This window comes from Hyperolius riggenbachi, chromosome 9 (genome assembly GCF_040937935.1).
Source record: "Hyperolius riggenbachi isolate aHypRig1 chromosome 9, aHypRig1.pri, whole genome shotgun sequence".
Lineage (NCBI taxonomy): Eukaryota > Metazoa > Chordata > Amphibia > Anura > Hyperoliidae > Hyperolius > Hyperolius riggenbachi.
This window is the reverse complement of record NC_090654.1, coordinates 94,323,787-94,467,965: the sequence shown is the minus strand read 5'-3', so window position 1 is coordinate 94,467,965 and position 144,179 is coordinate 94,323,787. Positions and strand designations below refer to the sequence as shown.

Sequence of the window (144,179 nt, the reverse complement as noted above, 5' to 3'; positions counted from 1 at the left end):
TGTTTCCCACTGCCAGGGTACACAGATTTACCTTCTGCTGCCACTCTGCCACCAGCTATTACGTCAAACAATAGCTATATCTGTCTGTGTAATTTTCTATAAAAAACAAAACAAATAAACCAAAAAAAAAAAAAAAGGTTTAATTTTTCTGAGGTGCCCGGGTTGAAAACTGTGTTGTCCCAGTTGTGTATTGGACACGATGTGGGCTGCACGACCGCTGTCTGGGACCTCCTGCTGTGTTTATTTACAGCCCTGGTATCACCGCTAGGTACCAGGGCTATTATGTCACGCTGCCTGCCTGGCCTGCTGCCACACTCACACTACTCCTCCATTCCTCCTGCTGCTGCTGCTGTCTGTCTGTGTTTCCCACTGCCAGGGTACACAGAATTTCCTTCTGCTGCCACTCTGCCACCAGCTATTACGTCAAACAATAGTTGCTCACATTACTCCTCCATTCCTCCTGCTGCTGCTGCTGTCTGTCTGTGTTTCCCACTGCCAGGGTACACAGAATTACCTTCTGCTGCCACTCTGCCACCAGCTATTACGTCAAACAATAGCTATATCTGTCTGTGTAATTTGTTGTAAAAACAAAACAAATAAACCAAAAAAAAAAAAAAAGGTTTAATTTTTCTGAGGTGCCCGGGTTGAAAACTGTGTTGTCCCAGTTGTGTATTGGACACGATGTGGGCTGCATGACCGCTGTCTGGGACCTCCTGCTGTGTTTATTTACAGCCCTGGTATCACCGCTAGGTACCAGGGTTATTATGTCACGCTGCCTGCCTCATTGACTGCCTGCTGCCACACACTCATCCTCCTCCTCCTGCTGCTGAATTTACCTCCTGCTGTCTGTGTGTTTCCACTGCCAGGGAGCACATACAATGGCGCTTCCAACATGCGTGCGCCACCAGCTATTTGTTACGCTCAAAAATAGCTGCATTTCTTTAAAAAAACCAAAAAATTATATATACTTTTTATTAATACTGTGTGATATTATTTTTAGAGGTGTCCGGGTTGAAAACTGTGTTGTCCCAGTTGTGTATTGGACATGATGTGGGCTTCACGACCGCTGTCTGGAACCTCATGCTGTGTATTTACAGCCTGGTACCACCGCTAGGTACCACAGCCTATTATGTCTCGTCTCGCTGCCTGCCTCATTGACTGCCTGCTGCCACACAATCATCCTCCTCCTCCTGCTGCTGAATTTACCTCCTGCTGTCTGTGTGTTTCCACTGCCAGGGAGCACATACAATGGCGCTTCCAACATGCGTGCACAACCAGCTATTTATTACGCTCAAAAATAGCTGCATTTCTTTAAAAAAAAATATAAGAGAAATAAGTGAAGAAGAAGAAGACGATATAGAAAAAGAAGGAGAAGAAGAAGAAGAAGAAGAAGAAGAAGAAGGAGAAGAAGAAGATGAAGAAGATGAAGAAGATGAAGAAGATGAAGAAGATGAAGAAGATGAAGAAGATGAAGAAGATGAAGAAGATGAAGAAGATGAAGAAGATGAAGAAGAAGAAGATGAAGAAGATGAAGAAGAAGAAGATGAAGAAGAAGAAGATGAAGAAGATGAAGAAGAAGAAGATGAAGAAGATGAAGAAGAAGAAGAAGATGATGAAGAAGAAGAAGAAGAAGATGAAGAAGATGAAGAAGAAGATGAAGAAGATGAAGAAGAAGAAGATGATGATGAAGAAGAAGAAGAAGATGATGAAGAAGAAGAAGACGATATAGAAGAAGAAGATATAGAAGAAGAAGATATAGAAGAAGATATAGAAGATAAAGAAGAAGAAGAAGTATATACAGTACTGAACAACATTTTGGACACAACTTCTCTTTCCACCTTTTTTTTTTTTAAAGGAACATCCCCACATAATCACTTGCTGTTGTTACTTGGAAAAAAAGATGTTTCTTGCATCATTCACCCTCAAAACAAGTGTTGGAAGCTATTTAAGGCCAATTCGAATAGTCAGCTCGAATAATGAGCTCGAATACCGACTCGAATAGTGAGGTCGAAGTCCGAGGTCGAATCGAATAGTAAAAAATATTCGACTCGAATATTCGACCAAATTCGAATAATTTACTATTCGAATTCGACCAAACTCGAATTATACAAAGGGGTATCCGAGCATCACTAGCAGACATACATGTACAGGCCCAGTACCCTGTGATTAAAGAGGAGTGCAGCCCAGAGGTTCCTACAAGTAAGCCCTTGTTGGTAATCTTCATGGGGGCGGTGGGGGAATGGCAAAGGCGTCAGAAGCCTCTATAGCACTCAGAGGCTTTCCTCTTCTCAGGTAAGTATGCATTTCTGTAGCTTGGGTACACTTTAGTGTTGTGCCACCATACAGAGTCATTACAGTAGGAGGGCAGGCTGTTTTAGGAGTCATTCACAGCAGATTACAGCAATGGGAAAATATTTAAACATGAATTGCAATGACTGATATGACTTAGGGGATATGTTTGTTTAATGCATCACATAGTTCCTCTTTAAGCCTCAGGCAGCACTTACCATAAGATCCCCTTGTGCACAAGATGCTATGTATTGGGTAGATTTTAATGTTAATTCTGTTGAAAGTGAGGCCGCTGCAGCGAGCACTGCAAAGCGGCAGGAGGGGACGTGTTTGTGACATTCTGTTCCAACTTTCCTCTGCATAAGAATAGAGCGACCATTTCACATTTTTAGCAGCGCCTGCCTCCCACTCAGCTCTCTGGATACCAAAATAGAAGCTGAAAACAGCACGGAGAGAACAGACAGAGTTGTGAAAGCTATCAGGAAAAAAATGACAGCCCCAGCTTACCTGACTGAGCATCTGCAGGAGGCAACATTAAACTCCTACACTGCTGGATCAGCTTATGGAGGAACTCCAGCACCCACAGAGCTTTGATTGGTCCTGGTGCACCTAATGCAATTCATTCTGGAAGGTCTCCGCACTCAGCGCCAGTGGCGTAGCAAATAGGGATGCAGAGGCGACCGCACCGGGGATCCTTGACCAGAAGGGCTCACTAGGGGTCCTCCTTTGTCCATTTTATTAGCTTTTCATTGGTGCTGTGCTGGTAATGAACACCTCTGTATGGACATAACATAGTGGTAATCCTCAACAAACTGTTCCCTTACTCTAAATACACCTCTCTGAAACAGCAGCTGTCCTTGATAGGTTTTGGTGCTCCATATCAATAGAGTCCTTGGGCCTGCCTGTAAAATTTGCACTATGGCCCCGTGCTCTTTAGTTATGCCACTGCCCAGAGCTAGTAAGCTCCTCCCCTATACATAAGATGCAGGGTACCAAAGGATTCCAAATTGTGTTTCAAATGGAGCAAACACTATTAGAATAGTCTAATAGCATCACATTTATTATTTCACAAATTTCTTCAAAGTTCATACAGAATGAGAAATCATTATTATTAAGTATTTATATAGTGCTGACATCTCCTACAGCGCTGTACAGAGGATATATTGTCTTGTCACTTAATTGTCCATCAGAGGAGGCTCACAATCAAATCCCTACCATATTCATATGTCTATGGGCCTGTACACACTGAAAAACGCGAGCAAAATCGCCAGCGCATGCAGTTTTAAAAACGTAAAGATAATTTTGTTGTGATAAGTAGTGATAAAGTTATTGGGGAATGAATGGGAGGAGCGCTGAAATGTGAAAATTCCTCTCATCCATAAGGTGAAAAATACCCACGAGCTGAAATGGTTAATTCTTATGATTTGCACACTGTCTGATAATGCTAAAGTGTTTTATTCTTCAAGGCATATGGCAACATAATCATTGACAATTGTTTCGGGGCTGCGAGGGGTCTCTTTCATCAGTGCAGGCAGTACCGTACAATACGTTGTACTTGCTGCACTATCTGATGAAGGGACACCTAATAATGACCCCAAAACTATTTTTGATTATTGTGTTAGCTTATGCCTAGAAGAATAAAACACTTTAGCTTTACCAAACGGTGTGCAAACCAATCTTGGACTTTGCTATTACTTTATGGGTTTGGCTTGACACGCAGGTTATGCACCCACATTTTCATATAGTGAGGTGTGCCACTCCAGACCTACCACTACACTCCATTAATCCTTATGGGAGAATTTGCTTTGATATGAGTGCTTTGGATTATAAGCATGTTTTTGAGAAAAATTATTCTTGCAAACCAAGGTTCCACTGCACATTATTCATGATACAACATTTTACATTAATTATCCTGGTTTCAGCATCAGAAATATTTTCTTTTTTTTTTTTATTTTATTATTAAACAAGTTTATAGATCATGTCAAAAAGTTGTATGAAGAAACATAATGTACGAGTAGTAGTAATATCAAATAGCACAGGCACCAAACAAGTGATAAATAAGGAAATAACAGGCCCAAGTTGAGATATAGAAATATTTTCTATATGTATATATTGCTGCAGAGCCGAAACAAGGCAGAGGCTGAATAGGCTCCAGCCTCTGGGCACATGGCGGCAAGGGTGCAGGGAGGGGTCCCACATCTATCCTTCCTCTCCTTGGGACCCCCTCCTGTAGTGTGTGTGGCTAGAATTTCCAGATGTACGTACATGTATTCCTTAACATTAGAGACCAGTCTCTGCTCAAGGCCATTTGTTTAGCTTATTTAAGGACCCAAGCAGGGTAATCCCTCTCTGTGAGTCTGGCCCCCAATAGTGCAAATTCTAGCTTCAGGGACTCCTCCATAGAACAATTCCTCCACGTCTGAATGAATTCGCCCACCAGGACAGCCTTCACAGTATGTCGTGGGTGACAGCTGCTGGACTCCAATACTGAATTGCCAGAGCACAGGAGGAGGGCACATCAGACTACAATACTGGGGGTGGTGGCACATCTGGCTACAATATGGGGGGGGACATCTGACTACAATACTGGGGGTAGGGGTACGTCTGGCTACAATATGGGGGGGGGCAACATCTGACTACAATACTGGGGGTAGGGGTACATCTGGCTACAATATGGGGGGCACATCTGACTACAATACTGGGGGGGGGGGCACATTTGACTAGTGTCCTGGGGAGGCAGAGGGCACATCTGACTACAATACTGGGGAAGGGGGACACGTGACTACAATACTGAGGGGGAGGAAGAGAGGAGGAACATCTTACTACTATACTGGGAGGGAGGAAGTAGGGCACATCCTACTACTATGTTTGGGGGGGGGGGGGAGGGAGGCACATCTGACTACTATACTGGGGGGACATCTGGCTAATATACTGGGGAGGGGGCTGCCTAATACTGTATGAAAGCACATCTGGCTATTATACTGGGGAAGGGGCTGCCTAAATATTTATGGAAGCACATCTGGCTATTATACTTGGGGGCTGCCTAATACTGTTTGGGTGCACATTTAGCTGTTGTACTCAGGACCGGCCCTAGACTTTTGCCGCCTGAGGCAAAATTTAAAAAAATCGCCGCCCCCCTGTGGGTGGGGGGGCCACCGAGCTGGAGGGGTAGCGGGCAGGAAGGGGGTATTGGGCCTAGCGGTGGGGAGGGGGGTCCCTCCCTCACCTGGGTCCCCCGATCTGCGCTCCCCTCCAGCTGTAAATAGTTAAGTACCAGCGTATAGATAAAGAGGCAACGGGCGGGGCTCACTCACCTTTTCCACGTTCCAAAGTGCGCTCCACTGACATCACTTCCTTCAACTCCGTCCACTTACAATACAGTGGGCGGCATTGCAGGAAGTGACGTCAGTGGAGCGTTCGCTGGAACGCGGAAAAGGTGAGTGATCCCCGCCCGTTGCCTCTTAATCTATACACTGGTACTTAACTATTATAGATAAAGAGGCAACGGGCGGGGCTCACTCACCTTTTCCGCGTTCCAAAGTGCGCTCCACTGAAGTCACTTCCTTCAACTCCGTCCACTTACAATACAGTGGGCGGCATTGCAGGAAGTGACGTCAGTGGAGCGCTCGCTGGAACGCGGAAAAGGTGAGTGATCCCCGCCCGTTGCCTCTTAATCTATACACTGGTACTTAACTATTTACAGCTGGAGGGGAGCGCAGATCGGGGGACCCAGGCGAGGGAGGGGGGGTCCGACCCCCATCCTCACCGCTAGGCCCAATACCCCCTTTCTGCCCGCTACTCCTCCAGCTCGGCGGGCGACCCCCCACCCACGGACAGGCGGGTGTCGCCCCCCCAGATGTGCTGCCTGAGGCAAATGTTTCACCCCGCCTCATGAGCGGGCCGGCCCTGGTTGTACTGGCGAAGGATCCAATACCGGAGGCACATTTGCTACCTATACTGGGGTAGGCACAGTTTGGGGGAGTGTTTTGGGAACTTTAAGTTCTCCGCCTCTAGTGCTGGAAAACCTTGTCCCAGCCCTGTATTGCTGTATATTGTTTTGTAGCCCTGCACTCCTAGTGATGTTTAGCCTAGGCTATGATATCACAGCATTCTGTCCAGGTGTGTAAGGGACTTACCCCTGGGATCCAGCGACGTTGTCGTCTCTGCCAAGAGCAGGTCGAGTCCTGGCACTTCCGCATGTGGGCAGCTGTCCTCCGCTGGTGACGCTTAGCGCGCCGCGGCAAAAAATGGGAGTGGCCATGCAGTGGGCAAGTGGGCGTGGTCATGGCTGGGGTCAAATATACACGAACCTAGCAGTGGTGTAACTTAAATACCATAAATACACAGCATTCCTCCACCTGTTTTTGTCTTATCCTTGGCTGGCCTGGACACTGTGCTTGGTTGGCGGTTATGCTGTGCTGGGTTTGCAGCGATGCTATGATGGGCTGCCTGGCATGATGCTTTGCTGGCTGGCAATGATACTATGCTGGCCTGGCTGCTGGTGATGCTGCGCTGGAATGGCTGGCATTGATGCTGAGGCCTGGTTGCTGGTGATACTGTACTAGCCTGGCTGGCAGTTATGCTGTGGTGATGCTGGGCTCAGGGCTGGCTGGCATGCTGTGTGGGGATCCACTATTGCCCACGAGCAGCAGGGTCGGATTTGTACATTTTACCACCCAAGGCCCACTATCACCAGCAACTCCCTAACAACAGCAGGGTTAGGATAGAATTATCAGACATGTGAATGGAGGGAGGTTAAGGATACTGATAGATCAGAGTTAAGCATTTACAAAAAAAAAAAAAAAAAAAAAAAAAAAAAAAGGAGTAATGGTGCCCATACATGGTACAATTTTTTCACTTTTTTCGATTCGATTTTGTTATAATATGTAATTAAATATGAAGATTTTTCCAACATGTCTGATCAGATTTTTATTTAAAAAAAACGGGAAAATAGTTTGTTCTCAATCGACAAAAAAAATAATTATTTTTGACTTTCATTCGATTCGATCGTTTTGATTGAATAAACAGGAAAATCGAACATTTTCATTGTACCGCATTTAGGCATCAGAGTTTAGAATTATGGGAAAGGGGATAAAATTAAGTCTCTGGTTAGTTACTGATCACAAGATTAGGATGATTGAATTGATTAAAGGAAACCAGAGTTGGTATAAAGAAAACGTTTTATACATACCTGGGGCTTCCTCCAGCCCCATACTCACGGATCGCTCCCATGCCGCCGTTCTCAGTCATCCCGCAGCTCCGATACCGGGTCCCGTCACTTCAGCCAGCCAGGGCCAGTCTATGCAGGAGAAGTGTGCCCTCTATGTATCTCTCCAGCGGCTGCTGGAAAGATACGCAAAGAGCGCACTTCTCTTACGTCAGACTGGCTCCGACTGACAGAAGTGACGGGACCCGGTATCGGAGCTGCGGGAAGACTGAGAACGGCGGCATGGGAGTGATCCGTGAGTATGGGGATGAAGGAAGCCCCAGATATGTATAAAACGTTTTCTTTATACCAGCACTGGTACACTTTAAAGACAGTGACATGACTATGTACTCTAAAGTGCTGCAGAAGATAATCAGTGCTATATAAATACATAATAATAATATGGTAACAGATTAGACTATGACTATGGTAGGATTAGGTTGTGAGCTCCTCTGTGGACAGCCAGTGACATGACTATGTACTCTGTAAAGTGCTGCAGATGTCAGTGCTATATAAATACATAATAATAATATGGTAGGATATTAGACTAGAAAGGGGGGAAAAAGAGAGAGGCAGAAAAGAGTGAGATGACAGCATGGGTTTAACAATAGTCCCCGCCGTTGCGAGAAGGCCCAGGTTCTCCATGGTCACCATGGAGAGCAGCAGCGGAGTGCTATACCTTACCTGCTCCTGGCTGCAGGACAGGGCCTGTTAATTCCTCCTCAGTGCAGCTCATCGCTGCAGCATGCAGCCAATCACCATGTGGCACATGATAACATGCATCAAAAGCCCCATGGTGATTGGCTGTACAGCATGGCGATGAGTAACACTAAAGAGGAGAGAAGAGGACCTGTCCTGCAGCCAGAAGCAGGTAATATATAGCGCTCCGCTGCTGCTCTTTATGGTGATCATGAAGAATCTGGGCCCTCTAAAAATGCCAGGGGGCTATTGTTACACCCATGCTGCCTAAATGGGGAGGAAAGGAAATGTGGTCTCCTGTAATTTTTTTTTTTATGGGCATTGGAAGCTACTTGTGGGGATTTTTGCTGGGGGGCCTGGAGGACAGTAGATAAGCCCCTGGACGTTGGAGGGTGAATGGGGGAGAAAGATAGGTGAGGAAAGAGGAAGAGAGAGCGCAAGGTGGGGGGTGGGAGGTAGGAAAACAGAGGGGGGGACAAGATGGAGTATGATAGCAATACATAGTGGAAGGGGGGGGGCACAAAATGAAGGGGGGGCATAAGATGGAGGGGGAGAACAAAGGTGGGTGAGAGAGCACAAGTTGTAAGGGGAGAGGAGAAAGTAAAAGCACAAGGATGACAGCTGCTGCTTTACCAGCTTTCCCACCTTCCACATGGGACTCACATAGGAAACAGGACTCCCCCTGCCAGTTCACTCAGAGTCCACTATCACGGCAGGGGAAGATGACATGACAGCCAGGCAGCAGCATCTCAGCTCCAGCTACGGAGCTACACGCTGACAAGGAGCCTGACATGACAGCAGAGGCATTCCTCCCCCAATGGCTGCCCGGCCCCATGTGACCCAGTCAGGACTGGAAAGCATCCGCCCTCTTCATGCCGCAGCTACAGTAACAGCAGGGACGCTGCTGGCTCCGAACATCCGGGGCACCGCTAGCGGACACACCAGACCGCCATAGCCCGGGCACTCCCGACAAGATACCTGGCCAGTGACCCGTATCTTACCCCCTAGTGACGCGCATGTTAACCAGTATGCTATAGCTGACAGACAGTCAGGATGTGTTGCTGGTCAGTACTGGTTAGTCAGCTGACATGTATTGCCACCTGTGTCAGCTGATCTCTCTGTCAGCTGACACTTAAACAGGATTAATGCCTGCGTGTGATTGGCTGTTGTGTGCATGTAGCCGGCCACTGATTGGATGCTGTCAGTATTTAAACCTTGCTGTGACAGTTGCATGTTGCCTGTGATAGCTTTAGCTTGCTGGTTGCTCTGTATACCTGCTCTTGTTATATTGGATTATCTGGATTTCGGCCTCTGCTTGTTTACTGGACCTCCCTTGTCTGCTGCCTGAACCGACCTATTGCCTGGATTATTGTTACAACTGTTTGCTGCCTGGTTTGACCTCGGATACATTCTTTGACCTCTCTTCTGCCAAGCCCTCATGTACTGCCATATCTCTGTTTACCCGTGTATGACCCTGGACTGTTGCTGGACTTTGCTACTCTGTGTTCTTGTTTGGCCTGGAAGTTTATTTGCTCGCCCTGCATTCAGCTCCAATACCTTCCACACTAAAGGCCTGGGTGTAACAAAAGTCAGGTAGGTGTTGTTTCCTCACCTCCTGTTCAAGCGGGGACGCGCCACATAGGGTGAAGAGTGTAGAGTTAGATTGGGGCATTGGAGTTGATTTGTGAGTGGATATTCCTACAGGCCTGACAAGGTGTTGTTTCAGCTTGATTAACAAAAATTAAGCATCCCACAGCAATTCTGTTCACTAGCAGTAAAGATGTTGCCATCTATGATGAATTAAAGGATGTAAATAAGGATGAAGAAAGATTCTACAATGGGCAAACAGGAAATAAATAACTTATAAAGTACTTTTTTCATTACATTTTATTCAGTAAAGTTCCCATTTAAAGTGGACCTGAACTATTGCACAGGACAGAAGGAAAACAGAGAGAAATGCACCTTGTATGTATTTAGAGAGTTTAGCCTGTCTTATTGAGTACATTTGAAATCGGCGCCGGGAGACTTGGGCGCAGGATACAACGGTATATGGCTGATCCTGCTTCTGCACAAGTCCGGGCCGATTTAATTACTATTCCCCCTCCAGGCCGCCATGGATAGTGGGGGAATGAAATAATTAGGCTTCCAGCGATTGATGGAGGCCGAATTATTATGTTTTTAAGCAACCTATGTTTTTAAGCAACTCCAATGCCCCAATCTTCTGACGGAGCCGACGTTACTCACTGAGCACTGCAATAAGAGTGATTTCCCATTGTAGTCTATGGAGGCGCCGGCTGCGCCCAAATCTAGCAGCGCTGAAAAGCACTGCTCCGTGTCTTATTCCCCCTCATTTGTGTATAATCAAAAGTTGTAATTTGATCCCTCTCCTGTGTCACATAACTGCCATGGTAGATAAGTACATTTAACACTACCGAGAGGAGTACAAGGGAAATAGTAACAAACACTAAGTCCGGATGGACAAGCCCTATGTGTACATAAAGGATAGCAAGCGTATCACTTGTAAACGAGTAAATACTAAAATAGGTACAGTGAAATCATATCGTCATATGTTTCTTCAGATGGGGTCACTGATATCAAAGTGCAGTGAGAGCTGCTCAAAATGGAGGTCTTTGCTGATCCCCCACACTCTTGGCACAGCCAAACAGAGTATGGTGTAGCTATTCCATATAAAATACAATCAGGCCCCACTGACACTGAGTGCTGCACTCCAAGAATCTCCCTGTCAGGTGTATAACCCAGGCATGGAGTTCTCATCAAGTATTGGTGCATACATTCAGAATGGCTGAAAAGGTATATACAAGGTGAATGGTGCTCTATAATACAGGTGCTGTGATGTATATCTCTGACATGTTTCACCTCACGGCTTTTTCAAAGAGATGCTATACATATTAACAGTAGAATTAGTTTACATATATACAAGAGTGCCCCCCACCACCAATAGCATAACCCCCAGCAAATGCCCCAGTCAGAGCTGAAAAGCCGCGTTCGGCATGCCTATAAGTACTGTGGGGAAAATGAGGCAGGGCCCAAAAGGGGGGTGGCTACACGTATTCCACATGCCTGTTATGGGGCAGGAGAGAAAAAAGATATACGTGTGGTCATACCTTACATAAACGCCGACATCTGAATCGGCGCATAATGGTAGGCGGAGGACGCAAGTCAGCGTGTATTGTGGTGACGTCACATCCTGTGACGTCACTTCCGACATGCGCACTAATCCGCCTCTCCGTCACGAGTGTTGGTATGATAGCCAGGCACTCGTGACTCAAAGTAAGTAGACAGCTTTGTTGTCTATGTTGCCATAGGAACGGCGGCCATTTTGGATGTTTATTTACATCCTTCTGCACACGCTTAGCCCCGATAATCATATAGTAGGTATATGTACACATAATGTCTATAAACTATGAGAAAAGAAGGACATATACTACAATCAGGAAAATGTGTAAAATCATAGGGGCAGCCTCTGGCAGTTCACAACAATTGTAAGCTCGGTCCCCCAGCTAAATACACGCAGACACTGGTAAACGCCAGATACTTGTCATCATCAGTCAAAGATCCACAAGGACCAACTATTGCAGTATAGCTATTGGTGGTGGGGGGCACTCTTGTATATATGTAAACTAATTTTACTGTTAATATGTATAGCATCTCTTTGAAAAAGCCGTGAGGTGAAACATGTCAGAGATATACATCACAGCACCTGTATTATAGAGCACCATTCACCTTGTATATACCTTTTCAGCCATTCTGAATGTATGCACCAATACTTGATGAGAACTCCATGCCTGGGTTATACACCTGACAGGGAGATTCTTGGAGTGCAGCACTCAGTGTCAGTGGGGCCTGATTGTATTTTATATGGAATAGCTACACCATACTCTGTTTGGCTGTGCCAAGAGTGTGGGGGATCAGCAAAGACCTCCATTTTGAGCAGCTCTCACTGCACTTTGATATCAGTGACCCCATCTGAAGAAACATATGACGATATGATTTCACTGTACCTATTTTAGTATTTACTCGTTTACAAGTGATACGCTTGCTATCCTTTATGTACACATAGGGCTTGTCCATCCGGACTTAGATAAGTACATTTGAAAGCACAGGGTGTTAACAATATGTCTGCTTCCATGAATCAGGAAGTAGAAACAGGGTAGATTTATTTTAAGATTTGTATCATCTGTAAGGCCTAGTGCACACCAGAGCGGTTCGGCTGCGTTTTGCGATCCGCTTGCGGCTGCGGATCCGCTTGGGTAATGAATTTCAATGGGCTGGTGCACACCAGAGCGGGAGGCGTTTTGCAGAAACGCATACTCCCGGGCTGCTGCAGATTTTGGATTGCGGAGGCGTTTCTGCCTCAGTGTTAAGTATAGGAAAAACGCAAACCGCTCTGAAAAACGTCACTTCAGAGCGGTTTGCCAGGTGTTTTTTGTTACAGTAGCTGTTCAGTAACAGCTTTACTGTAACAATACATGAAATCTACTACACCAAAAACGCTTCACAAAACCGCAAAATGCTAGCTGAAACGCTACAGAAAAATAACAAAAAGCGTTTCAAAATCTGCTAGCATTTTGCGGATCTGCTAGCGGTTTTTGGTGTGCACCAGGCCTAACAAAAAAACGCAGAGCCAGGACAAGGTCCTCCACCACCCAAAGCTGAGACAGCAAAGTGCGCCCCCCCATCCCTCCCACTCCAGCTGTCACACACTGATTGCTATTAGACTAAGAGGCGCCCCAGGGCCCCGAACCGCCCCAACACCTTCATCTCTAGTTATCTGGCTTTCACTGCCATGTATCCCCTCTGCCTCGGCCCAGCCCTGAAGAAACGGTTTTTGTTTAAAGGTTATTATGCTGTTGTGTATCTTTTAGAGCAGAGAGGACTTCTGAGTTCAGGTCCGCTTTAAAGCAAATGTGAAGGCACTGGATCCTATAGAGCCTTCCAATACTCTGTGTCTTCGTTTTCCCGCTGTCCCCTGTTCAAATTTGCCTCCTTCGGGAGTTCTTGCAAGCACTCACGCCAACAAGCCCTTTACAATGGGCGTCACAGGGTCTCAGTGTGCTGGAACAGTGAGGTGGAGGGGAACAGTGGAAACCTCTACCTAGGTAAGGACCCATTTCCAGCATTTTTTTCGCTACAGGTACACTTTAAGTGACCCATGGGACATGGGACACCTGTACACACAGTAGATTTTCAGCAGAGGCGTCAATAAATGGCTGGGCCAATTTCCTACTAGGATATACTGCTGTACTCCTTCTGGAAGTACTGAAGCTCCAGTCAATCCAACTAGACATGGTGTTATCTCTGCGCAACACTCAGTTGAAGCTCATGCAGACAGTCCTCACTTCTACTGTTCCCCGGATTCAGCAGTAGTGACTATGGAAACACAGCAACATATTGTTAGCGGCTGAATAGCAGGTGATTCATATTGGCAGAGAGATGCTTTCGTAGAGGATGGTAAATGAGATTTTGGGTAAACAGGTAATTTGCTGGAATAGTTCAGGTGCACAGCTGCCAGGGTATGATGAAGACACTGATCAAACAGAACAGCGCTGGCCAGCAGATCTACGTACTTCTCATTCCAGGAACACTCCCCACACATGGCCAATAAACACCACAGTATGGATGCAGAGACTCACAAGTGCCAGCCTCATCAGACACAGGGTCGTAGCAATAGGGGGTGCAGAGGTAGCGACCGCATCGGGGCCCTTGGGCCAGAGGGGCCCCGAAGGGCCCTCTCTCAACTACAGTATTAGCTCTCTATTGGTCCTGTGCTCATAATTATCACTTCTATAGATACTGTGAATGGCGGTAATCACTAACAAACTGCTCCCCATCCCCTTCTTGCACCTCTGACACTGTAGTTGCCATTGGCAGATTTTGGTGCGCAGTGGCAATTGTTATGTATAGAGTGCTTGGGGGGCCCCACTGTAAAACTTACATTGGGGCTCACAGCTCCTTAGCTACGCCACTGATCAGACCAGTGGCCTATACCTCCTAATCAAGAAGCATACATCAATATCCATTATCACTCTCACAATTCACTCAGATTACAAAATTACAGATCGGTTTCAAGCCAGTTATTGCCGATACACTAAAAATGCTCACATCTGCCCGATATTGGTTGCCGTGCTTGTTTTGTGTTCAGGCATGGCCGGATCACCAAAAGGCACCGTAGGCACGTGCCTACAGACGCCTGATGATGGAAAGGCGGCTCACCCGCCTCCGCGAGTGCCTCCCTCTCTTCTTTCCTATGCAGAGGCCCAAGTCGAGTTTAAATGAGAGGCTACTCACATGACTCTCAGCATTCCACTGTTGAGATCTACCTTCAACTGGGGGGGAACCTCTAGCTACCTAATACTTTGGGTTACCTCTAGCTACTTAATACTGAGAGAACCTCTGGCTACCTAATACTAAATGGGAGAAGTGGTCACTGGGCGAGCTAGGACACTTACGGTGCAGTTTGGCAGGGTTTGTAGGTTCATGGAGAGCAAAGTCTAGGGTGCCAGGAGATCTGTGCCTATAGGCTCATGTGATGTAAATCCAGGCCTGTGTACAGAAATATGGAAACCTTTGCTACTGTATCTTGGGAAGATGTGGTTGGCATAATGACTTACAGGGTATCGCCCTCACATTGTTGCACTGCTGTTTTAAGTTCATTTCCACACATTACAACCTTTGCATGGAGTAGGCATATTTTTCCCATCCCAAAATTATAATTGCGAACCACAGTATTAACCCCCTCTCCCCCCTTACATGGCAATAGGATGAATGGATTTATTTTTTAGGCTTTTTAATGGATAATTAACAATACTATGTTTGCTAAGGACAACTGAAGTGAGAGTATTATGGAAGCTGCCATATTTATTTTTTTGTGTGTGTACGTCCGACGAAAACAGTCTCAGGTTTTATACTTACCTGGGGCTTCCTTAACCACTTTACCCCCGCCCGTACGAATTTCTCCGTCCCTTTTTCCATCCTTTCACCCACAGGGATGGAGAAATCCGTACTTTCCGTGCTCCCACCGCTGCCCGCGCTCCCGCTCGCTCTAGCGCGCACTCCCGCTCGTAAACATGCCGCCGGCCGCTCGCCCGGAGATCAATGAATGGGAAAATCCATTCCCGTTCATTGATCTAAGCCCCGCAATGATCCGCTGCTTCTCCGATAAGCAGCGCGATCATTGTGAAAGAAGAAAACTTTCCCAGCCTCCTAGTACTTCCTCCAAGCGTCCGGAAGGACGCTTGGAGGTCGCATTAAACAAAAAGTTACTGTTGCCATCTTGTGGCCAAATAGTAAAACTACACCCTAAAGCATTTTTCACATACAAACACATTACTTATACACAAAGAATTAACTCATTACCTCCCACACTCCCCATTTTTTTTTTTTTTGTAATTAAAAAAAAATTAAAACATTTACAATTAAAAAAAATACATAAATAGTTACCTTAGGGACTGAACTTTTTAAATATTTATGTCAGGAGGGTACAACACTGTTACTTTATAAACTATGGGCTTGTAATTAGGGATGGACGCAAAACTGAACAAAATGCACCTTTATTTCCAAATAAAATATTGGTGCCAAACATTGTGATAGGGACATAATTTAAACAGTTTTATAATCGGGACAAATGGGCAAATACATTTCATGGGTTTTAATTACAGTAGCATGCATTATTTAAAAACTATAATGGCCGAAAACTGAAAAATAATGAATTTCTTCCTACATTTTGCCTATTTTCCCATTAAAACATATTTAGAATAAAATAATTCTTGGCATAATGTCCCACCTAAAGAAAGCCTAATTGGTGGCGGAAAAAACAAGATATAGTTCATTTAATTGTGATTATAAGTAATGATAAAGTTATAGACGAATGAATGGAAGGAGCGCTGAAAGGTGAAAATTGCTCTGGTGCTCAAGGGGTAAAACCCCTTAGTGGTGAAGTGGTTAAGACCTTTTGAGGATGCTTGGCCTCTCGCTGTCTCCCTGGGTTGCTCCTGTCCCCTACTGGACGGAGTGGCCGAGTTGCTCCTCGTTGCGTATGCATGCTTTGTCCGCTCATGTTCTCCTGTAGGTGGGATGTGATAAAACGCGGAAAAGCCGCCGCGTGTTCTGCCGGCAAGGCGGCTGATTCCGCGTCCAGCACGGCGGTTTGCACGCAGCAGCGTGCGTCTGGTGTGGCTGGGCCTGTTAGTTCACACAGGCTGAGGAATGCGCGCGCGCGCGCTGAGAGGCAGAACCTTTATGACAAACAAGGAGGGATCAGCTGACCAGGTTGGTCAGCTGACCTCAAAGCAAGTGGCTATTGGTTGATCGCTGATGGGTGGCGCCGGAGAGCTCCGCGCTATATATAGTCATTTATAGTCACTGCTGGTCAGTCTCAAGTTGTCTGTCGTTGCGAACACTACGTGGAAGCACTCAGACCTTAGTCAGATACTACAGTGTGTTAGAACCAGGAGGACCTGGGAATTCACACTGAGCCAGATTACTTCTGTGTATTATTGTGTTATACTTCAGACTAGTTCCAGGGTGTTGAGACTACGGACCTCACACCCAAGATTAGGGACTCTGTGTTATCATTCTGTTATACTTCAGACTAGTTCCAGGGTGTCGAGACCACGGACCTCACACCCAAGATTAGGGACTCTGTGTTATCATTCTGTTATACTCCAGACTAGTTCCAGGGTGTCGAGACCACGGACCTCACACCCAAGATTAGGGACTCTATGTTATCATTCTGTTATACTCCAGACTAGTTCCAGGGTGTCGAGACCACGGACCTCACACCCAAGTATAGGAATACTCTGTACCATCATATTATACTCCAGACTAGTTCCAGGGTGTAGAGACCACGGACCTCAAACCCAAGTCTAGGCGTTGTTGATATCTGTTATGACCTATTGCATTCCTGACTATCCCTCTGCTTTCTGATTCGGTACCTACACATATCTGATTATCTGTTGCCAAACCCTGCCTGCCTTTGGATACCGAATCAGCCTTCTGTTTATGTACCTTGTCTGTCTGTGTGTTGCCGACCTGGCTTGCCCGGCCGTGAGAGCTATCTCTCTCCTTAAGAGATAGTCTCCAGACCTGCTAGTGACATCCACCTTTCAGGGGTCACTCACTCACAGGTTCTTCCTACCTTCAGCCTGGGACTCCACCCCTTTGGAGGTCTCAGGCTGTTGGACGGTTTTTGCACTTCTCAAAAGGCAGTATCGCCCATACTGCCAGAGACCACCTGCTCCTCGGGTGGTCTTATGGCCCATACTCACAGGCAACTTTTTTGGCCTGTCGCCAGCACACGTGAGCGTGTGCGCGGCAGGTCGGCGTCAGCTGGTCACCAGGTCCCTCCGCATACACACGGCGGAGGGACCTGGCAACTGATACGGCGGAAGCTGTCGCTGTTGCTCCTTCCCTCGCCGGAAGTCCAATGTATTCGTTTCTTGTTGCTGTCGCTAGTCCGTGTACTCACGCGGACTAGCGATAGTGGCGGCGGAGTTGCAGCGGCAACTGTCGCCAGGCGATTGAGCGGTTCAATCGCCTGGCGACATCAGCGACAAGCGACAGTTCGGGGTGCGCGCCCGTGCAACGCTGCATACTCACGGGTGACCTGTCGCCGCAACACGCCCGCGCCGCGTGTTGCGGCGACAATTGTAGCCCGTGAGTATGGGCCATTACTCAAAGTCATTACTGTTGTACCAAACACTCACATTATAAAGGTGTCCAGAGGTTAGTTATACTTAGATTATTGGTGATTCTCATCCATAATCAGGTATAATCTGTATTCTTGGTGATACTGCAGATCACCAATAATCAGATTCTCTCTGTGTGCTGACACCGATCGTTACATGGGAGCATTCTGCACCTGCACAGTAACTATTGCACAGGCGCAGGCGCATGGGAGCGTGGCATGAGCAAGAATGGCTGACCATGCACAACAAAGAGCAACTCAGCCAGGCTATCGGGCCATCCAGTGAGAGACAGGAGCAACCCGGGGAGACAGCGAGGGACTAAGCAGTATCAAGGGGGCTTAAGGAAGCCCCAGGTAAATATGGAACCTGAGCCTTTTTTTCATCTCAAGTTCCCTTTAAACAAAACCAGTTGACTGCTGATTTTTCATGCATCTTTAGTGTCTGAATCAACCACCATGAGGTAAATCAAGTCAACTTGAGTCAAACATCTAATCTGCATGCTTGTTCATGTTCAGGGTATATGGCTAAAAGTACAAGAGGGTCAGTATTGGCAGGACAGCCAGGCAATGTCCAATGTTTAAGAGGAAATAAATATTTCAGCCTCCATATTCTTCTCACTTCAGGTGTGCTTTAAATATCTCTAAAGTGCAGCTAGGAAAATGCTGTGAAGCCACCTTCATGCCACGTTCTGACTCACAAGTGAGTGGTATGAATCAAGCTTCAGTTCTTCCACATTGTTCCTTTCCTCTACATGATGTAAGACTGTGTGTCGCTCCTCTCTGCTACCGATGTGTAAAGTTGCATACACACCTTTAATGGATGTCACCTGTCAGGGATATGTACCTGATCTCCTTGGGTGGCATCGCTGGGTCGGGGTGCACAGACGCAAAGTCAGCTGGGTAGCTGACAACGCGTTCTGTTGCTATTCAGTAGTAAAAATAGAACAATAGAAATCCGGGCACCAGTCAGCAGGATATGCTGCACAAAACTCCTTTATTACATCCCCAAGATCCCTGACAGAAAGATTGCAAGGCCTAACAGCCGTTTCACAGACGAATCTGCTTCTTCAGAGGCAACAGAGGTTGTTGCCTCTGAAGAAGCAGATTCGTCTGTGAAACGGCTGTTAGGCCTTGCAATCTTTCTGTCAGGGATCTTGGGTATGTATAAAAGGAGTTTTGTGCAGCATATCCTGCTGACTGGTGCCCGGATTTCTATTGTTCTATTTTTACTACAAGTTGATCTGGTGGATCCGGAGGCACAGTCGATAACCCCTGCTACCCCCATGGGGCTGCCTATCTGAGCATCTAGTGCCACCTTACGTACCCTTCTTTCTATCTGTTGCTATTCAGTGGGGCAGAGTGATGACAGAGCGCCACGTGTGATGTCACACAGTGGGAAGGGGAGCAGCTTGCGCAATGAAGTTAGCCTTCGCTGGGGTGGGTTGATCTGCCGGGTGGGTGTCCCACCAATGCAAAACAGTAAAAGAGAGCACCAGAGATGATGTGGAAAGAAGGATGCCGCCTTTCGGGGCAATGATAAAAGCTGCAATTAGTGACAATAAGTGAAAAGTGGCCGCCCAGAGACGCCCAATGAAATTTCTGCAATCTGTATAGCCGGTAGCCCTGGTGCCCGTTATGTTATCAGTCACCTCTATGCGCCAAAATGTTGCCCATTGCCACTACTTGCAGCCGCAGCTTTCCGGTGGGGGGTAAGGGATAGGCACCACCAGAGTGGGGTTAAGGGTTAGGCATTGGTAGAAGGAGGGTAAAGGGTTAGGCATTGGTAGAGGGAGGGTAAAGGGTTAGGCATTGGTAGAGGGAGGGTAAAGGGTTAGGCTTCGGTAGAGGGAGAGTTAAAGGTTAGGCATTGGTAGAGGATAGGTTAAGGGTTAGGCATTGGTAGAGGATGGATTAAGGGTTAGGCATTGGTAGAACAAGGGTTATGGGTTAGGCATCAATAGAGGAGGGGTTAAAGAGAACCTGAACTGAAAATAAAAAGTCAAAATAACCATACACAGGTCATACTTACCTCCTGTGTAGTCTACTCCTCAATCCCTTTCTCCTCTCCTACGACCCATTTGTCCACTGTGATCAATGGAATTCTCCGTCCTCCATTTTGAAAATGACCATTATCCTTCCTGGTCAGCACACTGTTAAACTGTAACATCGCCCACTTGAGCTATAGGGAAGTATGGACATTACCTTGCACATTCAGTTTTAACTGACAGCTGTTGATATATAACTTACAGCAACTGGTATATTTCAATTCTGACAAAATATTGTCAGAACTGGAAGGGATCACTGTAAGAATAAAATGTTGACCTTCTGAGAGGAATGGACGGTGAGGTTAGTATGTAATATTCATTTGCAGCTACATCATGTGTTTATTTTAAATAATCTTACTCGCTTCAGGTTCCCTTTAAAGGGATACTGTAGGGGGGTCGAGGGAAAATGAGCTGAACTTACCCGGGGCTTCTAATGGTCCCCCGCAGACATCCTGTGTTGGCGCAGCCACTCACCGATGCTCCGGCCCTGCCTCCAGTTCACTTCTGGAATTTCTGACTTTAAAGTCAGAAAACCACTGCGCCTGCACGCCTGTGTCCTCGCTCCCGCTGATGTCACCAGGAGTGTACTGCGCAGACACAGACCATACTGGGCCTGCGCTGTGCGCTCTTGATGACATCAGTGGGATCGAGGACACGGCAAAGCAGGCGCAGTGGTTTTCAGACTTTAAAGTCTGAAATTCCAGAAGTGAACCGGAGGCAGGGCCGGAGCATCGGTGAGTGGCTGCGCCAACACAGGATGTCTGCGGGGGACCGTTAGAAGCCCCGGGTAAGTTCAACTTATTTTCCCCTGACCTCCCTACAGTATCCCTTTAAGGGTTAGGCATTGGTCGAGGAAGGGTTAGGCATCGGTAGAGGAAGGGTTAAGGGTTTGGCATCGGTAGAGGAGTGGTTAAGGGTTAGGCATCAGTAGAGAAAGGGTTCTGTGTGAGAGTAGAATTAAGCTGTAGATTATCAGCAGCCTCTGGAAGAACTTGCGTCTCTGCTTCTGAAGATGGGCAGGTCCATATTGTGCAGCAGAGGAGGTCCCCAAGGTGGGGGATTTGAACAAGGGACGGCACTGGAACCAGCCCACGGAGAGAGTAATGGGAAGGTTCTATGGGATCCAGGACCTTCCTTCTCAATGGGTGAGAATCTAGTTGATTTTTTTTTTTTAATTCAATACACATTTGCTTTAAAACTGATATTTTAACTGCAAAGCTTCACCTACAGAGAAAAGGTAACATTGAGGCAGTCTGCTAGCTGTGCTGTGAGATGGCATATACTAAGAGATACACAGGAGGAACGCATCAGTACCTAATTGTATCAATCAGTAACCTGTGTAATCAACTGCGTGTGTAATTTGGCCAAAACAATGCGGTAAGTAGGTGGACTTTCAGTGTTTGCCTCAGCTGTTGCATGGAAATATAAATACCTGTGTTTCCCCGAAAATAACAGTGTCATATTAATTTTTGCTCCAAATGTTGTGCCAGGGCTTATTTTCTGGGGATGTCTTATATTTTTATGAACACAAGTTCTTGTGCTGTGTGTTGTCCTGCCTTCCCCACTGTGCCGCCTCTTCTTCTGCTGGATCCACCTCTTGTGTGTCCCTGTGTCACCCTTGTACCTTTAGGCTGCTTTCACAGTGGGTTGTTACAGGCGCACGTTAGTGTAGCCTTTAACGCACCCCACCGCAAATTAATTAAAAATCAATGGGCTGTTCACAGTGCCCACGTTGCGTTACAGTGTAACGCTGCACCTCAAGATAACGTACTGCATGCAGTACTTTATATGCGGCTAAGCCGCGTTAGACTGCTTGCACATGCTCAGTAATGTTGGGGAGGAGGCGAGAGCGGCCAGGCACGTGGCTAATTAATATTCACTACACGGTGTGACGTGCAGTGTTTACTTCCTGGAGCGGCCGCTCTGTGCGGCGATTGGCTGGCGGGACCACGTGATGCCGCATGCGTCCAAGAGTACGCATCACGGCATCACGGATGCCAGAGTGAGCTGCATAACGCAGTTTAGTCTGACGTCTATATCCAGCACCACCGGGCGTTGCGTTAGGAGCACGTTATGCGACCATAACGTCCCCTAAAATGCAATGTCCTGGTGGGAAAATAGCCTTAGTGTCCTCCTGGTGTCCCCCTCTGTACACGTGTCCTCCTCTATCCCCTAAACTCTTGTGTCTCATGTAACCCTAGGTCAGTGGCGGCTCCAGGAAATTTTTTTAGGGGGTGCTATGCAGGTGCTGGACCAATTTCCGGGGGAGCTGACGACCTGCGGCGCGCGAAGCGCGCCGCGGCAAAAAATGGGTATGGCTACAGCCGGCGAAAAAATGGGCGTGGTCATGACCGGATGAGGGCGGGGCTAACTGTAATTTAAAGTGAACCCAGGGTGAGAGTGATATGGTGGCTGCCATATTTATTTCCTTTTAAACAATACTAGTTGCCTGGCAGCCCTGCTGATCTATTTGGCTGTAGTAGTGAACTGAATTACACCAGAAACAAGCCATGCAGCTAATCTTGTCAGTTCTGACAATATTGTCAGAAACCCCTGACCTGCTGCATGCTTGTTCAGGGTCTATGGTTGAAAGAATAAGAGGCAGAGGACCAGCACGGCAGCCAGGCAACTGGTATTGCTTAAAGGGAGATAAATATGGCAGCCTCAATATTATTCTCACCTCGGGTTCCCTTTAAAAGTGCAACGCAAAGACTGAGGGCCCAAGTTTTGGTGACCCTTTTCCCAGAAAATTCACATAATTGTGCAGGTTTTCTCAAGAAAATACACGTAATGTGAGCAGATTTTAACAAAAAACGTCCAATGACCCCAATATGCACAATCGTTATCAGATATGGCTCCAATATGCACAATCGGTAGCAGATATGACCCCAATATGCACAATCGGTAGCAGATATGACCCCAATATGCACAATCGGTAGCAGATATGGCCCCAATATGCACAATCGGTAGCAGATATGGCCCCAATATGCACAATCGGTAGCAGATATGGCCCCAATATGCACAATCGGTAGCAGATATGGCCCCAATATGCACAATCGGTAGCAGATATGGCCCCAATATGCACAATCGGTAGCAGATATGGCCCCAATATGCACAATCGGTAGCAGATATGGCCCCAATATGCACAATCGGTAGCAGATATGGCCCCAATATGCACAATCGGTAGCAGATATGGCCCCAATATGCACAATCGGTAGCAGATATGGCCCCAATATGCACAATCGGTAGCAGATATGGCCCCAATATGCACAATCGGTAGCAGATATGGCCCCAATATGCACAATCGGTAGCAGATATGGCCCCAATATGCACAATCGGTAGCAGATATGGTCCCAATATGCACAATCGTTATCAGATATGGCACCAATATGCACAATCGGTAGCAGATATGACCCCAATATGCACAATCGGTAGCAGATATGACCCCAATATGCACAATCGGTAGCAGATATGACCCCAATATGCACAATCGGTAGCAGATATGACTCCAATATGCACAATCCGTAGCAGATATGACTCCAATATGCACAATCCGTAGCAGATATGACCCCAATATGCACAATCGGTAGCAGAAATGACCCCAATATGCACAATCGGTAGCAGAAATGACCCCAATATGCACAATCGGTAGCAGAAATGACCCCAATATGCACAATTGGTAGCAGAAATGACCCCAATATGCACAATCGGTAGCAGAAATGACCCCAATATGCACAATCCGTAGCAGATATGACCCCAATATGCACAATCCGTAGCAGATATGACCCCAATATGCACAATCCGTAGCAGATATGACCCCAATATGCACAATCCGTAGCAGATATGACCCCAATATGCACAATCCGTAGCAGATATGACCCCAATATGCACAATCCGTAGCAGATATGACCCCAATATGCACAATCAGCATCACCTGAAAAAGAAAAGAAAAACCCATTTACTCACCTACAGCCAGAAGACCTTCTTTCCCGACCTCCTGTCCCGAGTCCCGACCTCATTGTGGCGCGCAGCGCCCGCGCGCCCACGATCCTCTTCCTTCCCGACGTCACGACGAGACTTCCTGCCTGCATGCAGAGAGCAGGGCTACGGGAAAATGGCCGCCCGAAGCCATGCACTGCAGACTCGAAGTCTGCAGAACAGGGCTCCGGGCGGCCATCTTACCGTAGCCCTGCTCTGCTGCTTCGGGCTGCCGCTGTGAACTGACTTGGCGTCTTTTAGACGCCTGAAGTCAGTTCACTCCAGGCTGTGCTTTAGGGGTGCTTGGACAATTCTAGGGGGTGCTCGAGCACCCCCTTGCACCCCCCTGGCGCCGCCCCTGCCCTAGGTCCTCCTGGTGTCCCCATGTTCTCTGATGTCACCCTGCTTCATCCTCTTACCCCTATATGCATGTCGCACTGTCCCCATGTCCTACGATGTCCCATGACCCCTAATCTCAGGGGCGGACTGACCATTCGGGCACTGACCGAGGGCCTGTGGTCAAGGGGGGGGGGGGGGGGGGGCAGAGCACCCTGAGCAGGAGGGGAGGCAGCCAGTGAAAGGGAGCGATGGGCACAGCGGCGGAGAAGGGGGGACGTCTCCCCCCCCCCTTCCCTCACCTTGGGGCCCCCCTTCCTGGCTCTCCCCTCCGGATTAATGTTTAAGTCTCGGCTTATCGGCTGACAGTGGGCGGGGACTTACCGCTGTTACACAGATGCCGGAGGGAGCAGTGATCTGTGTGCCGCTAGTCTGGTCTACTCAAGACCAGACTAGCGGCGCACAGAGCAGAGCTCCCTCTGCCGGCTAAAAGAACAGCGGTAAGTCCCCGCCCGCTGTCAGCCGCTGCTCCGAGACGTAAACATTAATCCGGAGGGGAGAGTCAGGAAGGGGTGCCCCAAGGTGAGGAAAGCGGAGGGGGGAGACGTCCCCCCTCCCCTTCTCCGCTGCTGTGCCCATCGCTCCCTTTCACTGGCTGCCTCCCTTCCTGGGGACACCTATATGCCTAGCTACATATACTGGGGACACCAATAGACCTGGCTATCTATACTGGAGACACCTATAGACTTGGCTATCTGCACTGGGGACACCTATAGACTTGGCTATCTGTACTGGGGACACCTATAGACTTGGCTACCTATTCTGGAGACACTTGTAGTAGACCTGGCTATCTATAATGGGGACACCCATAGACCTGGCTAGCTATTCTAAGGACACCCATAGACCTGGCTACCTATTCTGGGGACACCTATAGACCTGGCTTTCTAAACTGGGGACACCTATAGACCATGACTCCTGTACAGGCAACCCCTATAGACCTGGTTACTTCCACTGGGGATACCTTTTGACCTGGTTACCTATACTGAGGGCACCTATTTTGGGGGAACTGCTGCCAGATTAACTATTTTTGGGGAACCGCTGCTGCCAGATTAAGTGTATTTTGGTAAACAGCTGCCAGATTAAGTGTATTTTTGGGGAACCGGTGCCAGATTGTGTATGTTGGGGGAACCGCTGCTTCCAGGTTATGTGTATTTTGGGGGAACCACTGCTGCCAGATTACATGTATTTTGGGTGATTCGCTGCCAGATTACGCATATTTTGGGGAACCGCTGCCAAATTATGTGTATTTGGGGGAACCGCTGCTGTCAGTTTACGTCTTTTTTTGGGGAACCTCTGCCAAGTTGCATGGATTTTTGGTGAAATGCTGTCAGATTACATGTATTTTGGGGGGAAACACTACGGCAGAGTTCAAACTTCCCCGGCAGACCTTTTACACTACTGCTAAGGTCATGTATATTTTGCCCCACCCATGATCACGCCCACATTCTATTGCGTGACCACACTCATTTTTCGGCGCGCCGCGCAGGGTTGTTTATCAGTGTAAAATATCTGTTGTCAGTAAATTATTATATCTTAGTCTGTAAAGAATACCGTGGAATGTGGGTCAACACTGGTACGGGGCTAGGGTTGCCAGGTCTGCAGCACATTACAGAGTACATAGCCATGTCACTAACTGTCCTCACCAGTACATGATAAAACAGAAAGGACCGGCACCAGTACATGCACATAAGAGACCACTTTTCACCAGTAAATGCACATAATAAGAGACCGCTTTTCACCAGTAAATGCACATAATAAGAGACAGAGCAGAAAACTATTACAAAACTGGAAAACTATGCAAATAATGCAATGCATTTATGGCGTTTTTGCACAGTGAAGTGGTCGATTTCTTGCGGGAAGTTTTAAAATTTATTTTTTTTTTCCCACCAAAATTTTTTATTGAGAACAATAAAGTGGACATACATAGGCATAAAGTTAAAATATAAATCTGCGCATACATGTATGTACACATTTTGAGCAAATATAACAAATATAACAGTATAACAGTATACATTGCGTTGTACAATAGTATGAATTCAAGTGTAAAGTATAGTAAGCAGCGGGCTCAGGCGAGATTGAATGAGATTGAAAGTCACGCCTGGACTATACGGAGGGGAGATAGAGCGGAGCCAATGCACACAAAGAGCGGAAATACAACCAGAGAATTATGGGTCACTCACTCACCATATCTCCAGACTCCTGACCTTACCTTGCTTCCTTCGCAGATGCAGAATCGCATTGCAAATGACGTGAGTGACGCACGTCATGCGTGCGTTGGCAACGCAGCGTTGGCGTTGCCATGTCGGGAAGTGCGGGCTCGGGGGCGGTACTTAAGCTGGCGTAACTTACGCCGCGTAAGCTGGCTGGCTGTGCCTTTGACTGACAGCCAGGCAGCGAATCAGCGGTCGCGCAGCGCTGGCGGACGGGTGGCGGCAAGTGGCAAAAGGCATAAAACCGGACATCTTAATTGTCCGGTTTAACATGCCTTTTTGGACAGGACACAGCGGCCAAAAACCGGACTGTCCGGTCTAAAACCGGACACCTGGCAACCCTATACGGGGCCCCATAATCTCCTATTGCCCGGGGGCCCCATGAGTTGTCAGTCCGCCCCTGGGTAGCGCTGATTGCAGAATGCACGCTACTTTCTAATGGCATAAGTGCATAACATAAAATCTTGCATATGCAAATCACCCAAAAATTATAGTTTACATTCTCATTTTGAATTTAATTACTTTAATTAGAAACTAGAAGTTTTTGAACGCTGCCAATCACCGCCACATGGGCCGGAGCGGACTGCGCAGGCGCAGAACTACTGCGCCTGCGTAGTCCACTGCGGCCCATGTGGCGGTGATTGACAGCACCAGTCGCGCAGGTGTAGTACAGGCCGACCTGGAGGTCGCCCTGACGTCATTGCCGGGGACCAGGACAGAGCTGCGGCGAGGGACATGCTGGGAGCTTGGGGCTGGAGGAAGCCCCGAGTAAATAGCACTTATTTTCGTAAGATTGCCTGATAACTCCTTTAAGGAAAAATCTAGTTAACTGTATCCCAGCAATTTTATCTTGTACAGCAAATGTACATACCTTTAAATACAGTGGAATTGGAGATTGTATATTTGGTGTAGTTTACAAACTGTCCATTAGAGTGCAGCAGTGTTCTGAACTGAACTAAAATAGTAGTATTTTGCACTGCAGTTCAGTGTTAAAGAAAATCTGTAATGAAAAAAACTCCCCTGGGGGGTAGTCACCTCGGGTGGGGGAAGCCTCCGGATCCTATTGAGGCTTCCCCTTCGTCCTCGGTCCCACGGCGGCGGCAAAAATCCTCCCGGAGCGGCGGCGATGTGAAGATTTACCTCTTGGTTCCAACGCAAGGCGCAGTATCCGCTCTTCCCACGGAGATAGGCGAAAGAAGCCAATCTCCGTCGGGCTGCTCTACTGCGCAGGCGTAAGTCTCCTGTGCTATAGAGCAGACCCGACAGAGATCGGCTATTTCCGTCTATCTTCGTCAGAAGAGCCGCAACAGCACCCCCGCTGGAGCCAAAGAAGGTATAAATTGCACAGCGCGACAAATTGTCACCTGTGTGTTCCGGGGGCTGCAGCGAGACCGCCGTGGGACACAGGAGGACAGGGGAAGCCTCGATAGGGTCCAGAGGCTTCCCCCTACTGAGGTGAGTACCCCCCAGGGGAACCTTTTTTTCAGTACCGGTTTTCTTTAAAGTCTTTCAGTTGAGAGCAAAAATCCTGTTTGTGTGTTGATGGCAATTGTTGAGTGGTGAATCAGCAGGTGGGAGCAAGTACCATTCTGTTGCTGGGTTTAGTTGTTCATATTAGGACAGAAGAGAATTGCTGGTTCTGTCTGCATGGCCATAGCATAAATTGAAGCAATAGGAAGAAACAGAGTACATATCCAAAAAATCAAGATAATCTGCTCTGCAGTAATGACGAATTCTGAAATCCCCCAGAGTGCAGAGAAACGTATGCCTGCCAGTATTTTTTTTTCACTGTTATTTATGTGTTATGTACATTTGCTGGCACATATGAATTCTGTGCGAGTTAGATTTACCATACAAAAGAGGTTAAACTTTAGGAAATCATGTTACTTGTACAGGTCCTTCTCAAAAAATTAGCATATTGTGATAAAGTTCATTATTTTCTGTAATGTACTGATAAACATTAGACTTTCATATATTTTAGATTCATTACACACAACTGAAGTAGTTCAAGCCTTTTATTGTTTTAATATTGATGATTTTGGCATACAGCTCATGAAAACCCAAATTTCCTATCTCAAAAAATTAGCATATCATGAAAAGGTTCTCTAAATGAGCTATTAACCTAATCATCTGAATCAACTAATTAACTCTAAACACCTGCAAAAGATTCCTCAGGCTTTTAAAAACTCCCAGCCTGGTTCATTACTCAAAGTCCAGAAGGCCATCATTGACACCCTCAAGCATGAGGGTAAGACACAGAAAGAAATTTCTGAACGAATATGCTGTTCCCAGAGTGCTGTATCAAGGCACCTCAGTGGGAAGGAAAAAGTGTGGCAGAAAACGCTGCACAACGAGAAGAGGTGCCCGGACCCTGAGGAAGATTGTGGAGAAGGACCGGTTCCAGACCTTGGGGGACCTGCGGAAGCAGTGGACTGAGTCTGGAATAGAAACATCCAGAGCCACCGTGTACAGGCGTGTGCAGGAAATGGGCTACAGGTGTGGCATTCTCCAGGTCAAGCCACTTTTGAACCAGAAACATCGGCAGAAGCGCCTGACCTGGGCTACAGAGAAGCAGCACTGAACTGTTGCTCAGTGGTCCAAAGTACTTTTTTCGGATGAAAGCAACTTTTGCATGTCATTCGGAAATCAAGGTGCCAGAGTCTGGAGGAAGACTGGGGAGAGGGAAATGCCAAAATGCCTGAAGTCCAGTGTTAAGTACCCACAGTCAGTGATGGTCTGGGGTGCCATGTCAGCTGCTGGTGTTGGTCCACTGTGTTTTATCAAGGGCAGGGTCAATGCAGCTAGCTATCGGGAGATTTTGGAGCACTTCATGCTTCAATCTGCTGAAAAGCTTTATGGAGATGAAGATTTCATTTTTCAGCACGACCTGGCACCTGCTCAGAGTGCCAAAACCACTGGTAAATGGTTTACTGACCATGGTATTACTGTGCTCAATTGGCCTGCCAACTCTCTTGACCTGAACCCCATAGAGAATCTGTGGGATATTGTGAAGAGAAAGTTGAGAGACGCAAGACCCAACACTCTGGATGAGCTTAAGGCCGCTATCGAAGCATCCTGGGCCTCCATAACACCTGAGCAGTGCCACAGGCTGATTGCCTCCATGCCACGCTGCATTGAAGCAGTCATTTCTGCAAAAGGATTCCAGAGCAAGTATTGAGTGCATAACTGAACATAATTATTTGAAGGTTGACTTTTTTGTTTTAAAAACACTTTTCTTTTATTGGTCGGATGAAATATGCTAATTTTTAGAGATAGGAATTTTGGGTTTTCATGAGCTGTATGCCAAAATCATCAATATTAAAACAATAAAAGGCTTGAACTGCTTCAGTTGTGTGTAATGAATCTAAATTAGCCAATCAGCTCATATCCATAGGGTAGGGGCAGGTGGCATTGCTTAAGAGTGCCTAGTTCTGAGGGCCCCGTAAAAATGTTGCTACGGGGCCCCATCATTTCTAGCTACGCCACTGGTCAAGAGCGCCTCTGGCCGTCTTGTACATCTGGTGCTTTTATCAATTCTCAGCAAAACAGTTTTGTTAATTGCACTGAAGTCAATGGTGCCAAATTTTGTGGTGACACTACGTTCACAGTGGCTTTGTAACGTGGCGGGTGCATTAGGGTAGAACGGTGTGCAGTATTGCAAAAAACAGGCACATAAACAGTGACAGTATACATTTCATTGCCTGTATGCTTCACTGTATGTGAGGCAACGTACGGATAACATGCAGTGCTGCTTTCCCCCTTTCCGTTGTGTTACATTCCTGCTATTACAGGGAATGCTACACAACCTCATACATGCTAGAATCACAAAATTTGCAAGGTATGTTAGGGAAACTACTGGGACCAAAAGGGGGAAATTAAAGATCTTGTAGTTTTCTAGAAAAGTTATGAAAGGAAAAATGTTATTAACCTCTTGAGGACCGCAGGGCTAAACCCCCCTAGTGACCAGGCCATTTTCAGTAAAATAGGCCACTGCAGCTTTAAGGCTAAGCTGCAGGGTCGCACAACACAGCACACAAGTGATTTCCCCCCCCCCCCTTTTCTCCCCACCAACAGAGCTCTCTGTTGGTGGGGTCTGATCGCTCCCCCCATGTTTATTTATTTATTTTTATATATTATTGTTGTTTTTATAAAAAAAAACTGTTTCTTTAACTATCTCCCCTCCCTCCCCACAGCCAGCCAATTATGGCGATCGGCTGTCATAGGCTTCTGCCTATGAGAGCCGATCACTCTCTTGTCCCCCAGGGGGACAGCTGTGTGACACGGCTGTCCTCAGTACAGCGCTGCTGTCGATCGCAGCGCTGTACATGTAAATAGACGGCGATCACGCCGTCTAACAGTCCCCCGAGCGGCTATAACCACTCAGAGACTGAAGGCGGACCTCCGCCCCCCAAGCAGGAGATGCGCATGCAGCCTGCGCGCGATCTCCTGCAAAACCGAGCCCCAGGACTTTCGGCGTTAGGCGGTCCTGGGGCTGCTGCCGCGGCCACGCCCATCGGCGTGACGCGGTCAGCAAGAGGTTAAATGATATTTTTAAATGATAGATGATTAATTGCCAACGTGTTAAGTTTTCTTTGCAGAGGTGTTGTGTAATTACAGGAATGTACATTACCCTAGCAAATGTTTCCATTACTTGCGTAACTGCAAGTTGTGCTTATGCTACGCAGGGCCGTTTTTAACCAAAGGCATTTCAGGCAACTGTTTGGAGTGCCACTATTCTGGGGGACGCCATGCCCCTTGATTAAGTCCTGCCTCAGATGAAGCCCCACCCTGAACAAAGCCCCATCCCTGGGGGTGTTTGATCACCTGCTTCTGCTGCGTGTGTAGAGCAGCTGGAAGATCAGTGTCCTGAAGAGCAGCAGCATAACCAGTCCCGGGAGTCATCACTATGTCTGGATAGTGTAAGTTGCAGACAGCCTCCACTGTCCCACCTCTCCCCCCCCTTGTGCAACCTTCTGTTCACCTTTGTTCCTCCTGTGTTCTTGTACCTCCTTCAGTCCCCGTGCCACCTCTGCTTCCTTCTGTCGTGTCACTAAAACTCCCCGCCTAAGTCCAGTGCTGTACCTGTGCGACCATCCTGTCTCCTGCTTCCTTTAGTACCAACACCTCATTCTCCCCATGCGGTAGAATATGCTGGGCACTAGTCCATGTGGTGAGTGGACAGGTGGAAGCGCTGCACTGGATTCTGGCAGAGATGAAAGCAGTCTCTGCTGCACTGCACTCTGCATTTACACACTGGGTTGGGACATCATTGGTTATTTGTATCTTGGAGACTCCCTGTATTATGCATACACCTTATATGGCACATGATTTATATTCTCATTTGTGTGTGTATTGGCTATAGCAGAAAGTGGCCAAGCTCATGCTTAATGCAACAGTCAGAACCATGAGCTGTCACCAGTGGGCGAGCTGGTAGCCACTTGTATCCTGCTTGCTGTCTGCACGCTACTCTAGGCCCACGTGGGTTACCTTAAAAACACCAACCGATGCATGGGCTAGACTGCAAGCTGCATCAGCTGGTGAAACCTATGCTTCCTGTGTAAACTGCTGGCTAATTACTGTGGGAATTGCCTATAAGTTGTTACTTGCTTATGCATGTTTGCCATGTAGGTACAGTACTTGCTAGTGCATGGCTTCAATACTATAGTGTCATCCGGTTACTCTTACCAGCATTAACTGATGAGATCTGTTTCCTGTGCAAGCTGTTGGGTCATTATTGCATGCAAGCCCTTTATGTTGAACACTGTTTATTGTGATCTAGCTTAGACAATGTTTGTGCTGAAGCATGGTAAAGAAATAATTGTCACAGAGGTGCCAAGCGTAGATTTGTCTCCGTGCTGTGTGTTACGCCTGTTATTTATTGCCTGAGGAAGCGGGATTTTGCCTGCGAAACGCGTTGCAACTTGTCTTAGGAGTATGCGAATAAATTGTCTAAAACTTTAATCGACAGTACTTTGGTCTGTTTTTGGGTTGCCTGGCCCACCACCGCATCCCGAACGTTTTAAACGCCTACTGGCCCTCTGTACATCTCTACATATCAAGCTATCCACCCTTGGTGGAAGGGTGTTAAACCCTCTTCTTCCCCTATCTACAGAGAGTGACGTTTTAATCCTGAGTGGGGACAGGCTTGTTCTCCCCACCTGCCTTTCCAGTGGTTGCCTTGGAGGTAACCTGGGTTTGTAAGTATATTACTTACGTTTCATTTACTCTTACTCATCTTCCAGTACATACTACACTATATTGGGCTCTCGGTTTTCTACTTCATATCGGTAAAGAAAAAATGACTCCTAATTACTTATTGAATTAAGATACAATATTACGGTATACTTTATGTGCTTGCGTATGACCATTTCTAATATAGCACACTACTTGGCCAAGTCCTTTGATGTGTGCTATTAAGAATTCTACTGGATAGATACCCTTGTGACATAATTCTGTCTAACATGAGAAACCAGAAAGTCAAGATTTTTTGGATATTGAAATACCTCTTTATACAATTACATATTTGGAGAACAAGAATGTTCTCCGAGTATGGAAATCATAGTAGTTTTTGATTGTCAATATTCGAATAACTGATTTGAATGCAATATTTCCATCATTGTGACATGGCAATTGACAATGTGCGTAGAGATTTCCCAGGATTCCAAATTTCAACTTTTACATCAGTATTTCGCTATTTTGAGTTACGGTAAATGTTGGAATTCTGAAAACACGATTTCATCATCTAATTCTGTTACACATAATTATTTTTGAGTAAGGCACAAATGTTTTTTCACGCAAATCGTAAAAGGCTAACTGAGCATGCTCAAACAAACCAAATGAGAAAATTCTGTATAAACAAATACAAGACAAGACAAATAACATTTATATCGCGCTTTTCTCCTGGCGGACCCAAAGCGCCAGAGCAGCAGCCACTAGGGCGCGCTCTATAGGCAGTAGCAGTGTTAGGGAGACTTGCCAAAGGTCTCCTACTGAATAGGTGCTGGCTTACTAAACAGGCAGAGCAGGGGTTCGAATCCTGGTCTCCTGCGTCAGAGGCAGAACCCTTAACCATTACACCATCCAGCCACAAAAATTCAAAGTGAAATTATAACCTATTGTGATTTTTTTTTTTTGCAAATTTACACTAACCATATTACTCATACCAGTCAGATACAAAAGTAGAAAAAAAGTTTTGCTACAAGTTCTACTACAAAATGTCTTTTTCTTAAAGGACAACTTTAATGAGAGGGATATGGAGACTGCCATTTTTTTTTCCTTTTAAAGAACAAGCGACACCCATGCTAACCTAGAAATAAAAATCACATATATAAGTAGATAAATACTACTTCTACTTACATGGATAGCACAATACATCTGTTATGTAATGATTCCTGTGAATTTTATAAAGGAAAAGCAGAAAATCCTATTCTAAGCAGTGGCCATCTTGCCATGCTAATGCTGACATCATATCCTCCCTGAATTGTTTTCTCCCCCCCCCCCCCCCTTCTCTTGCTCATTGTGTATTCATTAGCTGCCCTCCTACCAGAGTCTTCAGACACTCTCACGGAGGTGTATACTAACAACTGCACTGTATTTTTTTATTTACACATCCAATCACTGAGTCACCTCAGCCTTTCTTGTAAACACAAGTAATCAGAGGGTGTTTCTGATAAGCAACTAGGCAGGGAAATAAATGGAAGAGGAGGAATATATTATACACAAAAATAACTCCCAGCATTCAACTCTTTGGCACTGTTTGGGACTAGGGCGAGTGCTCCTAAAGTATATGATAACTACAAACCACAAAAGCAGAAAGAGTTTTGCAAGTTTTGAATGCAGGATTAGCATCTTTATCACTTAATACACTCAGACCAGTTGCTGTTGAAATTTGATTTTTATGGTGACAATACCGCTTTAAACAATACCAGTTGCCTGGCAGGCCTGATGGTCTATTTAGCTGCAGCAGTGTCTGAATCACACCAGAAACAAGCATGCAGCTAATCTTGTCAGATTTGACAATATCAAAAATAACAGATATGCTGCATGCTTATTTAGGGTCTATGGCTAAAAGTATTGGAGGCAGAGAATCAGTAGGGCTGCCAGGCAACTGGTATTGTTTAAAATGAAATAAATATTGCAGCTTCCATATACCTCTCATTACATCTCCTTTAAGATTTTATTTCTACAGATTTACTTTTGCCATTTTGTTACTGATGGGTTTAAAAAATGATGCACGCTGTCAGTGTCTGAAAGCATTATGACTGAGAGCACAGAAGTTTATTTAGGTCACATTCACAGCACAGCTTTGGCAACCACATGGCTAATTGACCTGTTCTTTTCTTGGTACATCATTAGGAGTAATGAAAGGCAACTCTTTGGGCATCCTTCTGATAATGCCGGTCATTGCTTTAGGAAAAGCAAATGCAAACGGTTACATTTTTACAGTCCAGCAAAGTATAATGTGTGCAGAAATGGATCAACCACACATTCTAAATTCCTAAATCCATCAGAAAGACAACAATGTTAACAGGCTTTTAACCTCATAGGACTTTTTATGAAACAGCTGTGTGTACAGTTCCTCTTCTTGAATAACCATCGTCACACTCATATGGAGTCACTGGGTGGGAGGAGGCAACCCAAAATGTAAACGTGATCGTAACGTATAATGAATCAGGAACCGTCTTACCTCAGTTTGGAGGTTTAGAAAGATTTATAAGTGACAAATGTTGAATCCTGCGGAGGTATGACCGTACTGACTGCACGGTTATAGTCCATTAAGTAGATGGGTGACAGCAGAAGAGAAGAGTCAGCAGTGCTGCTTACCCATAGGACGGGAGTGACACCATAATGATTGAGACAACAGCTTTTGTAAAGAAATCCTGCAACATGCCTCAAATTTCTGCCTACAGCACTGAAATACATATTTATTATAACGTCTCATGCAATACTTAAAGAGACACTGAAGCGAAAAAAAAAATGATAATATTATGATTTGTATGTGTAGTACAGCTAAAGGTGCGTTCACACGCCGGACTGGAGGCAACGACGGGTCCGTCGTTACCTCCCGCTGGGTGGGCGTGCCAACGACAGTCCGGCGTGTGTACGCACTGTCGGCGGACTGATACGACTGCTTCTGAGCGATCCGCCGGGCGGATCGCTCAGAAGCAGCCGTATCAGTCCGCCGACAGTGCGTACACACGCCGGACTGTCGTTGGCACGCCCACCCAGCGGGGAGGTAACGACGGACCCGTCATTGCCTCCAGTCCGGCGTGTGTACGCACCTTTAGAAATAAAACATTAAGATCAGATACATCAGTATAATTGTTTTCAGTACAGGAAGAGTTGAGAAACTCCAGTTGTTATCTCTATGCAAACAAGCCATTAAGCTCTCCGACTAAGTTAGTCGTGGAGAGGGCTGTTATCTGACTTTTATTATCTCAACTGTAAGCGAACTGTTTACTTTTTCTCTGCTAGAGGAGAGGTCATTACTTCACAGACTGCTCTGAAAGAATCATTTTGAATGCTGAGTGTTGTGTAATCTGCACATATTATAGAATAAATCAATGTTAGAAAAAACACTATATACCTGAAAATAAAAGTATGAAAATATTTTCTTTGCTGCTAATCTTCTACAAATTATTCATAGTACACAACCAATTCATTATATCATTTTTTTTTTTCGCTTCAGTGTCTTTAAACATTTGTTTTTGCCCTTGAAGACTAATAAAAACTCTCAAAAGGAAAGGACAAATAATCTTAAAGGGAACCAGAGACGAAGCACCCTTGTGTATTTTACCATAAATATCAGTAAGAACATTAGAGAAAACACTTACCATGCTCTCCGTTTCATCCTCACTGCTAAAAGTGCCTGTTATCAGCTGTGATAAGAATCCCGGACTGAGCATTCAGTCTGGCTTTGCAGGGAATAATTATAGCTGAGTCATTATAGCAGAGCCACAAGAGGGCAGGCTTGGGCTTGAAAAGACCAGAGAAGACAGACTCAGCTATAATATTTCCATAGCAAAGCTAGACTGAGTGCTCAGTCGGGGATTCTTATCAGAAGTGATAACAGTCAGATTAAACAGAGAACAATGAAACAAAGAGCAGATTAGGTGTTTACTGTCATGTTCCCACTGATTTATAAGGTAAAATACAAGAGGGTGCTTCATCTCTGGTTCTCTTTAAGGATGACCATTGCAGGCAATTACACATACCTCATTTCACAAAATATGTGAGATAATACCATGGCAGATAGCCTGTCTGAATCCGCAATAACTAGATTCTCCATTTTTTTTTATTGCAAATTGTAAACTTAAAGGGGCACTATGGCGAAAAATTGTAAAATTTAAAATATGTGCAAACATAGACAAATAAGTAGTATGGGTTTTTTCCAGAGTAAAATGAATCATAAATTACTTTTCTCCTATGTTGCTGTCACTTACAGTAGGTAGTAGAAATCTGACAGAAGCGATAGATTTTGGACTAGTCCATCTCTTTATAGGGGATTCTCATCTAGGCTTTTATGCTTTATAAAGATATTGCCTAAAAAGGAATCAAACTTAAAATGCTATATCTGTTGAGGCTTAATTATGTATTCAGGCACACTCCTGCGTGGGTGGCGGGCACTGTATTTAAAACCATCGATAAAATCCTGGTTTCTTTTCTATGGGCAGGGAAACAACCAAGGCTATCATTACAAACACTTCAAATTCCCACTTCATTAGGTGGAATAGCTTTACCAAATTTTAAGTTGTATGCCTGGGCTTCAGCGCTGGTTACGCCAAGATGGCGATTCGCTCAAGATGATAGAAATACAGCCTCCACTGTAAAAGCGGTGGTTGTGGGATCCTATGAGGGACTTACCCTACTCCCTTTTAGAGGTGCCAAGGCGTGCACTGATCTCCCGACTACCATGATCTTTACCCTCAAAGTTTGGGAAAAGGTAAGGCAACAGTACAAACAACCCGATGTATATTCTCCCTTTACCCCACAGTGGTGCAATCTGAATTTACCTCACATTCAGACCATCCCAGATCTAATTATCTGGGTGGAGTCTGGTATTAAATGGTTACAACATATAATACTTGATGGACAGCTGGCTACTTATGATGAGTGGATCCGAGGTGAACTTTTACTCATTGCATCATTGTGTTCCTTTCCTATTGTTTATAGGGCATTCCTCAAGCCAAATACTGTTTTGTTTTTGTTTCAGTACTCTAATTCCCTATAAACTAAATAAACCACGCCCACAGGTTTTCAGAGAGCCTTGGCAGTAGCAAGGGCTCATGGGAGCGAAGTCTGGGCAGGAGGAGGAGGTGGTGTTACTAGCCATCGATTTCAGAGGCAGAGGGGAGGAGGGAGGATTAGGTTTTTTTCACAGGCTGAGTGCTCAATATACAGATAAGCCTGCCTCTGTGCAATGTTAACAAACAACATGGCTGCTGTCATTGTATCACAGGAAAAACACTGTTAGAACTTACCGGTAGCGGAATTTCAACGAATCCTCCAGGATGGCTAATACATGAGAGGAAGCCTGCTCCACCCACCAAAGGAAACACCTCCAATTAATCAATTAGACAGGCCCCATAAATCCTCCCCTGCCTTCACCTTGTCAGTTATTATAGAGTACCACTTAGAAGGATCCAACAGGAAAAGGAAAACATGCAATTTATTCATAGTTATATTAACCATTTTACTAAATTTTATAATCCCCCAGATAGGGAGGGAACTAAGGTAGCCATCCTGGAGGATTCGTTGAAATTCCGCTACCGGTAAGTTCTAACAGTGTTTTAACAACTCATCCTCCAGGATGGCTAATACATGAGAGACCAACGAGAAGTTTTAATAAGGTTACCTTAGGGAGGGATGATGTTTTGTAGGACTTTTCTCCCAAAAGATAAGTCTTGACAATAGATCCACTCTATAATGCTTTCACAAAAGTCTGATGACCAGACCAGGTCGCTGCTTTACATATTTGCTCTAAGGAAGCCCCTGACCTTTCAGCCCAAGAAGTGGCGAGGGATCTAGTGGAGTGTGCATTTACAGTTTGAGGGATGGATTGTCCTGCATCGCTAGAGGCTAAAGTAATAATCTCCCTAATCCATCTTGCTATAGTATTCTTTGAGACCTGTAGTCCTTTCCTTGAGCCTGCAAAGGCTACGAAAAGGTGATTTCACCTTCTGAAAGTTTTTGTAGTCTCCAGGTAAGAAAGAAGAATTCTCCTGACATCTAGTCTGTTAAATTTTGCCTCTTTCTGATTGGAAGGTGGATCACAGAAAGAGGGAATAATAATAATGAGATCTGTGAAATACCGAGGAGACCTTAGGCAGATAAGTGGGATCTGTTTTGAAGACTATCCTGTCTGGGAATACCGATATATACGGGTCTTTAATTGAAAGGGCTTGAATGTCCCCCACCCTACGTGCCGACATTATAGTAACTAAGAAAGCGGTTTTTAAAAGTTAGCCATTTTAACGAAATTGAATTGAGTGGTTCAAGAGGAGAATCAGTTAAATAATTCAAAACTAAATTTAGATCCTAGGGAGGTATTAGCTTTGACGGGATCGGCTTTGGTCTGGATACTGCTTTCTGTAAATCAATAACTGCCTGTTCCTTGGCTAGTTAAAAATTAGGAAAAAAGGATAGAGTCGCAACCTGGACTCTTAGGGTACTGGTAGCAAGACCTAAATCAACACCATCTTGCAAAAAATCCTAAATAGGTAGTGTGGTTTGTTTTATGCTCCTTTTTCGTTTCCAAGAAGAAAATACTCTCCAAACTTTACAATAAATCCTACTTGTAGTCAACTTACAGCAATTGACTAAAGTAGAAATGACTCTTTCTGAGAATCCTCTTAATTTCAGGGATTCCCGCTCAAGAGCCAGGCCGCTAGGGCAAATCTCTGGGGGTTCGGGTGCAAAGATTTTGCCTGTAACAAAAGGTCCATCCTGGGAAGTAGAAACAACGGTCCCTGTAGATATAGATGAAGTATTTTCGAAAAGCATGTTTTTTTTTTTTTTTTGTTTGTTTTTTTTAATTGGGGCTACAAAAATTACTAGAGCTGATTCCTACTCTATTTTCTTCAATGCTATCACTATCCAGTTGAAAGGAGGGAAAGCATATAGAAGCCCTTTCGGCCATGGTACCGCCAGAGCATCCAGGTGTGACAGACTGGATGAGGGATGAAGGGAAAAGAAAGTTTTGACTTTCGCATTTTGTGGCGACGCGAATGGATCCACACTCGGCTGTCCCCAATGAGCTATTAACTGGTCGAACCCTTCTTGGTTGAGAGACCATTCTGCTTCTGCGCATGGTTATCTGCTTAGTCGATCCGCTAAAATATTTAGCTAGCCTTTTATATGCACCGCCGAGATCGTCCTGAAATTTTCTTCCGCTATTTGTAGAATTTGGGGCGCTAAATCACGTAGATGCTTTGATCTCGTTCCTCCCTGTTTTTGAATGTAGGATACAGTTACTATATTGTCGGACAGTATGTTTACGTGACAATCTTGTATGGCTGGGAGAACTCCAGCAGTGACAATTTTACTACAAAAAGCTCCCTGACATTTGAAGATTTTGCCTGAATCTCCGGGGACCATCGTCCTTGTACTTGTAAATGATCTAAATGAGCTCCCCAGCCCCCCAGACTGGCATCCGTATAAATTCTCTTCAAGACCGGAGGATTCCAGAGGCGATCCTGGTTGAGGTTTGTCACTTTCTCCCACCCCAGAAGGGACGAGATTACAGAGGCTGGGAGTGCACAGGATTTATCCAGACTCTCCTTGGACTTGTCCGAAACCGTCAGGAACCATTCCTGAAGGATACGGGAATGAAACTGTGCCCAGGCGATCCCTGGAATTGTGGACATCATTAGGTCCAACAATGATAGAGTCTCCCTCAGGGATACTCTTGACTGGGCCCTGAAGTCCTGTATCTTGAGAATTAGATTCAGTTGCTTGTCCTCTGGCAACAAAAACATTTCCCTCATGGAATCTACCCAGAATCCCAGAAATTTCACTTTCTGGGCTGGGATCAACATTGACTTGACGTAGTTCACTAGCCAGACCAACTGGGAGAGGTAATGTATAGTTAGATCCATATGAAGCAGAAGAGTCTGAGTAGAATCCGCTATCATCAACCAATATGGTATTACTTGAACCCTCTGCCGATGCAAAAATGATGTCACCTCTGCCATGATCTTTGTAAATATGCGGGGAGCGGACGAGATCCTGAATGGAAGGGCCCGATACTGGTAGTGGTAAATTGTATCCCCCACTTGTATCGCAAACCTTAGGAAACGTTGATACGCCGGGTGTATCGGCACATACAAATATGCGTCCTGGATGTCTAGTGTTGCCATAAAGGCATCCTTTGAGATTAAATTTTTTTTTTTCGTGAAGATATTCTCCATGTGGAAATTCTTTTCCTGAATAAATGGGTTAAATTTTTTGAAGGTTTAAGATCATTCTGTATTTGCCCGAAGGCTTTTTGATCATGAAGACCCTGGAGTAAAACTCCTTTTTGCATTGGGTCGTTGGAACCTGGGAAATTACATTTTGTTGCATTTGAAGTGGCTGGTTTGTTAAACAGAAAGGGGGGTTCTCGATTTTGCTGAGTTATACGTCCCCTCTTTCTCGGGGGTTGATACTTTGTATCTTTTTGGGCAACTGCCTTCTGCCCTGAAAGTTCTTATGAAAGGAATGTTTTTTTTTTTTTTTTTTTTCCGGGAATTTTTTCCCTTCTCAGAAGACCTCTCTAGAATATTGTCTATCCTTTACCAAACAAGAGGTCACCATCAAATTTCATCGAACATAATTTCTGTTTAGAAACCAAGTCATCCTCCCAGGTATTTAACCATCACGCTCGCCTTGCTGTATTGATTAAGGCCAAAGCTCTGGCTGCAGACTTCAGAGATTTAGTAGCAGTATCTGCTAAATAAAAATACTGATCGCGCAATTACCGGAAATGACTCTAGAATAGTAGCATGAGGCGTGCTATCCACCAGATGCTTATTAAGCCCTGCTAGCCATTTGTTCCAGTTCCGGGATAAGCAAATGGCCGAGATTGCTGGCTTAAAGGAAAAAAAAGAGATGGACTCCCATGCTCTTTTAAGCAAATTCTCGGTCATTTTATCCGTAGGGTTTTTCAGGACCCCCGCGTCCTCAAAAGACAAATCAGTATTTTTGGAATATTGTGATTAAGCAGCATCCAGTCTAGGGCATTTTTCCCATAAAGCCATGTCCTCCTCTTTAAAGGGGAATCTACGCTTAAAGGATCTGGTAATATAAAGTCCTTTCTCCGGGTCTTCCCACTGGGCTAAAATAATTTTCTGAATAGCCGGGTGTACCGGAAAGCTTCTACCCTCTGAACACTCCAACCCTGCATAAATATCATCTCTTGCTGATGATGAAGCCGCTGGCTCAGCTAGTTGCTTTGCCTCATATATTGCTTTAAGCAGTTCCGCAGTCTTCTCGGCATTGAAAAGGTATTTAGAAGATTTCTGAGGAATATCCTCTAACTTTTCCAAGTCCGAGTCAGGTTCACTCCTTTCCTCACCCTCCTCTAAAGAATCCTCCACTGAGGAAGAGATTGCCACGACCTGAGTGCCGGGCTTTGAGTGGACCCTAGGAGGGGCAGCCGGTACACCAGTAGGAGGAGGAGGGGGTGGGGTGGGGGGGGGGGGGTTGAGGAGTGCGCAGAGTTTCTGATTGGTAGGTAACTGAGGTACCGTCCATAGAGTCGGTGAGGACATAACAGATCTAAAAGTTTTAAATGTGGACAAAAACTCTTTCTGCATAGACTCCATTAAGTTCATCATAACTATAGTGGGGTCTGGAGTTTTAGGGGTAGGGTTTGACTTTTAAATATTTCTCACAATGTGATCTAGACCCTGATTTGGCTAGTTTAACATCACACTGTTTGCAGCGCCCGGCCTTGTCAGCAGCCTTCTGAGGTTGGCTAGAGTCCTCAGGTGGCAAAGGGACAGTCTGCAAAACATAACAACATATACATTTCTTTCAGTAACCTGTGATGACCCACATACACAATATAGGCTAACAGGTACTGCCCAGCATTATAACACGCAGATGGATTTCTCGTGGACAGACTGTGGCAATGCCTTACAAAAAAGAGCCTCTGTCTGTCCACTTCTCACCTGTCCTGTCGCTTGTGAGGTGACTGAAGGGGGGTCCGCTGGGCTCAGAGGGTAAGGCGTCTGACTGCTCCATGCCTTCCCTCTGCTCCGCTCTGCCGCTGAGATGCAATGGCGGAGGAACGCTGAGCCAACTTCCGCTTTAAACGGAAATGCGTCATCACGCCACCCCCGTCTCCACGACTGGAGTATCACGCGGCTTTTCCTTGCGCGTGTCCGAAAAACCTCCGCTTCCCAGTAGCCAGTCCGCCTGCGGATACAGCCAGCGTAGACGCTCCGTCCAGGCCGCCACCACTCCAGAACACAAGAGATCCCTCTGCAGCCACCCGGAGCGGGGAGAGCTCCACACGCAGTCCCATCCGCTGCCAGGGAAGGAGGCCAAGAATGATAGGAGACAGGTAAAGTCCTGCCTCATGTGCTATCCTTCGGTGTGGGAAACACACTAAAACTGACAAGGTGAAGGCAGGGGAGGATTTATGGGGCCTGTCTAATTGATTAATTGGAGGTGTTTCCTTTGGTGGGTGGAGCAGGCTTCCTCTCATGTATTAGCCATCCTGGAGGATGAGTTGTTAAAAATAATCATGTTCTATTACAGCTGTTTGCAGCTAGATTTGCTGTGTAAACAGCAAATCTAAACTTTAGATAAGATATATAGACAAGTTACTTGTTATAGTTAGTTTTTCATCTCGGATCCGCTTTAAAGCAGAATTCTACCTTTCTAATAAAATGTTTTTTAGATTCCTCCAAGTACGCCACGCTGCTAAATCCCAGTTCCCGAGAGCAATTATATTGAAATCAGACCCTCTTAAATCTCTTCTCCTCCAAAAACATCTTGAATCCCTCTTTCAACAATTTATGCGAATCTGCAGGAGAGTTCCGGCTATAAGTTGGATCGACTCTATCAAACTTGGAAAATTGATATGCCTGGTTTGGAGGAGCTGGAGTGGAGAGACCTGCTTGAGGCTTCAGGAGAATACCTAATTTCTATAAAAGATAGACTCATACAACTTAAATTTATTCATAGAACATACTACACACCTGCTAGATTGGCTAGGATGTACTCCGGTAGAACTGCGGAATGTGCCCGTTGTAAATATCACACTGCTGATTTTATACACATGGTCTGGGAGTGTCCCGAAATCTATAAATTTTGGGAGCAAATTAACGTAGTACTTCAGAAAATATTCAAACACCATATAGACCTTGATTCTGAGACACACCTGTTGGGAATTTCTGGGGATATCACACCGTCCAGAAGACTTGTACTCCTCTGGGATATGCTTTCCTATTTTGCCAGAAAAACGATAATTCTGCATTGGATCCAGGCACATCCCCCGACAAGTGCAGACTGGATTACCACAGTTAATGCATCGCTGTCTCTATATAAACTTACTTACATTCAACGAAACTGTCCCCTTAAATTTGATAACATTTGGATACCTTGGCTGGAATATATTAAAAATCAAGGACTAGATTATAACTCAAACTTGACTAATTGAGCTGCAACTACAACATAGTTTCTCTTAGATGGTTGGTGGGGTGCGGAGTGAGACCACGGGAGAGGAAAGGGAAGGGGGGGGTGGAGTGGTATAGGGACATACTGGCAGCCTAACCGCACTTTTAATAAACTATATGTTTAAAAAAAGGATTTAAACAATGATGCTGGCCAGCTTCCCTGCTCGCTACACAGTTTTTTTGGCAGTTAGACAGAGCAACTGCCATTCACTAAGTGCTTCTGAAAATAAATAAATCCCTGAGAATCCCCCTCATGAAGAGATGGAATAGTACAAAACATGTCACTTCTGTCAGATTTCCACTACCTACTGTAAGTGACAGCAACATAGGAGAAAAGTAATTTATGGCTCATTTTACTCTGGAAAAAAAATGTACTTCTTATTGGTTTGCCCATATTTTAAAATTTTTCACCATAGTGCCACTTTAAATCTGGTTGGGCAATAATGTCTGATCACCATTTTCTGCACCTACAAGTGCTGCTTTTCCCCTCTCCCACAACTGTGCTTTCTGCTTTCACTCATCAGGATTGTCAAACCAGAAGGAGATGAGTGAGCATGAGTCCCCCTGCTTGCTCATTTCTATGATCTACAGCTGTAAAAACCTGGTAGTGCTCTCTTGAGCAATTTATGCTTTTTAAGTTTGTCCCCCCAGAGGCTGCTGCAGCATGAAGTGAACAGGGTTATATGCAGGCATATTAAAATCTAGAGTACTCTTTCCATCCTGATTAAATGTGCTTATTATAACCTGTATATACTTGTGCACATATATACTTGTGCATTTTGAGATATTTACAGGTAAGTCCATTAAAAGTTTATACTGCAAACTTGGGACTTTGTGCATGAAGGTGGAAAAATAAATTGTTGCACACAGCAACTACGACTCAAATTATTAAAAGGTTGCTCTAAGTAAAATATATTTATACTCTCAGAGCATTTGTTTTCGTATTCATTGTTAAATATTTCATTTTAATCATGTAGCACAAAGTGAGCCACTTGAGATAAAAAAAAAAAAAGGGTCAGATTTAAAGACCGAGCATTACATCCTACAATCATTTATTGATCTATCCACAAGATTGCACTAAATTCTTTTTTCACAAAACAGCAGTTATCCCTCATGGTCCACTAGAAAATGGTGGTTTAAAATCTCCACTGAAGCAAAAGAAACCAAAAACGAGTGTATGTTTATCAAGTCACGAAAGAGATGTGAGGAAATTCTGCAAATCCCCCTTTTTGTTTGGTTCCTTTTCATCTTGGCTAAGGAGCATCTTCAATCTGGAGACATGAAATTTGCTCTTCTTGGAGGATTTTGCCATTGTGGCTGGTGAAGACTGGGCAGAAACGCAGGACCTACCCAAAAAAAAATAAAAAATATAAGCATTCAGCAAAACATTATATACTCGGTTTCTGTAAATTAAAAAGAGACTCAAAACCAGTTCTTTCTTTTGGGTTTTTTGGTTAAAAAGAGACACGGTTTGACATATTAATCGCATGCTGAACACAATATCAAAATACACAGAATATAAAAACTCTGAGCCAGCTGCTTCCAACACTAATGAAACAATGGAGAGGCTGGGGGAATAAAAAAAGAGAGACAATCTTGACTGTTACAAATAAGTGAATTTGAAAAAAAAATAAAAATAAAATCTAGAAATAAATAAATAAAATAAACGACTAATTAAAGGGCCCCAGTAGATAGAACATGTGTGTCTATCGAAGAAGCCTATGTACTGTATGGTCTGAACAAAAACAGTTTATTCGTGGCATACATGCTCGGATTGGCACAGGGAACTTTTGTCCCCTGCAGCCAATCCTCCCTGCTAGCAGCAGCAGCGATGCCCGCAGGATCGTCTGCAGACCCCCCCAAACTGCAGGGACGTGACTAGCGCGTCCCTGCGGCTCTAGCTGCTGCGGACGTGAAGCTCACGGGCCAGCAGAGACAACTTCAATCTAGAATGTTTTGATTCAGTATTTACCTATTGACTTCCTGGACAAAATTTATTGATTGAGGTTTCCTCTTTAAGGTCCCTGTTAACCCATGAAAAGAGATTAGCATCTTCAGAGGGACAAAAAGAGAATACCTCACAATGGTCAATATTTTGGGGCTTTTTGTTTCAATTTAATCTGGAATGTGTAGAGGGCCTATAGATTTGATAGGAGTGGACACTCTTAATTGAATCATTAGTGGGTGCTTTTAGCCATAGAACCTAAACAAGCATGCAGTTTAGGTGCTCTGACTGAAGTGTGACTAGATTAGGCACATATTTTACATATACAATATATCACACATATTGTTTCTGGTTTGTGATGCCAGAAAAATCTGCAGGACTGCAAGGTAATTGGTATAACTTAAATGGAAATACACAGTATGCTATTGCTGCCGGGTGAGGTTGTTCGGTTGGAGGTGACTGTCTTCTACCGTACTGTAAAAATCAAATCCTTTTTTATAGGAGAGAGAGAGGGACGAGAAGAGAGACGAGGGACGAGAAGAGAGACGAGGGACGAGAAGAGAGACGAGGGACGAGACGAGGGACGAGAAGAGAGACGAGGGACGAGAAGAGAGACGAGGGACGAGAAGAGAGACGAGAAGAGAGACGAGGGACGAGAAGAGAGACGAGGGACGAGAAGAGAGACGAGGGACGAGAAGAGAGACGAGGGACGAGAAGAGAGACGAGGGACGAGAAGAGAGACGAGGGACGAGAAGAGAGACGAGGGACGAGAAGAGAGACGAGGGACGAGAAGAGAGACGAGGGACGAGAAGAGAGACGAGGGACGAGAAGAGAGACGAGGGACGAGAAGAGAGACGAGGGACGAGAAGAGAGACGAGGGACGAGAAGAGAGACGAAGGACGAGAAGAGAGAAGGAGGACGAGAAGAGAGAAGAAGGAAGAGAGAAGGAGGACGAGAAGAGAGAAGAAGGAAGAGAAGAGAGAAGAAGGACGAGAAGAGAGAAGAAGGACGAGAAGAGAGAAGAAGGACGAGAAGAGAGAAGAAGGAAGAGAAGAGAGACGAAGGACGAGAAGAGAGACGAAGGACGAGAAGAGAGACGAAGGACGAGAAGAGAGAAGAAGGACGCGAAGAGAGAAGGAGGACGAGAAGAGAGAAGAAGGAAGAGAGAAGGAGGACGAGAAGAGAGAAGAAGGAAGAGAAGAGAGAAGAAGGACGAGAAGAGAGAAGAAGGACGAGAAGAGAGAAGAAGGACGAGAAGAGAGAAGAAGGAAGAGAAGAGAGAAGAAGGACGAGAAGAGAGAAGGAGGACGAGAAGAGAGAAGGAGGACGAGAAGAGAGAAGGAGGACGAGAAGAGAGAAGGAGGACGAGAAGAGAGAAGAAGGACGAGAAGAGAGAAGAAGGACGAGAAGAGAGAAGAAGGACGAGAAGAGAGAAGAAGGACGAGAAGAGAGAAGAAGGACGAGAAGAGAGAAGGAGGACGAGAAGAGAGAAGGAGGACGAGAAGAGAGAAGAAGGACGAGAAGAGAGAAGAAGGACGAGAAGAGAGAAGAAGGACGAGAAGAGAGAAGAAGGAAGAGAAGAGAGAAGAAGGAAGAGAAGAGAGAAGAAGGACGAGAAGAGAGAAGAAGGAAGAGAAGAGAGAAGAAGGACGAGAAGAGAGAAGAAGGAAGAGAAGAGAGAAGAAGGACGAGAAGAGAGAAGAAGGACGAGAAGAGAGAAGAAGGACGAGAAGAGAGAAGAAGGACGAGAAGAGAGAAGAAGGACGAGAAGAGAGAAGAAGGAAGAGAAGAGAGAAGAAGGAAGAGAAGAGAGAAGAAGGAAGAGAAGAGAGACGAAGGACGAGAAGAGAGACGAAGGACGAGAAGAGAGACGAAGGACAAGAAGAGAGACGAAGGACGAGAAGAGAGACGAAGGACGAGAAGAGAGACGAAGGACGAGAAGAGAGACGAAGGACGAGAAGAGAGACGAAGGACGAGAAGAGAGAAGGACGAGAAGAGAGAAGGACGAGAAGAGAGAAGAAGGACGAGAAGAGAGAAGAAGGACGAGAAGAGAGAAGGACGAGAAGAGAGAAGAAGGACGAGAAGAGAGAAGAAGGACGAGAAGAGAGAAGAAGGACGAGAAGAGAGAAGAAGGACGAGAAGAGAGAAGGAGGACGAGAAGAGAGAAGGAGGACGAGAAGAGAGAAGAAGGAAGAGAAGAGAGAAGAAGGAAGAGAAGAGAGAAGAAGGACGAGAAGAGAGAAGAAGGACGAGAAGAGAGAAGAAGGACGAGAAGAGAGAAGAAGGACGAGAAGAGAGAAGAAGGACGAGAAGAGAGAAGAAGGAAGAGAAGAGAGAAGGAGGACGAGAAGAGAGAAGGAGGACGAGAAGAGAGAAGGAGGACGAGAAGAGAGAAGAAGGACGAGAAGAGAGAAGAAGGAAGAGAAGAGAGAAGAAGGAAGAGAAGAGAGAAGAAGGAAGAGAAGAAGGACGAGAAGAGAGAAGAAGGACGAGAAGAGAGAAGAAGGACGAGAAGAGAGAAGAAGGACGAGAAGAGAGAAGAAGGACGAGAAGAGAGAAGAAGGAAGAGAAGAAGGAAGAGAAGAAGGACGAGAAGAGAGAAGAAGGACGAGAAGAGAGAAGAAGGACGAGAAGAGAGAAGAAGGAAGAGAAGAAGGAAGAGAAGAAGGACGAGAAGAGAGAAGAAGGACGAGAAGAGAGACGAAGGACGAGAAGAGAGACGAAGGACGAGAAGAGAGACGAAGGACGAGAAGAGAGACGAAGGACGAGAAGAGAGAAGAAGGACGAGAAGAGAGAAGAAGGACGAGAAGAGAGAAGAAGGACGAGAAGAGAGAAGAAGGACGAGAAGAGAGAAGAAGGACGAGAAGAGAGAAGAAGGACGAGAAGAGAGAAGAAGGACGAGAAGAGAGAAGAAGGACGAGAAGAGAGAAGAAGGACGAGAAGAGAGAAGAAGGACGAGAAGAGAGAAGGAGGACGAGAAGAGAGAAGAAGGAAGAGAAGAGAGAAGAAGGACGAGAAGAGAGAAGAAGGACGAGAAGAGAGAAGGAGGACGAGAAGAGAGAAGAAGGACGAGAAGAGAGAAGAAGGAAGAGAAGAGAGAAGAAGGAAGAGAAGAGAGACGAAGGACGAGAAGAGAGACGAAGGACGAGAAGAGAGACGAAGGACGAGAAGAGAGACGAAGGACGAGAAGAGAGACGAAGGACGAGAAGAGAGACGAAGGACGAGAAGAGAGACGAAGGACGAGAAGAGAGACGAAGGACGAGAAGAGAGACGAAGGACGAGAAGAGAGACGAAGGACGAGAAGAGAGAAGAAGGACGAGAAGAGAGAAGAAGGACGAAAAGAGAGAAGAAGGACGAGAAGAGAGAAGAAGGAAGAGAAGAGAGAAGAAGGACGAGAAGAGAGAAGAAGGAAGAGAAGAGAGAAGAAGGAAGAGAAGAAGGACGAGAAGAGAGAAGAAGGACGAGAAGAGAGAAGAAGGACGAGAAGAGAGAAGAAGGACGAGAAGAGAGAAGAAGGACGAGAAGAGAGAAGAAGGAAGAGAAGAGAGAAGAAGGACGAGAAGAGAGAAGAAGGAAGAGAAGAAGGAAGAGAAGAAGGACGAGAAGAGAGAAGAAGGACGAGAAGAGAGACGAAGGACGAGAAGAGAGACGAAGGACGAGAAGAGAGACGAAGGACGAGAAGAGAGACGAAGGACGAGAAGAGAGACGAAGGACGAGAAGAGAGACGAAGGACGAGAAGAGAGAAGAAGGACGAGAAGAGAGAAGAAGGACGAGAAGAGAGAAGAAGGACGAGAAGAGAGAAGAAGGACGAGAAGAGAGAAGGAGGACGAGAAGAGAGAAGAAGGAAGAGAAGAGAGAAGAAGGAAGAGAAGAGAGAAGAAGGACGAGAAGAGAGAAGAAGGACGAGAAGAGAGAAGAAGGACGAGAAGAGAGAAGAAGGAAGAGAAGAGAGAAGAAGGACGAGAAGAGAGAAGAAGGACGAGAAGAGAGAAGAAGGACGAGAAGAGAGAAGGAGGACGAGAAGAGAGAAGAAGGACGAGAAGAGAGAAGAAGGAAGAGAAGAAGGACGAGAAGAGAGAAGAAGGACGAGAAGAGAGAAGAAGGACGAGAAGAGAGAAGAAGGACGAGAAGAGAGAAGAAGGACGAGAAGAGAGAAGAAGGACGAGAAGAGAGAAGAAGGAAGAGAAGAGAGAAGAAGGAAGAGAAGAGAGAAGAAGGACGAGAAGAGAGAAGGACGACGAGAAGAGAGAAGGACGACGAGAAGAGAGAAGGACGACGAGAAGAGAGAAGAAGGACGAGAAGAGAGAAGAAGGACGAGAAGAGAGAAGAAGGAAGAGAAGAGAGAAGAAGGAAGAGAAGAGAGAAGAAGGACGAGAAGAGAGAAGAAGGACGAGAAGAGAGAAGAAGGACGAGAAGAGAGAAGAAGGACGAGAAGAGAGAAGAAGGACGAGAAGAGAGAAGAAGGACGAGAAGAGAGAAGAAGGAAGAGAAGAGAGAAGAAGGAAGAGAAGAGAGAAGAAGGAAGAGAAGAGAGAAGAAGGATGAGAAGAGAGAAGAAGGATGAGAAGAGAGAAGAAGGATGAGAAGAGAGAAGAAGGATGAGAAGAGAGAAGAAGGAAGAGAAGAAGGAAGAGAAGAGAGAAGAAGGATGAGAAGAGAGAAGAAGGAAGAGAAGAAGGAAGAGAAGAAGGAAGAGAAGAGAGAAGAAGGAAGAGAAGAGAGAAGAAGGACGAGAAGAGAAAAGAAGGAAAAGAAGAGAGAAGAAGGAAGAGAAGAGAGAAGAAGGAATAGAAGAGAGAAGAAGGAAGAGAAGAAGAAGAGAAGTGTGTGCTTGTGTGCGTGCTACTGGCCATATGCTCTATGTCATACACTTGATCTAGCAATCAATAGCCACCTCTACACCTCATTGAGCCCCCCTGATTTCATAAGATATCAGCAAAAATCTGGCTTGTTTTGTACTAATTGGTGGAATACAAAACTATATGGCCATTAGTTGCATGTAGCTATTGGCTGTGATCCCACCCATGCCTAACTGGCAAATAAAATATAAAACACAACCCCCCAGCATGCTATCACTTAAACATTTATATCACGCATCTTCCTATAGTGTTAATAGTAAGATGGTAGCTGCTATGCAGGGGTAAAAACAGAGCATAGATTTTCTATGTGTAAGATAGAAGAGTAGAAACATACAATAATAGTTAGCATGCCTGTTACTTCAAGGTGGATAGAATTCCACATTTAGTTTCAAGTATTAGGCAACTAGGTTGTTTTTTTTTTGTTTTGTTTTGTTAAAAGATGATATATATGGTTATTTTGCTGCTGAATGATGTATGGGTAGCTAGCTTGTAATTTACTATTCATTTATACAATTCATGTTACATCGTTATGAAGTCTATCCTGACTGCATCACTCTTTCTTCGCCAATTTCCATATTTAGTGGTCAAATTCTCATATAGAAAACTACTTTGACAAATTATCAAGTCAGAAGAAGGATGTACCTTGGTGTTATTACTGGGCTTTTGGTTTTTGAGCTCAGCTTCTCTTCACTATATGACAGGTTCACTTTCCTGCTTGATCCAGGTGTTCTTAGGTCAGGTGACCCCAGATTCCTCCTTGTCTGGGGTGTACCCGGAGCATTGGCAAGAATAGTTCTGGTTTCACCAGGATATTTGGAAACCATTTTACATGTATTACATGTAACCACCTAGACCAAAGAGAATGTAACGATTCATTAGACATCCCAATAAACTATCATTAACAAAAGCAATACAGAAAGTAAACAATTCAGAATGTAAATATAATATATCGGTCATACAGACTTTCAATAGAAAATATACACATCTTCATATAAATCATAGCAGTTGAGTGTTGAGTCAGTAAGCGTAGTACCTGTATTATATTAACTGTTTACATTTGAACTAGTTGTTATAAAAAATACAGTATTACTCCTGCGCACTCAAACAATTTAATACCATCAATTAAATAACAATAAAAATCATACCACACACGAGTAGCTCCACTAAAATCGCAACCACACTGTCACTCCCATTCAGACAAATCTGCAGGTATGCAGAGACCTTACACACCTCTCACACTGAAAAGTCCTGCAGGATCCTGCTAATTAGCCTGATGGTTCAGAGCAGCAGTTTGAGGATGCAAAAATATGCGAGCAAACACTTCAGTGGCAGATTAAGGATCCAATAAAAAATTCCAATAAAAAAGTTCCACAATAAAACAATAAATTCTCTGGATCAATGCCAGTGGTATATATTATCCTCTTAGTGATGTAAAGCATAACACAGCATTGCAATAAGGATGCATACTCACGACTCCTGTTATGAGTAGTGGTAACGATTTTTATCAGACTTTGGCAGCTTCTAATGAGTCCTGTTACTTGGTAGGTATATCCAGTATAGCTGAACAGTCCGTTACAGGAGGAGTTGGACTTGCACTCCTGGGAATGAGCAGCTGCGGCCGTCAGCTCTCACTCTATGCCGGGATCCGGATGTTGAATACAACATCCGGATCCCGGCATAGAGTGAGAGCTGACGGCCGCAGCTGCTCATTCCCAGGAGTGCAAGTCCAACTCCTCCTGTAACGGACTGTTCAGCTATACTGGATATACCTACCAAGTAAACAGGACTCATTAGAAGCTGCCAAAGTCTGATAAAAATCGTTACCACTACTCATAACAGGAGTCGTGAGTATGCATCCTTATTGCAATGCTGTGTTATGCTTTACATCACTAAGAGGATAATATATACCACTGGCATTGATCCAGAGAATTTATTGTTTTATTGTGGAACTTTTTATTGGAATTTTTTTATTGAATCCTTAATCTGCCACTGAAGTGTTTGCTCGCATATTTTTGCATCCTCAAACTGCTGCTCTGAACCATCAGGCTAATTAGCAGGATCCTGCAGGACTTTTCAGTGTGAGAGGTGTGTAAGGTCTCTGCATACCTGCAGATTTGTCTGAATGGGAGTGACAGTGTGGTTGCGATTTTAGTGGAGCTACTCGTGTGTGGTATGATTTTTATTGTTATTTAATTGATGGTATTAAATTGTTTGAGTGCGCAGGAGTAATACTGTGTTTTTTGTTTAATTCGAGTGGATTGGGGTACAGATCCATTTTTCTCCTTGCAGCCAACATTTTTGTTAAAGGACTTACGAGCCCAAATAGTAAAAAAAAGTTAAGTACCTTAATCATTTTTAAATGCACGGAGGACGCCGTCCGCGCCCTCCGTGCTGTTCCGCCGGGTCCCCGCAGTCTGATCGCCCCCCGTGCCGCTCCCGACCCCACGGACGGGGTCGGGCTCCCCTTCCTCTCCCAAGATGGCCGCCGGCCGCGGCTGCGCAGTCCGCATACGCGTTAGTGCGGCTGCGCAGCTCTAGGGCCTCCCCCCTCGATCCACGCTACTGTGCGTGGATCGGGGGGGAGGCCCTAGAGCTGCGCAGCCGCACTAACGCGTATGCGGACTGCGCAGCCGCGGCCGGCGGCCATCTTGGGAGAGGAAGGGGAGCCCGACCCCGTCCGTGGGGTCGGGAGCGGCACGGGGGGCGATCAGACTGCGGGGACCCGGCGGAACAGCACGGAGGGCGCGGACGGCGTCCTCCGTGCATTTAAAAATGATTAAGGTACTTAACTTTTTTTTACTATTTGGGCTCGTAAGTCCTTTAAAGCTCCTTATTGTGGTGCTGCTAGGTGCGCGACAATCATACATATTCTAGTTGTTATAAAAGATGGGAAAACTGTCTAACTAGCTATACATGAAAAGATTACGCTGGCTTTGTCAAACTGCCATCTATCATCTAAAAACAGTTTAAGATACATCCTATGAAAAATAACAAAAATCTACAAACCATTCATTTTCAACACAAGAAAGAATAAAAAATAAATAAAAGAAAGTAAAGAAATAAGCCGATACCGAAGTAAAAGTTGCCATTCTGCAATGGAGACCAAGGAAAAACAGTCCAGCTGGTAAATCTGAATGGAGCTTAGACAAGGCAATCAACTCATTATATAACAGTATTGATGCAAACCCAGCAACGTCAATAACATGTGAAGTACAGGCTAATGAGGGGAGCAAAATACTAAAAACCATTAATGCTACCATTTCAAGCTGGAAAATAAATACATAAATAATATATATATATACACACATATACAGTGCTGCTCATAATTATTCATACCCCTGGCAAATTTTGACTTAGAGCTGGTCCACACTAGGTCCGGAAACGTATCCGTGGCTGCGTTTTTCAAACCTGATGAAAAACGGAGTCCCGGATACTAATGTTCAAAGTAGCAGCCAGCCTCACCCAAGTAAAAAACGGATCGGTCTGCGTTTGCGGGGACCCGTTTTCAAAACCTGAACGGAAGGTCCGGATCTGCTGCATTTTCACGCAACGGATCAGGACCACGGATACACGCAGGGGTAGTGAAAGTAATGAGAAAACGCATCTCCAGCTCCACAGGCAAAAAACTGATGTTAAAACAGATAGCCTGAGCTTTATGATTGGCCCAAAAAATCCTCCCACTCCTTCCTAATGATGGAGACGTTTTCTGTCAGGGAAAACCTGAACGGAAACTGATGCAAAACTGATGCACTTTCATCAGTTTGCAGTACGGTGGGTACTTCCCCTAATCTTCCCCGGATCCGGACTGCAGTGTCCGTCCTGCAACTGTGTCTAGTGTGGACCTAGCCTTAAAGGAGTTTTTAGGGAAAAAACAACAAAAAAAGCTTTACTCACCTGGCTTTCTCCAGCCCCTTGCAGCCGACTGTCCCACGCTGTCACTTCCGCTCCCCGCCGCTGTCCCGCTCTTGCCGCTTGGTATTCTGGCCCCTTACTGCGGCTGCGCGAAGCGCTGCTGTTAATCATGGCCACGTGGGCATCGGCAAACTGCGCAGGAGCAGTAGTTGTGCGCCTGCGCAGTTTGCCGTGGCCCACGTGGACATGATTCACAGCAGCGCTTAGCGCAGCCGCAGTAAGGCCGACCCTGCAGAAATGCAAAGAAAGATACATAAGGCCCGGGGCACGCAGGTGCAGTTCCTGCTTCGACCGAACCGAAACTAGCGGAAGGAACAGCGTGGGACAGGAAGGCTGCAAGGGGCTGGCAAGAGTTCAAGGTAAGTGAAACACTTATTTTATTTTTTTAATATTCAGTTCTGCTTCAATGTGTATTTGCAAATGTGCAGAACTAATCTGGTTTATTAATGACAATTAGAGACTGTGATTTCCTTTAGCAGGCCAGCAACCCAGAATTTTATCCTAATCAGTTGGTAAGCAAAAACTGCCCATTTGTCACTGGTTTTAAAGTGAATTAAAAACAATGGTGCATGAGTTAGCCTGGGGCCCCGGGATCTCTCACTGCCCGGGGCCCCAGAACCAGCATCTAACACCATATGTGAGCGCAGCCAAATCCTTGGAGCTGCCACCCCCAAGGCCTGTCTCCTACTGCTCTGAAACTTACCAAACACACAAATGGAGAAACTCACTCCCAAACAGTTCTCTGCTGCTTTATAAAGCCTGCAGGCTGCTTATAAGCCAATGAGAAATGCACACATATAATACACCTAGCTTGCAGTGATTAATCAAGCAGAAGCTGAGCAAGTCAGCCAATCAGTTGGAGAGGGCTTCAGTTGCATATAGACAATGGCTATATGACCAGCAGGGGGCACCAGCGTGCAGGATATTCCCTCTCATCTGCCCCCCTCCTAACTAAACTGCATGGGATACTACAATAAAAAAAACAATGGTGCATGAGCCAGCCTGGGGCCCCGGGAACTCTCTCTGCCCGGGGCCCCAGAACCAGCATCTAACACCATATGTGAGCGCAGCCAAATCCTTGGAGCTGCCACCCCCAAGGCCTGTCTCCTACTGCTCTGACAGCTCCAAGGATTTGGCTGCGCTCACATATGGTGTTAGATGCTGGTTCTGGGGCCCCGGGCAGTGAGAGTTCCCGGGGCCCCAGGCTGGCTCATGCACCATTGTTTTTAATTTTATTGTAGTATCCTATGCAGTTTAGTTAGGAGGGGGGCAGATGAGAGGAAATATCCTGCACGCTGGTGCCCCCTGCTGGTCATATAGCCATTGTCTATATGCAACTGAAGCCCTCTCCAAGTGATTGGCTGACTTGCTCAGCTTCTGCTTGATTAATCACTGCAAGCTAGGTGTATTATATGTGTGCATTTCTCATTGGCTTATAAGCAGCCTACAGGCTTTATAAAGCAGCAGAGAACTGTTTGGGAGTGAGTTTCTCCATTTGTGTGTTTGGTAAATGATTGGTTTTAAAGTGCACCTAAACTGAGAGAGGGATATGGATGTTTCCTTTTTAACAATACCAGTTGCTTGGCAGCCCTGCTGATCTCTTTGGCTGCAGTAGTGGCTGAATCACACACCTGAAACAAGCATGCAGCTAACCCAGTCTGAATTCAGTCAGAGCACTTGATCTGCATGCTTGTTGAGGGACTGTGACTACAAGTATTAGAGACACTAAATCAGCAGTAGAGTCAGGCAACTGGTATTATTTTAAAAAGAAAAATCCATATCCTTCTCAGTTTAGGTTTCCTTTAAAGAACAGCCGCAGTTCTATTCGTCTAGTTAGACGAATAATTGCACCCATGCCGGCGGTGGGGAACGGAGCATCGGAGGACGACGGCACGGGACATTCCAGCTGCAGGGGGCCAATAGAAGCCCCAGGTAAGTGGCAGGTTTTTTTTTTTTTAAAAAGGTGCAAGAGAACTCGTTTAAAGAAACTCCAGTTATCTATGCAAAAGAGCCATTGAGCTCCACTACTTTCAAGTCCCAGAGAGCTCTGTCTTCTGAAGCTTGTTATTTCAACTGTCAGTCATTGTATCTTCTTTTTCTCTGCAGAGAAGGGCTCAAAAGTTCACTGGCCTGCTCTGTAAAATCATTTAGAATGCTGAGTAGTGTGTAAACTGTAAATATTAGAGAATGATGCAGTGTTATTAAAAAAAAAAAAATAACTGAAAATAAAAATATGAGAATATTTTCTTTGCTACTAATGTTCTAGTAATTATCAGTACTACACAACCAATTCATTATATCATACATTATTTTTTTTTGCTTCAGTGTCTCTCTAAAGAGGAACGGTAGCGAAAGTCTTATTTAAAACACATACAAATAAGAAGTAGATTTCTCCTAGAGTAAAATGAGCCATGAATTACTTTTCTCCTATGTTGCTGTCACTTACAGTAAGTAGTAGTAATCTGACATTACCGACAGATTTTAAACTAGCCCATCTTCTCATAGGGGGGTTCTCAGGGTTTTCTTAGTGAATGGCAGGTGCTCTGTCCAACTGCCAAAATAGTGTGCAGCAAGTAGGGAGGCTGTTCAGCATCTTTGTATTCATCATTTTCAAGGAATGTATTTATAAAGAATAAAGGCCATGCTGAGAATCCCCTATAGAGAGCTGGACTAGCCCAAAACCTGTGGGTAATGTCAGATTTCTACTACTTACTGTAAGTGACAGCAACATAGGAGAAAAGTAATATCTGGCTCATTTTACTCTGGGAAAAATGTACTTCTTATTTGTATGTGTTTTAAATTTTAAGATTTTCGCGATGGTTCCTCTTTAAGGACCGTATTCTCATAGTCACTTCCTTCACTAGCACTGGATTACTAAGTAATGCGAAAAACCTCTACACAGATTTTTATTGGATCCTTACAACATTTATTGGCTCAGGGATCTACTGAAAAGATCCTACGGGTGTCAGTTAAGTTAGGCTGCAACCCCATAAGGAGGATAAAAGAAAAAAAAGGGAAGGGGAGGGGTTTAAATGGTGAAGAAAAAAAAACAACAACTCAATAGTGTACAGTGGAGGAAAGAATTATTTGACCCCTCACTGATTTTGTAATTTTGGCCAATGACAAAGAAATGAAAAGTCTCAGAACAGTATCATTTCAATGGTAGGTTTATTTTAACAGTGGCAGATAGCACATCAAAAGGAAAATCGAAAAAAATAACCTTAAATAAAAGATAGCAACTGATTTACATTTCATTGAGTGAAATAAGTTTTTGAACCCCTACCAACCATTAAGAGTTCTGGCTCCCACAGAGTGGTTAGACACTTCTACTCAATTAGTCACCCTCATTAAGGACACCTGTCTTAACTAGTCACCTGTATAAAAGACACCTGTCCACAGAATCAATCAATCAAGCAGACTCCAAACTCTCCAACATGGGAAAGACCAAAGAGCTGTCCAAGGATGTCAGAGACAAAAATTGTGGACCTGCACAAGGCTGGAATGGGCTACAAAACCATTAGCAAGAAGCTGGGAGAGAAGGTGACAACTGTTGGTGCGATTGTTCGAAAATGGAAGGAGCACAAAATGACCATCAATCGACCTCGCTCTGGGGCTCCACGCAAGATCTCACCTCGTGGGGTGTCAATGGTTCTGAGAAAGGTGAAAAAGCATCCTAGAACTACACGGGAGGAGTTAGTGAATGACCTCAAATTAGCAGGGACCACAGTCACCAAGAAAACCATTGGAAACACATTACACCGCAATAGATTAAAATCCTGCAGGGCTCGCAAGGTCTCCCTGCTCAAGAAGGCACATGTGCAGGCCCATCTGAAGTTTGCCAATGAACACCTGAATGATTCTGTGAGTGACTGGGAGAAGGTGCTGTGGTCTGATGAGACCAAAATAGAGCTCTTTGGCATTAACTCAACTCGCTGTGTTTGGAGGAAGAAAAATGCTGCCTATGACCCCCAAAACACCGTCCCCACCGTCAAGCATGGGGGTGGAAACATTTTGCTTAGGGGGTGTTTTTCTGCTAAGGGCACAGGACAACTTAATCGCATTAACGGGAAAATGGACGGAGCCATGTATCGTGAAATCCTGAACGACAACCTCCTTCCCTCTGCCAGGAAACTGAAAATGGGTCGTGGATGGGTGTTCCAGCACGACAATGACCCAAAACATACAGCAAAGGCAACAAAGGAGTGGCTCAAGAAGAAGCACATTAAGGTCATGGAGTGGCCTAGTCAGTCTCCGGACCTTAATCCAATAGAAAACCTATGGAGGGAGCTCAAGCTCAGAGTTGCACAGAGACAGCCTCGAAACCTTAGGGATTTAGAGATGATCTGCAAAGAGGAGTGGACCAACATTCCTCCTAAAATGTGTGCAAACTTGGTCATCAATTACAAGAAACGTTTGACCTCTGTGCTTGCAAACAAGGGTTTTTCCACTAAGTATTAAGTCTTTTATTGTTAGAGGGTTCAAAAACTTATTTCACTCAATGAAATGCAAATCAGTTGCTATCTTTTATTTAAGGTTATTTTTTCGATTTTCCTTTTGATGTGCTATCTGCCACTGTTAAAATAAACCTACCATTGAAATGATGCTGTTCTGAGACTTTTCATTTCTTTGTCATTGGACAAACTTACAAAATCAGTGAGGGGTCAAATAAATATTTCCTCCACTGTATATGTGACAGTTGGCACACAGTGTATCCTGGAACCACAAACATGTGACTCTCCCCCATCCAATCATACACAATCAGAATATCAATCTCTAAATACATACCATCCCAATAGAGCGGAACAGCAGTGAAGTTGTAGAATCATTTAGGTACATACTACAGCACTGGGTACATCCAGCAAACCTAATGCATCAGCATTTTCACAATCACACAACATGCACACCATCTAGCATATAAACAAAAGCAGCAAAAACTACCCCCACTAGAAATGTATCACCCAACCTAACCCAAGAGCCTTCACCCCTCAATTGGGGCTTCATCAAGGGTACAGGAACAGTGGTCCATTACTGTGAGGTTCCAGAATGGATTACACATACAGGAAAGTGCATGGGTACAGTGAGGCCAGAAGCGCTACACCATGTGCAGTACACACACTGGGCAGTGGATGTCTGCCAAAGGAGAAGCAATCTCCCTACTTTTAGCTTGCACAGCTTACCAGCCGGTATCTTTGAGTTTAACTACTGGGATCCGTAAGAATCAATTTCACTGACAAGTGTTGACTGGATTATTGACGTAGATGTTACCATCATGACAATAAGCTGGATTAGGAGCCTTTCATATCTGTGCCTTATGAAAGTTGTGTTGATGTGCCAACTATAGCCCAGGATCTTGCTGGCACTCCAGATATATCACTCCTCTGTAATGCTGAATTTTTAGGAGAGATGCGATTACACTGGCATAACATATTATCCCATGAAGTATCTCAAGTTCTTGTATGCCTCGTCAGAGCTGCCTCCAGGTTGAAAACTGCACCCAAATGAAATTTAAGGTGATTGAAATATTATGAATGATGTTACAGCTTTTCTTTTGTTTAGTTTGGAAACACGCACACAAAGCAGAAAATAGACCACCAAGCTAGAAAATAATAAAACAAGCCAGCCTAGTTAACTAGATCTACCCATTTAATCAATTTTCATTACAGTTTTATCAACTTTCAGCCACTGGTACTCAGACATCATTCATTGGTCTGCCCATATGTGACTGCATAAGGCTTCCACACACCACAACATTTGATGTAACTGAACCTAATGCCCTTCTCCAGTACAGTACAGTGTGAAATCATAAAGAGGTCAACTAAGTGATCAGAGATATTGACTTTACTATACATATAAACACATTTACGTGTATAGTCACACTATATGCGCAAAAAATGAACCTTACCGCCAGGTATAAATGCCCTTCATGTCTGTAGACCCCACTTAGACATGCACAGACAGCTCCAATTGTCTAGCTGTTCATTTAATGAAAATTGATCTGGTAAGAAGCTTCTACTGTTATGATGCTTCACATCACAAGTGACACAAAAGGACAGCGAAATGGAATGCCACAACAAACAAACATACTGCAGAAAGGCAAGTGTTAAGCCAACAAAAGGATTCATTCTACAAGAAGGTAATGCTAGAAATAACCTGAATCTTCTGTTAAATTAAAGCCATTATACATTCAGTTATGTAAAAAAAAAAATTCTATTCCAATTAACTAAACTGCATATTTTCCCACTACAGGTATTCCTGACTTACCAACGCACAAACCACCCGCCAATTCCATTACAATTACATCATCCTGACATGCGCAGAGTACTGGCCCAGCTGGAAGCTGTGCTTTACTCACCTCCCTGCTGGAGTCTAAAGCTGCCTGTGCTCATCTCTCCCCCTAGTGCCGGCATCTCCTCCAAGTTCCCCGATTACACACGTCATACGGAAGTGCCGACACCATGGGGAATTGCATTATGGAATTATATACCATATATACTCGCATACAAGCCGAATTTTTGACCCCCAAAAAGTGGGTCAAATGTTGGGGGGGGTCGGCTTGTATGCGAGTCTGGTGCTGGTGGTCCGAGCACCCCGAACGACCCCCCCTGCAGCCGCCGCTATCGATGCAATTACCTTACCTGGCGCCGCTTCATCTATTCCCCTCCTGTCCGGCTCCGTAATTCACTGCAGCGCTCTTCACGGCGGCTGCAGTAGAGAGAGCGGTTCCTATAGCAACCGCAGCTACAGGAAGCCGCGCTCTCCGCTGCTTCCTGTCTGATCACAGCAGCCGGCGTGAAGAGTGCTGCTGTCCTACAGAGCCGGAGAGGAGGGGAATAGAAGAAGCGGCGCAGGCTAAGGTAAAAGCAGCGGCGGCCGCGGGGGAAAGGGGAGGCAGGGGGCACTATACTAGCTATACTGGGCACTATACTAGCGATACTGGGGCACTATACTAGCTATACTGGGGCACCATACTAGCTATACTGGGGCACCATACTAGCTATACTGGGGCACCATACTAGCTATACTGGGGCACTATACTAGCGGATACTGGGCACTATACTAGCGGATACTGGGCACTATACTAGCGATACTGGGCCACTATACTAGCTATACTGGGCACTATACTAGCTATACTGGGCACTATACTAGCTATACTGGGGCACTATACTAGCGGATACTGGGGCACTATACTAGCTATACTGGGGCACTATACTAGCGATACTGGGCCACTATACTAGCTATACTGGGCACTATACTAGCTATACTGGGGCACTATACTAGCGGATACTGGGGCACTATACTAGCGGATACTGGGGCACTATACTAGCGGATACTGGGCACTATACTAGCGGATACTGGGCACTATACTAGCGGATACTGGGCACTATACTAGCGGATACTGGGCACTATACTAGCGGATACTGGGCCACTATACTAGCTATACTGGGACACTATACTAGCTATACTGGGGCACTATACTAGCTATACTGGGGCACTATACTAGCTATACTGGGGCACTATACTAGCTATACTGGGGCACTATACTAGCTATACTGGGGCACTATACTAGCTATACTGGGGCACTATACTAGCTATACTGGGGCACTATACTAGCTATACTGGGGCACTATACTAGCTATACTGGGCACTATACTAGCTATACTGGGCACTATTCTAGCTATACTGGGCACTATACTGGGGCACTACCTACCTATACTGGGCACTATACTAGCTATACTGGGGCACTATACTAGCTATACTGGGCACTATACTAGCTATACTGGGGCACTATACTAGCTATACTGGGGCACTATACTAGCTATACTGGGCACTATACTAGCTATACTGGGACACACTAGGGGAATAAAGCGGCCAGCATTTTCTACCCCCGGCTTATATGGGGGTCAATCATTTTTTGCTTTTTTTTTTTTTTTTTTTTGGGTAAAAGTGGTGGGGGGAGGCTTATATGTGAGTATATACGGTAAACTATGCAATTATCTATGATATTCTCCATGTTTGGGGGCATAGCAGGAAACTCAGCGGTATAACAGACCAATATAAACTGGGCACCGTACTAGAGGCGCAAATAATGGTGACCCTAATTGGTGTACTATTAATAAAGAATGGATCACAAAAAGCCTAGCATTATAAATGTGCACTATACTTTGGGAAGCCAAACAGTAATATTTATATAGAAAGCACAATGGATATACAATAATGGAGGAACAATAATAGGAAGCAATAAACTGGGAAATCATATCATCTTCCCTTCATTTACTTTTGAGTCAGATTTTTTTTTTTTTTTTTTTTTTTTTTTTTTTTTTTTTTTTAGGTATAAGGTATCTTGATTACATTCAAGTATATAAGTCCTGGTAGCGATTTCCTGACTCGTGCCACATACCATTACCCAGCAAATAAGCTTGGTGTAATTGCCTTCTTAAAACAGAAGGAAATTTGCAATAATTCAGTTATAAAATGAACATTTGTGGTTACCCACAATGCACTACTACTAAATAAGCTCACCTACTCTTCAAGTCATTGCCCAAGAGTGAGTTGCTATATTTGTAAATCTAATCTCACAGCTTTATGAAGCGGTGTCTAAGTTTACATGTGTAAGGAAAAGTTATTGTTTTGCAATAGAAGGTACAATTATCAAAACAAAGAGCATAACTAGTTTCAAACTAGATGCTAACAGTTAAAGAGACACTGAAGCGAAAAAAAAATGATGAGATTATGATTTGTATGTGTAGTACAGCTAAGAAAAAAAAACATTAAGATCAGATACATCAGTCTAATTGTTTCCAGTGCAGGAAGAGTTGAGAAACTCCAGTTGTTATCTCTATGCAAAAAAGCTATTAAGCTCTCCGACTAACTTACGCCTGGGCCACACTAGCTCCAGGTGCGGGACGCATCCGTGGTCCGGGCTCCGATTTTCAAAACCCGGAACGCAAGCGGATCCGTGCTGCCTTTTTTGCAGCACACGTTTTGGATCCGCTTGCGTGTTTTTTGTTTTTTTTTTGCTAGAGGGGGTAGCAGCCAGGACGGGGGGCTGCGGGCAAAGCGGCGGCCAGGGGGGTCACATCCCCCCCCCCCCTTGCTCACCTGGGTGCCCCCCGTCCCCGCTCCCCCTCCAGCTCGCATATAATGTAATAATTTGTACCTAATGAAGTTCGGCGAGCCGGGCACTTCCGCCCACACCGCTCGCCGTCACTTCCTGCAATGTCGCCCTCTGTATTTCAGTGGGCAGCATCGCAGGAAGTGACGGCGAGCGGTGTGGGCGGAAGTGCCCGTCTCGCCGAACTTAATTAGGTACAAATTATTACATTATATGCGAGCTGGAGGGGGAGCGGGGACGGGGGGCACCCAGGTGAGCAAGGGGGGGGATGTGACCCCCCTAGCCGCCGCTTTGCCCGCAGCCCCCTGTCCTGGCTGCTACCCCCTCCAGCATGGCGGCCCCCTCCTTCACCATGGGACACTGGAAACTGATCCGTTTCCAGTGTCCCAAAATGTCAGTGAAGAGGGAGGCCCGTTTCCCCATTGATTTTCACTACCCGTACGTGTATACGGGTCCGTGAAAAATGCTGCAAGTCCGGACTCAGCGTTCCGGGTTTAAAAACGTATTCCGCGGATCGCACGCGGATACGTTTTTAACTTGAGTGTGTACTGTTCCTATTTTTAACATTGGTATCCGTGGCTACGTTTTTCGTCCGGGACAAAAAACGTAGCTACGGATACGTTTTTAAATCAAGTGTGAACTAGCCCTTAGTCGTGGAGAGGGCTGTTATCTGACTTTTATTATCTCAACTGTTCCTGGACTATTTACTTTTCCTCTGCTAGAGGAGGGTTCATTACTTCACAGACTGCTCTGAAAGACTCATTTTGAATGCTGATTGTTGTGTAATCTGCACATATTATAGAGTGATGCAATGTTAGAAAAAACACTATATACCTGAAAATAAAAGTATTAGAATATTTTCTTTGCTGCTAATCTTCTAGTAATTATTCATAGTACACAACCAATTCATTATATCATATTTTTTTTCGCTTCAGTGTCTCTTTAAGACACATTACCACTAACTAACTAAACAAATACATTTAAAAAGCATCGACCTCTTAAAATAGATCAGAAAATGATATTCGAGCGCATTAATGCACGTGTCCTGGATAATATGGAACATTTCGAGAAAGTATGGAAACCATGGGTTGACTACAGAGGGAACACAACTATGTCTGAACTCATGAATGTATGAAACATATGCCGACTATTTAACACTTTGTAGCTTCTGTACTATATATTATGTCAACATTTTTTAGTTTCATGTCAAGGTATCCTCTTGAACCAAATTCCTGTTTACTTCTAATATGCCTTATAGTGTGACACTTATCTTTACTAACCTGAGCTATTGTTGAAGTCCTGCTACTGAGACCTGACCTGATATTACTATCATTGCCACTGACGTGGCTTTCATAATCCTGTTATGTTCCTAATTACGCTAACATTGTTTATACATGTAGATATGCCTCCATGGAGGCTGATGTTTACCACAATGATGCTTTGTATCTTTACGTTTGTACTTTTTTCAATAAAGCACCTTTTGAACACTAAAAAGCATCAACCTCTATAATATGTGGCCTGTATTATAATACTAATGATTATCATACTTTCGATCAGCTGCGACATACATGAGAAATTAGCCTACCAGGACACTCTTTGAAAGCTTGTATTTCCGAAGGAGTTTTGTTTGCTTGAGAGTAAGCCTATGGCTTTTTGCTTCTTTCTTTAGCAAACTTTCAATGCGTCGTGTGATTTTCATTTTTGGTCTTAGGCGTGCTTTGTAGTTATCAGGTGTAAGTATTTGGAAACAGAATGGACACACGCTTTCCTTTTTTGTTCTAGCTGCTGAAAGAGTGTAGAAATAAACAGTTATTAAACAAATATGTTAACACTTAATCATACCAAGAAGTAACAAAAAAGCATAAATATACAGAAGACATGAATTTAAATGAGGTAATAAATTGTTTGATACCTGATAATAGTTTAGTAAAGAGCCAGGATGCAGTATTTCTGCAAATAAAAATGTACAACAACTTTCACTGAACGTTTGTATACATGTACATATTTTTTAAAGAGGAACTGTCGCGAAAATCTTAACATTTAAAACACAAAAATAGGAAGTACATTTCTCCCAGAGTAAAATGAGCCATAAATTACTTTTCTCCTATGTTGCTGTCACTTACAGTAAGTAGTAGAAAACGGACATTACTGACAGATTTTGGACTAGCCCATCTTCTCATAGGGGGTTCTCAGGGTTTTCTTTATTTTTAAAAGCACTTAGTGAATGGCAGTTGCTTCGTCCAACTGCCAAAATAGTGTGCAGCAAGCAGGGAGACTGGCCAGCATCTCTGTATTAATCATTTTCAGGGAATGTCTTTATAAAGGATAAAGGCCATGCTGAGACTCCCACATGAAGAGATGGACTAACCCAAAACCTGTCGGTAATGTCAGATTTCTACTACCTGCTGTAAGTGACAGCAACATAGGGGAGAAGCTATTTATGGCTCATTTTACTCTGGGAGAAATGTACTCATTTTTATGTGTTTTTTTTAAGATTTTCGCGACACTTCCTCTTTAAAGCGGATCCGAGATGAAAAACTAACTATAACAAGTAACTTGTCTATATATATATCTTATCTAAAGTTTAGTTATTTACACAGCAAATCTAGCTGCAAACAGCTTTAATAGAATAAGAATATTTCTTCCTGTGATACAATGACAGCAGCCATGTTGTTTGTAAATATTACACACAGGCAGGCTTATCTGTATCTTGAGCAAAGAAAACTAATCCCCCCTCATCCCCTCTCCTCCCCTCTGCCTCTGAAATCAATGGCTAGTAATACCTCCCCCTCCTCCTGCCCAGACTGAGCTCCCATGAGCCCTTGCTACTGTCTGAAAGTGCCTAGGCTCTCTGAAAACCCATGGGAGTGGCTTATTTAGTTTATAGGGAATTAGAGCATTAAAACAAAAACAAAAAAGTATTTGGCTTGAGGAATTACCTATAAACAATAGGAAAGGAACACAATTATGCAATGAGTAAAAGTTTATCTCGGATCCACTTTAAAGAGAATCTGTATTGTTAGAATCGCACAAAAGTAAACATACCAGTGCGTTAGGGGACATCTCCTATTACCCTCTGTCACAATTTCGCCGCTCCTCGCCGCATCAAAAGTGGTTAAAAACAGTTTTAAAAAGTTTGTTTATAAACAAACAAAATGGCCACCAAAACAGGAAGTAGGTTGATGTACAGTATGTCCACACATAGAAAATACATCCATACACAAGCAGGCTGTAAACAGCATTCCTTTTGAATCTCAAGAGATCATTTGTGTGTTTCTTTCCCCCTGCAGCTATCTTCCACTGAAGTGTCAGGCTGTTTCTTCCTGCAGAGTGCAGACAGCTCTGCCTGTATGTAATTCCTCAGTATGTGAAAGCCCAGCCAGCTCAGAGGAGGATTTATCCAGCTTGTAAAAGATAATAGAGCAGAGAGAAGCTGCACTAATCTAAATATCACACAGCAGTGTGCAAAGAGGGGCCTGGAGGGGGGAGTGCATAGCAGAACCACAACACTGAAGAACTTGGCAGCCTTCCAGACACAGGCCTGACAAGTCTGACAAGAGAGATAAGTTGATTTATTACAGAGATGGTGATAGTAGAACTTGCTGCAGTAAGCCAGAACACATTAGAATAGCTTTTGGAACTTGTAGGATGATAAAAAACAGGATGCAATTTTTGTTACGGAGTCTCTTTAAGCACTTTCTATGGTAACTACTACTGGGAATCTTCCAGGACAAATGCCAAGACAGAATGATACTTCCCCACAACACAAACCTGAGTTGGGTTGATAGAACTAACCAAAATCTTGTACACATGTGAAATAAATGTCACTCTAAAGGGAACATGTCGTGAGAGGTCTGCATCCAGACCTCAAATCCTCCTATGACACCTAAATGAAATATATATCCTTTTTTTTCCCCAAGACGAACTAGGCTTTCATTGTATGGCATTTTTTTCTTCTCAATTTTGCTTTCTATGCATTTTAATGGAAAAAAGGGAACACACGTTTTTCAGTTTTACCAATTCCAGTTTAAAAATAAAAAGCATTACTGTAGATAAAAAAACAAAACAAAAAAAATATGTTTGGCTATTTCTACCTTTACTTATGTTCCTGTCGCAATTTATGGTGAGGCTATTTGATTCTGAAATAATGCTACAGTGTGTATTTTTTTTACTATGAACTGAGAAAACAAAAGTATTAATGGTAAAAATCAATCTTATTGGCTCAGGGAACAGAATTTCCAATTCATCAATTAGTGCTGCAGCAGATAGTGCCAGAAGTTTTTGTACAGGAGCAAGCCCCATCGTGCACAGCTGTGCTTCAGCTACAAGACATATATAAACGTCCTCATGGCTTAGATGAAGTTACAGAGGACGTAGATATACTGTAGTGGTGGATAAAGTGGTTAAGCAAGACCAGTTGCCTGGCTGTCCTGCTGATCCTGTCTCGAATAGTTTTAGCCATAGATCCTGAACAAACATAAATATCAGATGTTTCTGACAAAAAAAAAAAAAACTCGATTAGCTGTATGCTTGTTTCAGGTGTGTGATTCAGACACCACAGCAGGCAAAAAGCACTGCCAGTTAACTGCCATGGCAGCCTCCATATACTTCTCACTTTAGGTCTCCTTTAGCAATAGTTGAAATTTCCAGGGCTGTGGAGTCGGAGTCGAGGAGTCGGGGCAATTTTGGGCACCCGGAGTTGGAGTCGGAGTCGTGGTTTCAGAAACTGAGGAGTCGGAGTCGTATGATTTTTGTACAAAATCCACAGCCCTGTTAAGTATTAGACTAAGGAGTCGGAGTCGAGGAGTCTGAGTCTGAGCAATTTTGGGTACCCGGAGTCGGAGTGGAGTCGGAGTCGTGGTTTCAGAAACTGAGGAGTCTGAGTCGGAGTTGGAAGATTTGTACCGACTCCACAGCCCTGGAAATTTCACGGCATGATGCAGTATATATGTGCTGTTTGGCCAAAGCAATTTTCTATAACTATAAAGGTATATCTTAACCACTTTCATATCATCAGTTTCTGGCCCCTTAAGGATCAGTCTATTTTCAGCAAAACAAGCAGTGATTACAGGGTCAGGAGCTAATATCATTGGCTCCTGACCAAGATACAGAGCTCAGCTGTCAGCATGACAGCAGAGAGAGAAGGTTACAGCGTCTCAGTATCAGCAAGCGATGTGTGTGCGAAGGTGGACGTTGCCATCTAAGCCCTGGCAGGGATAAATGGACATAAACAGGATGCAGATTACAACTAGTCTAGTCCAGAACTGGTTTATTTCCTGATAGATCTGAGGATGAGGATGGTACATTGATTGATACTGTTTCATGACATCATTGTCCACATTGCTTCTACAGCAACCTTTCACTAAGCAAGCTATGGTTCTTGCTTATTTTGTTATTTATTGGTTTTGTTTCCCTTTCCCACTCTCTAGCCAGAAAGCCTGCTTGTTTTTACAGCCATTACTTGTACAACAGAGTAACCAAGCAGCTCGGGTGACCCAAACCACTAGGAAAGTATAGGGAAGTAGAAGAGACCGAAAAGCCCTCCTACTAAAAAGCAATGCTTGGTGTGATTTGCCTTCTTAAAACAGAAGGTACTTGCTTCAGTACGTACTTCAGCTTCATGGGGACATCTGTGGTTAACCACAATGCACCACTGCCGATTATGCAAATGATCTCTTTATGCCCCTGAAGTCAGGCCTGCATCCAGAACCATTGGTGTATATAGCACACCTACAGAGCCAAGCCTATACAACAAGATTATTTTTTCTAACTTCCTAATGTTTGATTATTGTTGATTTGAAACCACTGTTAATCCTTTGTATTGATGCATGCTAATTCTTCAAAAAGTATGCTACTGATATCGATGTTATGCTGTATCAGATTTAAAGATACTTACTTTTTGGAATAGAACAAAGAGACCTGAAAAAAAAATTAAAATTAATATAAAAACAAACAGAAATGACAAAAACAACGTTCTACAAATACTGACTCTTACCTAAGGGATCATTTACACTATGTGCCCTGCTGTTGATGATAACACACCACATATTGTGTGCGATATGCATGGTAAAATGAAAGTTGTTGACTTTCATGTTACCATTCACAGTACAGCTGCGCATTCTGGTGCAATGCGTTTATAACGCTATTTGCATGCCATGCCATAGTGTGCAGGAGATCATGTTCATGCATGCGTTATACAGAGTGAAAGAGCACTAAACTGAACCTTCTTCCTGTACTAGCTGTATTGGTTTTCTACAGCAAAAGCGGATTCCAGGATCTTATTTTGAAAGGGGTTAGAAACTTGCTATCAAACTTTAGTGAGATTTTCAGCTCTCTGGCCTGGTGCACACCAAAAACCGCCAGCAGATCCGCAAAATGCTAGCAGATTTTGAAACGCTTTTTCTTATTTTTCTGTAGCGTTTCAGCTAGCATTTTGCGGTTTTGTGAAGCGTTTTTGGTGTAGTAGATTTCATGTATTGTTACAGTAAAGCTGTTACTGAACAGCTTCTGTAACAAAAACGCCTGGCAAACCGCTCTGAACTGCCGTTTTTCAGAGTGGTTTGCGTTTTTCCTATACTTAACATTGAGGCAGAAACGCATCCACAATCCAAAATCTGCAGCAGCCCGGGAGTATGAGTTTCTGCAAAACGCCTGCCGCTCTGGTGTGCACCAGCCCATTGAAATACATTATCCAAGCGTATCCGCAGCCGCAAGCGGATCGCAAAACGCAGCCGAACCGCTCTGGTGTGCACTAGGCCTCTCTGTGTGCTTCCACCTGAGAAACTTATCTTCAGATGTATCCCTGGGACGTCCATGAAACTTTGTGGATGTAATACTGGCAGTACTGGGGACAGGAACTAAGAGACAATAGAAAACTAGTCAAGGATTCTAATGTTTCCCTAATGCTGGGTACACACTATGTGATTTTATGGTCAATTTACTGTCAGATCGATTGCTTCCAACATGTCCAATGTGCTTTCCGATCGATTTCCTTTAACTTTAATAGGAAAATCGATCGGAAAATGCTCAGCAATCGATCGGAAAGCAAATCGGACATGTTGGAAGCAATCGATCTGACAGTAAATCGACTATAAAATCTCATAGTGTGTACCCAGCATTAAACAAAAATTACATAGTATAGTTACTTTATTTCCCCCATCACGGCTGAAGATTCCTCCCATTCCTGTCCAGGAAGGAATTGATTACGTTTTCACAGATGGTGACAAATCCACAAAACCCCCTTTTACATTATCCTAAACTAAAATTATTGGTTAGGGATTAGGAACTGGGCTTTAAAGACATCTTTAATGAGGAGACGCATATAGGATGCCACCTTTAGTCTTTTAGCTAGCAAAAAGATACTGTCTTGCTATCAGACAGATCTTTATAATTTAGAAGTTTTTAGGTTATACAACTAGAAGCCTGACAACTTCAGTAAGTTCACCTGATCTGGTTACTCTCCCAGGGTCTGTGACTCACAAAGTATTAAAGAGAAGCTAAGATCAAGCTAACATAAGAATTCAGTAGGGTGGAGGAAGCCCCTGGTAAATATGAAGGCCATAGGCTTCCTCGCCATACTCCTAGGCTCTGTTATCCCGCAGTCAGTCCCGTAGTCGGGGACTACTGCACATGCGCAGCCAATTACAGTTTATCTGTACTTACTTCCTTTTTTTCATAGCAAAAGGTTAGTATGCCAGTGTTTTTATCTATGTAAATAAGTCATACAGCAGTCTAATGCAGCCTTGCTTTCCTTGAGACGCAGTTTACACTGTGCCCAGGGGTGGTTGGACCATGACGCCAAGTGACGCAATTGCATCAGGTGGAATAGGCCCTGAAGTGGCATTTTCCCCCCGCAGCCACCGCTCGCCCTGCTCCTGTTACCTTATGAGCTGGCTGGCCGCGGTGGAGGGCTTCGGTCAGCAGGAGGTGGTAGCAGCGCAGGAAGGAGGAGCGGGCACACAGCAGTGGGGTGGTGGGGGGTTTGCAAGACCCCCCCTCCCCCTTAGCTGGGGCTCCCCCTTTCCAAACAGCATGAGCGTGTCAGCGGGAGAGGAATGGAAATCAGTGGCAGTGGGCAGGTACTGAATTACTCACCTCTGCTTCCGTGTTCCAGGCGTCGGAAGTGCTGCGTGCCTCCAGGTCTTCTCCTTCAGTGCCGCCCACTGCGTACTACATACTGTATGCAGTGGGCGGCATTGAAGGAGACCTGGAGGCATGCACGACGCCAGGAACGCGAAAGCGGAGATGAGTAGTTCATTCCTCACCCGCTGCTGCTGATTGCCATTCCTCTCCCGCTGCCATGCCTATGCTGCTCCGGAGGGGGAGCCCCAGGAGAGGGAGGGGGGGGTATGGGCCCCCTCCCTACCGCTGCGTGCCTGCTCCTCCTTCCTGCGTGGGGGGGGGGGGGGGGAGGGGACCATCCTCACAAGTTTGCCTCAGGTGACAAAAACTCTAGAAACTCTAGATGGAGCAGACAGTGCATCAGATGCTAAAGGGTGATAGAAAGCAAAACACTCGTTTGTCTAAAGGTGGACACTGGTCGATTTGCAATCAGATTCGACCAACAGATAGATCCCTCTCTGATCGAATCTGATCAGAGAGGGATCGTATGGCCACCTTTACTGCAAACAGATTGTGAACAGATTTCAGCCTGAAACCATTCACAATCTGTGGTGGTGGTGCTGCCGCCGCTCCCTCCCGCATACATTACCTGCTCCACCGGCGCGAGTCCCCAGGTCTCTGCTGTCTTCTTCTCCGCTCTGGTCTGGTCTCCGACATGCTTCACTTCTTCCTGCCCGGCAGGGAATTTAAACAATAGAGCGCCCTCTACTGTTTAAACTTCCTGCCGAGCAGGAAGAAGTGAAGCATGGCGGAGACCAGACCAGACCGGAGAAGACAGCAGTGACAGCGGGGACTCGCGCCGGCGAACAGGTAATGTATTTCCAATGTATTGCGTCGGTCGTCGGGCATTTGAACGCTGCTATCAACGCACTCCCAACCCGCCGGCGGTCGAGAAAAATCTTCCGCACGGACGAATCGCCGGGAACGATCGCTCTGTCAGCGGTGTGCGCGGCAATTTCACAGCCGATTCGATCACTGTGATCGAATCGTCCGTATATCGGCGGGAAAATCGTTAGGTGTATGGGCCCTTTAAATGAAGACTCTCGACTCTCACCAAGCAGACCTACTGCTATCGCCTGGATTGAATAAAATGTCCACTTTTCAAAATGCAAGGGTCCTTCTGAATCTGTTGCATTCCATCACAATGGATAGGGTGCATTGCTGTCCTGCAGATGACTATCTGTTAAACAAGGTGTATATGAGCTCTCCAGATATCAAACTATGGACGCATTTTGCAGGAACTGATCTTTTGCAGGTGTCCAGCATCTATAGAAAGATAAGTCTTTCAAACCTCCCTAGCAAACCTATGTGATGTATTAATTCCTCAGTTAGCAAAGAGTTTTATCTGATGGGTGTACTTAGCTTAATAGAATAGAAGACTGTGAAGGTATGCTCTCATACTACATGGAAGGAGGTCAAATTTGTCATTGATCTTTCATTTTCCAAAGACTTATATCGTGTGTACTTAGTTTAAAGAGAAACTCCAACCAAGAATTCAACTTTATCCCAATCAGTAGCTGATACCCCCTTTTACATGAGAAATCTATTCCTTTTCACAAACAGACCATCAGGGGGCGCTGTATGGCTGATATTGTGGTGAAGTCTGCAGGATGATCATGTGGCACAATTTTCTTTATACTTGATGTTGCAATAGAAGTGCATATTATCATCCCTTCTCTAGCTGGAGATTTGCATTTTTCCTTATAAAGCCTGGTTGACTGTACAATCACCGTTGCTATTGGAAATCTGCATAAGGGATTCCCGGGTGAACTGGTCTCTCCTTGGTAGCACTGGTTTCCAAATACCCCAGGAACCACGTTAATATCTCATCATTGGTACTTCACATTTTAAGTTGATACTTGCATACAAAATACAGTATATGAAGGAAGGTATCTGCAATAATTTAACCTTACAGTAATTAAACTTTGCTCTTTTAACTACATGGAAATTTCAACACATGCTCCTATTACCATCTAATGATTGCATGCAAATCGGAGTACATAAGGAATTGCTTTCATTTGTTTGTGGATGTATTATGTTCTCCCTACTGATCACATGGATTTTTTGTGCCATGTTCTTACTGCTTAAAATGCAAGATATATTAGCTCATTCTAGCACCCCAGTGACCTCTTGCCGCCATTGCCTAGCAATAAAAATGAACCACCCCCCAGCCCCTTCCTACAGCCTTGAGTACTGAGTCAAGGTCCAGCAACATCATGAAATATTGGGGTCAGGATTTAGAAAACACCCCTGGAAGAAGGGCTTCTTTGATTACGCCTTTATAGACCCCTGGGATAATGAGCACAAGAATGTGTTAGTGCTTGCCTTGTGCTCACGAGCGGCTACAATTTTTCCACATTGTGCTGTAATTAATTGCCAATGACCCAAACATCCTGATTTTCTGTTGTCACCGCTTTTGAAGTCAATGTAACTTTCACCCTTGCACTGAAAGTAGGATGGGACTAATTAAAGGTTTTCCTGTGACACATCAATCAGGTAATCAGCGATCATTTGGGTTTTACGAGTTCTAACAATCTAATCATCTCACTTTTCTGCACAGCCACAGATACATAGCTTTGTACTCACATGAGATGTCGGGACAGACCAGGGCTGGCGTCTCTCATTGCAAGAGCTGCTTTCCGAAGAAATATCTCAGTCATGGTTCTTGCACAGAGGTGTGCAGCAGGTGCAGAAGCAAAGGACCTTCTGTAACTTCAGAACATGGAACTTCTTTCAGCTTACCACAGCTCTTTTATCAGCGCAATTCTCTTCCAGTGTCACAATATTCTGTATCTGCAACTAGAGTGCACAAACCGAAGGACTTATTGGGAGAAAATATGATAAAATATTCTATTTCTTTATCATAACTTCTATATACAGTGCCGGTAACAGCAGTGCCTGGTTCACATTGCTGTGGCTATGCAATCACCGTGTTTTTTAAGTCAGATCTACATATCAGATTGTGACTGTATATCTGATGTGTACACAGGAATTTTATATACACACAATAAACATCTCTGCTGTACAAATAAAGACTGATGCGTAGTTGTGTCACTAGTAGGGATGGTTAATAACATTTCAATAATTCTGCATTGATGCAGATTTATGCACATTTTGAATGCAAATTGCTGTTGTGAATCCACTGAGAACGTTGTGCAGGTTGGAACTAATGCTTAGAATGTCCCAACACACTGTCTGCTTAACCACCTTTTCCTCTGCTACAGTATAACTACATCATCTGTGACACCCTTCAAGCCACCATGACGTAGATATACCGATGCAGCTTGCAGCCCTGCTGTGCACGATCGGGTGCGCTTCAGAGCGCACCCCCCAGCACTGGCAGCTGCATTACTAATTGGTGATAGGGAAAATGTTCCCTTGTAGCCAATTAGTGACCCCCTCCGCGGATGAACAATCACCGCTGTAGCAACCAGCGGTGATCCTTCATCTCTCCCCCTCTGTGACCAGATTGATTAAAAAAATGCCCCCGCAAAGATATCATCTCACCTTACCTGGTTCCTGCGATCATCCTTCAGCCCCAGCTTCCATTTACCGCTCTTCACTCAGCCCTGTGACACTGAATATCCGGGTCCAGGTGTCCTGTCGCTTTACACTACCCGTCAGAAATAGCGACTTTCCATACTGCGCATGCGCACAACGATCTGCTGCTCAAAGGAGGAGGGAGGGCCGTGATAAATAGCTACTTTTACGCAGAAAGAAGTTACTATTCCACTTCTAAATAAATGAGCTGCTGTACGGTGGCATAGGAGGGGTGTCGACCTCTAACCTTCCTCACATTGGCACCCCCTCTTGTCAGTGTGCTCCCCCTAATAAGGCAGAGTTATGTGCGCATTGGAAGATTAAGGTACACATTTACCTTCCCGGGCTTCGAGCTCCAGTAGACGCTAAGCAGACATGGCATCTTTAGCTCCTCATGTTGTGTGTAATCGTAATAGAGGAAGAAGTAAGCGGGGAGAGGATGGGGGGGAAAACACAGGAGGGGAGAGCAGTGGAGCACAGCACAGGATGCACAGAAGGGGGGGGAACAGAGCAGAGGTCAGGGGGAGACGGGCGGCCTTGGGTGGTAAAATGTACAAATCCAACTCTGCATAACTGTGTATTAAGAATGTCCAAAGCAATCTTTTTTTCATTTACTACCTTACCCGATGTGAAAAAAAAGTACATTTCTTTCAGATCCAGTTTTGTAAATAGATCAGGAATGAGTGACAGCGAATATCTATTCTTGATGGTAATTTTGTAGAGGTCACAGTAATCAATACAAGGTCTTAAGGGGGCCCATACACTGAGCCGATTAGAGGTCGATCGATCGATCGAATTTGCGGCCGATTTTGATGGATTTTACTCGATCTGACATGCTGGAAAATCTAAATTGGTCTGTTGAGATTGCTAATCATTTTGCATTGGACCTAATGGGAATCTGATGGCAAAAAATGCCATCAGATCTATTTTCAATCTGTTCCTAGTAAAAAATGTTCCTAAACACATCAGATAGATCAGAAATCTATCTGCAGCTAATCTAACGAGTGTATAGCCACCTTAAGTGATTATTCTTTCTTCTCAACTAAAAAGGTGCCTGCACCTGCTGGTGAACTGGAAGGTCGTATGAATCCTTTAAGATTATCTTCAGTATATTAGTATAATTCATTTTTATTTATATAGTGCCATCATCTTCCTGCAACTCAGGAGAAGTTTACTTCCAGGTGCCATCTGGTCATCTGGTGAATTTACACTGATATCAATGCCCCAGCTACCTTCTATCTGGATTAAAGCGGACCCACACCAAACATTTTTTTAATTCAAAATATTTCGTTGCACCACTCTGACACATACCTTTGTATGTGTCAGAGTGGTGCAATGAAATATTTTCAATTAAATAAACAATTCCTTCAAGCCTATGAGCATTTCAGTGCATTCTTTTCACCTTTCTCTTTGCATAACTAGGGTTACACCGGTCGCAGCCATTAGCAATTCCTTCTTTGCCGGACACCTCCTACTCCACACCAGTTTGCCGGATTCTGTCCCGGCAATACGAAAGGAAGGGAGGGGTTCCTGCAATAAAATGTCAAATATTTAATATTTGACATCATGCAGCTGAAAAAAGGCTGCTATTTATTATTATAATTTAAAAAATAGATTTTATTTCTAAATTTTGTATTTTTAAATAGGGTCCACTTTAATGATCTTCTCAAAGAGGTGGAGGATTTGGCACTCGTTTACCCAAAGGAGAATGTGGTAGTCATACCTTTAAGAACACCTCAGCTGTCACAGGTACTAGACACACTGACGGCTTTCAGTCTGTCATTTACAGTATAGAGGAACTTTAAACAAGGATTGAACTTTATTCCAATCAGTAGCTGATACCAGGGGTGTTTCTAGCCTTTTTGTTACTCCAGGCAAGAAATCCTGTGTCACCCCTCACCTTCCGAAAAAAACACTTCACATTAGAGAGTATAAACCACATGGAATATAGGGTGGATGCATAATACAGAGAGTCCCTGAGATAAAAACAACCCACTGATCCCATCCCATTTCACGACCCCTTCCTGCACTAACCCAGCCCAGTGTGTAAATGCACCCTTCCGCTACAATCCAAAACAGTGCTTCCACCTGTCTGCTCATCACTAACCCTAATGCCCAGCATCTCCTACCGCATGCAGAGCGATTATACGTTACATGAGGAAAACCAGCACTAGAAGGAGCAGAAAACAGATAGGATGGTCGCACAGCACTGGACTCCAGAGGGGAGGTAGAGCACAACTTCTGCTGCGCTTTACTCTGCCTTTACACACTGGATTGGGGGAGCGCAGGAGGGGGATGGGGACAGATAATGAGACAAGGGAACAGAAGGTGGGACAGAGGCAAGCACACAGAACCGGATCATCCACAATGCAACCTAGGCAGGTGCCTAGGGCACGGAGAGAGTCTAGGGGCCCGGTTTATGCTAACCCCCAATAAATCTTGCCAAAAAAGCTAGGTGGCCATCAAGTGTGGGTCCAAAGTCGTTGCTTGCCTAGGACACTATAAATTTAATCCCTCTCTGGAAGCACGGGGGCAGAGGTGGCACAGGGAATGAAGGTAGCACAAGGAGACAGAAGAAAGCAGTAGGGGGCAGAAGAACACGCAAAGGGACAGGGGGACATGCAGGTGGGCAGAGGTGGCACAGGGGGACTGAAAGTGGCACAAGTAGACGGAAGGAGGCAAAAAGGAGTTTGTATGGTCTCCCTGTGCCTGTGTGGGTTTCTCTCCGGTTTCCTCTCACATCCCAAAAACATACAGAGAAGTTAATTAGCTTCCTCCTAAATTGGCCCTAGACTACAATACATAATACATACATGGACATATGACTATGGTAGGGATTAAATTGTGAGCCCGTTTGAGGGACAATCAGTGACATGTTTTTTTCTGTACAGCACTGCGGGATGATGTAGGCGCTTCATAAATACTAAATACCGTATTTTTCGGACTATAAGACGCACTTTTTCTCCCCGAAAAGTAGGGAGAAAAAGTTACTGCGTCTTAAAGTCCGAATGTGGCAATTTTACTATCCTGCCGCTTGTCTTTGTGCTGTAAATCATCCTAATGAGGTCCGCGGTGGGTTCTCTGAGCAGCATAGCAGCAGCCTCTGCAGTGACTGATGGCTTTCTGTGCCCTGCACCTCCCCACTTCAGTGCGATCCGAAGCTGTGATGACTGGCGTGTCTGTGATGGCTTCCTGTCCCTGCTCAGCGCGTTCCGAAGTTTTCTAAATGGCATAGCGGGAGCCTGAGATGACCGGTACCTGGCGTGGCTTTGATTCGATCACTCGCTTTCCTTCTATCTGTCCGTGCTTCACAGCGATCCAAAGTTTCCTAGCGGCATAGCAGCAGCCGCTGTGATGGCAGGTGCGACTTTATCCCTTCATCAGCACGATTCTTGCAGGGAATTACCATAGATCTTCAGCCGCTATAACGGCAGTGTCCTCAGAGGCTTCCGTACTGTTTTGTTTACTGATGTCACTCCATGACCCCAGCGCAAATGCACCGGGGTCATGTAGTGACATCAGTAAACAAAACAGCCTCTCTGTCACTGGAGGTCTGTCATGGTGTACTCTCTGGTACTGAGGCTGTTATAAAATGCTGTCTGCTACCAGAGGCTTTGTTGAGATGCTGTCTGTTACTGGGGGGCTGTGATAGGTTGCACTCTGGTATTAGGCGACTGTTACTTCTGTCGTAGGATGCTGTCTATTACTAAGGGTCTGTTGTCCATTACTGGGGACTGTCATTGGGTGCTATCTGTTACTACCTCCCACACACACTACCTGCCTGACGCCTAACCCTAAACCTCCCACCCGCGCTCACTACCTGCCTAATACCTAACCCTACCCCCCCCCCCCCCCATATACACTATATATACACTATCTGCCTAATGGCTAACCCCAACGCGCCCCCCCCCCCCTTCCTCCACTACCAACCACGCCACAGAGGAGAAAAAATATGCAAATTCTTGGGCACGGCCATAGGCGCCTATACAGTAGCCATACTGACATTTGTATAAATAGCGGGCACTGTATTAATGCCCGCTATTTAGGGCCCGTTTCCACTTGTGCGGTGCGAATCGCCGCAGTAAAAATTCACATGCGGATGTGAATTTCGCATGCGGTTGTATGAAAATTTTCATGCGAATTCGCATGAATGACGCTGTATGCGAATTTAACCATGGCAGTGCCTGTGTGCTTTTCCATTGATTCCATGCGAATTCGCATGAAAATTCGCATATACCCGCATAGCGGTATGCGAGTTCTGATGGCTCTGCCATGCAAATTTTTCACGCGGCCGAAAATGCTCAGAAAGCCTGACAAGTGGAAACAGTCCCATCCACTTGTATTGGCTATGCGAATTTGCATGCGGCAAACGCATGTGAATTCGCGATAGTGGAAACGGGCCCTTACCCACCGAGCCCCGGGGCTTCCATTACTTGTGTTTAGCATGGTGCTTGGGGTAAGCTCTACAACAAGCCAAAGCTCAGGGCGGGTTCAATGGACCACTCGTTATGTTTTTACAAAGCTATAGGAGCATAGCGTAATTTAGCAGCGCACTCTATGGCAGCATAGCGTGCGCTGGAGATTATTGCCACGTGTTGCTGTCATATGGTGGATCAACCCCTAGGTGTGAAAGTCATAGGCTTTCAATGCTTTTGGGGCCCATTGCGGTAAAATAGGGTCAAAGGTTTTCACCTACAGGTGTAAAAGGGGCCTCAGAGTCAGCGGCAGACTTTAGGGGCTGTAATGTGTCTTAGGGCCCTTTTCGACTAGCTTGACATTTTGCCAAACACAATGAGCACCGCAATAATATGTAAATTGTGGTGCTCATTTCTCAGTACCGCAATTCCCAAATCACAATAGCTGGATTGCACAATTCTTGCCATGATCGCAGCCCGTTCCCGATGTCTATAAGGCACAATCACAGTGGGCCCTTTTCTACTAGCGGCGATTGCGATGCTGAATCGCAAAATCGTACACCGCTAGTGTTTTTTTGAAATTGCTACAGTTTGCTTTTTAACATAGGAATCATGGTAGGTAATTTCCACTACCACGATTCTTTTTTACTCAAACTCGATCGTGCCGGAGCGATATTTTGCTGCGATTTTGCTATGCAGTGCATTGCATACCAAAATTGCGATCGCAAATGTCGGGAAATCATCGGGAAATTTTGGACTTTGCTGAATCACAATGACAAAGGGCCAGTGAGAAAAGCAACCTGTACGATCACAAATGCAGCTCAATGGCATTCATGATCGCGCTTGCTAGTGTAAAAGGGCCCAGATCCATGACAACTTCTTCTTCTCCTGGGCTTGTGAGGCAGCCTCTCCCTTTCCTCATAGCCGCACCACATGATGCTGGAATCACAAGACAAGCTGCAGAAAGAGTCTGGAGACTTCATCCAGCAAGCTAGAAACAGTCAGCAAATTGCCACTTTAGGCCTGTCTGATAACAGCTGCTGCAGAGGGCATCAAAAGAAGTCATTACAATTTTTCCTGTGTTGCCAGAGAATAACTCTTTGTTAATAATGGACTGTCTTGTACTGCTTATGGATCTGAAAAAGGAATAATATTTTTAGACCCATTGGTAAAGATAAGACTTTTCTGAAATCACAGCAGAGCTCTGTGGGGAGTAGTTCAGTGTTGGTGTTCAAATTCAGCATATTGAATTCGAAACACTCAAATACTCCCAGACACCAAACTTCAGCACCATTTCAATACTGAACAAGGGGAGAGCGCAAGAAGAGTTTACTACTTGCACGGCACACTATGGGCTTGATTCACTAAACCGTGATAACTCAAATATCACACCTTATCAAAGATATCACACCTTATAGTTAACATGCCTTATCAGAGTAGCACAGTGAGCGCTACGAACCCGCAGGGGCTCAGGGCAGGACGAGTGCCATTGCCAATTAGCAGGCATACGTTTGTTGCACTTGCTATGCTACTCTGAGAAGGCATGTTAACTTTGATAAGGTGTTATATCTTTGATAAGGTGTGATATTTTAGTTATCATGGTTTAGAGCAGGCATGTCCAAAGTCCGGCCCGCGGGCCATTCGCGGCCCGCCGGGCAGTTAGATGTGGCCCTTTGGACAGCCATCACTGTTTTAGGCAATGCGGCCCGTCCGCCGCTATTCTGGCCGCATCATGGGCCGCATTCTGGCCGCATCATTGGCCGCGTTCTGGCCGCATCATTGGCCGCATCAGCGTGGTGTGGGGCGTGGCGGTGTGACGCGGCTGAGTGGAGGGGCGGGTGACGGCGGCGAGGGTATACACACCCCCTTCTCACAGAGCACAGCTGGAGGGGCGGGCACAGGGGCGGGCACAGGCGAGGGTTACAGACAGAGAAGTCACAGAGGCGTGTGACGTCATATGCCGGCGCCTGTGACACAGTGGACGGACTGCCAGCACTGAGAGCCTCAAGGTCAAAGAAAAGGAGAAAGGAGGGGGTCAGGAGTACTGCAGAGTGACGTGAGCTGAGACAGGAGCCAGAGAGACAGCCAGTTGAACAGAAGACTGTGAGACAGCAATTTAATGTGCTTGGATATCGGGAGCTGGACAGGGGTAGGCCTAGTTGTGAAAGCAAGTAATACTTAAACCTGCCAAGTTCAAACAACACTGCATCCTTCACCCTCCCCCTTCTGTCCAATTTAAAAAATGGCTACTACAAGTAAGAAAAGGAAAGTTGACAGTGAGGGCCGCCGTTTCCAGGAAAGGTGGAAAGTGGATTTTTTTTTCACAGAAATAAGGAATAACTGTGTTTGTCTGATATGTCAAGAGACTGTGGCCGTTTATAAAGAATTTAATATCAAAAGACACTACCAGACAAAGCATAGCAGCACATATGACAAACTAACAGGGCGTGACCGCAGCGAAAAGTTAAAGCAACTTGAAGCAGTTTTAACGTCACAACAGCGATTTTTCACAAGAGCCCGTGAGTCAAATGAAAATGCCACAAGGGCAAGCTATGATGTGGCATTGTTAATTGCTAAAAATAGCAAGTCTTTTACTGAGGGTGATTTTATTAAAGAGTGCGTTATGAAAATGGTTGAAAATATCTGTCCTGAGAAAAAGCAAGAGTTTGCCAATATATGCCTGGCTCGTAACACTGTAGCACGCAGAATTGAAGACATATCATCAGATATTAAGAGACAGTTGATGTCCAAAGGAGAGGTTTTTGACTTCTTTTCAATAGCCTGTGATGAAAGCACAGACCTATCTGACACAGCTCAGTTGCTGATTTTTTTGAGAGGGGTGGACGATGAAATAAATGTGACTGAAGAGCTACTTGACCTCCAGAGCCTTAAGGACCAAACTAGAGGAAAAGATTTATTTGTTGCTGTTAGTTCTGCAATAGATGACATGAAACTGCCCTGGAACAAAGTTTCTGGGATTATTACTGATGGGGCACCTGCTATGGCTGGTGAACAAAGTGGCTTATCAACCCTAATCTGTAACAAGGTTATTGAAGAAGGAGGTGAAGCTATTAAACTCCATTGTATCATTCATCAACAAGTTCTCTGTGCTAAATATTTCAAATATGATCATGTTATGAAACCGGTTGTAAAGACTATTAATTTTATTCGTGCTAAAGCTCTGTACCACCGTCAGTTCAAACAGTTTCTACTGGACATCCATGCTGAATATGAAGATGTTTTATATCACAACGATGTTAGATGGCTCAGTCGAGGGTCTGCGCTGCAGCGTTTTAACTCTCTCAGAAAGGAAATAAAAGAATTCTTGGAAACAAAGGGACAAACGATGCGAGAACTATCTGATCCTATTTGGCTGGCTGATTTGGGGTTTCTAGTTGACATAACAAGTCATCTGAATGTACTAAACACGAGTCTTCAGGGAAAAGATGCAGCGGTGAACCAGCTTTATTCACACCTCAAGGCATTTGGAAGAAAGCTGCAACTTTTCCAAAGGCATTTGTCACAAACACAGGCCAATACCATACATTTCCCAGCATTGCAGGAAATAATGAACAGTTTTTCACAGGACAATATCAGTGTGCAAAGGAGCAGGTATGCAGCAGACATCGCATCTCTGGCTGAAGAGTTTAAACGGCGCTTTCAAGATTTTGCAGCTATTGAAAAGGAGATCAGCCTTTTCTCCTCTCCATTCTCTGTTGACCCAGATGATGCTCCAGAACAGCTGCAGCTTGAGCTCATTGAGCTGCAATGTAACAGCGAGTTACGCAGTCGTTACCAACAACTCTCTCTTGTGAACTTTTACCGCCAACTGGATAAGGGCAGGTTTCAGGAGATTCGAACACAGGCTAAAGGTGCCCATACACTCGTCAGATTGGCAGCAGACAGATAAGAAATGCATCTGATGATCTATCTGATGCGTTTTTAGAACATTTTTTACCAGGATAGAATTCCAACAGATTTCAGTTTGAAATCTGTTGAAATTCGATCTGATGGCATTTTTTTGCCATCAGATTTCCATTAAGGCCAATGCAAACTGATAAGCAATCTCATCAGATCGACCTAAATTTTCCACCCTGCTAGTTCGACGGAAATCCATCGAAATCGATCGAAATCGGCCGTCGATCGGTCGATCGGCCAACCGATTTGCGATCGATCGATCGATCGACCGCGATCGATCGGCCAGAAAATCGGCTGAGTGTATGGGCTGCTTAAGAAAATGCTGAGCTTGTTTGGCTCAACATATTTGTGTGAGAAGACATTCTCTGCCATGAACTTCAACAAGAATCGTGTGAGGACAAGACTAAAGCAGCCCATACACTCAGCCGATTTTCTGGACGATCGATCGATCGCGGTCGATCGATCGATCGATCGATCGCAAATCGGTTGGCCGATCGACCGATCGACGGCCGATTTCGATCGATTTCGATGGATTTCCATCGAACTAGCAGGGTGGAAAATTTAGGTCGATCTGATGAGATTGCTTATCAGTTTGCATTGGCCTTAATGGAAATCTGATGGCAAAAAAATGCCATCAGATCGAATTTCAACAGATTTCAAACTGAAATCTGTTGGAATTCTATCCTGGTAAAAAATGTTCTAAAAACGCATCAGATAGATCATCAGATGCATTTCTTATCTGTCTGCTGCCAATCTGACGAGTGTATGGGCACCTTAAGTGACTCTCATCTGCGTGACATTTTGCGCATCAAAACCACTGCCTTTGTACCGGACCAAGCCTGTTTGCTGGAGCACAGATCTCAGTTTCACCCTTCCCATTAGTGCAGGTAAGTTTTTTTTTTAATTTATTTCAAATACATTTTGAAAACTCAGCTTTTATGCAAAATAATTCATTTGCATTTAATTGTAATTGTTCAAAGAATGTTCGGAAAAATGTTCGGCCCTCCGGCATGTTCACTTCATCCAATCTGGCCCTCTTTGAAAAAAGTTTGGACACCTCTGGTTTAGAGAATCAAGCCCTTAAAGTGTACCTGAGACAATGATTCTATCAGCTTATATACTTACCTCCAGCCCCATGTTGGCCGTGGCCTCCAGCGTTGTCCTCTTGGGTCCCTCTGGTCCTCTGTTGTGCCCACAGTACGGCACAGGCCCAGAAAATAAGGGTGCGACACAGGCGTGTGCACGCCCGGGTTATGCATGCCCGGTGAAGCATGAACTGGCCTCAATTGAAGAACATTCTAGGGGCACAACGGAGGAATGGAGGGGCCCAGGAGGACAACAATGGAGGCCACGGGCCAACATGGGTCTGGAGGAAGCCCCAGGTAAGTCTAAGTAAAATCTGACAGAAGCATGGTCTCAGGTTTCCTTTGACGTGACTCAGATACTGCCTCTCTCCGGTATCCTCCTTGACCCCTCCACTGCTTGCTGGAACCCTCTTTACCTCCATGGTCACACTCCCATCCATGTATGAGTGTGTTCTTACTGTGCAGGTGCCAGTAGGGTTTGCACTCGCACAGTAGCATGAAGATGCTTGTGCACAGAGGAAAAATCCATGCATGAGTGGCTTCATGCTACTATTCAGGCACAAATCCTACTGGCGCCTGCGCAGTTCGGCCACCCTCGTACACAGTTAATGCAAAAACTCATTTACAACTGCTGCGTTTGTAATTTTGCATAACCAGTTCAAATCACTTATTTATTTTTAAAGGCATATTGGTAACTGTAGAAGCCTTGCTTCACATAAATAAGGTAACGCTGGTCACTAAGTTATAGAATTACATTTTTAAATCTGTTTTATGGGACAGCTTCCGTCTTCAGTGCAGGTTTCCTTATGTCATGTTTAAAGGACAACTGAAGCAGGAGTTATATGGAGGCTATCCTGCTGATCCTCTGCCTCTAATACTTTGAGCCATAGACCCTGAACAAGCATGCAGCAGATCAGGTGTTTCTGACATTATTGTCAGATCTGACAGGATTATCTGCATGCTAGTTTCTGGTGTGATTTAGACACTACTGCAGCCAAGTACACCATCAGGGCTGAAAGGCAACTGGTATTGGTTAATAAGGAAATACTGTAAATATAGCAGCCTCCATATTCTTCTCACTACATGTGTCCTTTAAAGTGGACCTGAACAATTGCACAGGACAGAAGGAAAACAGAGAGAAATGCACCCTGTATGTATTTAGAGAGTTTAGCCTGCCGAATTCCCCTTCATCTGTGACTAATCACAAGTTGTAATTTAATTTCTCCCCATGTCAGATGACTGTCAATTAAGATAAATTCATTTGAAAGTACAGGAAGTTAATATGTCTGCTTCCATGAAAGCAGGAAGTAGACTCACTGCAGATTTATTGCAGGATTTGTATCAGCTGTAACAAAGAAATGTTTGTCTTTAAAGGTTATTATGATGTTGTGTATCTTTAATGCCTGTTAGATACGGACACAAAAAGATTTTCTGGCAGATTGATTATTTCCAACATGTCCGATTTGAATTCCGATTGATTTTCCATTCAATTCCATGTAAAAATCGATCAGAAATCAGAACTTCCTCTCTGCCGTAATGCGTGGTACACACAATGAGATTTTCTGGTAAATCTGCCAGATGATCTCATTGTATGTACCAGGCATTCGAGCAGAGAGGAAGTTCTAAGTTCAGGTCCCCTTTAAAAGCAGATTACAAGTAGAAAATATGCGTTTAAACTTGAAGAGCTATAACTGATTGTGAATTTAATTTAATACATAACAAAGTTGTTCCTAAGGACTTACCATTATTGATGATTATTTGTAAATTCACAATTCAGAAAAGTATAATGTTATAAGCAGGGAAGTCTCAGCTGGCTGTTTAGGCTAAAGATGTTCATTGATTTCCTGCAAGTCCACACAGGCCTTTCCATTGTGTCTGCTAAGAGGGTTTATTGATCTAAATCATGCAGTCCATGGAGTAAAATAGTGGACATGTTACCAGCTTCACTCTAGGCTTTACTCACTCCTCAATAGTGTTTACCTCCAATTTCGCTTACTCATAATTTCACATCAAAAATCGCAATTGTGATGTAAAGGCATAATTCAAAATTTCCAGCAAATTCATTATTTAGGTTGCTTGTAACTGTAATCAGTGATGGCGCTGCATTGGGGCACGCTGTGGCACTACCCCCCCCCCCCAGGAATCACTAAGCCCCTCTGAGTGCTTCACCACCCCATCCCCCCCCCCCCCCCCCCCCCGCTCAGTAACATACAGTTCACGGTTTCCAGGCTCCAGTAGCGTACACTGAACAGGGTAGGGCCTGTAAAAACTGCTGCAATTTTTGCTTGGACTTTTGCCATCCCCCCATCCAGGTGTTAGGCCTCTTGCTAGATTCGCCAGGTTCACCTTTTCGCAAACTTTTGCGGGAATTCACATTCGCTGTTCGCGATTCTTACATTTGTTGTTCGGCCCATCTCTAATTACGATTTTATTCCTCAGTGTGTCTCAGAAGATTATGCACGAGGTGGCCAGACTCATTTCTGCAACACCTAGATCATCTAGTACCATAGTGTATAGAGAATCCCCAAGATCACATATTTTGTGTGACAAAGATCCAGTGGTGTGGTGCGTCCTTTTTTTGCACCCCATCATTTTACTATTTTTTTCCAGAGCATATCCCAACTTTCAGCATCTCTGTGTGTAACCCAGTCTAAGGGCTGTATACACGTAACTGCATTACGCAGAATTACGCAAGTAAAGTTTTGCACATGATGAGCAGAGCGCAGTGCATTGCATATACAGTATGTATTGCATTTTGCTCTGCTTATCGTGCGGTAAGACTTTACGCACGCTATTTTGCTTGACGCTATTTAGTGCTAGTGCATGAACCACTGAGTATCCCAAATATTTTTCCAGTTGAACTGGTAGCTGTATCTTCTGGAGAGGTAAGCGATTACCTCTCATTTACACTTTATGTTTTAAAGTTCTAACACCCATATATTTTGTGCACCTCCACCACACCCTTCTATCAATCAGAACTCCTTTGGAGTTAATAGTTTTCTGGAAAGTTTATTGAAGTACAGGAGAGTGACCGTCGAGTATCCGGCAGAACCTGGAGCACCGAGCGGGGGACGGTGAATTCCCTGCAGGCTTATATGGTAGTTGCGGGAACTGCAACCCACCTTTGTGAGTATATAATTATATATACTTTCGTCCCCCTATACCTAATGATACTGCATCTTTGGGCTCCTGGTCTCTCTCTATTTCTCCTTTAGGAGATCTTGGTCCCTACAAGTACCAACAAACCTCTTCTACATCTCCCAAATCTCATTTAGCTTTCTAAATTTTAATGGTGTTTACATACCTCCCAACTTTTTAAGAGGAGAAAGAGGGACACTTAAAGGGATACTTAAGTCAAAAAAAAAAAAAAAAAAAAAAGATTTTTACTCAGTTTTACTCAGGGACAGAACGCAACAGGCTGGGAACGCGAGTGATTGTCCACGTTCCCAGCAGCTATATCACCCTCTATGCTGCTATAGCGTATAACATATACGCTATAGCAGCATAGCGGGTGATATAGCGGCTGGGAACGCAGAGAATCACTCGCTTTCCCAGCCTGTCGGTGGCTGTCGCCGAACCCGGAAGTAGAGGCCGGCGGGGACAGGAGGATCGGAGCGAGGCTGCTAGGGCACCATACAGCTTCAGGGGGCTGAGGGATGCCCCAGGTGACTAAATTTTTTTTTTTCTTAAGTATCCCTTTAAACCAGGCCCCTGCTACACCCCTAATCACACCCCTAGTCTTGCCAACCATAAAGATTTCATAAGAAATATATGTTGCTTTATAATTCAAACCACATTGGTCTTTTCTATCCTGGTTCATTGTCCTTATTAAAGCGGACTCCTAAGCTCATTTGAAAGCACAGGATGTTAACAATATGCTTCCATGAATCAGGAAGTAGAAACAGTGCCGATTTATTTTAGGATTTGTATCAGGTGTAACAAAGACATGGTTTTGTTTAAAGCAGTGCTGGGCCAAAATTACGCATTAGCGTAATTACGCATCGTAATTCACTACAAATGCACCGTAAGCGTTACGTGTAAGGTTACGGTATTACACGTAATTAATTACGCGTAGACCGCAAGTTACGTTATTACGCGTATCAAATTACGCGTAAGACCGTAAACTCCTATTGAAATTACACAGTCTGCCGTAATCGCGTAATATTACGCTCCCGTATAATTTAAAAAAGCCGCCGACTTTAAAGAGAAACTCCAACCAAGAATTGAACTTTTTCCAAATCAGTAGCTGATACCCCATTTTACATGAGAAAGACAATGATTTTCACAAACAGACCATCAGGGGGCGCTGTGTGACTGATTTTGTGCTGAAACCCCTCCCACAAGAGGCTCTGAATACCGCGGTACTGCTGGCAAACTGCCATAATGTAACAATGTTCAGAGACAGGAAATAGCTGTTATTAGCTGTCTCTAACAGACAGAGCAGCTAGAAACAGCTAAATAACCTGCCCACAGTAACAATGTCACCATGTAATAAATGTCAGAATGTGAATCTGGGAGAGGAAAGATTTTACAATGAGCAAACACTGACTAAATCATTTATACATAATTATGGTAAAAAATGAAGCACTTTTTTTACTACATTATTTTCACTGGAGTTCCTCTTTAAGGGTTAATAGCAAAGCCCCCTTAAATGCTAAGAGCCTCAAATTTGGAGAATATATTAAGGAGATCAGAAGGAATAAGAGGAATTTTTTTTTTTTCAAAAAGACCTTATAGTTTTTCAGAAAATCGATTTTAAAGTTTCAAAGGAAAAATGTATACATTTAAAAACCCGCCGGCTTTAACGGTTAATAGCAAAGCCTGCTTAAAATTTAGGAACCAAATTCCCAGGGTATATTAAGGGGATCAGTGGGAAGAAGAGGAAAACATTTTTTTTCAAAAAGACCTTATAGTTTTTGAGAAAATCGATTTTTAAGTTTCAAGGGCAAAAATGTCTTTTAAATACGGAAAATGTCAGTTTTTTTTGCACAGGTAACAATAGTGTATTATTTTCATAGATTCCCCCAAGTGGGAAGAGTTTTACTTACTTCGTTCTGAGTGTGGGAAATATAAAAAAAACCGACGTGGGGTCCCCCCTCCCAGACCTCTTTAACCCCTTGTCCCCCATGCAGGCTGGGATAGCCAGAATGCGGAGCACTGGCCGCGAGGGGCTCCGCACCCTGACTATACCAGCCTGCATGGTCCACGGATTGGGGGGTCTCGGAAGGGGAGGGGCAGCCAAGCTTTCCGCTCCCCCTCCGAGCCCTTGTCCAATCCAAGGACAAGGGGCTCTTCTCCACCTCCGATGGGCGGTGGAGGTGGAGGCCGCGATTTCCTGGGGGGGGAGGGGGGGTTCATGGTGGCATCTGGGAGTCCCCTTTAAAAAGGGGTCCCCCAGATGCCCACCCTCCCTCCCAGGAGAAATGAGTATAGGGGCACTTGTACCCCTTACCCGTTTCCTTTAAGAGTTAAAAGTAAATAAACACACAAACACTTAGAAAAAGTATTTTAATTGAACAAAAAACATAACCACGAAAAAAGTCCTTTAATATTCTTAATTAACCATTAATAAATACTTACCTGTCCATTTAAATAAATGATCCCTCGCAATAGCCTCGGAAATGTTCTATCAGTTACAATGTAACAAAGTTATTACAATGTAACAACTTTGTTACATTGTAACTACGCCGCACCCGACGTCACTCGCCGCTCAGCTGCTGCATACACTTACGCGTCCTTGCAGGACGCTAAGTCCCCGCCGGCTCCCGCTGTCCACCCCGCCCACATCTGTCACCTACATGTGGGAGAGGCGGGGAGGGCAGCGGGAGTCGGCGGGGACTTAGCGTCCTGCACGGACCCGACAGAGCTCTGAGCTACATAGCTCAGAGCTCTCTAAGCATCTTTGAATTTGGGCTCCAAGGAGCCCGATTGGCCCTTAGCAGACCAATGGGGTTCCTTCAAATCAGAAGAATCCCAGATGCCACCATGAACCCCCCCCCCCCCCCAGGAAATCGCGGCCTCCACCTCCACCGCCCATCGGAGGTGGAGAAGAGCCCCTTGTCCTTGGATTGGACAAGGGCTCGGAGGGGGAGGGGAAAGCTTGGCTGCCCCTCCCCTTCCGAGACCCCCCAATCCATGGACCATGCGGGCTGGTATAGTCAGGGTGCGGAGCCCCACGCGGCCGGTGCTCCGCATTCTGGCTATCCCAGTCTGCATGGGGGACAAGGGGTTAAAGAGGTCTGGGAGGGGGGACAACACGTCGTTTTTTTTTATATTTCCCACACTCAGAACGAAGTAAGTAAAACTCTTCCCACTTGGGGGAATCTATGAAAATACACTATTGTTACCTGTGCAAAAAAAAAAAAAACTGACATTTTCCGCATTTAAAAGACATTTTTGCCCTTGAAACTTAAAAATAGATTTTCTCAAAAACTATAAGGTCTTTTTGAAAAAAAAATGTTTCCTCTTATTCCCACTGATCCCCTTAATATACCCTGGGTGTTCCTAAATTTTAAGCAGGCTTTGCTATTAACCGTTAAAGTCGGCAGGTTTTTAAATGTATAAATTTTTCTTTTAAACTTTAAAATCGATTTTCTGAAAAACTATAAGGTCTTTTTGAAAAAAAAAAAAAAATGTTCCTCTTATTCCTTCTGATCTCCTTAATATATTCTCCAAATTTGAGGCTCTTAGCATTTAAGGGGGCTTTGCTATTAACCCTTAAAGTCGGCGCCTACCTAACATTGATCCATGCGTCAACTTTTCCGCTTGGGAGCATGGCCTTACGCAGTAATTGCTAGTAGGAAAATTACGCGTAAGACTGTACCGTAACAACCTGCTTTACGGTATTCTTACGCGTAATTGCCTAAGGACCATGCGTAATTACAGACATGAACCGTAGATAAATGTCTACGCCATAACCGTAATTCCGTAATGCGTAATAGCGTAAAATTACGCGTAATGATCCGTAAGCGTAGTTTTTTCCATTACGCCCAGCACTAGTTTAAAGGTAATTATGCTGTTGGGTATCTTGTAGAGCAGAGATGACATTCTCAATTCAGGTCCACTTTAACATTTGAAAATAATAAATATATCAATTTAAAGAGGAGCTGTAACGTCAAAACGTCCCCTGTGTGGTACTCACCTCGGGTGGGGGAAGCCTCCGGATCCTAATAAGGCTTCCCACGCCGTCCTCCGTCCCTCAGGGGTCTTGCTGCAGCCCTCCGTACAGCGGTGACGTAAATATTTACATTCCCGGCTCCTGCGCAGGCGCTCTGGTGGCTGTCGGCTCCGAAGTAGGCGGAAATAACCGATCGCCGTCGGGTCTGCTCTACTGCGCAGGCGCAAGTCTCCGGCGCCTGCGCAGTAGAGCGGACCCGACGGAGATCGGGTATTTCCGTCTATTTCCGAGCCGAAAGCAGCCACAGCGCCCCCGCTGGAGCCAGCAAAGGTAAATATTGATTTGACAGTCGGGTCTGTCGCCGGCTGTTCGGAGGGCTGCAGCGAGACCTCCGTGGGACAGAGGACGACGTGGGAAGCCTCATTAGGATCCGGAGGCTTCCCACACCCGAGGTGAGTACCCCCCAGGGGATGTTTCTGATGTTACAGAGTCTCTTTAAAGGATGCGAATAAACACATTTTTCAGTAGAAAAATATGTATATTTGAAATAGATCGGTACCAGTCCTGAAAGAGGGACAAATGAATGCATGAAATGGGTTCCCAAAGAAGCACTGTCCCTCCAAAAGTGGGACATTTGGGAGCTATGGTGTGTATGTGTGGTTTTAAATTACTGCTAACTTTAAAAAAAAAACTATAATAAATTAAAAAGGACCAATCAGAATTAAAATTGCTAATCACAAATCGCTATCACAATCGCTGGCAAAAAGCTTACACTTTTTAAAATTGCTACCAAAATCGCCGGAAAACACTCATGAAATTGCTTACAAAACGCTAATGAAAAACACGAGCAATTGCAATATCGCTTGCGATTTGTAATGGGTTCCAGGCCTGACAGGAATTGTGAAAATGCGCAAAACACGTTATGAACACATGTGCAATAATAGTATTCTGTATTTTTTGGACTATTATAGACTCATTGCCCATAGCAACCAGTGCCCAGAAGATATCCTGTGGATCAGCCTGTGTGTATGGAGCTAGCTATGTGTTTGTGACATGAAGAGGTCTGCCTCCATATTCCTCTTCCTTCAGGTTCCCTTTAAAGGTGCTATGTTTTTTTTGCCAATCAAAGCTAGTTATGGTTACAAGGAAAGCACAAAGAGCCACCAACGCAGACGGCAAACAGTGACTGGATAATGCGTAACGTAATGTACGGTACATCTTTATAAAGTTATCCTTGTCACACAGTGACCTTGGTATGAATAGAGTGAGCTGCGTGAAGGAAAACAGATAGCTGTGCTGTGAGCTCTGTCTATGGTTTATGAACAGATGATTAAGCAAATGCCACGTCATGCGGGGGTACTGCTGCCGCTATGCTGTATGTTATAAAGAATGTATAATATTTATGATTCATTACTTCAATAAAAAGAGTTTTGTTCAGTTTTTTTGTACATGTAACTGGGTATTTAACTGGTTATTGTGAAATATTAAACATGAATAGTTTATACCATCTTTTCCTGAAATTAAAGAGAAACCGTGACCAAGAATTGAACTTCATCCCAATCAGTAGCTGATACCACATTTTACTTGAGAAATCTTTTCCTTTTCACAAACAGATCATCAGGGGGCTCTGTATGGCTAATATTGTGGTGAAACCCCTCCCATAGGAAACTGTTAGGACCATGGTCCTGGCAGTTTCCTGTCTGTGGACCTTGCTACATTGTGGGAAATACCCGATTACCGCTATTTCCAACTACCAAAAAAGCAAGCAGCAGCTACTTCCAGTGACATCACCAGCTAGCAGTAAAAATGTCACCATCTGATAAATGTCAGAATGTAAATCAGGGAGAAGAAAGCTTTTACAATGGGCAAACACTAACTAAATAATTTATACATAAAATACATAACTAGCTGATGGCCCTGCGTTGCCCGGATATGCATTTGGCTGGTTTTAGCTCCACCCTCTTTTTCTAACCCTAAATGAAACAAATCTGATTGGCTGTTTGTGGCTCCACCCCCTTTTCTGAATTTGAACCCAGTCACCCAATGATGAACTGTACCAGGTGTCACGGAACAGCCGTGAGAAACGAAAACGCAACCGCAATCGGTTTCCTGCCTCGATTGCCGTTGCGCTGCCAAATCAGAATCTCATGTCTGTGGATACCAGGCAGTCCAGCCTGGAAGGTCTCTGCTGTCTTCATAAGAGCAGCAGAGTTCTTTTCATGAAACCTGGTGCCTGTGACCTGTTAGCCAGAGGTGTAAACTCAAAGCTTGTCCAAGCTGATTTCACATTCAGATGTTAATTAAAGGAACCAAAAAGGTCCTTTTCATACAGGGAGATCCCAGGAAGCCAGTCACAGCTTGACACCAGGCAGCCTGGCTGCAGCCTTACCAGGAAGAAATGAATGTATTATATAATTTTTTGCCTATTTACAGAATACAGTAAATAGGGTAGTTATGAGAGCGGTATCATTGGATCCGTAGGGTCATGCTGAATCTCTTGATACCAGTCGAGAGGGGCCCGGGGCCCCTACAACCCAGGTATGAATCTTCTCAGGAACCTGACCCGCTGCCCTAGCCATGTCTGATGTCATATTAATCTGTATTTTCCGACAAGTATGAATCTGTTATCCCCCTAAATATAACGTGTATCGTTCATGAGTTACGGCATTTTATAAGTTTAGCCCTAAAATCTCTCAGAGGGAATGAACGGTCATTGGTGGGTAACTCAGAGGAGGCCGGCATTGCCACACCCCCAAACCAGCTTCATCAAAAGCACATGGCCGGCAGGCGGGCCCTCAGTCCTCCAAATTCCACCTTCATGAAAGCACTCTGCCAGCCAGGGGACCATGTGGTTGGCGGCCATCTTGTCTGAGCTGAAACAAAGGACACATGGCTAGCGGCCATCTTGATCGGCCATCTTGTCTGAACTGAACAAAGGACATTTTCCAGTTTGCTTGGATTTTAAACTTTGCTGAAACTGAACAAAAGGAACTCTACAAGTTTTTCCAGAACGGACATATTTTAACAAACCCTAAGTATTTTCTCCTTTTTTTTTTAATTTCATACTGGTATTAATGTTTCCATAATTGTTGATTTTAATAATTGTCTGTATATATTAATTATTTATATTGCTGTGAATAAAAGATTTCATCAAAGTCATTCACTGTTCCGCTACCCTGCTTATCAGCCGCACAACTGAACCAGACTTCTGAAGAGACGCTACTATTGTTGATATCTAGACAGAATAGAGTGTGTTGAACCGTTTTTATTTGCAGGTCAAGAAATAACCAGTTAGTGAGGTCCTCTGTCTCAGAAAACAGAGGTGGTGGCAGATACCCTGAAATAGTGTGTAAAGTTGTAATTACCGTACCTCACAGGCTCCCTTCTGGTTTGTCTGAGGCAAATTCCCAACGGTTCCTACGCATTGACTGCAACCACAGTTCGCACGATCCGTGTGCTGGCACTGATTGGAAGGCATTTCGCGGTCTGACCACTAGGGCTCCTGTGACACCAGGTTTGAGGCTTGTGCCATTAAAGGGAATGCCCAAGCAAAATAAAAAAAATGAGTTTCACTTACCTGGGGCTTCTACCAGCCCCATGCAGCCATCCTGTGCCCTCCTAGTCACTCACTGCTGCTCCGGTCCCCCGCTGGCAGCTTGCCGACCTCGGAGGTCGGCGGGACGCATTGCGTACATTTTTACGCATTCCCTCTTGTGCAGGAACATTAACACATACATTTTTACGCATTACTGGTTCAATGCGTAAAAATGTACGCATTGAACCAGTAACGCGTAAAAATGTGTTAATGTTCCTGCACTAGCGGGTATGCGTAAAAATGTACGCAATGCGTCCCGCCGACCTCCGAGGTCGGCAAGCTGCCAGCGGGGGACTGGAGCAGCAGTGAGTGACTACGAGGGCACAGGATGGCTGCATGGGTCTGGTAGAAGCCCCAGGCAAGTGAAACTCATTTTTTTATTTTGCTTGCACATTCCCTTTAACAGTGTAGGAATGGCAGCAATGTAAATATTCCTCTTGAAAATCAATAGGTGAATTTTGATTGGCTTTTATAGGCTCCACCGCCTTTTCTGAATATAAATCTCAATCACCCAGCGACCAACTGTGCAAAGTTTGAGAACCCTGCCATTAACAGTGTAAGAATGGCTGCAGTTTACATTATCCCAGTGAAATTTGTATTAGTCTCCGCCCACTTTTTGGTTATGGGAATAAAAAGTATTCTATGCTTTATTCCAGGTAATGTACTATGTGTGTGCCAAATTTCATTCAAATCCGTTCAGCCATTTTTGCGTGATCGAGTAACAAACATCCAAACTTTCCAATTTATAATATTAGTAGGATTATTGTAAAAATTAAGCACCTTTTTAATACATTTTTTTAACTAGAGTTCCTCTTTAAGACATCCCCTGAATGTAAGCCCTAGCAGGAATTTCGAGCATGCTTGAAATATAAGCCCTACCCCAAAAGTAAGCCCTAGCTGCAGGAAGGGGGGAAAGTATGGCAACTTGTGTTTCTACTGGAGCTGATGGTCTCACGGGCAGGACCAAGGCTACGTCATTGGGCTATTCACTGCACTTGCTGCTCCTCAGCGAGTGCAGTGATTGGCCCAATAGAAGAGCCATGGCCCTGCCTACAAGATCATAGGCTGCAGTAGAAACACAAGTTGCCATACTTCTTCCCCATAGGCTGAAGATAAAGCACACAGCAGCATGGAGCTGGGGGGAAGAAGAGGATTAGGCAGGGGCGGACTGACAACTTATGGGGCCCTCGGGCAATAGGAGATTATGGGGCCCCGTACCAGTGTTGGCCCACATTCCACGGTATTCTTTACAGACGAAGATATAATAATTTACTGACAACAGATATTTTCACACTGATAAACAACCCTGTGCGGCACGCAGCTAACCGAAAAATGGGTGTGGTCACGCAACAGAATGTGGGCGTGGTCATGGGTGGGGAAAAATATACATGACCTTAGCAGTGGTGTAAAAGGTCTGCCAGGGAAGTTTGAACTCTGCCATAGTGTTTCCTCCCAAAATACATGTAATCTGACAGCATTTCACCAAAAATCCATGCAATATGGCAGAGGTTCCTCCAAAATACAGATAATATGGCAGTCGTTCTCCCAAAAAAGACGTAATCTGGCAGCAGCGGTTCCCACAAATACACATAATTTGGCAGCGGTTACCCAAAATATGCGTAATCTGGCAGCGGATCACCCAAAATACGCATAATCTGGCAGCGGATCACCCAAAATACGCGTAATCTGGCAGCGGATCACCCAAAATACATGTAATCTGGCAGCAGTGGTTCCCCAAAATACACAATCTGGAAGCAGCAGTTCCCTAACATACACAATCTGGCAGCAGTGGTTCCCCAAAATACACAATCTGGAAGCAGCAGTTCCCCCAACATACACAATCTGGCAGCAGTGGTTCCCCAAAATACACAATCTGGAAGCAGCAGTTCCCCAAAAACACACTTAACCTGGCACCAGTTCCCCAAAAATACACTTAATCTGGCAGCAGCGGTTCCCCAAAAATAGTTAATCTGGCAGCAATTCCCCCAAAATAGGTGCCCCCAGTATAGGTAACCAGGTCAAAAGGTACCCCCAGTGGAAGTAACCAGGTTTATAGGTGTTGCCTGTGAAGGTGTCCAGGTCTATGGGCGTCCCCAGAATAGGTAGCCAGGTCTATGGGCGCCCCCAGAATAGGTAGCCAGGTCTATGGGCGTCCCCAGAATAGGTAGCCAGGTCTACGGGCGTCCCCAGAATAGGTAGCCAGGTCTAAGGGCGTCCCCAGAATAGGTAGCCAGGTCTATGGGCGTCCCCAGAATAGGTAGCCAGGTCTATGGGCGTCCCCAGAATAGGTAGCCAGGTCTATGGGCGTCCCCAGAATAGGTAGCCAGGTCTATGGGCGTCCCCAGAATAGGTAGCCAGGTCTATGGGCGTCCCCAGAATAGGTAGCCAGGTCTATGGGCGTCCCCAGAATAGGTAGCCAGGTCTATGGGCGTCCCCAGAATAGGTAGCCAGGTCTATGGGCGTCCCCAGAATAGGTAGCCAGGTCTATGGGCGTCCCCAGAATAGGTAGCCAGGTCTATGGGCGTCCCCAGAATAGGTAGCCAGGTCTACGGGTGTCCCCAGAATAGGTAGCCAGGTCTACGGGTGTCTCCAGAATAGGTAGCCAAGTCTATAGGTGTCTCCAATATAGATAGCCAGGTCTATTGGTGTCCCCAGTATATGTAGCTAGGTCTATAGGTGTCCCCAGGAAGGGAGGCAGCCAGTGAAAGGGAGCGATGGGCACAGCAGCGGAGAAGGGGGGACGTCTCCCCCCCCCTCTTCCCTCACCTTGGGCCCCCTTCCTGGCTCTCCCCTCCGGATTAATGTTTAAGTCTCGGCGCAGCGGCTGACAGCGGGCAGGGACTGTTCTACCAGCCAGCGGAGGGAGCTCTGCGCACCGCTAGTCTGGTCTTGAGTAGACCAGGACTAGCGGCACACAGATCACTGCACCCTCTGCATCTGTGTAAAAGCAGTAAATCCCCGCCCGCTGTCAGCCGCTGCACCGAGACTTAAACATTAATCCAGAGGGGAGAGCCAGGAAGGGGGGGCCCCAAGGTGAGGGGAGGAGATGTCCCCCCTTATCCGCCGCTGTGCCCATCGCCCCCTTTAACAGGCTGCCTCCCTTCCTGCTCAGGGTGCTCTGGTGCGCGCCCCCCCCGACCACAGGCCCTCGGTCCTTTGGACTAGCCCATCTTCTCATCGGGAATTCACTGGGTTTTCTTTTTCTTTTTTTTTTCAAAACCACTTAGGGCCTGAGCGCACTGACGCAGTTGTGTCCACTTTTAAGTTAAACATCAATGTTAGAGATGCTGAAAAGCGGACAGAAGTGGATACAACTGCATCAGTGGGCTCAGGCCCTAAGTGAATGGCAGTTGCTCTGTTCAACTGCTAAAAAATTGTGCAGCGAGCAGATAGGCTTGCCAGCATCTTTACATAGATCCCTTTTTAACCACTTGAGGACCAGAGCTTTTTTTCCATTCAGACCACTGCAGATTTAACGGTTTATTGCTCGGTTATACAACCTACTATCTGAATGAATTTTCCCTCCTTTTCTTGTCACTAATACAGCTTTCTTTTGGTGCTATTTGATTGCTGCTGCGATTTTTAGTTTTTATTATAGTCATCAAAAAAAAACATGAATTTTGGTAAAAAAGTGATGTTTTTAACTTTCTGTGATAAAATTTGTCAAATAAAGTAAAATTTATGTATACATTTTTGTCCAAATTTATGGTGCTACATGTCTTTGATTAAAAAAAAAAAAAACATTCAGTGTATATTTATTGGTTTGGGTAAAAGTTATAGAGTTTACAAACTATGGTGCAAAAAGTGAATTTTCCCATTTTGAAGCATCTCCGACTTTTCTGAGCACCTGATGTTTCATGAGGTGCTAAAATTCCAGGATAGTATAAATATCCCCCAAATGACCCCATTTTGGAAAGAAGACATCCCAAAGTATCACTGAGAGGCATGGTGAGTTCATAGAAGATTTTATTTTTTGTCACAAGTTAGCGGAAAATGACACTTTGAGACAAAAAGAAAAAAAAAAGTTTCCATTTCTTCTAACATGTGACAAAAAAAAAAAAAAAAAATGAAATCTGCCACGGACTCACAATGCCCCTTTCTGAATACCTTGAAGTGTCTACTTTCTAAAATGGGGTCATTTGTGGGGTGTTTACTGTCCTGGCATTTTGGGGGGTGCTAAATTGTAAGCACCCCTGTAAAGCCTAAAGGTGCACATTGGACTTTGTGCCCCTTAGCGCAGTTAGGCTGCAAAAAAGTGCCACACGTGGTAATACCGTACTCAGGAGAAGTAGTATAATGTGTTTTGGGGTGTGTTTTACATATATCCATGCTGGGTGGGAGAAATATCTCTGTAAATGACAATTTTTTTTTATTTTTTTTACACACACAATTGTTCATTTACAGAGATATTTCTCCCACCCAGCATGGGTATGTGTAAAAATACACCACAAAAAAACATTATACTACTTCTCCTGAGTACAGCGATACCACATGTGTGGCACTTTTTTGCACCCTAACTGCGCTAAGGGGCCCAAAGTCCAATGAGTACCTTTAGGATTTCACAGGTCGTTTTGAGACATTTGGTTTCAAGACTACGCCTCACGGTTTAGGGCCCCTAAAATGCCAGGGCAGTTTAGGAACCCCACAAGTGACCCCATTTTAAAAAAGACAACTCCACAAGGTATTCTGTTAGGAGTATGGTGAGTTCATAGAAGATTTTTTTTTTTTGTCACAAGTTAGCGGAAACTTTTTTTTTTTTTTTTCACAAAGTGTCATTTTCCACTAACTTGTGACAAAAAAATAAAAACTTCTATGAACTCTCCATACTACTAACAGAATACCTTGGGGTGTCTTCTTTCTAAAATGGGGTCACTTGTGGGGTTCCTACACTGCCCTGGCATTTTAGGGGCCCTAAACCGTGAGGAGTAGTCTGGAAAGAAAATGCCTCAAAATGACCCGTGAATAGGACGATGGGCCCCTTAGCGCACCTATGCTGCAACAAAGTGTCACACGTGGTTTCGCCGTACTCAGGAGAAGTAGTATAATGTGTTTTGGGGTGAATTTTTACACATACCCATGCTAGGTGGGAGAAATATCTCTGTAAATGGACAATTGTGTGTAAAAAAAAAAAGCAAAAAATTGTCATTTACAGAGATATTTCTCCCACCCAGCATGTGTATGTGTAAAAAATACACCCCAAGACACACTATACTACTTCTCCTGAGTACGGCGATACCACATGTGTGACACTTTTTTGCAGCATAGGTGCGCTAAGGGGCCCAACGTCCTATTCACGGGTCATTTTGAGGCATTTGGTTTCTAGACTACTCACGGTTTAGGGCCCCTAAAATGCCAGGGCAGTATAGGAACCCCACAAGTGACCCCATTTTAGAAAGAAGACACCCCAAGGTATTCCGTTAGGTGTATGGTGAGTTCATAGAAGATTTTATTTTTTTGTCACAAGTTAGTGGAAAATGACACTTTGTGAAAAAAAACAATAAAAATCAATTTCCGCTAACTTTTGTCAAAAAAAAAAATCTTCTATGAACTCGTCATACACCTAACGGAATACCTTGGGGTGTCTTTTTTTTCTAAAATGTGGTCACTTGTGGGGTTACTATACTGCCCTGGCATTTTGGGGGCCCAAAACCGTGAGGAGAAGTCTGGAAACCAAATGCCTCAAAATGACTGTTCAGGGGTATAAGCATCTGCAAATTTTGATGACAGGTGGTCTATGAGGGGGCAAATTTTGTGGAACCGGTCATAAGCAGGGTGGCCTCTTAGATGACAGGTTGTATTGGGCCTGATCTGATGGATAGGAGTGCTAGGGGGGTGACAGGAGGTGATTGATGGGTGTCTCAGGGGGTGATTAGAGGGGAAAATAGATGCAATCAATGCACTGGGGAGGTGATCGGAAGGGGGTCTGAGGGGGATCTGAGGGTTTAGCCGAGTGATCAGGAGCCCACACGGGGCAAATTATGGCCTGATCTGATGGGTAGGTGTGCTAGGGGGTGACAGGTGGTGATTGATGGGTGTCTCAAGGTGTGATTAGAAGGGGGAATAAATGCAAGCAATGCACTGGCGAGGTGATAAGGGCCGGGGTCTGAGGGCGTGGGCGGGTGATTGGGTGCTCTAGGGGCAGATAGGGGTCTGATCTGATGGGTAGCAGTGACAAGTGGTGATTGATGGGTGATTGATGGGTAATTAGTGGGTGTTTAGGGTAGAGAACAGATGTAAACATTGCACTTGGGAGGTGATCTGATGTCGGATCTGCGGGCGATCTGATGGTGTGGGTGGATGATTAGATTGCCCGCAAGGGGCAGGTTAGGGGCTGATTGATGAGTGGCAGTGACGGGGTGATTGATGGGTGATTGACAGGTGATCAGTGGGTTATTACAGGGGGGATAGATGCATACAGTACACGGGGGGGGGGGGGGGGTCTGGGGAGAATCTGAGGGGTGGGGGGGTGATCAGGAGCCCCCAGGGGGCAGTTTAGGGCATAAAAAAAAATAGCGTTGACGTGACAGGGAGTGATTGATGGGTGATTAGGGGGTGATTGGGTGCAAACAGTGGTCTGGGGGGTGGGTCTGAGGGCGATCAGGGGGTGGCAGATCAGTGTGTTTGGGTGCAGACTAGGGTGGCTGCAGCCTGCCCTGGTGGTCCCTCGGACACTGGGACCACCAGGGCAGGAGGCAGCCTGTATAATACGCTTTGTATACATTACAAAGCATATTATACGCTTTGCATGCGGCGACCGTCGGGTTAACAACCCGCCGGCGCTTCCGAACGGCCGGCGGGTTGTCGTCGCGGGTGGGCAGAGCCTGTTGCTGGGGGAAGCACGCGTCACCAGTGACGCGATCGCTCCCCGGGCATGCCGAAAGGACGCAACGCCGATGGGCGTATTGCGGTCCTTTCGGCGTCCACTTTGCCGCCGCCCATCGGCTGTGGGTGGTCGGCAAGTGGTTAAGGGGTGTCTTCATAAAAAATAAAGGCCATGCTGTGAATCCCCCATGAAGAGATTGACTAGACCAAAACCTGTCAGTTCTGTCAGATTTCTACTACCTGCTGTAAGTGACAGCAAGATGGGAGAAAATACATTTATGGCTCATTTTTAATGTGGAAGAAACATACTTCTTATTTGTATGTGTTTACATGTATTTTAAATTTTACACTTTTTCGCGATAGTGGTCCTTAAAATGCATTTTTCACATACAGGAAAAAAAAAAATAGTTTCCCACATGCAAACACACACATAGGGCTTGATTCACAAAGCGGTGCTAACTGTTAGCACGCCTGTGAAAACCCCCTTAGCACGTCTAAACAAGCTTTTCGCGCATAAAACTTTACGCGTGCAAAACTTTATGCGCATAAAACTTTACGCGCGTACTGCACAGAGCGCAGGGCGCACCGCGCGAAGTGCCCATTAAAGCATATGGGACTTAGCGCACGTAAAACTTTATGCGCGCAAAGTTAGCGCGCGATCTGATTGAGAAATCCGGTGCTAACCTACTTAGCACCCTGGTTAGCGCATCTAAAGACTTTAGACGTGCTAAGTAGGTTAGCACCGCTTTGTGAATCAAGCCCATAGTGTGCGGAAAACACATGCAGAAAAACGCAAACAGAAAACTGACAAGTGTGAGGGCTCAAACCCACTAGCAGCCTTTTCTAAGCGCTAGTGTTTTGAAAAAGCTCTTGCTAATGCAATGGTGATTTTAATAAAATCACATCGCTCAAGTGGGATCACACCCATAGCATTACATTAGCAAGAGCTTTCCTAATCACAAAGGGCTCAGAAAAGCGCTCCTGGTGGGTTCCAGGCCGACTCTTGCCTTACAATCTTTTTGTATTTGATGAGGAGATCTGCAGAATCAAAATTGTGGCCCCTAGAAAATGGTGATTGTGCAGACGGGTGAACAGTTAACAGGATTTATAAAAAAACAAAATCATGGCGCAAGTAAAGTTAAGGTGGCCACTAACGGTCCAATTTCTAGTGAAAAATCGTTCGAGCGATCAGAAATTCTGATCGGACGAAAAATTGTTCACTACACCATCAACTAACCAATCATTGCTTTCTATCTATCACGACCACCAAGAAAATCCAAATTTTCGTTCGACGAAAATTCATTCGGGCGACATTTTTTTCACTCGTTCATAATCGATTGTGTCCACCAATGGAGATTATTTACAACCAATCCGATCAGAATTTCTGATCGCTCGAACGATTTTTCGCTAGAAATTGGACCGTTAGTGGCCAGCTTTAGTAGAACCTGGGATGAACATAAATTATATGCTAACATAAGTTATACACTAAACTATCGTTACAAACCATATCAGCAGAGGAGCCCTCCTAAACATTGCCCTAATTGCCAGCTAGACACCATATACATGCACATTTTATCATTTTGAGGTTGATTCACTAACCGGCGTTAAGCCCATACCTAGTGGGCGCAAACCACGGAGTTAGGTGGTTTGCGCCCACATATCGCACACAGCAGGGCGTTCAGTGCAGTTCGCCGGTAATAGTGCGCAGTGCAACGATAACGTTGCACCCGCTGCCCTGTAAACATTGCACCCGGTGCGCCGAAAACGTCGCAACAATGCGTCGCTTCGGGGGGCTCCCGATGCACAGTTTTCGGCGCACTGGTTGCGACGTTATCGTCGCACCGCGCACTATTACCGGCACACCGCGCTGTGCACGCTGCTGTGCGCGATGTAGCTTAGCGCGGCTGTTAGTCCGCACAAAGCTACTTTTGGGGCACTAAGTGGCTTTTCACTCCAGTGCTAACACTTAGCGTCGGTTAGTGAGTCAAGCTCTTAACCTCTACGCATGTGCTTCTACTCAATATGCATACACTATCCATCAATTATATTTATTTCTTAGCACCATGACCACCATATTGCATTAAAGGAAACCTTAACTGTGGGCCCAAAAAAAAAAAATTAACTTACCTGGGGCTTTCCCAAGCCTCCTGCAGCCGTCCTGTGCCCGCGCCGGTCCTTCTGTGCCCTTCGGTCTCCCTCCGCGGCTAAGTTTAGTTTTCGGCCGACTGCCAGTTGTCCTCCGGCAAAGCGTCCTCTTCTTCCGCATTCCCCGCCGTAAAGAGCCGTAAAGGGCGTCCTGCATGACGCGTCTTGCGGACACGCTTTACGGCTCTTTACGACGGGGAATGCGGAAGAAGAGGACGCTTTGCAGGAGGACGACTGGCAGTCGGCCGAAAACGAAACTTAGCCACGGAGGGAGACCGGAGGGCACCGAAGGACCGGCGCGGGCACAGGACGGCTGCAGGAGGCTTGGGGAAGCCCCAGGTAAGGGAATTTTTTTTTGGGCCCACAGTTAAGGTTCCCTTTAAGGCAACAAATGTGCTAATATCAGGCACCCGTAGGCAGGGCTGTACAACAATACTCAGTCTCCTCTAATTTGCATATAAAATTTATGTTGATTGAAAGTACGTAACATAAAAGGCATTTCATCACTGTCAAAGCTTAGGAATTTTAAAGCTATATTAAGATGGCATCTGCTTTTGGGGAAAAAAAAACTCCTGGCCAGGAAGCTGACACTCTAAAAAAAAAAAAACTCCCGGCCTGTCATTGCATACGTGAATTCTCTGACTAGCCCCATGCCAGCCGGGTTCCAGTGTGTAGCCCTGACACCTTGCAGAAAAATGCCTCTGTCTTTTCTATATCTGATATGGAAAAGGCCAGATCCATTTTCTACAAGGGGGCAGACCTATCCACCTTCACCCAGCTGATACAGGGTTCCAGTGAAGCTTATTAACCACTTCGCATCCAGACCTTTTCCCCCCTTATGAACCAAAGCAGTTTTGACTCTTTAGCCATGTCCCTATTTAAACAGCCATAACTTTATCCTTACTCATGACACCTAAATGATCTAGGTATCGTTTTTTTCAGGACATACTAGACTTTTGATAGGGGGGTATTTTGACCCAAGAAAAAAAAAATTCTATGCATTTTAATGGGAAAAAGAGGTGGGTGCGGGGAATGAAAAATTGCATTAATCCTCAGGTTTCACCAATTCTAATAAAAAATAAAAGGTACTTATCCGTTAGCCGGGCGCATCCGGCAGGTGGCGACAAAACTCCACCAGAGTTACATCTTTCCCTACTATCCATGTCGGCCTGGAAGGGGAATAGTAATTAGCGCCACCTGCCAGATGCGCCCGGCTAACGGATAAGTACCAAATAAAAAATGCTACAGTAGATAACAAACATGCCACCAGTATTACGTCCCCCACAGATAGATAGCCAGGTGTGTCCCCAGTATCAGCCCCCCCAGTATAGCCAGATGTGTTCTCCTATATCAGCCCCCTAGTATAACCAGATGTGTTCTCCTATATCAGCCCCCCAGTATAACCAGATGTGTTCTCCTATATCAGCCCCCCAGTATAACCAGATCTGTCCCCTGTATTTGCTAGACCCCAATATAGATAGACAGATGCGCCCCTCGGAATAGGGCCTATCAATATAGCAAGATGTGTCCCTGGGATCAATGTTCCCCATTGTAGCCAGATGTGCCCCCAGGATTAGCGCCCCCTCCCCATTATAGCCAAATGTGCCCCCAGTGTTAGGTTATGGCCCACAGGACCATCAGATGTGACCCCCCCATTATTAATTCCCCACCCCAAGTTACCTAGATGTGCCCCAAAATACACCCCCCCCCCTTTCAGAACTCTGCCCCCACCCTCCATTATGGGTAGCCAGATGTGCCCCCTCCGTGGCCAGACCGATTTAAAAAAAAATGCCCCTGCAAGCGGAATATCTCACCTTACCTGGTTTCTGCGATAATCCTTCAGCCCCAGCGTTCATTCACCGCGATGCACGCAGCCCTGTGATAGTGATACCCAACACACGGGTCCCGGCTTGATGACGTCACCAAACCGGTGTGCTATGGAAAGGAGCTATTTCTGACGAGTAGTGTAAAGCGACAGAACACCTGTAATACGATTGCATAGCACAGGGAGGAGGAAGGGAGACCTGCGACCACCTAGTGCCTGGAAGGGGGCGGCGCCCAGGGCATTAGCCGCGCCTGCAAGTCTCTAGATAATAAGGCCCTTAAGGTTACTCCCAGCTCGGGCACTACATACTTCTCGTCTCCGTGGCAACTACACGCTAGCTCATAGGTTACCCCGCCCCTGGCCGGTGTAGTGACAGAATGCGCAGCCCCGCACGTACACCGGCTCATAATTGGCTGCACGAATATTGAATGACAATAGCAGGAGCCAATGCGAAAGCGAGCTAAAAATAACTCGTCTGACCGAGCTCTGACGTTATCAGTGCGTGCGAAGAAGACTGCGCTCCACGTGGGAGGAAGTATGCTGTAAGGTGAATGTGAATAAAAATAACCATAGAATAATATTAAATATACTGAGGAATTGCAGGGTGATGTTATGCAGTTTGCAGAAACCTGTCATGTAGAGCTTTATTATGTCTTGGCGCGTTTATCTTGTGTTATATAGTGTGTAGTGAGCAGAGTAGGAAAGCTATAGTGGTGTTGTGGTAGTAAGAATGCAGTGATTCTAATTCACAAAGGCATTTCTAAGAATCTCCAACATCTTAGTAAGGGGGCTTTTAGGACCACTGTAGTCCCTTACAAACTCCAATGAGTTCTGGGTCACCATGAGCTTGCTAGTTAGTCTGTCCCTCTATCTCCAGAGGTGACATAAGTGATGCAAATTATTCAATAGACCTGGACTGGATTATTTCAAAGCTATGTACTTGTTACCCTAACCTGGGTCATATTTGATCATAGTTGCTAAAAGGCTTGAGACATAAGCCTCATACACACGTAGGAGGAGAATCCCCGGGAAGAATCGGGTCTCAATCCCTCTGCCAAACATTGCTGGGCCAAGGCTGTAAGGACTCATCGCTAGCCTCTATGCTAGCAGTGTGTTTTGTTGCCTTACAAGGTAAAGGAGGCTGATGTTGCAGCACACAGGATGACAGGAGAGAAAAATGCACTCTGCCGAGTCAGTCCATCGGGCAGATCACTTGCTGATGCGCTTAGTTGGATCGGGGGCCATCGTAAATGCTAGATTCTAGGCTGAACTGGCTGCCTCGTGTGTAGCATGGGTACAAAACTTTAGTAGTACCGGTAGTTGTAAGAGTACTCCTGGTAGTTGTAAGAGCAAGAGGTTCAGTCTGAGTTTACTAATATAATAATCTCACTGCGAGGGCACAGGACGGCTGCCAGGGCTGGAGGAAGCCCTGGGTAAGTAGATTTTTTTTAATCCACCGCGGACCACCAGGGAATTCTTTTGTAGTGCAGGTTGCGAAAAAATTATTACATTAGTAGTTAATCAACTGCAGTCTCATGAAGATGACCATCTTCATGAGACTGCAGTTGATTAACTACTAATGTAATAATTTTTTCGCAACCTGCACTACAAAAGAATTCCCTGGTGGTCCGCGGTGGATTAAAAAAAAATCTACTTACCCAGGGCTTCCTCCAGCCCTGGCAGCTGTCCTGTGCCCTCGCCGCAGCTCCGGTCCACGCTGGTGGACTGGGGTCCCCTCCCGGACATAATGCCAACCTCAGCAGATCGGCATCTACTGCACCTGTGCAAGAGCCGCTGGTTGTGGCGCTGATGTCATTTGGAGTGTACTGCGGAGGTGCAGTAGTTCTGCGCCTGTGCAGTACACTCCAAATAAACATACCAGATTCCCTCTGCTTCCAGATTTCCTCCGCTAAAGCGAATCTGAACTCAGAACTTCCTCTCTGCTCTAAAAGACACACAACAGCATAATAACCTTTAAACAAAAACAATTCTTCCTGATTCATGGAAGGAGACATATTGTTAACATCCTGTGTTTTCAAATGAGCTTATCTGCCGTCTCTGCCGTGGCAGTCCTGTGACTCACATTACAACTTGTGATTCGACATAAATGAGGGGGAAATGAACAGGCTAAACTCTCTAAATACATACAGGGTGCATTTCTCTATGTTTTCTCTCTGTCCTGTGCAAGAGTTCAGGTCTAGTTAAAAGGCTATATGAGGCAATAAAAAAAAAAAAATCAGATTTACTTACATGGGGCTTCTTTCAACCCATGGAAGCCGGTGTGTCTTTCGCTGCAGCTCCAATCTCAGGCTTGACCTAGCCAAGTTAGCGACTTCTGCGTGAGTGCGCAGCTGCACAGCCGTGCGGACGGGACCCCAGAAGACTGCCTGAGAGTGGGGCTGTGGCAAGGGACACATAGGCTTCCTGGGGCTGAAGGAAGCCCCAGGTAAGTAAATTAGATTTTTTTTAATTGCCTCACATATCCTTTAAACATAAAGGAGGTAAAGGTAAACAACTTACCTCCTCTCAGGGGAAAAAAAAAATAGATCGCTCAGTCTCACCATTGTTTTTTTTTTCCCCAGAGAGGAGGCAAGTTTACCTTTTACCTCTGTTTTTAAATTATTTTATTTCAGCAAAATGAAGGAAAACCTGATAATACTCCATAAGGAAATAGGCTAGTCCAAAACTTTATGGTGAAAGGTTCAGAGCTGACAGATTATTACCACTTACTGTAAGTGACAGCTACATGGGAAAAATAATTTATAGTGCATTTAACTCTGGGACATATGTACCTCTTTACTTAGGTGTAATCGTTTCATATTTTACATAGGTTCTTTGCAGTTTTCTTAATGCTTGGCTAGAAGCACGTATATGATTGGGTAGGGCTTATGTTCCAGTTACCATGGAGACCAAATTAATGTGATTTTTCTTGTGTTCATAAGGTCACATAATGTTCAGGTGTTTTTTTTTTTTGGGGGGGGGGGGGGGGGGGTTGTGATTGTGCTTTTTTTCTATTGGAAAGGTTTTGATAACATGGTTTGTTCATTTATTCAATTAACGGAGCTCTCCGATTTCTTGAGTTAGCCTAAATAAAAAAAACTGCTTTTGTCATATGCAGGTAGAAATTTTATGCCGGTAGCCTGGTGCCAAAACAACAATGGCAGGAAGGGGCAGAGGTGGCGGCCGTGGCCAGATGTCATTCAATATTCAAGCTGTTGGCATTGGACGTGGTGAGACCCTTCCCCCGCCTACACTTCAGCCTCCCCCTTTGTTTCCTGTAAGTATATTTTTTCTTTATTTTGATAAAGCACACCTGAAGCGAGATTTAAAGGATACCCGAACTGACATTTGACATGATGAGACAGACATGTGTATGTACAGTGCTTAGCACACAAATAACTATGCTGTGTTCCTTTTTTTTCTTTCTCTGCCTAAAAGAGTTAAATATCAGGTATGCAAGTGGCTGACTCAGTCCTGACTCAGACAGGAAGTGACTACAATGTGACCCTCACTGATAAGAAATTCCAACTATAAAACACTTTCCTAGCAGAAAATGGCTTCTAAGAGCAAGACAGAGGTAAAAAAGGGGAATTTCTTATCAGTGAGGGTCACACTGTACTCACTTCCTGTCCGAGTCAGGACTGAGTCAGCCACTTGCATACCTGATATTTAACTCTTTCAGGCTGGGAAAGAAAAAAAGGAACACAGCATAATTATTTGTGTGCTAGGCAATATACAAACACATGTCTATCTGTTCATGTCACATGTCACTTCGGGTATCGTTTAAACAAAAAGTCAGATACCTATTTACAGAGAAGGCTTTAGGCTTGGGAGATGTAATCCCTGCCAATCACTCATGCCGCACGGTTCCATTGGCTCCTGACCCCGTGATTACTGTGAGCCAATCACAGTAATCACTGTTTGCAGATAGGAAAAGGACAGCTCTGGTCCTTAACCACTTTGCATCCTGGTCTGTTTCCTCCTTAAAATGAACCTCCAGACTAAAAATCCACTAAGCAGAACTGAAAAGGCTTGGTGTTTCTTTAACAGTTTCACAGCATCAGAACTTTGTTTTTCTTATAGAAGTCTCATTTTTAGCTGCATTTTTTAGCTAAGCTCCGCCCCATCAAAGAAAACTGCCCGGGCTTTTTACCCCTGATGTTGTGCAAAGCATGATGGGATTTCCTATGTTGTTTTTCACGTTGCCTAGCAACTGCGAGGGGTGATCAGGACACAGGACAGTTGGAACTGTGTCTCATGCTCCCTTTCACCTTCTTTCAAACAAAAAGATGGCTGCCCCATGAAATCACTAACATTTGCCTGTTCTTTTAAAACAGGGTGGGTAAGAGATTATATTACCTATCTATTTTAATTAACATAACTAATGTAACTTAATGACAGTGTGTTTGTTTAGGCTGAAGTTCCTCTTTAAGGCTGGTTTCAGAATGACAACCGGCATTGGGGGAGCGCTGCATGTGCGATGATTGCACCGCAATGCAAAAATTAGCCTTCATGGTTTACTGCAGCAATGCGGGGTAATCTCCCTTTTGGCAGCAAGCCAAGCAGGAACTGAGGCTCTCTAGCGCTTACTTCCTGTGGACGAAAATTGAATTGCGTGGCAGTGTATTGAAAAAATATGCGGAAAAATGTAAAAACAAGCTGCGTCGCCATAGACTTGCATGACTTCCAGTTCCCCACACGTCGCTGCGCATGTTGCCTGACAACATGCTGTTGCAGCGAATTAGGCTCTTCTGTCAGATCACGTTGCACGGTGCCAGGTATGAAATGCCCCATAGACTTTCATTGCATAGCGTTACCCTGCATCAGAACAGGGAAACCCACAGCGCCAGTGTGAATGGGGGCTCAATGAAATCTAAAGTCAATATAAAAAAATCAGTTTAACTTACCTGGAGCCCCCTGGAGTCATCCTGTGCCCACGACGTCCGTCCGAGTCCTGCTGGCGACCCCCATAAAGCTGGCTGGTCACGGCCCTCCTCACCGCGCTCTCACGGATGGGAGTGTTCTGTGCATGTGCAGTGGCTCAGTACGCAAAAATCGCTACTGTGCAGAATGCTCTCTGCAGCGGGACCGCGATCAGGGTACTCGGGGCCGCGCATGCACAGTAGCCTGCGACTGGCCGCAACTAGGGATGGCCCAGCCTTGGAGAACTCATGGAAAAGCACATGATCAGTTTGATCAGCTGATAGATTTGTAAGGCTCTGATTTGCTGGTCATAATCATGTGTTAAACCAGGACGTCTTCACAGCAAATCAGAGGCTTCCAAATCTATCAGCTGATCAAACTGATCATGTGCTTCTCCATGAGTTCTCCAAGGCTGGGCCATCTCTAGCCGCAACCAGCCAGCTTTGAGGGGGTTGCCGCTGTTCGATGGTGGGACTCCGACGGATGGCACTGCGCAGGATGACTCTTTAATTACCTATTTAATTTGCAATAACTTTCATTACTACTTACGCACTTTCTTCACAGCAAATCAGGATCCGAGATGAAAAACTAACTATAACAAGTAACTTGTCAATACATCTTATCTAAAGTTTAGATAGTTTACACAACAAATCTAGCTGCAAACACCTTCAATAGTTTATGATTATTTATTCCTGTGATAAAATGAGGGCAGCCATGTTCTGCTTGTCACATTACACGGGCTGAGGGCTGGAGATGCTATCAGCTTCCCTGTGTGTAAATTCACTCCCCTCTCCTCCTCCATCCTCCCCTCTGCCTCTGAAATCAATGGCTAGTAACCTCCTCCTGCTCCTTCCCAGACTGAGCTCCCATAAGCCCTTGCTACAGTTCCAAGGCACTCTAAAAAGCTGTGGGCGAGGCTTGTTTAGTTTATAGGGAATTCGAGTATTAAAACAAAACAAAAAAAGTATTTGGCTTGAGGAATGCCCATAAACTATATGAAAGGAACGCAAATATGCAATGAGTAAAAGTTTATCTCTGATCCACTTTAAGACACTTTGATATAGACAGTGGTATATACATAATTTTTTAATTGACAAACTAGGCTTTCTTTGGGTGCTTTTTTTCCTCAGCAATTATTTTACTTCCTATGCATTTTAAAGGGAGAAAAATAACCATTTACTCTTTGAAAATAAACAGATCCACCGTAGAAGACTTCATGTTTCATATTTTATTAATCTATTTATCCCCTTTATTTTAACACTTAAATTGTGTTGCTGGTACAATGTATGGTGAAGATATATTATTTTGAATAAAAGGTATTTTTTGATATGTCCTTTTGATAGGGAGGGGGAGGAGGGATGACAGTGCAGCACGGGCCTGAGAGGCTTTGAGAGGGTGGGGTGAGTAGGGAAACCATGGGTCTGGCCTGTGCTGAGCTGCAATAGTCCAGCACTCCAGTTTTCTCAGCGTTGCATTGGGGCAGCCATATCCTCTCTAAATAATCATCAGAGACAGCCACAACCATCAGCCTTGCATGTATAAAGAGCTGTATTGCATAGGGGTTGACCAATCAAAGGATTGTAAAATGTGGCGGCTCTTAATACAGCAAAGTCCCTAATATCCATCACCGTTGGGGATCTCCTGATGCCGGATACATTAGCTTGAGCAACTGGCCTAAAAAGCAGCAATAAATACATAACGAACCTCCAGCAACGTCTTCTAACATTCTTGTAACACCCAGTGGCTTTCTGGTGTCCTCCATGCATGGCTCTAGGCGTGTCACCTAACCATGTCAGGTCACATGACACGCCAGGCGCCGTGCACACAGACTCTGGAAAGCCACTAGAAGCAACAGGAAAGTTAGAAGACTGCACTAGAGGCTCGATAAGTATTTGAATCCCTGTAAAACCCCCAAAACACAGTCCCTGTTATCAGAGGCGCACTCTAGCCATTTTGTCACTCCAGGCGAGAAAACCTGTGGTTGACTTGTGCCTCTGCCTGCTGCCTCTCTCATACAGTTCTCCTCTTCACTCGCAGCTTGTTTGTAGCTCTTCAGTCTCCCCTCAGGTTTCAGCTCAGAGTCAGCCCCTCAGCGACTACTTGTTTGCTGCCGTGTCCTAATCTGGGCAGGGGGATGCAGGAGGCATGCCACTCTTTCCACTTTGCCTGCCTGGAGCCTCGAAATTCTGTCTGGCGGGGGCGGAGTTTGAGGTGGGCCAAGGGCAGACAGCCACACACAGGCAGTAAACAGACACTGTGGTGTGCCTATGGCTGATAAGAAAGCCAGGAAGGGGTGGCCTAAGAAGCGGGACAAAGCATGTTTGCTCTGTCTCTATTGGCCAGGTGCGCATGATGGGCATGTCGCCCCAGGCAACCGCCTGTAGCGTCTATGTCTTTAGCTGGCCTTGCTCATTATCCCCTCAGGCATGCCACTTAGTTGAGGCTTCCATTTCAGATAGCGGGGACTTCACTGCACCAGTATTTCCCAAAGCTTATGCAGTGGTTGCCTGGTGCAGCTGACAACCCACAATAAGTAAAATTTCATGTGTCATCAGGCTTATTCCATAACCAAAGGGTAGTATACCGGCTGGAACTTTACACTTGGGACCCTTTTCTTTGTGTCTATCAGTTGGAATTTAATTTCGCTGCTCTTCTTTTGTACCAGGCCTTGGATTTTAAACCCGTTCCCCTGCAGACTGGAGAAGAGGTGGAGTATATGTTGGCGCTGAAACAGGAGCTTAGAGGTGCTATGAAGGGCCTCCCTTACTACATTAAACCAGCTGCACCAAAGAAAGGTACCTCTATCTCTGACATTGTGTTATCTTACAAACACGGAGATAAAGTAGTCCCCTTAGTGTCACTAATAAATATAATACTCAAGCCAAGGTAGTGCAAAAAAAAATATTTTTTATATATAAGTTCCTTTATTTAAACAGCATCATAGTTTAAAAACATCTAAAAACACAAGGATCCCTTGGCCTCTTGCCATCCATATATTCCTTTGTACTGTAATACAATATCTTAGTAGATCCACTCAGAAACAATGGGTCCCAGGGTTGTCGGCACTCCGAACCAATGTACTAAGAAATAATGATAAAACCTGCTACTCATAGGTCAGTAACAGAATATAGAGTATTGGTATAAAACTCGGTGTTGCCGACAAATCAGGGAGTCAGATAAACAAACACTTTAAATTGATTGCTGCTGGTTAAGCATGTGCAAAATACAAGTAAATGAAGTACTGTGTAGTACAATATAAAGTATTTCCATAGCATAAAAGGTGCATATACAATAAATATGTGCCAACAATGGGTAAAGTGCAAATATCATGTCCAAATAGGACTCAAACATAGCCAGGAATAGTGCATACAAGTAAAAAGTGATAAACCAGAACCAGTGTGAAGAAAAACGGAATCCAGTGATGAGCAGTGAAAGAAGGAGAAATGCAGAGGAAAATCCACGTGTGTAAGGCAAAAAACCAGCGCAGGGTAGAAGAGTAATAAAGGCGTTAAGTGGAATAGCAGAATTCACATGGCATCTGAGCAGAGCTTACAGATGCCATGTGAATTCTGCTATTCCACTTAACGCCTTTATTACTCTTCTACCCTGCGCTGGTTTTTTGCCTTACACACGTGGATTTTCCTCTGCATTTCTCCTTCTTTCACTGCTCATCACTGGATTCCGTTTTTCTTCACACTGGTTCTGGTTTATCACTTTTTACTTGTATGCACTATTCCTGGCTATGTTTGAGTCCTATTTGGACATGATATTTGCACTTTACCCATTGTTGGCACATATTTATTGTATATGCACCTTTTATGCTATGGAAATACTTTATATTGTACTACACAGTACTTCATTTACTTGTATTTTGCACATGCTTAACCAGCAGCAATCAATTTAAAGTGTTTGTTTATCTGACTCCCTGATTTGTCGGCAACACCGAGTTTTATACCAATACTCTATATTCTGTTACTGACCTATGAGTAGCAGGTTTTATCATTATTTCTTAGTACATTGGTTCGGAGTGCCGACAACCCTGGGACCCATTGTTTCTGAGTGGATCTACTAAGATATTGTATTACAGTACAAAGGAATATATGGATGGCAAGAGGCCAAGGGATCCTTGTGTTTTTAGATGTTTTTAAACTATGATGCTGTTTAAATAAAGGAACTTATATATAAAAAATAATTTTTTTTGCACTACCTTGGCTTGAGTATTATATTTATTAGTGACACTAAGGGGACTACTTTATCTCCGTGTTTGTAAAATTACTAGTCTTTTTGGATCGTCGATCCTAGTCCCTAATGACATATGTGTGTTCCATACAGGACATTGCTGTCAGTAGATTGAATTAGACAGTGATCTTTGGGCTCATTTTTTGAAAAAATAATATGACATTGTGTTATCTTCACAGACCGCTGTCACATTGCCAGGAAAACTCTGTACAGTTCAGTCTCTGTCTTACAAACGACCTCAAAATTTGAAATTTTAATTCCGTGGGAACAAGTCAAAAACCATTTTCAAAAAGACCTTGTCGTTTTAGAGAAAATAGATTTTAAATAATTTAAAGAAAATATTTTGTAAACTGGCAAAATTACATTTTGCTGTGGAACAATGTGGGCACAGGGGGACAGAGGTGAAACAGAGAGGGACACTGAGGGCACAGGGGGAGAGAGCAATACACTGAGGGCACAGGGGTGCAGAGTTGACATAGAGGGGTAAATTGAGGGCACAGGGGAACAGAGGTGACATAGAAGGGTACACTGAGGGCATAGGGGGACAGAGGTGACATAGAGGGGTACACTGAGGGCACAGGGGTGCAGAGTTGACATAGAGGGGTAAACTGAGGGCACAGGGGAACAGAGGTGACATAGAAGGGTACACTGAGGGCATAGGGGACAGAGGTGACATAGAGGGGTACACTGAGGGCACATGGGGAAAGAGGTGACATAGAGGGGTACACTGAGGGCACATGGGGAAAGAGGTGACATAGAGGGGTACACTGAGGGCACAGGGAAACGGAGGTGACATAGAGGGGTACATTGAGGGCACAGGGGAACGGCGGTGACATAGAGGGGTACACTGAGGGCATAGGGTGGCGTAGTGGTTAGCTCTCTCGCCTTGCAGCCCTGGGTCCCTGGTTCGAATCCCAGCCAGGGCACTATCTGCAAAGAGTTTGTAAGTTCTCTCCATGTCTGCGTGGGTTTCCTCCGGGCACTCCGGTTTCCTCCCACATTCCAAAAACATACGGATAAGTTAATTGGCTCCCCCTAAAAATTGGCCCTAGACTACAGTACTTACACTACACAATATAGACATATGGCAATGGTAGGGATTAGATTGTGAGCTCCTTTGAGGGACAGTTAGCGACAAGATATATATATATATATATATACACACACACACACACACACACACACACACACACACACACACACACACACACACACACACACACACACACACACACACACACACACACACACACACACACACACACACACACACACACACACACACACACACACACACACACACACACACACACACACACACACACACACACACACTGTACAGCGCTGCGTAATATGTCGGCGCTATATAAAATACTAAATAATAATAATTATAGGGGGACAGAGGTGACACAGAGGGGTACACTGAGGGCACAGGGTCACAGAGGTGACATAGAGGGGTACACTGAGGGCACAGGGGAACGGAGGTGACATAGAGGGGTACACTGAGGGCACAGGGGGACAGAGGTGACATAGAGGGGTACCCTGAGGGCACAGGGGGATAGAGGGGGATAGAGTGATACACTGAGGGCACAGGGGGACAGGTGAAACAGAGGGGGGCACTGAAGGCACGGGACAGAGGTGACATAGAGGGGTACCTTGAGGGGACAGAGGTGACATAGAGGGGTACTCTGAGGGAACAGAGGTGACACTGAGGGAACAGAGGTGACACAGAGGGGTACACTGAGGGAACAGAGGTGGCACAGTGGTACACCAATGGCAAAAAGGGACATGGGTGACACAGAGGAGGAGGACACTAAAGGCGAAGGGGGGGAAGGGCATAGAGGAGGTACAGGGGACAGAGATGGCACAGTGTTTCGACTTATGCAATGATTCAGGTTAAGAAAGAACCTACAGTCCCTATCTCATTTGTTAACCAGGGACTTGGGTCAGGATCAGCTCGATAGCATGCTGGTAAAGCTGTTATCTTTGATGTGGGATTTGAGCCTTTGAAGAGGGTTTAGATCCCGGCTCAGTATAGAAAACAGTAAGGAGTCTTTGGGCAAGACTCACTAATAATCCTGCTTGCCCATCGAGCTCGCCTTTAGTGGCTGCAGCTCTGGCATGGAGAAAAGTCAGCCAGGAGTGAATTATAAATGTTCCGTGTCTTGTCTTGATATAATAAAGACAACTGGCTAAGTTACATAAAGGCAGGTTATGCATACTTTTTACCATGGCACTACCTGAAATATTTGATTGCTGTAGGTGGAGAGTTCATATTTGGATTTTCATTTTGTACAGTGGTTCCTATGTTATCTGGAAACCACAGTATTGGCATTTTGTTTGAAATAGGTCTCAGTTCCTTCTTCATGCCCAAAGATCTAAAAAGCAGATGAATACCTTAGCTGTCCAGTCTGTTTTTTTTGTTTGGTTCTGCACTTAAATCTAAGGGTACATACACACATCCAATTTTGATTGGCCAAATATTAACCAATTTTACCATATCTATGTAGAATGAGAGTCATCAGACAATGAGGACTATGAATGGATTGTGTAGGTAAGCTTTCATAGTACATGGTATTGGCAAGTCAAAATTGCATGTGTGTATTCCTCCCAAGTGTACTTAAAGTGGATTCGAGGTGAACTTTTGCTCATTGCATACCGGTAATTGTGTTCCTTTCCTATTGTTTATAGGGCATTCCTCAAGCCAAATACTTTTTTTTGTTTTAATACTCTAATTCCCTATAAACTAAACACGCCACGCCCACAGGTTTTCAGAGAGCCTTGGCAGTAGCAAGGGCTCATGGGAGCTCAGTCTGGGCAAGAGGAGGAGGTGTTACTAGCCATTGATTTCAGAGGCAGGAGGGAGGAGGGGGGATTAGGTTTTTTTCACAGGCTGAGTGCTCAAGATACAGATAAGCCTGCCTCTAGGTAATGTTTACAAACAACATGGCTGCTGTCGTATCACAGGAAGAAATAATCATTTTCTATTAAAGCTGTTTGCAGCTAGATTTGCTGTGTAAACAATCTAAAGTTTAGATAAGATATATAGACAAGTTACTTGTTATAGTTAGTTTTTCATCTCGGATCCACTTTAAAGAGGAATTTCATCCCAATCAGTAGCTGATACCCCCTTGCAAGGGTGAAGTCTATGAAGACTTGCACACTTCACGCGACAACAGTACCTAAATTGCCACAATGTCGACACAAAGGCTGCAGCGCATTACCACATGAAACACACTTACGTATGGATCATGCAGTATTGCAAGTCAATGGGCGACGCAGGCAATGTGAACAATGGAAGTGCGGCGTACACACGGAGTGACGGGAATCCCAGTGACCTACTTCCTGCCCAGCTGGGAGCAGGTCACTAACCAGGGGGCGGACCTATGCATATGGCGCTGGGTCATAAGGAGGCTGATTTATACAGTGCGTGTATCCCACAGGGATACAAGTGTCACAGTGCTTTGCTGATCACCGGCAATCAGCAAAACGCTGCAGCAAAGCGCCCTGGTGTGAATGGGCCCTAAGAGCAGCCTGTACACTGTGTACACCTGGACTGCTGCAGCTGCACATCACTGGTGTGCCAGATTCCCCTGCCAGTGCCTGCTCTCTGCAATCTTCCACTTGCAAAGAAGTAGCTGTTAAAGTGACACTGAAGCGAAAAAAAATATATAATATAATGAATTGTATGTGTAGTACGGATAATTAATAGAACATTAGTAGCAAAGAAAATAGTCTCTTTTTTTTTTTTTTTTTTTGCAGTTATATAGTTTTTTTTTTTTTTTTTTTTTTTTTATAACATTGCATCATTCTCTAATATTTGCAATTTACACACTACACTCAGCTTTCTAAATTATTCCAAACAGCAGGCTAGTGAACTTTTGAACTTGACTCTGCAGAAAAATGAAATACAGGGACAGAAACTTGAGATAATTGGCTTCAGAAGACAGAGCTCTCTTTGACTTTAAAAGTTGGAGCTCAGATAACAACTGGAGCTTCGTAACTCTTCCTGTACTGGAAAAAATATTAGACTCCTATCTGTGCTGCTAATGTTTTATTTCCTAGATGTAGTTTCACTTCAGATTACCTTTAAAGCGACCTGAACTCAGAACTTACTCTCTGCTCGAAAAGATAAGCAACGGTATAACAACCTTTACAGAAAAATATTTATTTGTTGCAGCCCACAGAACTCCTGCAATAAATCTGAAGTGTATCTACTTCCTGCTTTCATGGAAGCAGACATATAGTTCACATCTTGTGTTTACCAGTTAGCTCTCTGCCGTGGCAGGAGCTGACACAGCTGAGTAGATCAAATAACAACTTGTGATTGGTCACAGATGAGGGGGAATTAGACAGGCTAAACTCTCTAAAAATATGCAAGAGTGTATTTCTCTATGTTTTTCTTATGTCCAGTGCAAGCGTTCAGGTCCACTTTAACCCTCTGGGGGATAATCCCGAGCTGAGCTCGGGGTAAGCCGCCACAGAGGATTTCTCAGGCCCTGGTGGGCCAATTTGCATAATTTTTTTTTTGTTGCACGCTGCTAGCACTTTGCTAGCTGCGTCTATATACCGATCGCCGCCGCTCCGCGCTGATTCGCCGCTACTCGCCGTGCCACGCCGCTCCCCCCCCCCCCAAGACCCCGTGCGCAGCCTGGTCAATCAGTGCCAGGCAGCGCTGAGGGGTGGATCAGGACTCCCTCTGACGTCACAACATCGTTGACGACGATGACGTCATCCCGATCATCGCCATGGCGACGGGGGAAGCCAAACAGGAAATCCCGTTCTGAACGGGATTTCCTGTTTGCTTTGATTGCCGGAGGCGATCGGAGGGGGTGGGGGGATGCCGCTGCTCAGCGGCTATCATGTAGCTAGTGCTAGGCTAGCTACATGATTAAAAAAAAATAATAATTAAAAAAAAAATGTGCTGCGCCGCCCCCTGGTGATATTATTGTATCCCCCAGGAGGTTAAAGAAAACCTGTAACAGAAAAAAGTTCCCCTGGGGAGTACTTCCCCCGGGATCCTATCGAGATTTTCCCCGCCCTCCTCTGTCCCACGGTGGTGTCACTTCGGAGGAGCACAGCAAGACCACCGTGGGACGGGGGAAGCCTCGATAGGATCCAGAGGCTTCGTCCTCCCGAGTTGAGTACCCACCAGGGGAACTTTTTTTTTGTGAAAGAGTCTCTTTAAAGAGAAGTAATGACAAAAATTCTGCCAACTTGCCAACATTCTCTACAGCTCTGTACATTAAAGTGGATCCGAGATGAACTTTTACTCATTGCATATTTGTGTTTCTTTCATACAGTTTATAGGTCATTTCTCAAGCCAAATACTTTTTTGTTTTTGTTTTAATACTCTAATTCCCTATAAACTAAATAAGCCCCACCCACAGTTTTCAGAGAGCCTTGGCAGTAGCAAGGGCTCATGGGAGCTCAGTCTGGGCAGGAGGAGGGGAGGTATTACTAGCCAGAGATTTCAGAGGCAGAGGGAAGGAGGAAGGAGGAGGGGGGATTAGCTTTTTTTCAGTCTGAGTGCTGATGGTGCAGATAAGCCTGCCTCTGTGTAATGCTTACAAACAACATGGCTGCTGTCATTGTATCACAGGAAGAAATAATCATATTCTATTAAAGCAGTATGCAGACAGATTTGCTGTTTAAACCATCTAAACTGTACATAAGATATATAGACAAGTTACTTGTTATAGTTAGTTTTTCATCTCGGATCCGCTTTAAGTAAAGGGAGTAGTTTACAAACCAGCAGGAAGGATTGACAGAGTATGACAAAGTAACACCCTGCCCAAAAGAGCTTAAGATCCAGGGGGTGGTGAAGCATGAGATGCAATGGCTACGGGAGACGGGAGCAGCTGCATGGTGGGAGTTAGTTGCTAGGTAATAAGTGTAGGCAGATTTGAAAAGATAGATTTTGAGGTCTTGTTTTGAACTAGGTAAAAGCAAGGGCAAGCCTAATAGGAGAGACAAGAAAGGGTTTCCGAGAAGCTGTTTAAAAAAAAAAAAAAAAAAAAAAAACATTGTTATTATTATTATGTATTTTTGTAGCACAGACATCTTACACAAGTCAGGTAAAAAGGGCGTTGTGCAGCTGGCAAGATTTGGGTGCTGTACCGTGAATTACAGCTACGGCAAAAGACAGAGCCCAAAAACATTGTAATTCGGCTAGAGCAGGATCATCTACCAGGCAACCTAGGCAGGTGCCTGGGGCCTAGTGGATGTCAGGGGGTCCACCTGCCACCTTCTCTGACCTCTCTCCACTTTAGCTTACCAAAAGGACCACAAGGGGCCCCCAAATCTACTACCTTGCCTAGGGCTCCAATACATCTTAATCCATCTCTGAATTCGGCCACCAGCAATACCTGGATGCCGAATCTCATCTTACCCCACTGAAGTACGGTTTTGAGGGGGAATATTAATCGATGCCGCTGGGAAAATTTTCCACAGCATAGTGAATGTTTTTCGGCTTCACCCTGCGCCTAAATTTTCCGGCACCTTCATTGCGTTTACACCTTCTGCAATGCGTTACAGAGGATATAGGCATGTCACTAAGTTGATGACATAATCCCTACCATGGGCACACTCTTGTCCCTATTAGACTAAAGTCAGTTTTATATGTTTTGGGATGTGGGAGGAGACTAGAGTGCCTGGATTGAACCCACGTAGACCTGGGGAGAACATACAAGCTCCATGCAGATAGTGCCCTTGCCCACATGTGAACTGTGGGGACTCTAGTGCTGCAAGGCAAGAGTGATAATTACTATGCCATCGTGTTGCGGGTGAGGGAGGATGCAGCAGCCGGGCGGGTGAGGGAGGGTGCAGCAGCCGGGCGGGCGAGGGAGGGTGCAGAAGCCGGGCGGGCGAGGGAGGGTGCAGAAGCCGGGCGGGCGAGGGAGGGTGCAGCAGCCGGGCGGGCGAGGGAGGGTGCAGCAGCCGGGCGGGCGAGGGAGGGTGCAGCAGCCGGGCGGGCGAGGGAGGGTGCAGCAGCCGGGCGGGCGAGGGAGGGTGCAGCAGCCGGGGGTGAGGGAGGATGCAGCAGCCGGGGGTGAGGGAGGATGCAGCAGCCGGGCGGGTGAGGGAGGATGCAGCAGCCGGGCGGGTGAGGGAGGATGCAGCAGCCGGGCGGGTGAGGGAGGATGCAGCAGCCGGGCGGGTGAGGGAGGATGCAGCAGCCGGGCGGGTGAGGGAGGATGCAGCAGCCGGGCGGGTGAGGGAGGATGCAGCAGCCGGGCGGGTGAGGGAGGATGCAGCAGCCGGGCGGGTGAGGGAGGATGCAGCAGCCGGGCGGGTGAGGGAGGATGCAGCAGCCGGGCGGGTGAGGGAGGGTGCAGCAGCCGGGCGGGTGAGGGAGGGTGCAGCAGCCGGGCGGGTGAGGGAGGGTTGAAAACGTACCCAGGCGTCTTCTTCATTGCAGCCAGGCAATGAGAGGGTTTCTACCAGGCTTCTGTCTTCCGCATCATGCGACTACAAATAATATAACTATAACAAATGTTATAGACAGGTGGCCATTTACAATCTGGTCATTCAAATCAAATTAAAATATCACTTTTAAGTGATCCACAACATTAACAGGTCCAAACTGTTCATACTATCAAAACCAGGTGTGATCATATGTTTGTAAAAAAAAAAAAAAAAAACCACCACGCCAACCAAACATTTTTTTTTATCTTCGTTTAAAACATTTTTTTTATTGAAATATATAAAGTACAAACAGAGCATAGCAATGGTATACCCGGCAAGGGGAAAAGTTCTCATGAATAAGCTATACAAAGAATTAGCATAAGGTAATAACATAAACTAGAACATCAACATGTATAAACAGTGTAGTCACTATACATCATGTATGGTGGAGATAGTAGGTACCAGAAGGCAATAGAGACAAAGACCCATAGCCAATATCCAAGGGACCTGGTATGTCAGGTAGTATACATTTTTTTTTGCTTTAAAATCCCTGGCATGTAATGTTGGCTGGCTTTCTATGCAAAAAGCGGTTCAATTAATTTTCATGAAATGTTTGGCTGTAACTTACCAAAATGTGTCAAGCAAGGGTCTAGTATACATTTTGGGTATATTAAAAGTTTTACACACAAAAACATGTCAAAAAGTAAATTAAAGGATCACTACAGCGTAAAAAGTGAGTCGACATGTTTTGGACTAGTGCATCTCCTTATGGGAGATTCTCAGGGTTTTCTTTGTTTTCAAAAGCATTTCCTGATTGGCAGTTTAACTGCCAAAACAGTAAGATACCAGCCAGCCTCCCTACTTACTAGCACACCATTTTATCTGTTAGGGCTAGTTCACATTTGGAGTGCTAATCGCGATTGCGTAAATACATGTTGTGTTTTTAGGGCCCTTTTCCACTACCCTGCGATTTGTGATTTGATTCTGATCGCAAATCGCAAGGTACATTAAACGAATGGAAACTGCAGCAGCAATTTCCATTAGTGTGATCCGACTGCGATGCGATTTTGGTCAAAACGCAATTGTTGTCCTGCTGCGTTTTGGATGCGATTGAGCTTTACTATACTGAGTATAGTAGCGCAATCGCATTTCATAGTGGAAAAGAGCCCTAACCGCAATTTGCGCTTGTGATTCCCATTCAATAGAAAGAGAATCACCATGCGATCGTCCCCAAAGTGTTGCGTGCAGCACGTTTGCGATTGATGGCAAACGCTGCAGTGAGAATGTATCCATAGGGCATACATTAGCAGAAGCGCTTTGCTAATTGCGGGTGATCAGCAAAGCATTGCAAAAGCGCCCAGTGTAAACTAGCCCTTAGACTTGGCAACTGCCATTGAGGAAATGCTTTTGAAAAAAAAAACACCCATAGAATCCCCCATGAGGAGATGGTCTAGTCCACAACCTGTCAGTTCTGTCAAATTTGAACTGCTTACGTTTTTCATTGTAGTGGTCCTTTAAATTTCTTTTTCTCTTTCTGCCAGGCTACAATTTCCCCACTTCTCAGCTTTTTGGTAGAAAACACGCATTTTTTCACAATAAAATTTACATTCTGGTGCAATTTTTTGTATCTAGAGCATGTGAAAATTCACAAGCGAGTGCAAATTTTAATGCGATGAACGAATGCTGGGAAAAAATGGAACCCTGTCTTAGAACTGCTGGATGAGCCTGACTCGTCCGTACCTTTTTCAGCTATTTTTCCCTGGACGAGATCCATACCGCCGGGGAGGTTAAAGAAATGCTCGATAATGCTATTGTTCAGAATTCATTGGGTCCATCAACTTCTTTGTTTCCATACTATTCAAACTGAATGATCTGATCGAAATTGGCTTGTTCACTAAACATCACACTGTTTGGTCTATTTTGAAGAAACATATTTGCTATAAATGGCTAGTAGCAGGCTGATTTTACATACAGAATGCACTGAGATTCCTATATAGTAAAATGCTGATTCCCCCACTACCACCACCTTGGTACAAGTGAAAGATCAATCTGCTTCTGACAAGCGTCTAGCATCTTCTTAATATAGGCCAGTGCCCAGCGGCAGTGATTAATTACCAGACCCCACAACGCCATCTGTCTAAGGAGAGGAGGCTGAGTGTCTCCACTGTTGAGTAGGCCTCACAGGCTCATATGAAGACAGTATTGAAGATCTTAGAGTCTATTAGCTCTTTTGAGAATAAGGATTATTGTCTTGATTTTTTTTTTTCTTTCCTGTCATGAAGCTGTGAAATCTGCACACTCTGCTTGTCGCACATTTCACAGAAGTGTTGTCCCCTCTCCTTCTCCTGATTGGCCCAGGAACAATTTCTGTCCGCATCTATGTCGTGTTATATTGATTTTCCTCAGGATGACGCAGGCAGTGGCATCTATTTTTATCTTCCTCTTATATATTTTTTTTCCCCTCTCTTTCTCTCAGATGTGGAACGCTACTCTGATAAGTATCAGACGTCTGGACCTGTTGACAATGCCATTGATTGGCACCCTGGTAAGATCTCACCTCTCTCTGCCCGCTTCTATTCAGCGCTGTTAAGAGTGAAATATATCCTCCGACCTGAGAAAGGTTAGGCCTATTACTGCAACTATACTCTCAGTATCCAGATAAATCACTGGGGGCTGGGACTTTAGGTCTGGGTGATATTTCCTTATGGAAGATACTGTCATCTCTAGCTGTGATATGTTTTCAGGCTATGTGAGCTATCTGTTGGCCTCCTAATTACCTTGTCCTTGTAAAGCTTGCTTTTATATTTCATGTTATGGCTTAAATTCACCTGAGACGAAAGGGGGGAAAGGGGATTTTTACTTACATGGGGCTTCCTCAAGCCTCCTGTAGTCTGTCTGTTCCCTCACCATCCTCCCAGTCCCCTCCGTTGTGCTTCTGTGAAGACCACGATCCAGATGGGACTACTGCGCATGTGCAGTCCTGGAGGCATTCTGTGCAAGTGCAGTTACAGTCTTGGCGAACTGCCTACAGGAGCATGATCGGGTGGTGCTCGTGGCCAGGACTGTGTGGCTGGGACCGTGCATGCGCAGTAATCCACGACTCAGCCAAGTCGTGCGCATTACGTGGCACAAGGGAAGGGGTCTGGGAGGACGGTGAGAGAGCAGACAGACAAAAGGGGCTGGAGGAAGCCCCAGATAAGTAAAATTCCTTTCCTCCCTTTTGTCTCTGGTACACTTTAAAGGGACATGAGTGAAACTAACTTTCCCTGCTCACATCTGCTGAAGGCAGTAAACTGTTGACCTGTACTTACGGCCAGTTTTCACTGAGTGCGAATTCACATTTGGAAAATGAATTATAGTACTGGAAGTAATGCAATTTCATATATAGTTTCCACTGACTCTGTTTTATTATAGTCTGTTCCGACAGCTTGCTGCAGATTTTTACACCACTCTGTTTCCCTTGTAATAATTGTCAATTAAGCTAGATGCAAGCTATAATTCGCATGAAAATTTGCATAAAATAACGTATACGAAATGTAATCTTGTGGAAGCACAACCTTAAAGGCAGTGTTCACACTTCATGCAAAAAACGGAATGTTTTTTGCGTTTCTAGGCAAATTTTTGTGCGCAGTTCTTTGCTGCAGGTAATGAAAGTCAATGGGAATTCAAATTTATGATGCAAAACGTACTTCTTTTTTTTTCCGTGCATGCAAAAGCGCGAACGTGGATATTAGCAAAAGTGCAATTCCTTATTGACATTCATTATATGTGCAACAAACGTGTTTTCGCACATTTACAAACGCAGTCTGCTCTCTAGACTCCTGCATGGCCCTCTGCTCTCTAGACTCCTGCATGGCCCTCTGCTCTCTAGACTCCTGCATGGCCCTCTGCTCTCTAGACTCCTGCATGGCCCTCTGCTCTCTAGACTCCTGCATGGCCCTCTGCTCTCTAGACTCCTGCATGGCCCTCTGCTCTCTAGACTCCTGCATGGCCCTCTACTCTCTAGAATCCTGCATGGCCCTCTGCTCTCTAGACTCCTGCATGGCCCTCTGCTCTCTAGACTCCTGCATGGCCCTCTGCTCTCTAGACTCCTGCATGGCCCTCTGTTCTCTAGACTCCTCCTCTGCTCTCTAGAATCCTGCATGGCCCTCTGCTCTCTAGACTCCTGCATGGCCCTCTGCTCTCTAGAATCCTGCATGGCACTCTGCTCTCTAGACTTCTGCATGGCCCTCTGCTCTCTAGACTACTGCATGATCTTCTGCTCTCTAGACTCCTGCCTGGTCCTCTGCTCTCTAGACTCCTGCATAGTCCTCTGCTCTCTAGGCTCCTGAACGGTTCTCTGCTCTCTAGACTCCTCCTCTGCTCTCTAGACTCCTGCATGGTCCTCTGCCCTCTAGACTCCGGTATGGCCCTCTGCCCTCTAGACTCCTGCATGGCCCTCTACTCTGTAGTCTCCTGCATGGCTCTCTGCTCTCTCGACTTCTGCATGGCCCTCTACTCTCTAGTCTCCTGCATGGTCCTCTGCTCTCTCGATTCCTACATGGACTTTTGCTCTCCAGACTCCTGAATGACCCTTTGCTCTTTAGACTCTTGAATGGCCCTGTATTCTATGTATTTCTAAATGTGCCTCTGACCTCTGCATTCCTGCATGGCCCTCTGCTCTCTAGACTCCTGCATGACCCTCTGCTCTCTAGACTCTTACATGGCCCTCTGCTCTCTAGACTCCTGCATGGCCCTCTGCTCTCTAGACTCCTGCATGGCCCTTTTCCGCTCTAGACTCCTGCATGGCCCTCTTCCGCTCTAGACTCCTGCATGGCCCTCTTCCGCTCTAGACTCCTGCATGGCCCTCTTCTTTGGATTTCTAAATGTGCCTCTGGTCTCTGCATTCCTTTGTGGCCCTCTGCTTTATGGACTCTATGATGGCCCTCAGCTCTCTGGACTCCTGCATCTGCTTCCCGGATAACTATTGCAAGTTTGACATTTCCATTCTCTCCTACCTTGTGATTGAGCAGAGTGCACAGCAGCCTGTGGAGTAGCTCATCAAGAGATGTAATATTAATGAAGTCCCTGCTGATTTGAAGGTTCTGCCTGGAGAGCATGCAATCAGGAGAGTGAAGGAGGAACATTTCCCACCTCTCACTAATCATAGATTCTATAGAATAATTTTTATTAAATGCACCTCTTCTCTGCTTTCTCATTGCAGTTAGAGTTACACCTTCTTTAAATAAAACCAGTGATCATGCAGCACTGATAAATCAACCTCCAGGGTCATCTGATAACAACACCATATATCAGCCCACTCGCTTTCCCTTTAGACACTGCCTGTCTTTAAATCAAGCAGAAACACTTCCATATTTTCAGAAGCACTTATAAAGTAACTGCATTTTGTATGCATATAAAAATAGGTAGGCAAGCATACACGGTATTTGCTATTAATCCTAGCAGTGTGTAGTGATGACGTGAAGGGATTGTGTGGTTTTCACTACAAAACTGGAATGTCATATTAAAGTACAATTCCCAGATGAGTGACAATCAAAGACCATCAATCTACACAAGGGCCTGTAGCTAGGGCCCTTGTAAAAAGACCATATGGTGGATAATTGTCTCATAGATACCATTCTATGAGACAATTATCCACCATATATTTGTGAATAAGTGGGCCACTCATTACGCAAGGAGAATCAATAATCTCAGTGATAAGCACTTATAGGGCACGGATCAGAGAAAAAAACAGTTACAAAGGAGTGGCACTAGGGGGCAGCGGTGGCAGAGCAGAATTAATATGGCTTGAAATAGACTTTCGTCCTGGAATTAGATTGTACCTCAAGAGGACAAAGTGGAGGTCTGCATGTTAACGATGCAGCAGGAAATTGTTAAAGTCATTACATTTTTTCTGGAAGAGAACAGCTTCTTAGTGCAGTGGATAGATAAAAATGCCAATAGTTCATATATTTTAGCTCTGTGGCACTTGAAAGACTGTGTCTTTCAGAGACAATAAACCAATAAATGTACTTTAAGTTTTTAAATATAAAATAAAACTGTAGTATGTATGGGGAAAAGGTAGTGGAAGGAGGATAGATACAATTGTTTATCGTCTTTTCAGGCTCACTTATGCTGGGAATACACAATGCAACTTCCTATCCAATCGGTAGGAATCGGGCGATTATTTACAACATGTCCGATCTGTTTCTGATCGATACAAGGGATCAGTTTTGTGAAGTGAAGTTATCATCACAAAATTGATCCCTTTGAATGGGAGCGGTTTGGACATGTACACATGGTACATTTTCCTGTCCAATCGCTCGTTTATCGGATGGCAAATTGCATCATGTGTACCCAGCATTAAAGAGAGCCCGAAGTGGGCTCATAAAATAAAAAAAATAAATGTAGGCTACCTGAGCCGGGGGGGCTGAGCAGATCAGGTAGCAGCAAAATTTGCTACTTCTGTTTGCCACAATGGCCCACTTTCAGTTTTGTGACCTCTCGGTCATGGCCCTGCACATATAGACTGTGTGTCTCTCATCCAGCATGCAGGGAGGCGGTGCGGCAAGGGGCGTGGCCAGGGAGAGAGAGCTGCCCAATGGCAGCTCTGGAAACCCTGCAGGAACGCCCCAGCGGGCATTTTAAGCAGGGAATCCCCTTTTCCCCTATTTTTACCTCTGAGATGGCGACAAATACTGTTGCTAATCTCGGGGGGGCTATAGCGTGGCGGTGGGGAGACAGAGAGCAGCGGTGGGGGGACTGAGAGGCATGTTATGAGGCAGAGAACATGCCTCTGTGTCCCATCTGCCTCCCATGGAACCTCCTTATATGGTATCTGTTCATGTGTCTAGGGACTTTGAATGGTAACTATCCAGTCGGGAATAACTATAAACCACAGAGCCTGCCAATAAAAATCTGAAGGAGCCCACCTCCATAGGACTGAACCTCCCCACCACCCCAAAAGTGGCCAGTATAACATCCCCTGTGCCTACCACCCTTAGCCAGTTTAGCCAGTGTAGTAGCCCCCCATCCTTCATGTAACAAGTATGACTAGTGTGAGACAACCTTGTAAGTATGGAAAGTACAGGGCTCCAAATTCCCTTGGGTATCTCAGCCTGCATGAGGAACAAGGCGCTCAGAAAGCTGAGGAGGGGATACTATTTTTTTTTTGCCCATGGTGGTATCATGTGCCCCCAACTACCACAATGCATGCTGGGAGATGTATTCCTTCAATGTCAGTATATCTCCCGGCTAGGAGATGTATGAATACATCTTCTGGCTGGGATATGTGCTCACGTTAAAGGACTACATATCCAGACATGCATTGCGATGGCTGGGGCCATGTGATTCCGCCGTGGGCACTTCAGACTGCAGGAGTTGTGGGAGGGGAGCTGAAGGAGGACAGCACATAGACGGGAGATGGCTAGGGAGCAGCCCCCCTGCTGTCCCCCAACGGCCCACACCATTTACAGTTCTCCCTCAGAGGGAGTGTAGTTTTGTATATTTAAAAAAAATATGTGCTCAGATCCCTTTAAGTTTGTGATATGTCTTTTGTTTCCACCAGTCTTGAAAACTGTGAAAGACATTAAAAAGATGAATTAACTCCTGAAGGACGAAAAATGTATAGGTCACAAATGTTTTTGTTTATCCAATGCCTAATCTAGTGAAACCTTTACTTTGCTATAATAACATAAAGTGACACACACATGCATTTTTTTCCTTAAAGGGGAACTTCAGCCTAAACAAACATACTGCATTAGTTATGTTAATTAAAATAGATAGGTAATATAATCTCTTACCCACCCTGTTTTAAAAGAAGAAGCAAATGTTTGTGATTTCATGGGGGCAGCCATCTTTTTCATAGGGGCAGCCATCTTTTTGGTTGAAAGGAGGTGACAGGGACCATGAGACACAGCTCCAACTGTCCTGTGTCCTCATCACCCCTCCCAGCTGCATGCGCTAGCCTTCAAATCTCAAATTCAAAATGTAAAAAAAAAAATAAAATGCACCAAATCAGCAGGAGAACAGCAACATCAGAAATCCCATAATGCTTTGCACAGCATCAGGGGAAAATGCCCGGGCAGTTTTCTTCTGTGCAGCTAAAAATGAGGCTTGGGTAAGAAAAACAAACTTCTGATACTGCGAAACTGTGAGGGTCCGTTTCCATTTGAGCCGCACGCGTCTTCCGGGTCTGCAGGGACGCAGACGAATCCTATCAGCCGTGCTATGGGATTTGCAGCCTCCCGCGCCATTTCGTATGGAGATGCCGGCCAAATCGCTAGCGCAAGCGATTCGGCCGGCGGCGCTATTGATCCCTATGGCAGAGTTTCCCGCACGATTTGCCTGCGGGGAAACTCTGCGGATTCGACGCGGAAATCGCACAAGTGTAAACGGGCCCTTAAAGAAACACCAAGCCTTTTCAGTGTTGCTGAGTAGATTTTTAGTGTGGAGGTTCACTTTTTAAAGGGAATCTAAAGTGAAAATATACTTATGATATAATGATTTGTATGTGTAGTACAGCTAAAAAATAAAACATTAGCAGCAGAGGGTTGAGTGTAGTATTGTTTCCAGTACAGGAAGAGTTAAGAAACTACAGTTGTTATCCATGCAAAAGAGCTTCATTAAGCTTTGCCAACAAGAGCGCTGTCTCCTGAAGCTTATCATCTGTCACTGTATTTTGTTTTTTCTTCAGAGTAGAGTTCAAAAGTTCAGCCTGCTCTGTAAAATCATTTAGAATGCTGAGTGTAATGTGTAAACTGCAAATATTAGAGAATGAAGCAATGTTATAAAAAAAAAAGCTATATAACTGAAAATAAAAATGTGAGACTAATTTAATTGCTACTAATGTTCTATTAATTATCCGTACTACACAACCAATTCATCATATCATTTCATCATTTTTTTTTTTCACTTCAGTGTCACTTTAAAGGAGTCATCAAGCTAATTAACCTACCCCCCCCCCCCCCCCATCTACTTACCTGGAGCTTCCTTCAGCCCCTTGCAGCTGACATGTCCCATGCTGCAGCTGCGCTCTCGGCCACCGGCCTGGGGTACCCACCGGTGCAGAGGCCGACCTCTACTGCGCCTGCGCGAGCGCCACTGTCAGTCAATTTCACGTTGTCCGGACTGCACTGCACAGGAGCAGTAGTTTTGCTCCTGCACAGTACAGTCCAGACAAGATGGACTTGATCGACAGCGGTGCTCACACAAGTGCAGTAGAGGATGGCCTGGCGAGACACCGTGCAGGGACCCCGGGCCGGCGGCTGAGAGTGGAGCTGCAGCGAGGGACATGTCAGCTGCAAGGGGCTGGAGGAAGCTCCAGATAAGTAGATCGGGGGGTAGGTTAATTAGCTTGATGACTCCTTTAAGTGAGGTTTCACTCCGGGATCAAATGGACAGTAAACACTGAAGGAAGTTTCAGCCTTTCTAATTTTATTTATTTTATTTTTTCCAGATTGGAAACTGTTACCCCGAGAGCTGAAAATCAAAGTACGAAAGCTGCAGAAAGAGAGTAAGTTGCATCATTGTGTGATCTCCTGTGGAACAGCATGTTGGAAGTTATGAAGTGTATATATAAATCACTAGACCGGGAGACAAGCAAGCTGAGTAACCCATAGCAACTATCCAAAGTCATGTAACTAGAAATCTGGTTGTTATAGGTTGCTGAACTGCAGCCAGCCTCCTGTACTTGCATGTATCGTGTCTCAGCTTGATGATGTCATCAAGCCGAGACCTGGTACATGCAATATAGTAGGCCAGCATCAGTATATGACAGACAGTGCCACAATTGTTGCAGGAACAGTGAAAGGATATTTAGCCACCATGACTTCCTGCTGCAGATCTCTGCAAGGGACCCCCAAAGGACCACTAGAATACCATGGAAAGGGATAAGGGCGCTAGAAGGTCCACTAGACTATCAGTGTAAGATATAAGGGAAATGGAAGGATCATTTGACTACCAGGGAAATGTTTCAAGGGAGGGGGGGGACCACTAAGTTACCAGGGACAGTGTTCTCCCCAGAATTTTTGTTTCCAGCCAGGCGGTATGAAAATGTACCCGGGTGGTGCGCGACGGGGGAATGCAGGGCTAGCACAGCTCTGCATACAGCATAGGAGTAGGATGATGAGGCGAGCTAATGACCAACGGGTGCTTACCAAAATTAGCCGGGTACACTCTGCTAAAAGAGCCTGGGGGGAACACTGAGGGAAAGCTGTAAGATGGACCACTAGATAGCCAGAGAACTATATAAGGGGGAGGAAGACCATTATACTACCAGTTTAAAACTATTTGAAGGGGAGGGTGACCACTAAATCCTAGAGAAAGCTATACACAGAAGGGAAACCAATAGACCACCAGTAAAAGCTATACAAAGGGGTGGGCCACTAAACCACCATGGCACGCTATAAGGGGCAGGTGGGTTACCATTAGACCACCTGGGAAAGCTATAAGAGGAGGGTAGTGTAACGTCGCTCCCACGACACTCCTTCGGCAAAATTGCTCCAATATATCCAATTTATTGATACAGTTATGGGTAGTTTATCGTTCGAAAGTCTGATCAGACATGTTGAAAAGTCTCTGTACAATGAGGGCGGGGCAGAAGTGGTGGGGGAGCGATCGGCTGTAGCGTTACTCTCTATCAAACAGTACAACACTACCAACAATGCTCAGTAGATTTCTGCTGAAATCGCCCAGAATAGAGTGTGCTGTGTATGGTAGGAATAAATCAAATTTCAGGGGGATACAGATGGATGAGCTTGGCATAATCGGCCGATGTCTGGCTAACCTTATTACTCTGGTGGCTGTTCTGCATATCCTCCCCCCTCAAGCTGCCTATCTAGGCTTATTATTGTGTGTTAATAGATTCATTGTCTTGCTTATTAACAATGTACATGACAGCACCAACCTTTCCCTGTAGTGTCTTTAAAAATGAATGCGATCAGTAATAATGCATAAGTAATTTGATAACAGTGCCACCTTTTGGCCAGTCGTGGTACTCATGGATTTATTTTTGTGTGGCTGTTAATATATTACAAACTAACTAATAAGCAAGCAAGTTACATTGTTTGTCCACCTTCCCTTCCTGCACTGAGACCTGCAGTCAGGTTGCAGCTGTCGAATGAAACCGGTATTTTGATTGGTTGCTTTCAGTAGCTACAGCAAAGATATATGTTCCAGATCACAGTCATCTAAGTAATGATGTTACACATACAATGGGAAGCATTAGAGGGGTTTGCAGGATGGTGCAGAGCAGTGGCGGCCCTAGCGTTACATTTTTTGGGGTGGCACAATGGCTGGCTGGTGGGGCCCATTTGGGTGATCAAAATCGATGCTTATATGGCGAGCTTTAGATATTTTTTGTCTAACTCAGATGATCAGATTGGCTACTTGGCTAGTTTGCTGGCAAGCTTTAATCTTTACTTACTAGCAAGCTGCTCCTGTGTGGACAGATCACAGACAAATGATTCCAGCCCCCAGCCTATGTCTAACAACTAGCAAGCAAAGGGAGGGGGAAGAGGCAGGAGGGAGAGAAACACTGTGTGTGTAATTCATTATGTTAGTAGCTAAGAATTTCTGGAGACTAAGCTCTAGTTTATTGGCTAACTTAAATGAAAACCAGTAAACTTTCAACTTGTAAGCCTTCTTCAGACTTCTACTCCTTGACTGACAATGCTAGAACATACAATCCGGAGGTAGAGAGATTTATTTTGCAACTATATAAGTATGATCCATATACATTAATTACAAGAGATCTTGCAAGGATTGTGAGGTATTTATGCCAAATAGATAAGACCCTTGGATTACTTACATAGACTCAGGCTGACATGGAGAGTATTTTACAGACCCTATCCCGTTCACTGTAGGCTGCTGGAGCCTGGAAACCGTTAACTGTATGTTACTGAGCAGGGGGCACTCAGGAAGGGCACAATGATTCCGGGGGGGGCAGTGCCACTGCGTGCCCCAGTGTAGCACCGCTCATGGTGTAGAGGGGCCATCAGAGTAGTAGGCAAAAGCACAGCAGTATTCGGTGTATGTGTACAGGCAGCTAGTAAAGGGGAAACTTCTCTTAGTGATAGGCAGCCATGGGGTTATCACACCTGGGGCAAAATTTGAAGTGCGTAATTGTGCAATTAACCAGGGACAGTTTGGTGCTGATTTAGCATACATAAAGAGCGCTTCTATTTTTCATTTCTCCTCCATTGTTCGCACCACTGCTGGTAGAGTCCAGGGGCCTTTGATAGCCTGATAAATATAATAGATGTCCTTTTGAACTACATGCACCATAAGCCATGTACACATGCTGGTCTGAGCTCAGCCGTGGCACATGATAAAGAACACCATGGCCTCTGGTTCAACCCCATCAACCCCCCCCCCCCCCCCCCCCTCCCTGCATAGCAACTAATGCATTGCTAGCCTGGAGGCTGATGTGGCCATACAGCCTTGGTAGTGCAATGTCGCCCAAGGGATTTCGTACCGATCCCTGCCGGGCGACAGATCCTCAAGTGTGTGTGTGTGTGTGTGTGTGTGTGTGTGTGTGTGTGTGTGTGTGTGGGGGGGGGGGGGGGGGGGGGCGGGGGGGGGCTACATACATATTTGACCTTTGAACTATATGCACCCTAAAATACACCCCCTCGTTTGAAGCCAAGAAGGAGAAGAGCAACTTTGACATTTTAAATACATTGTAGACTATATATACATTCACTAGGACAGCTGTGGCTGTGATCAACACATGTTAGAGGAAATCAGTGCATACCATTTCCATGATCAAATAGCTTTTATTTTGCTAACATTCAGTGAATATTGAGAAACAGTCAAAAAAACTCACATAAGTGGAGGTAGGCGATAAAGGATACTAGAAGTTTCTGGTGCCAAAGAGGTACTCTATTGTCATATATGAGTCCTAAGCAGTAATTGTATATATTAATCGTAACCCTTAGACTGCAATGGACATTTATAGGTGTTCTGTGTATTCGCATCCACATCCCTACATGTAGATTTAGGCAAGACATTTAAAAAAACACAATACTAACATAGCTAGCACTGTCGTGTAGCTTTACAAAAAAAAAAAAATAGCTGGCAGTCTAAGGGTTAATTTATTGTTCACATAAGTAAGTTGACATTTAGCAAGATAAATGCATATAAAATGTTGGCTAGTTAAAACGGTCCTTGTGAATCATTTAAAGTAAACCTGAGACGTAATTAAAAAAAAAAAAGCTTTTTACGTACCTGGGGCTTCAGGCTGTACCAGCCCTTCAGGCTGAACGGTCTTTCGCCATCCTCCTCACTCCTGGATCCTACGGTAGGCGGCCCGGTAAGCTCGCAAGTCGGGGTGTACTGCGCATGGTCGGCCGCACGCCCCCGCCCCATCGCACTCCTGGCTGAGGGAGCACGACGGGGGAGCGCTGACTGGCGGTATTACTGGGCCACCTGGATTCAAGCAAAGGAGGATGGCAAGGGACGGATCAGCCTGAAAGGGGCTGGAGGAAGCCCCAGGTATATATAAAACTTTTCTTTTTTTATTCATCTCGGGTCCCCTTTAAGTGCTTGACACACGATTTGCTGGCCATAAACATGACGCCAAGTGAAACTAGTTCATCAGGCAGCATGGGCCCTGGAGCAGCATCCCCCCCCCCCCCCCCTTTCTCCCCGCAGCCGCCTCTCGTTTTATCTTCTGAGCTTCCTCTAGGATAGTTCCCAGCCGGCCCCCTTGCCTCCGTCCGTCATAAACCCTCAGATCAGCGAGACTCGCGGCTTCTATGCAGATTAAGCAGGAGTGCGACTGCCTGTAGCGGCAATATACAGTACTTACTGTATATCGCCTTTGCCAGGGGAACCGCTGCCCTGCCTCCTCTACACAGCAGCCGCGGGTCGCGCTGATCTGAGGTCTATGATGAAGTGAGGGGGCCAGCCGGGGACTATCCTTTAGAAAGCGGCCGCTGTCTCGGAAGGTAGGATGAGCAACGCCCGTGGGGAGGGAGGGGGGGAGCAGGCTGGCCACCTACCTGGCTAATTTGGACAACTAATACTACCTATACTGGGGCAACTATACTACCTATACTGGGGCAACTATACTACCTATACTGGATAACCTATACTGGGGCAACTATACTACCTATACTGGGGCAACTATACTACCTATACTGGATAACCTATACTGGGGCAACTATACTACCTATACTGGATAACCTATACTGGGGCACCTATACTTGCTTTATATACTGGGGCACCTATACTGACTACCTATACTATGGCAACTATAACTGGCTACCCTATACAGGGAGCACCTATACCTGGCTACCTACCTATACCACGGGTGAAAATTTGTGAGTGCTGTGCATTCATTCCAAATCAGGGGAAGGGGGGGGTTGGGTTGGGTCATCCTCACAAGTTTGCCTCAGGCAGCGAAAAGTCCAGAAGCGGCCCTGGCCAGAAAGCTGCTTCCTCAGAGGTCCACCGTGAAATTCACATTTCATCCTTAGCTGATAACAAAAATAGCAGTCTGGGGTTGAGTAAACCTCATCTTAAAAAAGTAGCAAGGAGAGTAAAACAATTGTTGTAGAGGGAATCAAATGTAGCGATGTTGTTTTTCCACGTACAAACTAACTCTCTCCTCTTTTCTGCAGAGTCCACCGTCATCCTGCCTAAGCACAAGCAGAGGATTCCGCTAGATAAAGAAGAGATCATAAAGAAATTGGAGGTAAGGGCTCCTTGCAGCTATGTATGTGCATAGCTATACACAATAATAGTGGCCAGTGAAGCCATTTATCACACTAATGGACTGGTATAGAGGATTAAAAGTTAGAAGGGGTCCAGGGCAGGTTCTAGATGCAATGTCGCCTCAGAGCGAAATTCACCTGGTGAGCTCCCCAAAAAGCACCTCCCCCATAAACGGCATTAGGGGTCATTTATTTCTGACAAATACCGCCTGCCCCTCCTCCCCACCACCACCAAAATAAAATTGGGGGCAGACCTGGGGAGGGGACCCTGGCAGTGGCCCTGTGGCAGTTGCCCAATTTGCCCCATGGAAGTACCAGCCCTGGGGCCAGCTTGACCTTTACAAATAAAGCCTAAATTTGCATACAACTTCATCTGCCTATATTGCTGAAACAACTTATCATTATGACATGCAGCTTTTACTTGGGGAAGTCACGGATTACTATGTTATTATTATTGTTATTATTAATATTACACTGTATCGTCAAAGGGAGCAGAGCCAATCTGCGGGGAAATTGCGCCGCTGCCATCCAACCCATATACAGAGTGACTGAATCCCCGGCTACAGATCTGTAATACTCATTTGGTGGAGTTTTTCTTTCTAGCCTGTTTGCATCATTCTGATTCCACAATTTCTATAGAAAAAAAACCTGTCAGCACACACAGTCTTAGCATATTTTACGTGCAGTTCTGGACCTGTTCTAGTAAGCGTGGGAATAATAAGCTGACAATAACAATTGCCACAATTTCTCCTGTCACATCCTCCTCTCGGCTTCCTCCCAGCAGCCATGATTGCTGTATCATTAGACTGTTCATCATCCCCTCAGACAATGCACACGCCTAATTGTTTTCTCTCAGTGCAGCTGCCAGACAAGAGAGCGACTCTCTTCAGCGATAGCTAGCTGTATATTGTGACAGTGATTGTTGACTCGGCTATGATGCTTCTCTGTTCATTTTTAACGCGGACTTATCAGTAGAATTACAGGCCTCACCCACACCATTGCCTTAAAGTGAACCTGCCGTGCTTCTCAGAGTATTTAAACAGACTATTTAGCGCATAACAAGAGGCTAAGTGATTATTGATCATTGATTTATCACAGGAGACTGAGTGGCGTACATTTAATAGAAGTGCCTGGTAATTTGTGCGCCAGATAATGCCAATAATTACAATATTAGTTATGTTACCACTATGCTACTATAAGCTTCCCTAACCTAAACCTCACATTAACCCTTTCCTCCTCTACCTATGCTTAAAGCTGACCTGCACTCAGAACTTCCTCTCTGCGCTAAAAGATAAGCAACAGCCTAATAACCTTTAAAGAAAAACATTTATTTGTTACAGTTTGCAGAACCCGTGCAATAAATCTTCAGTATGTCTACTTCCTGATTTCATGGAAGCAGACAAAGGGTTAACATCCTGTGTTTACATATTAGCTGCGTGTGCTGAGGGCTGCCGAATGTCTGTGCTGGCACAACCATGAGATCAAATTACACCTGTGATTAGTTGAAGTTGAGGGGGAATTAGACAAGCTTTTCTCTTTAAAAACACACGAGGCGCATTTCTCTCTATTTTCCTTGTGCCCATCAGTTCAGGTCCACTTAAACGTTCACTTCCCTACCTTCACCTTAACACTACACCCCCCCCCCCCCTTCCATTTACACCTAACATTAACCCCCCCACCTATGCCTAACACTAAGCACTAACACCTCTCCCCACCATATCATGTTTGTACCATGATTGTGCTAAATGCATATCAGCGTTTTCATACACTTGTAAGCAGAATATAACATTATGGGCCTGATTCACAAAGCGGTGATAACTGTTATCACGTCTAAAAGACTTTAGGTGTGATAAGCTTTGCACCGCTGAGTTAGCACTGATTTGTGCTCTTTATCGCGCGCAAAGTTTTGCGCGTGCAATCGCGTAACTCCGGGCGCAGTGCCCATAGGGCTTAATGGGCGCATCGCGCGCACTGCAACGCGCAAAATTCGCGCGAGTTTCTTCTTATCATGCCTAAACTGAGTTTAGGCGTGATAAAGGGCTTTTCACTGGCGTGCAAACACTTTGCACCGCTTTGTGAATCAGGCCCTATGTGTTTAGAAAGCAGCAATGCAAACAGACTTGCCATTTTTGTTTTCGCACTTGTGTATTGGGCATGAACAATGACTGTTGTTCCCCATCCACATCATGTTCTCCAGATTACCTTTGAATGTGGTTTGGCTGTGAGCACACTTAGTTAATGGTCTGTTATATAGTGGCCCTGCCTGCACAGTCCTAGTGGAAGTAGTCGGGACTCTTTACACAACTATGTTGTCTGTATTCCATAGAATCTTGAGAAGAAAGAGGAAGAAGTAAGCTCCTCAGAAGAAGAAGAGAATAAAGAGGAGGAGGAAGATAAGGAAGAAGAGGAAGATTATGATGAAGAGGAACATGAAGAGGTGAGAAATACAGATTACGGTCATGGCTGTCTTTCAGTAAATCTCAAACACTTGTGTAGACCAGGGAAGCATAATAACCCACATCACGTTTTTATTCTTGTCCCTCATTTCCTTTCCCCGGTATCATAAGGTGCTAAGATGGAGTCTCTGGGAAAGAAAGTGCTGGAAACATTTCACAAATGGGGTCACAGAAAGCGCTAAAAACCTAAACGCCTTGTTCTAAAATGTTCCATAATATCTAGAATTATTTTTATTATAGCAGTTACCTGCAGCGGCAGTGTTTGCATAGTTAGCAGGATAGCCATAAAGATTGGACTCGCCAGAAATTCTACCTAACATTTGTAATGTGCCTGGAAAAACAGACCTTGGCTTGTAACGCTGTAGAGACAGAGGCATGTGTGATCTTTTATTAGTCAGCCCAGATGTACCTGACCACTCCTGTGTTCCTTTGTTTCTAGGAGACAGACTACATTATGTCCTATTTTGATAATGGAGAGGACTTTGGCGGTGACAGTGATGACAACATGGACGAAGCTACGTATTAATTGCAAAGCCTCTATGAGGAAGCGTTGTCCCCATTTTTCTCTTCTTCGGATTGAGCCCAGCATCTGAATGTTCATCCATGGAACTATCTCGGAATATTTTAATAGTAATAATAATTTTTATCTGTCTGGTTTTAATGACACCAGTTTTTAAAAGAAAAAAAAAAAAAAGCTAATGCTGGGAAATAACTCCTGTCCCAATAGGTATGGGATATACTGTGAGTTTATAAATGTGAAAACCGGTATGAACTTTCATCAGTAAAAGCCTTTGTCAGCTGCCTGGCCGGTATGGAGGCCAGCCTGTAGTATCTGCCAATTCTGGTACTCTTGATAGTGTCAGTAGGAATGGGCAGCAAACCTGGAGCGACAGATAGGGACGACAATTGTGAGCATTAGTGATGAAAGTGCAAAGAAAATTGTGGCAAAAGTGGAGCATTTGCTGAGCAGGAATCGGCAATGACATGCAGATAATTCCAAGTTTGATGCAGAATTGCTCAAATTTGTATGCAAACTTATGCAACTTGAAAATGGACCAATCAAACGAGGTAAAGGTGATATTCGATTGGTCTGGTTTCAAGCTGTGTAAATATGAAAACTTTTCCATAATTCTGCATCATCACCATCTCTTTTATTGAGAGCTACCAATCAGGATCTTTGTTTTATTTAAAGGGGCACTATGGTGAAAAATTGTAAAATTTTAAATATGTGGAAACAGACAAATAAGAACTATGTTTTTTCCAGAGTAAAAGGAGCCATAAATTACTTTTCTCCTGTGTTGCTGTCACTGACAGTACGTAGTAGAAATCTGACAGAAGTGACAGGTTTTGGACTAGTCCATGTCTTCACAGAGGATTCTCAGCAAGGCTTTTATTCTTTATAAAGATTTTCCCTAAAAAGGATTTAAGCAATGATGCTGGCCAGCTTCCCTGCTCGCTACACTGGGTTTTTTTTTTTTGGCAGTTGGACAGAGCAACTGCCATTCACTAAGTGCTTTTGAAAGCAAATAAATCCTTGAGGATCCCCTGAAGAGATGGGCTAGTCCAAAACCTGTCACTTCTGTCAGATTTCTACTACCTACAGTAACTGACAGCAACATAGTAGAAAAGTAATTCATGGCTAATTTTACTCTGGAAAAAGGTACTTCTTATTTGTATATGTTTGCACATATATTACATTACATTTAACAATTTTTTTTCGCCATAGTGCTCTTAACAGCTAAACAAAATGATTGGTTGGTTTAGGCAGCTGCTTCACTTTTCCTGCAGCATTTTTTTCTTTCCTGTACCTTTCTATCTCTTGGAATTAGCTTGAAATGGACTTCCACCATAATTTTCCCAGACTGCACTACCTTCTCCTTTTTGACAGTATAGCTGGTGCTGGAGGAGATCAGTTCCAGGCTGAACTGAAAGAGGATTTTTCCAAAGAAGTGTCAGTAGATAATATTTCATATTTGAATGCCAATTTTGGTGGTGTGTTTTTAAGTATCAATACAGTTATTTTTTCATTCTTTAAAATTTCAAACAAAACATTTTAAAAAAATATTTTTTTTTTCACTATTTAAGAAAATATTTTGTTTTTAGTCCCTTTTCTGTTTTGAAGATCTGTCTTTTTATTGTCTGAATGTTTATTTATGATATTTCTCTTCACTTCCTGTCCAGTTTTGCTGTGAGTTGAACCTCCTGTTTCCTGCTCCACAGGGATCAGCCTTTGGAACGTTGCATTAGCCATGCATAGGCAGCTGTGCAGTGACCACATGGGCTTTAGTCCTGATCAAGGCAGGACTTATACTTTTTACCACCTCTAGGCCAACTTGCAGCTCTCCTTTCATGTGCAGCGCCCCCTCCTATTTCTTGTGCAGTCCCCTTTTCCATGCCCAACATTCATCTACTGCAACCCCCTTCAGATATCTACAGATCCTTTGGGCAGCATCTCCCTATTTCCATATGCTGATCCTTATTTGCAACCTATGATTCCGTTTGCAGCCCCCTCTTCCATATGCAGCAATCCCTTTCACTTCCCGCCACTTGGTCAGCCAAGGCCCGGGTCTTTGTGGCGTTTCCAGAAATCTGGCCTTGGTCTTATGTTATGCATAATTTGCATGTTCACTCACTCGGCAGAAGTTATGCATTATGGGCATCTCTCCTTGCTCCCATAAAGCTGAGTAATTGAATATGCTTTCTGTTTTAAGAAGGCAAGTACAGATGCAAAAGCTGATTTATCTACAGAGGTTCAGCTATAGCTGTGGCAAAAATGGATCAGTGGCCCAGAGTAAACCAAACAGTATGGATGTTTTTTGAGATGCAAATAATGGTCAGCTGATGCACAGTTATGCAGGAACCAATCAAATTTCACCTCAGCTTCACCTCAGTATCGATTGGTCTGTTTTCAGGCTACCTACATTTTCATACAAATTTGCACAACTCTGCATCAACTCAGAATTATTTGCCTCTCCCTGACTATCCCTACTGATCAGTTTCCACATTTTTAATGAAACCAGGATTCTGATTGGTTGCCGCGAGCAACTGCTTTATTTTGCACAAGGTACCTTAGCTCTTGTTTCTGATCATTCTCCCAAGTTGGTGTTCTAGAGCTGCTCGGTTAGTCCAGCCTTCATAGTTCTATGGGCTGAATTATGAAAGCTGGCATTGGACTGGCAGCTGGGAGAGAAGAAAACTGATCATTCCTTAGTCAGTGTTATACCAGCATATATTTCCACAGTGGATAACTTGAATATGCTAAAGTGCACCTGAGGGTTAAAAAAATATATTTATTTATCTTGATGCTGTATAGCATCTTCAGACTCCTCCAGGACCCCTTATTGTGTGTGGACTCCCTTCCTTCTTGCAGCCTGCATTCGTAGCTGCGTCTGAGCCAGCGAATGCGCAATCCACTCCATGCACCCTCTTGTATTATGCACCCATAGCCGAGAGAGTCCTGGACATGTGCAGTTCAGAAAGTGACAGAACTGCGCAAGCCCAGGATGCTCTCGGCCACGGATGCAACAAATGGCTACACACGAGTGCATACAGAAAGGGCATGTGGATAAGAAGCGCGTGCGCCCTGGAGATCCCACCAGATTTATGAACAGGGTATACGGCACCAACACTGATAGGAGGCTGAATGCAAAAAGGAGCCTGAAGGGGTCTGAAAAGCCTATAGATCATCTAGGCAAGTATGTTTTTAAAACTTTTCCCCCTCAGTTTGACTGAGGACCTTGGAATAGTTTGTCTGTTGTTTCCCCTTTCTTGCAGATTTAGAATTTGTAAATATTGAATGTACATTTTTATGCTTTTTAAAGAAAATGTATGATGACTTTTTTTTTATTGTATTAG

General features: G+C 44.9%; 3 protein-coding genes across 8 annotated transcripts; 2 read left to right on the top strand and 1 right to left on the bottom strand.

Annotated features, from left to right (window-relative positions):
- Positions 1-45,227: 45,227 nt before the first annotated feature.
- Positions 45,228-106,984, bottom strand: LOC137532571 (UPF0711 protein C18orf21 homolog). 5 transcript variants are annotated; one of them, XM_068253222.1, is made up of 6 exons: positions 106,598-106,984; positions 74,728-74,940; positions 69,917-69,939; positions 65,606-65,802; positions 51,639-51,844; positions 45,228-45,538 (listed from the first exon to the last, which is right to left on the bottom strand). In XM_068253222.1, the coding sequence occupies exons 2-6, from the start codon at positions 74,799-74,801 to the stop codon at positions 45,382-45,384; spliced, it is 657 nt and encodes a 218-aa protein (XP_068109323.1). In that variant the 5' UTR covers positions 74,802-74,940; positions 106,598-106,984; the 3' UTR covers positions 45,228-45,381. The 5 variants fall into 5 exon arrangements, with proteins under 5 accessions (XP_068109323.1, XP_068109322.1, XP_068109321.1 ...); XM_068253221.1 differs by having other exon boundaries at positions 65,606-65,805; positions 106,593-106,982; XM_068253220.1 differs by having other exon boundaries at positions 65,606-65,805; positions 106,598-106,982.
- LOC137533473 (general transcription factor II-I repeat domain-containing protein 2-like) lies at positions 82,339-84,006 on the top strand. Its single transcript, XM_068254856.1, has one exon. The coding sequence runs from the start codon at positions 82,339-82,341 to the stop codon at positions 84,004-84,006; it is 1,668 nt and encodes a 555-aa protein (XP_068110957.1).
- POLR3GL (RNA polymerase III subunit GL) lies at positions 106,740-141,584 on the top strand. Of its 2 annotated transcripts, none has more exons than XM_068253226.1 (8): positions 106,740-107,145; positions 109,722-109,880; positions 114,192-114,321; positions 125,649-125,717; positions 132,609-132,665; positions 137,776-137,849; positions 140,195-140,305; positions 140,764-141,584. In XM_068253226.1, exons 2-8 carry the CDS (start codon positions 109,761-109,763, stop codon positions 140,848-140,850), a joined length of 648 nt encoding a protein of 215 aa, XP_068109327.1. In that variant the 5' UTR covers positions 106,740-107,145; positions 109,722-109,760; the 3' UTR covers positions 140,851-141,584. The 2 variants fall into 2 exon arrangements, with proteins under 2 accessions (XP_068109327.1, XP_068109326.1); XM_068253225.1 differs by having other exon boundaries at positions 106,740-107,150.
- The last annotated feature ends 2,595 nt before the right edge of the window (positions 141,585-144,179 follow it).

Bases quoted from the DNA above. Each gene is read 5' to 3' on its own strand.
- LOC137532571 (XM_068253221.1), bottom strand. From the start codon at position 74,801: ATGACTGAGATATTTCTTCGGAAAGCAGCTCTTGCAATGAGAGACGCC. The intron at 51,845-65,605 runs GTAGGCTAATTT...TCTTTGGTCTAG, and splicing joins AGCTTTCAAAGAGTGTCCTG to GTGGTTACATGTAATACATG. The intron at 45,539-51,638 runs GTACATCCTTCT...TTTTTTGGGTAG, and splicing joins AGCCCAGTAATAACACCAAG to GTCCTGCGTTTCTGCCCAGT.
- LOC137533473 (XM_068254856.1), top strand. From the start codon at position 82,339: ATGGCTACTACAAGTAAGAAAAGGAAAGTTGACAGTGAGGGCCGCCGT.
- POLR3GL (XM_068253226.1), top strand. From the start codon at position 109,761: ATGGCAGGAAGGGGCAGAGGTGGCGGCCGTGGCCAGATGTCATTCAAT. The intron at 109,881-114,191 runs GTAAGTATATTT...CTTTTGTACCAG, and splicing joins AGCCTCCCCCTTTGTTTCCT to GCCTTGGATTTTAAACCCGT. The intron at 137,850-140,194 runs GTAAGGGCTCCT...TGTATTCCATAG, and splicing joins AGATCATAAAGAAATTGGAG to AATCTTGAGAAGAAAGAGGA.